Source organism: Periophthalmus magnuspinnatus, chromosome 17 (assembly GCF_009829125.3).
Source record: "Periophthalmus magnuspinnatus isolate fPerMag1 chromosome 17, fPerMag1.2.pri, whole genome shotgun sequence".
NCBI lineage: Eukaryota > Metazoa > Chordata > Actinopteri > Gobiiformes > Gobiidae > Periophthalmus > Periophthalmus magnuspinnatus.
Genome location: NC_047142.1, coordinates 7,682,838 through 7,822,128, shown reverse-complemented (window position 1 = coordinate 7,822,128; position 139,291 = coordinate 7,682,838). Strand labels below are relative to the sequence as shown.

At 39.2% G+C, this 139,291-nt stretch overlaps 16 protein-coding genes and 4 non-coding genes across 25 annotated transcripts in view; 9 read left to right on the top strand and 11 right to left on the bottom strand.

Annotated features, from left to right (window-relative positions):
- Window positions 1-3,515, top strand: part of ephb3a (eph receptor B3a) — a 33,925-nt gene extending 30,410 nt beyond the window's left edge. Inside the window, exon 15 of one of the 2 annotated variants that reach the window (XM_033982565.2) lies at window positions 2,038-3,515. In XM_033982565.2, coding sequence (XP_033838456.1) covers window positions 2,038-2,149 — 112 coding nt within the window. In that variant the 3' untranslated portion in view covers window positions 2,150-3,515. The remainder of the gene's footprint in view (window positions 1-2,037) is intronic. The other variant, XM_055228683.1, reaches the window with a different exon arrangement.
- A 28,266-nt stretch (window positions 3,516-31,781) lies between these two features.
- On the bottom strand, window positions 31,782-42,596 carry mfsd8l2 (major facilitator superfamily domain containing 8-like 2). The gene is made up of 11 exons (XM_033982958.2): window positions 42,495-42,596; window positions 42,234-42,419; window positions 41,551-41,613; window positions 41,349-41,468; window positions 41,163-41,242; window positions 39,692-39,974; window positions 37,142-37,215; window positions 35,892-36,105; window positions 34,217-34,339; window positions 33,401-33,531; window positions 31,782-32,132 (listed from the first exon to the last, which is right to left on the bottom strand). Exons 1-11 carry the CDS (start codon window positions 42,568-42,570, stop codon window positions 32,052-32,054), a joined length of 1,431 nt encoding a protein of 476 aa, XP_033838849.1. The 5' UTR covers window positions 42,571-42,596; the 3' UTR covers window positions 31,782-32,051.
- A 1,596-nt stretch (window positions 42,597-44,192) lies between these two features.
- On the top strand, window positions 44,193-54,269 carry kcnmb3 (potassium calcium-activated channel subfamily M regulatory beta subunit 3). Its single transcript, XM_055228610.1, has 4 exons — window positions 44,193-44,278; window positions 45,613-45,816; window positions 46,181-46,361; window positions 53,931-54,269. The coding sequence occupies exons 1-4, from the start codon at window positions 44,193-44,195 to the stop codon at window positions 54,267-54,269; spliced, it is 810 nt and encodes a 269-aa protein (XP_055084585.1).
- Window positions 54,270-54,940: 671 nt separating this feature from the next.
- LOC117385025 (phosphatidylinositol 4,5-bisphosphate 3-kinase catalytic subunit alpha isoform) lies at window positions 54,941-64,639 on the bottom strand. The gene is made up of 21 exons (XM_033982252.2): window positions 64,273-64,639; window positions 63,374-63,786; window positions 63,094-63,303; window positions 62,772-63,022; window positions 62,219-62,464; window positions 61,670-61,755; window positions 61,476-61,581; window positions 61,155-61,307; window positions 60,685-60,819; window positions 60,494-60,618; window positions 60,336-60,417; window positions 60,082-60,246; window positions 59,796-59,899; window positions 59,543-59,714; window positions 58,935-59,041; window positions 58,727-58,848; window positions 58,340-58,418; window positions 57,921-58,091; window positions 57,475-57,592; window positions 57,243-57,394; window positions 54,941-56,679 (listed from the first exon to the last, which is right to left on the bottom strand). The coding sequence occupies exons 2-21, from the start codon at window positions 63,723-63,725 to the stop codon at window positions 56,409-56,411; spliced, it is 3,207 nt and encodes a 1,068-aa protein (XP_033838143.1). The 5' UTR covers window positions 63,726-63,786; window positions 64,273-64,639; the 3' UTR covers window positions 54,941-56,408.
- Window positions 64,640-65,017: 378 nt separating this feature from the next.
- On the bottom strand, window positions 65,018-70,462 carry kcnmb2 (potassium large conductance calcium-activated channel, subfamily M, beta member 2). Of its 3 annotated transcripts, none has more exons than XM_033983047.2 (6): window positions 70,193-70,462; window positions 67,061-67,130; window positions 66,666-66,788; window positions 66,414-66,584; window positions 66,134-66,329; window positions 65,018-65,592 (listed from the first exon to the last, which is right to left on the bottom strand). In XM_033983047.2, the coding sequence occupies exons 3-6, from the start codon at window positions 66,731-66,733 to the stop codon at window positions 65,308-65,310; spliced, it is 720 nt and encodes a 239-aa protein (XP_033838938.1). In that variant the 5' UTR covers window positions 66,734-66,788; window positions 67,061-67,130; window positions 70,193-70,462; the 3' UTR covers window positions 65,018-65,307. The 3 variants fall into 3 exon arrangements, with proteins under 3 accessions (XP_033838938.1, XP_055084373.1, XP_055084372.1); XM_055228398.1 differs by lacking the exon at window positions 70,193-70,462 and adding an exon at window positions 69,405-69,457; XM_055228397.1 differs by lacking the exon at window positions 70,193-70,462 and adding an exon at window positions 67,875-68,097.
- An 880-nt stretch (window positions 70,463-71,342) lies between these two features.
- Window positions 71,343-80,655, top strand: tbl1xr1b (TBL1X/Y related 1b). Of its 3 annotated transcripts, none has more exons than XM_033982264.2 (16): window positions 71,343-71,571; window positions 72,835-72,894; window positions 73,330-73,433; window positions 73,521-73,666; window positions 74,033-74,240; window positions 74,395-74,527; window positions 74,987-75,128; window positions 75,413-75,476; window positions 75,561-75,658; window positions 75,973-76,033; window positions 76,300-76,421; window positions 76,573-76,647; window positions 76,715-76,842; window positions 76,906-77,071; window positions 78,494-78,595; window positions 78,762-80,655. In XM_033982264.2, exons 3-16 carry the CDS (start codon window positions 73,376-73,378, stop codon window positions 78,786-78,788), a joined length of 1,530 nt encoding a protein of 509 aa, XP_033838155.1. In that variant the 5' UTR covers window positions 71,343-71,571; window positions 72,835-72,894; window positions 73,330-73,375; the 3' UTR covers window positions 78,789-80,655. The 3 variants fall into 3 exon arrangements, with proteins under 3 accessions (XP_033838155.1, XP_033838154.1, XP_033838153.1); XM_033982263.2 differs by lacking the exon at window positions 71,343-71,571 and adding an exon at window positions 71,745-71,934; XM_033982262.2 differs by lacking the exon at window positions 71,343-71,571 and adding an exon at window positions 71,745-71,938.
- Window positions 80,656-81,719: 1,064 nt separating this feature from the next.
- Window positions 81,720-83,930, top strand: b3gnt5b (UDP-GlcNAc:betaGal beta-1,3-N-acetylglucosaminyltransferase 5b). Its single transcript, XM_033982266.2, has 2 exons — window positions 81,720-81,814; window positions 82,378-83,930. Exon 2 carries the CDS (start codon window positions 82,580-82,582, stop codon window positions 83,732-83,734), a length of 1,155 nt encoding a protein of 384 aa, XP_033838157.1. The 5' UTR covers window positions 81,720-81,814; window positions 82,378-82,579; the 3' UTR covers window positions 83,735-83,930.
- Window positions 83,931-87,915: 3,985 nt separating this feature from the next.
- Window positions 87,916-92,543, bottom strand: eif4a2 (eukaryotic translation initiation factor 4A, isoform 2). The gene is made up of 11 exons (XM_033982020.2): window positions 92,286-92,543; window positions 91,328-91,385; window positions 91,111-91,243; window positions 90,774-90,913; window positions 90,362-90,530; window positions 90,189-90,298; window positions 89,790-89,933; window positions 89,385-89,522; window positions 89,057-89,146; window positions 88,760-88,839; window positions 87,916-88,686 (listed from the first exon to the last, which is right to left on the bottom strand). Exons 1-11 carry the CDS (start codon window positions 92,312-92,314, stop codon window positions 88,542-88,544), a joined length of 1,236 nt encoding a protein of 411 aa, XP_033837911.1. The 5' UTR covers window positions 92,315-92,543; the 3' UTR covers window positions 87,916-88,541.
- LOC117385871 (small nucleolar RNA SNORA81) lies at window positions 89,578-89,761 on the bottom strand. Its single transcript, XR_004542609.1, has one exon. It is a non-coding gene; the product is annotated as a small nucleolar RNA SNORA81 (small nucleolar RNA).
- LOC117385873 (small nucleolar RNA SNORA81) lies at window positions 89,989-90,165 on the bottom strand. Its single transcript, XR_004542610.1, has one exon. It is a non-coding gene; the product is annotated as a small nucleolar RNA SNORA81 (small nucleolar RNA).
- LOC117385874 (small nucleolar RNA SNORD2) lies at window positions 90,604-90,675 on the bottom strand. The gene has a single exon (XR_004542611.1). It is a non-coding gene; the product is annotated as a small nucleolar RNA SNORD2 (small nucleolar RNA).
- Window positions 91,002-91,073, bottom strand: LOC117385875 (small nucleolar RNA SNORD2). Its single transcript, XR_004542612.1, has one exon. It is a non-coding gene; the product is annotated as a small nucleolar RNA SNORD2 (small nucleolar RNA).
- Window positions 92,544-93,478: 935 nt separating the features above from the next.
- setd9 (SET domain containing 9) lies at window positions 93,479-94,369 on the bottom strand. Its single transcript, XM_033982022.2, has one exon. It carries the CDS (start codon window positions 94,323-94,325, stop codon window positions 93,489-93,491), a length of 837 nt encoding a protein of 278 aa, XP_033837913.1. The 5' UTR covers window positions 94,326-94,369; the 3' UTR covers window positions 93,479-93,488.
- A 799-nt stretch (window positions 94,370-95,168) lies between these two features.
- Window positions 95,169-101,351, top strand: ccdc39 (coiled-coil domain containing 39). Its single transcript, XM_033982840.2, has 20 exons — window positions 95,169-95,290; window positions 95,521-95,640; window positions 95,715-95,861; window positions 95,928-96,086; window positions 96,167-96,259; window positions 96,345-96,473; window positions 97,007-97,198; window positions 97,267-97,370; window positions 97,693-97,825; window positions 97,914-98,112; window positions 98,181-98,341; window positions 98,415-98,552; window positions 98,976-99,184; window positions 99,262-99,385; window positions 99,496-99,655; window positions 99,726-99,832; window positions 100,170-100,310; window positions 100,474-100,653; window positions 100,724-100,827; window positions 100,913-101,351. The coding sequence occupies exons 1-20, from the start codon at window positions 95,192-95,194 to the stop codon at window positions 101,067-101,069; spliced, it is 2,856 nt and encodes a 951-aa protein (XP_033838731.1). The 5' UTR covers window positions 95,169-95,191; the 3' UTR covers window positions 101,070-101,351.
- A 3,155-nt stretch (window positions 101,352-104,506) lies between these two features.
- wu:fc46h12 (uncharacterized protein LOC568958 homolog) lies at window positions 104,507-107,324 on the top strand. The gene is made up of 5 exons (XM_033982454.2): window positions 104,507-104,896; window positions 106,019-106,127; window positions 106,196-106,306; window positions 106,972-107,050; window positions 107,130-107,324. The coding sequence occupies exons 1-5, from the start codon at window positions 104,802-104,804 to the stop codon at window positions 107,231-107,233; spliced, it is 498 nt and encodes a 165-aa protein (XP_033838345.1). The 5' UTR covers window positions 104,507-104,801; the 3' UTR covers window positions 107,234-107,324.
- A 369-nt stretch (window positions 107,325-107,693) lies between these two features.
- On the bottom strand, window positions 107,694-113,078 carry LOC117385184 (Y+L amino acid transporter 2). Its single transcript, XM_033982453.2, has 10 exons — window positions 112,928-113,078; window positions 112,171-112,691; window positions 111,227-111,352; window positions 110,999-111,143; window positions 110,583-110,706; window positions 110,127-110,230; window positions 109,924-110,020; window positions 109,653-109,802; window positions 108,861-109,044; window positions 107,694-108,225 (listed from the first exon to the last, which is right to left on the bottom strand). The coding sequence occupies exons 2-10, from the start codon at window positions 112,679-112,681 to the stop codon at window positions 108,143-108,145; spliced, it is 1,524 nt and encodes a 507-aa protein (XP_033838344.1). The 5' UTR covers window positions 112,682-112,691; window positions 112,928-113,078; the 3' UTR covers window positions 107,694-108,142.
- Window positions 113,079-113,252: 174 nt separating this feature from the next.
- LOC117385182 (receptor-interacting serine/threonine-protein kinase 2-like) lies at window positions 113,253-117,915 on the bottom strand. Its single transcript, XM_033982452.2, has 11 exons — window positions 117,365-117,915; window positions 117,034-117,187; window positions 116,612-116,767; window positions 116,367-116,533; window positions 115,973-116,022; window positions 115,692-115,853; window positions 115,511-115,596; window positions 115,343-115,432; window positions 115,171-115,261; window positions 114,886-115,065; window positions 113,253-114,794 (listed from the first exon to the last, which is right to left on the bottom strand). Exons 1-11 carry the CDS (start codon window positions 117,607-117,609, stop codon window positions 114,415-114,417), a joined length of 1,761 nt encoding a protein of 586 aa, XP_033838343.1. The 5' UTR covers window positions 117,610-117,915; the 3' UTR covers window positions 113,253-114,414.
- Window positions 117,916-118,907: 992 nt separating this feature from the next.
- Window positions 118,908-119,904, top strand: LOC117385549 (sorting nexin-16-like). The gene is made up of 5 exons (XM_055228452.1): window positions 118,908-119,140; window positions 119,232-119,315; window positions 119,398-119,546; window positions 119,604-119,673; window positions 119,755-119,904. Exons 1-5 carry the CDS (start codon window positions 118,922-118,924, stop codon window positions 119,893-119,895), a joined length of 663 nt encoding a protein of 220 aa, XP_055084427.1. The 5' UTR covers window positions 118,908-118,921; the 3' UTR covers window positions 119,896-119,904.
- A 1,444-nt stretch (window positions 119,905-121,348) lies between these two features.
- Window positions 121,349-125,065, top strand: asip2b (agouti signaling protein, nonagouti homolog (mouse) 2b). The gene is made up of 3 exons (XM_055228425.1): window positions 121,349-121,678; window positions 123,802-123,875; window positions 124,188-125,065. The coding sequence occupies exons 1-3, from the start codon at window positions 121,564-121,566 to the stop codon at window positions 124,356-124,358; spliced, it is 360 nt and encodes a 119-aa protein (XP_055084400.1). The 5' UTR covers window positions 121,349-121,563; the 3' UTR covers window positions 124,359-125,065.
- Window positions 125,066-125,665: 600 nt separating this feature from the next.
- On the top strand, window positions 125,666-129,690 carry LOC117385547 (V-type proton ATPase subunit d 1-like). The gene is made up of 8 exons (XM_033982837.2): window positions 125,666-125,795; window positions 126,318-126,489; window positions 126,883-127,061; window positions 127,533-127,612; window positions 127,893-127,970; window positions 128,448-128,624; window positions 128,712-128,789; window positions 129,524-129,690. Exons 1-8 carry the CDS (start codon window positions 125,666-125,668, stop codon window positions 129,686-129,688), a joined length of 1,059 nt encoding a protein of 352 aa, XP_033838728.1. The 3' UTR covers window positions 129,689-129,690.
- Window positions 129,691-139,291: the final 9,601 nt, after the last annotated feature.

Here is a 139,291-nt window from a genome sequence, read left to right as displayed (position 1 = left end):
AGTATTATGCATGTACATATAAGTCCAAATGCTTTTATTGTTTAGTTGTAGCAGTAGTGCAAACAGAAACGACCTGGTGTGAAATTGCTCTATGTTATAGTGATGTCTGTGGAGCATGAGGGATGGAGATGAGTGGGGCTCAGCCTCTGGGCACTTGGAATAACATGTCATGGTAAAAAATTATGTTGCCTAAAAAGAGCCGACTGCTTGAGTTTGGTTTGTTCTGTGTGGATGCAGAAGCATCGCTCATTGAGCTGAGCGCTTTGGCCAGCAGACAAGCCCTCTCATTCACTCACTCTGCTCTGGAAATGTAGAACAGTCTCATTCACAGAAAACTTGTGTCTCACCTGTGGTGTGCACCTCTCTATTTCTGTGTTAAACAGATGCAGGCTACATTTACATTTGTGTTGTGAAGCTAGTGCTTGATCACAAAGGTTTTAAAAGATAGTCCCCTGAACAATGTTTGTTTTTGTTTTGTTTTTTTAAATTTACACCTTTCAGCTATCATCCCGATGTCATTGTCAGCATGAAAGTATTTGGCTGAGGAGCTTAAATTCATACTGCCCTAAGGGGGGCTAGATTATTACTGGCCTAAGAGAGGAGTTATACCTGAAACCAGCTTTGTTTACTCATGACTGTTTTTGGGCCATTCTGTTGTCTAAAGGTCTTTTCTACCATGGGCGTCTTCTGGATGAATGAGGGAATACATCAGGTTCTGTTCCAGATTTGAACTATGACTGAGGAACATGCTCCACCCACTAAACCCCCTATGTCACTCTTGTTGCGCCTTGGTAGAGAAACACTTATCTGTCATTTTCCTGGGGAGTTGTATCCACATGGTTCTCATCCAAAAATGTATCTACATGGAGAAAATAAAACATTTCATTCTTATTTAATAAAATGCTTTGGCAGAGTTGGCAGAGTTGTTATCATTCTGTTTGTTTTTTTTTTTTTTTTTTTTAACAAATATCTTTGTAACACACTGCATGCAGAAGAAATAAAGGTCAAGCATTATTATTACATTACAAAGCAGGGGGTAGTACCTTTCACTGAATATCACTGAATATGAATTTTATCCCTGCTAGTATCAGTTTCTGTGTTAACACGTTACTGTGGTATATTGGTGGTTGGGAGATCTTTATTTGGACAGAGATAGAAGCTCTCCTGCTCATGGGCGTGTGCTGCTGTGGCTCACAGTTCTTTTGGAGCCCCGGGGGCAGTGCCAGTGCCAGGCTGTGGGCTCACTGAAGCTAATTGTGTGGAAATGTGATGGCTGACCCCAGTTTAATTCGTGCAGTGTGCCGAATGGTGGATGTAGGTGATAGGACAGACAGCAGTCAGTGCTGCTGATGTGGAAAAGCAGGAGTTGATGGAGTGAGAGTAATAAGGGAGACTGAGGAGCAGCTAAAAGAGAGGAATGTGTTTAATTAGGTTTGCTAATGAGCTTTATAATGCATGGAGGGCGGGCTCTGTGCACACACACACATGCACAAGTGTGTGTGTTAGGATGTTGGTGTGCATGTTCTGCTGCATGTCGGTGTGGCCACATGACATGCCAATGATTAATTTATGGTCTCATCTGTATGCATCAGCTGCAGATGCACAGAGCTGAGAGGGAGGACCATCTCCTTGTCAGAGCATGATTTAGGGAGCGTTCGTGTTTGCGGAAGATTCTGAGGCGAGAAGGCAGCGCCCGCTCTACACCTGCTATTGGCTGCTCGCTGATGTTTGGACAGATAACAGGGGAGAGAGAGGATATGAGATGCACACTATCTGTAGAGTATCTTCAGCTATAAGGGCCTTAAAAACGAGGACGGAGCCTCTGAACAAAGGGCACTGAGAGTGTTCTCCAAGATGGATGACAACCACAGTCCAGCTTTAATAAAGCCTGATGAGCAGATATGACCAAGCATCTTTGGGGGACCCTTCACTTTTAGTTGAGGGATGTAGTTATGACATTTTCCCAATTAAATATAGATATTAGTAGTGTGTTTGAGTTGTTATCTCTGTGCTTATTTGAGTATCTTATGTTGACAGGGACCTGTTGCGACTTGGAGGGACGCTGCCAGGACACAACAGGAAGAGTCCGGACAGCAGCCAGGAAATAGTTCGGCAACAGATGAGCCAAACTCTGCCCATCAGAGTGTGAGCTGCAAAATAAACAACACTAGAGGATTCCCCGGAGAAGAGAAACTACCTAGAAACTCTAACACGAGAAGCCTGATGTAAAATATGAGAAGAAAACGAAGAGGAGACTTAAGCTACAAAGAGACAGGACTGATGGACGAGTCTTTCTGTGATAAAAGGAACTATCCATTGAAATGTGTGTGTTCATTACTTGACACTTGTGGATTTGTGACGATCAACATAAAAGCCAAACTTCCTTTCGCCCCTCTCAGGTTGTGTTTGCATGTCTGCATGAGTTTCTGCTGGTTGGGCGTCGGTCTTCCTTTTCGACTGACCACGGACGAACTTGCACACAGTACGATTCAGTATTTACAACCGTGCCAAGACAAAGCATTTGTTTACTCAATATAAAGGACTTTAGACTTTTAATCCAATCAATTTTTTACCCAACCAATGTTTTTTTCTTCAGTGATTTCTTTATCTTCGACCCGCTTCCTCTAAAATGCTGTCTTCCACCTGTGCCGGGAGATAGATGTAATAAATGTACAAAGCATCCAAGTCTTCACACTGTCTCTGTCTGAGAGATGCTACTGACACTGTGCAGGACACATCGTGTGCATGCCAAAGTGGACAAGTCTTCATGAAAAACAAGCAAATATATTAATACTTCAGCGATTGCTTTCAATCTCCAATTTTTTAATCTTATTTCACTCATATATACGCATTGTTTTGTATGCTAAGTTATTATCAATGTTTGCAAGGAGGTGTTTTGTGTTTTTTACTGGAAGTACTGGATTTTTTTTTTTATTATAAGATGCTTTTTCCCACCAATATTCAGACGGACAGTGACTTTTCCACTTGGTCAGAATAAAAAAAAAATGGGATTAATAGGGGCTCATGCAAGTGCCATGTTGTATATATTTAAAGTTGGCAAATGTGTTGCAGATTAGGGGGTATTAAAAAGGTCACTATATGAAAGCTTAGCGACCTTAATAATGACCTGACCTACAAAACATCAGTGTATTACAACAAATCATGCTACAGTTTATTTCTCCTAACATGATGTATTCCTTTGGCACGATTGCTGTCCAGCGCAGTTCTTAAAATACTTAAAATACTGCCTGTATATAAGTCTATTAGAACCAATCTGCTCAGCATATTCGACTATCTGACCTGACCGTGGCCTCATGACCTGTTTCTCTGCCTGTTGATTGTATAGGACAGTTACACTCTATGGACATTATATCGAAAACTACAGTAAGTGTCAAAACTGAGAGAAGAAATGTACGTCTGTTAGCGAAGCAGACTTTTCCTGTGCAATGAAAAGTGTAATAGATTGTACAAAAATTAAAAAAACACAACAAAAATAAGGATTTCTGTTTGAGTATTTTTACGATAATCATATGCAAATAAATTATTAAAGCGATCTCTGGTATTCTCTTTGAGTTCTTGGTGGGTTCAGTCAGGCTGCCGCTCCAGGTCTGGTCTCTTCCGGCCGCCGGGATAAAAAGAAAGAGGAGAGGGTGCGCTTTACCTCCTCAGTCGGAATATCACAGCAGCCGCTTTGGACAGACTCATTATGTTTTAAGATTTATCAAAGCTCGGGCCCGTACAGTGTGCCAATTAGCAGGACCACACGACTATTCAGGGGGATTTCTGGGGCCGCAGTTGGAGAGGCTTCAAGGAGGCGACGTTAATCTGGCCTCACACCAAATGTCAGTGTTGTGCCTTTAATCCGTCAGCTTGGACAACCCTCTCCAATCCAGCACACATGAGTGAGACTGCCTCTGTGCACCAGGAGCCCTCACACTTAACTGTTTCTGACTGGTTGCTCCGACAGCCGCGCCATCATGCACCGACGGGACGACTGGTGCTGTCAGATCCTCTGCATGTTTCCTAATCTCCTCCACTGCTCCCCGTCCAAAGATACACTCCAATACACCGAGTGGAGAGACATGTTTGAATGTGCACTGCATGTGGGCACATTGTGTGGTTTCACAACATAACCCTCAAATGTATGTGTCACAACAGAAATGGTTAACAGCAGCACGACTGTCACCTCTTGGGTAGAAATGTATAGACAATAATATGTTCTCGCTCAAATTCTAAAGACCAAGAGCTTCAAAATACAAAAGAAGAAAGTGGATTATATATATATATATATATATATATATTTATATATATATATATATATATATATATATATATATATATATATATATATTTATTTTTTTATTTATTTATTTTTTTATTTTTTTATTTTTTTATGTTACGCCAACATTCAAATACCCTGGCCTTGCTGCACCAAAGTCAGGGTCGTACCCCGTGGGGTAGTTACACTGTCCAGACCTTCTGGTGTGTTAGTGATGAACAGAACAGCTCAGATCTTTGTGGTGTATTGGAAGAGCCAAATCTTATTAAATAAGATCTGTCATAAAATTAATATGGCACGTTCTGGTGTTTCCTCCTTAAATAATGACAATATGTATACCGATTTTAACAACACAAAATATAATTTCTTTTTTTTTCTGTGAAAAAAGACTAGAATGATAATTACAGAGCTGTTTGAAAGCCATTAAAGTCACTGGGAACCGATCCTATGAACTAAAAAGCTTTGTTTTTGGAACACTTCTGTGTTTGCCTGATCTAAATCTATCTTTGGCTCGCTCTCCCACGAGCAGAAGAAGCAACAAAACTATGGGAGTTATTGTGTTTACAGTTAAGCTCCAGGTAACAGTTGTTTCATTGAAACAGGAGAGAGTGGAGCTGTTCATTTGGATGATGACCACAGCTCCTCTAATTCACTTGTTTTGTGCAATTCAGCTGGGGCTCCTTTTATGGCATAAGCGAATGAGTTGGTGCCTTGTTTTAGCAGCTATTTTTGCCTACATTTGTCCAGTGAAGAGTAAACATTCTTGACTTGTATGAGAGGATGGCTAGCTGACTTCATGAAATGTTTGGATATATTTTTTGATTTAAAGCAAATCTGTTATTTTTCACTGAAATCTGATGCAATGTCAAAAGTCATATCTTACGCTCGTGTATCATTAAACATTTGGAGAGTTTACATCAAAGCTGCCCCACTGGCTCTCCACGTCAGCTGTAATGTTTTTAGTGAGCATAATGCAAAATGACAGCTAATCTAAAGGAAGAGATCTCATTATCATACTACAGATCATTAAAGATGCAATATGTAACTTTTCTGGTGAAGGGTCCTCCACTTTCTAATTTCCATTGGTCTGTCATTTACCATTTCCAGAGAGGAATAAATGCTTTAAAGTGTTATTACAAGCAAGAAATGACTGGCTAGCAAAAGAGGAGGTGGCTAGAGTGAGGCTGGAGGTGAGCAGAGGCAGGTCCTGATAATCTGAAGGCACAGAAAAATACATAGAACATAAATGCAAAAAAAATCAGACGCAGATTATCTTGAATTTGGCTTTACCACAGTGTGAAACAACGTTGTGGCAGAGCTGCTCCTTTAATGCTGATGCCACATCATAATAAAAACACTATAATTCAATAAATGCAAGATAGATATGTTTAAGGTCTTATACTGTTGAGCATTCTAGGAAAAGGACTTTCCATGGAGACAAGCAGTTGATGGACCCTCCACCAGAAAAGTTACATAGTGCACCTTCAATGGCGAGAAATTAGCTGCAGCATTTGTTATAGATTATTATTATTAGTGATTATAGTTTTTTACAAACATGTGGTGAAGGGAGACAGAGGATGATGTGACACTGGACCACCCCTGACCGGTCGAGCGCAGATGCCAGCAGAGTTCTCAACGGCTACTCTGAGATTACAGGGCCTGCCCAATACAGAGCAGTACATAATCATATGAACTGCAGCCAAAGCTGGCCGAAAAATTGTTTTATATTATAGCCATTTTCACACAACACACACCAGGCAATTTCATTCACACAAGCCGGACTAGCAGCCTGTTGGGCATATTCACCACAGCAAATAAGTTCTACAGGACAGAACCGCTTTAAAGCCTCCAGAGAATCAGTGCATTGTTGATTTGTTGGTCATATGAACATTGAACAATCCACACACATGAACCTACTTTATATCAAATTTTAGTGGCAAAACATTTCCAGAATTCTCCATTGACATGAATTGGACACGCCCGTTGACCTGATTAGCACACCTGAGGCACATCCCGGTTAAACATATGTATATTGTCCGGAGAGGACAAACTTGGTGCATACATTCATACAAGGATGAAGTCTGGAGAAGAGCCGTGTGGCATTGTGTGTGTGAAAATGGCTTATTATACCACACGCTGAGAGCCTTAAGATCTGCTGGATATGTGGTGATTTGTCTGATTTAGCAGCTTGTACTTGTGTAGCTGCTCTGAAGCCATGAGTCAGTTTTTCTCCAAACTCAAAGTGCTCATTTGCTGTCCTGTCCAAAGCAAGTATAATGCTTCCAATTACAGCCGTGTGCAGGGCTGTGCAGGGGTGTGTGGCGGCAGATTTGGAGCAGGAGGCTTTGCAGAAAACTTTGTTACGCATCAGGGCCCTTTAACAGAGTAGTGATTTGCTGCTGGTGCTGCTCGCGCTGCCTGCAACGCCTCATCAATGAAAACTAGCCTCTTTATGTTGCAGCGCATGCAGCGCTAAGCCAAAACTGTGAGTATACACTCACAAAAATATCAGGCTGCTAACAGTCAGGGTGGAGGAATTTCTGCATCTCTGGTTTGCAAGCACAAGCACAAATCAAAGTCTTTTCAGTGGTAATTTTGTGTTAAACGAATTTTACTTAATTGAATATTCTGGCATACTGTAGCAGAGTGTGAACGGAGTTACCAGTACATACGAGATAGTGACAGTGTGAGAGCTAAAACCAGTATGTGAGGTAAGCTACTAAATATTTATGACTCAAAAACTGACTTTTGGCTTTTGCAGTCATTATTTTAATACTACCTCATTACATATATTCACTTAAGAAGCTTATGACTTTTTATTAACTCCAAAATGTTCTTTGCTTCAGCTAGTGCTAAGTTGCTAGCTTAGGTTCTCGATTTGGAACCACTTTGAGAGGAGAAGCTATCGGGTCATTAACTTTTCTTTTGAAACTTTATTCTCTTTTGGCTTTTTATCAATCTCTGGAGCATAAGTTTCTGTTCTGATGTCATGTGGTGCAACCGCTACATACGGTACTTCAGAGGGTTAAAGCTCGGATCTCTTTGGGGGGCCCATGCAGCATGAAACATTTATTACTGCAGTACGTATATTACTTATTATTAAAACAGTCAAGTGAGTCCCAGTGGAGCTACTTCCACTGCTCCTAATCAAAGTCATCTACTATGAACTTTTAGAAGCGCACTTCTGTCCTTCACTAGTATTGTTTTTTATTATCTTTAATGGCATATTTCTTTTCAAATGTGAATCACTGTAATAAGCTATATGTATTTTTGTAACCACATAATTGCAGGCTCATTAAGGAATCCATTATTCAGATGCCATTAACGCTGCCCATTCAACATCTCAACCACAAAAAGCACAGTTTTTGCATCATTAGAAACCAATTAATTTAGATTTAAATACTCTGTATGTAAAGTACCCTGGCGCTCTCTGGAGAACAGTGGTCTGTATGGGTGGACCAGGCCTTGTGTCTGTGCTGCTCTGTGTTGGGCTCCTGATTAGCATGACACTGCACTTTGGGCCCTCAGACTTCCTCTTCTCACACACACAGAGGCTGAATCAGTCCACTACACAATCCATCAAATGGCCTCTCAATCCCACGGCCATTGATTAGCGGGTGTCAGTCGTCTGTTGGGTCTGCAGCGCAGGTTCTTGTGAATGAGAAAGTAGCTGTTTGCACCTCAGCTCCTGCCAAAATGCTCCCTGGGCTACAACCACTGCCCTCAACCAGACAGAAGAGAGGAGCATGTAAGGTCAGTGGATGAACTGTGTGGAACAGAAAACGACCAACAGGCTAGGTTCTAATATGTGCTGTCTGCCTCTAATTATAAAGCTTTTTATTGTACAATAATCAGGAAGTGCACATTAGCATGCAAGTTATTGTTTGCTTTTCAACTAAAAGTTGTGAATAGCGATTATAAACTCATCATGATGAATGATTAGAATGCTCATAATGCACAAGGTAAGTGAGAAATAACTGTTTTTCTGTGTTTCATGTTTTTAAGACAGTAAAATCCAGGTACAGTGACTGTAAAATCTACAGTGTGGAACAGCAATAACATTTCCACGGAGACAAGCCGGTTCACAGACTCTCCATCAGAAAAGTTACACCGTGTCCCTTTAAATAAATATAATGTTAAATTAAAATTAAATATTCATGTGTAACAAGATGATGTCATAAATTAATTTCAAGGCAACTCGTTTCTGTGTTTGATGATTGCTAGATGCTAATCTTAATTCTAAAAGGAGGATAAAGGCATGTGTGTGCAGCTTTGCTATATGTTGAGACAAATAAGGCAACACTGTGACACTGTTTATTCTTCACTGTAAAATGGATCTGTCTTAAGGCCCACATGCCCTTGCCTATCTCTGTCTGGGTAAGTTTCAAAGCTGATCTGAAAAGAGGGGCCAGCTCAGATCATTAGCATGCATATGAATGGGGCCCGCTCGAAAAGGACAGATTATGCATTTGTATGTTTGCAGATGAGATAGAGGGTTTTAGGTCCCTCAGCCCAGTCTGAATCGCAAATCCCCACCAGGAGCAGGAAGAGACTTTAGGCTTTTGAGCAAACCTAGTGGGGGTATGGGTGAAAGCACCTCCTCAAAGCAGATGTCCCAAATTGGCGAAGAGAAAGAAAAGAGGAGTGACCAAAAGGGACTGTAGGATCCAAGCTTATCTCTTTTTAAATCGCCAGAGGTTCTGTGGAGCATGAGGCGAATCGTACACAGCCACACTGACAGCCCAACTTTTTGAGAGCTTGTTTTGTTCTGTTCTTTTTTTGTGGCCTATTGGGGCGTGTTCGCTACAACCCGAAGAGTAAGAGAAGCCTGACCTGCCAGCTGGCTCCTGGGACGCCCCTCAACATACTGTAAAACTCAACAATGCAAGGATCTAAAGGAGGTTATTTTAGGTTGTTCAACCATGCAAAAAAACACATCAAGCCAAAATGACCAAACATAAACATACTATAGAATTGATTTAGGATTGAGGATTTATACTTTTTCTAAATTCTAAAAGTCACATTTACTTGAAATGGTAGTTTGAGAAACAGTGACTTGGGAAGAGCAACAGCCCTATAACCAGGAGGTTGTTTCCTGATCGCAGGTTACACTTTATCTCAGTATAAATTAAATAAATGTTAATTATGTAGTCTCGTTTAGTCTTTATTTGAATGCAAGGAGACATTGAGCTAATAAAAACAGAGATGTTACACACCAGGTTGGAGCTAAAATGCTAGCTTCCACCTGCAGTGATACTTTGAACGTTGACCTGCTCTTAGTTGTTATTATTGGTTTGAGGTGCACTGTTAGATTTACTAACAGAACAGGTCCTTGTAAACATCTTTACAGTTTGTTGCTGTTGATGAAGAGTGACAAGGCTAAAGTGCTTCCATGCATTGGGATGGAACAAGTGTCAAGCTCTGTCTGGTCCTGTTAAAGAGGTCAACAGTGGTGATGTTGACGGCGATATGTGCTGCGCTGCATTATAATTATTAAATGGCCCTGAAACCTTTGTCTCACACAGAGAGATGCTTATCGCCAATATTAAACTACCTGTATATTCAAAATAAATGGCCTGCCAAGCTTATGATGCCTTGGCTAGAAATCCCAAATGCTTACACTGCCTTGGCTGCTTTCAAGTAATCATCCCCATGGTAACACCTGACACCAGCTATTCATCAGGCGCCCATATAAACCCACCATATTCACGACAACAAGTCAACTTTCTCATTTTTTTTTTTTTTTTTTTTTTTTGAAGGCGCTACTGACAAATAGCCATTGAAAACATGGCCGTGCATGACGCCGCATTTGAAATCCGAGGGCCTTATTAACGCAGCAACATGTCGTGGAGCATCATGGCTTCTCTTCCACATTAATTGTCAGTCGTTAGCAGTAATGTGGCGGCAGCTAGCGAGACTGCGGAGTTGGAGGCAGAGCTGGTGTGTAGTGTAGCAAAGAGAAAAATGTCCAAGAATCAAAAAGTAATTTAGCTTGGACAGAAATGGAAATGGAAATAGCTTTAAATTAAACTAAATGAGGCCACACTAACTATACATTTTGTTACTATACACCGTGTGGTGCTGTGTTGGTATTTTTTAACTCTCTTTTTAGCACTTCAACCATCTGTCAGCGATATTGATGTCTCTCACAAAAGGCTCCAGGGTGCGGGATGAAGGAAAGGAACCAGCAGGAAGGAAATATTTGTGGATGTTGTCAAAAAGCAGATATTTTACATCAGACGTTCAAATCTGGGAGCTTGGACTTATTCCTAACAATGAAATACAAGCGATAAGTTACTGGTCCATATATTCTGTTTCCTATAGAACTTTGTGCTTCACTGTAGCCTACTTCTGTTAATCTTATTCGATTAGGCTACATATTCAAAAATTCACTATAGCCCCCACCATGTATTTTATTTAGTGATTTCATGAACCAGTCGGATTTTTTTAATGGATCTTTAATGTTAATGGTTAACTAAATATCTTTTTTTTTTGATAACCAAATCCTTTCCTTTCTAATTTTTATACATTTTTATACTGATTAATGCTGAACCAGCACAAGAATCAGCTCAGAAGCCGAGTACACAGCACAAGTGAAAGGTTTGTGCACAAAAAAACATATTTCACATCATAATAACAGTTATTTTTTAAAATTGTTATTATTATAGTGCAACGTTTTATTTAGATGTTGTCTAATTTCAGAGGCTAAACACACCCCCACTCTCAGCTTGAACCATTTTAAACAAATCTTAGCCTCGGTCATTTCTCTACGTGATTAGTTTGTAGATAGAGTTCTCACACTGGCTTCTGTCATATAAATAAATAGTAAGTCTTTTGAATGCCAGTCTTTTGAACGGCTCTTTGAAATGAACAGATCCAAAAGATTCAGATCTCAAGGAGCCGAAAGTTCCATTACCATAAAAACAGTATGCATAGATGTGAAGCTTAAGTATGTAACTTGAGAATTATTTGTAATCCCAGGCAGGAGTTTGTTAAATATTTATTGAATGCAAGGTTTGGGCACGATAGTTGTGAAAAAAAAAATCAGCCATTGAACTCAGACATGCCACATGATGTACCACAAGGCTCGATTCTTGGGCCAGAACTATTTATTTATTTTTATATGATGAGATAAAAGTATCTTAACTCTGGAATATTCTGTTGGTTGAGGATAAATATATATGAACATTAATGGAATTCACAGAAATTTCGGGATTGACATGTACAACTTAAAGTACTTGCAGTAAAAGGCTTTGAGAAATGTTACTTAATAATAATAGTTACTTGTAAAACGTTACCTGTGAACATGCAAATATTTTTTAAGTCAAGTCAATCAATCTCAAAGGTACAGAGTTTTGTTTTGTTTTTTTCTCTGCTGTGTTGTCTTTTTATGACTTAGGCCTAAATAAATCTCTTCTGTTGACTGACTTGACACTAACAAACAATGCAAGTACAAGCACATAAGTTATTAGTCTCCTTACACTTATCTAGCCCTGCCAAACAGTCATCCCACTTGGACTTATACCCATGTTTGAAGTAGTCTGCAGTTCTATCAGACATCCTCACAGAATTATTTGCATGTGTGAACTCAGGTCTGGGGAGAGTTGGGATGCAGTGTGTAAAGGGCATTGTGAAATGGTCCTTTTGTGGCTATAGAAGAGATAAAGTTATCTTCAGAGTAAATGTTGAAACAAAAGTCAGTGAACATGTACTTCGCAGTAAGTTACACAATAATTTTGCTTTCTGAAAGTCTTAAAGTCACAGTTTGGCTGCAAAGAAAAGTGCTCTCTCCATTGTTTTGGCATTGCTTCAAAGGCCGTATCAGAAGAAAGCGGCTGTCCTCCCATTCGCTTCTGTTACTGTGCAGTGCAGATAATGAGGTGCTCTCTGGTATCTCTGGACCGGAGCACAACCACCGGACGCCAGCGTGAAGTGTCCGTCCCATCCTGTCCAAAATGAGGCTGTTTTCTGTGGGACGTCCTCTATCCCTCCTTTTATTGGGTCTCAATGTCTCCATCAAAAGCAGATCAAACGGAAGGGATTAGCTCTACATAACAGAGGTAAGTGTGGAGAGGAGTCTTCACTAAAAACTCCTTTTGATAATGCTGCCAAAAAACTGTAACCATGGCAACAGTGGGGATAGGCAAAAAGTGTGCGCCATTGATAAGAGCGAGACGGCGGGATGAAGGGGTTGACACATCATTTTGGAGAAGGCTGACCCCTTTGCACCAAGCACTGTGGCCGGTCCTGTCTGTGAAATTAATACAAATACGCAGATGGTGTGCAGAGATTGACAAGTCGCGGCCTCGATCTTTCTCCGTGGGAGCAATTTAACACATATCGGACTACAAAGTGCGAACTTCAGACACTACTGAGGGTTTTCACACTGTAAATGTCTGTGACTGTGGGTCCTCTTCTTTTGAGTCCTTTGGTATTTATCTGCAGCTCTATACTCAGTGCTCACATTGTCAGGGAAATAAGCGCAAAACTCCACGGATATGCTTTTGACACACTTTAGCACGGCTCTAAGGCGGGGAAGAGTGGACAGCCTTAAGCGTAGTCAATAGAGGTGTCTAAAGTTACCCTGGGGGGGACTAGGTTAATGTTTTTTTCAGGTACAGAGGCCTATATAGTGGTAAACTATCTACTGAGTTCATATTTTGTTCATTGTAAACTGCAATATTGATGCAAAACAGCTTAATAATTGAAGTGGACTATTGACCTACTGTACAAAACTGCAGAAGTGAGAGGTCCTGAATTTCACTGTAGCAAGCAAATGTTTTTGGTGTTAAAAAATAACTATGTGACATTTTATCCAGTCTGAGGTTTTTGAATAATTATATGTAAGTGTGTTTGAGGAGGTAGGTGCTTGTTTTTCCGAGCACTCAAATAGACAGAGACATAATCTTGACCTCTCTAAAATAAAAAAGAATGTTGAATGGCCCTAATGCAGAGAGTAAGACGTAACATTGTGGAGAAAACAACTCGCAGAGCGGACTTCCTGTTTCTGAAGCACAACAACAGCATACATAAGCCCTGCAGCCCGCCTCAGGGGCAGCAGGCCGAGCGCGCTGCATGATTCGACAAACAACTTCAGTTTTTGCACCACTGGTTCAGGCGCGGTGTACTTAATTAGTAAAAATGGACACTAATTGAGCCCCAGCTGTATGCAGGCAAGGAAAAAACAGTGAATCTCTGAGCACACAGCAGCCCAAGAGCGGCTAGTCTCTCTGATCCTCTTCCCCCTCGAGCCCGTCTGCTCACTACAGCAGCAGCAGGAGCGGCTTGTTAGCACGCCGGAGATTTGTATGGATAATGAAAAGTCAGGCGATGATCGGAGACTCTGAATGAAGCGCAGGAAAATGGGGGATTTGTTCTTTGCTCTGCATTTAGTCCAGATAAAATGTACATTGGTTTAGTGGAGTTTTGTCTATACCCAAAATGTCAAATAAAAGCGTGTGGTGAGGGATGGCACAAGGTCAGGTGAAATAATGGGCTACATCTAAAGCAGTGGTTCTTAACCTTGTTGGAGGTACTGAACCCCACCGGTTCCATATGCACATTCACCGAACCCTTCTTTATTGAAAAATAAAAATATAATTTTTTTCAAATTCAAGACATATGTATGTTTTACTGGTGCACAAAATAAACCGTGTATTAACATCACTGTGTTCAAAGAATAAAACCAATACAATGCATAAACTCACAACAAATTACATACATACCTTTTAACAAAGACATGACCTTTTTTAATACTACCACACTGAAATGATTTTAATTTTGTATTGTATTATGTATTCCAATAATGAACTTACTGTATTTATGCTTTTTATTATTTTTTAACATTTTAACACACACCCATCATCTAATTTCCATTAGGCTACAATAATGAATATTTACTGCAAATCAGTGTGACTTCTGCTGTTGCCTTTGAGAGACCAGGTCAGAAATGCATGGCTTCACCTTGGCCACTCTCATGTCATTTTCACAGCAAAGTCTGTTCCTTTTCTTCGTTTTTATGTCGTTGTATATTTTTATGCCGTTCGAAGTGACAGTATTCAATGACCAATACACAGAGAGGAATCTGTATCTGCTCACCCAGCTGCTCTATTACTGCAGATTGGCATTTGCTAATGCTAATGATTACACATAATACACATTTGACCCACAATTAAGTCAATAGCAGAATAAACCACACTTACCGATCAGGAACAGCATCCAGTCCATCAAAACATAATGTCCTCTGCTCCTCAGTCCATCATGAGATCTTCACTCGGTTCCACGAACCGCTCCAGGTCCGAGATGCCTCTAGTTTAACTTGTACAAACATCCACAGTGTCCTCGGTCGCGTACTTCCTTTGTTTTGTCCGTTTCGTCATGTTTAAAACGCAAAACTGCTGCAAAACGCAATTACGCGCGTGTAATTTTACGCGCGGATCTTTGCCCGAGGGCGGGCCGTCGGAACATTAAGGGGTTAAACACTTAGAATCTTCAGCGAGTCTTCACTCCACATCGGCCACATCGGCTAAAACTCTGGGAGCGGGACATGAGGACGCCTGTCAATGACGTGGATAAGCTGCGCAGATACGTATGTGAATCACATAATTGGCTGGAGCAGCTCGTCCCCGGTCACACTCACTGGCTGTGTCTCAATTCGCCAAATGCACCCTTCAAGGGTCCTTACGAAGTACTCTTCAAAAGTGTAGTTTGAAGGTTCCGGTCGAGAATCTACCCTCAGTGTAGCCGCCATCTTGCTGAAGTGGGACAGGCCCACACCACGGACCGCACTTCCACCGCTGTCTTTGAGCGTACGATAGTACATTATGTACGTTATTTTTAATGATTTATTATTTAATAGAAAAAAAGTCAAGATGTCGTCTTCGCAGCCGTTTCATTTTTTTTAGATTGAATATCAATAGGCAAATATAACGTTCGAGGTGATTTTTTTACTCAATTGTAGCTACTTCATAACTTAAACAAAATATACCTTGTGAAAACGTAATAACAGAGACAGAGGTAACAATATAATTTCTACATTCATAGTCTATAAACCAGAGAACACTGATTAGTTGTACATATAGTGGGATATTGCAGTTTAATGGTTCGGTATTTTGGCCAGTGGCTACACCACTTTAATAACAGTAGAGGGCACTGTTTCCCTTCTATGCCGTGCCAGTTCTTTTCATCTGATTATTATAAGGTATTTTCTAGCAGTGCAGCGCTACATCAAGCTAGTATCTTGATTTACTAACACAAAGGTAAATGACATGTGCCCACGAGGGGCGCAGACCTATGGAATGTACCGGAACACATGAAGATTTTGTGCACGTCTCAGGACTCTGTTCTGTCCTTTCCTCAGAGTCCGTTGCTTCATTGTTCACATTACCTGTGTAGAACTCATTAAACCCTTCTGACTTTACGTTTCAGTCTCTTGGTCTTTGACGCTTACAATAGAAACGAACATTCTTACATTATTCTTATTGCAGTAATAATTTTTAATGATAAAAATGTCTCTTATTGTCTAGCAATAACTGCACATTCCTTTATTCCATGTAACTCCTTTTTAATCATCAAACACACTGTACAGATCTTTATTCAGATTTAACAGTTTCATGTCGCTCTGTTGTAGATGAGGTAAACCAGTACGAACATTTGAACGTATATTGCGCAGTGGACTCCATTTTCTTCCCTTTTTTGCGTAGGCGCGGTGCATGACGGGATATAGAAGTGCGTGAAGTGTGCACGGATGCAGGCTTCGGTTACGTCTGATCTCCATAGAAACGGTGCAAAGGGAAGGGCAGGTTTGTCGGCCGCATTCAGTAGGGTGGGTTGAAATGGGACAGCCCTTGTCGCGCCGGAAATTACGTCACTGCCCTTCGAACCGCCCTTCCAATGGTGATTCTAAGGCCAGGTGGGCGAATTGAGACACAGCCATAGACTCACACTGAAAAATAGCGCAGAATGAATTGTTGTGTGTTTGTTTTATTTTCAACTCCGGTTCGATTTTTTTGTGCGCAGCACAGATGTTCTGTGCGCGGAGACCGTGTCAGCAGTGCGCAATTGCGCACGCGCGCAGCTTAGAGGGAGCAGTGTTCGATAGGCACAGCAAAGGGTGCGTTTGTCGAATTAGGACACGGCCAGCGTCTGGTCTGGTGCGTGTCTTGACCTCCGCCGAACCCCTGGGACTGACTCACCGAATCCCTAGGGTTCGATCGAACCCAGGTTAAGAACCACTGATCTAAAGTAAAGCATTGCAAATCTCCCCACAGGGACAATAATGTACTCTTACCTCATAAATACTTTTATGATTATTGTTAGGCCTTACTAATGTACCTTTTGTACTGTTATTATTACTACTACTACACTGATACGGTTCCAGCTGCCTTTACTGTCATTACTAATACTACTGCTAGCCATTTCTTAGGCCTACCTGCAGTTCTATTCACTTCTTCTTCTTAAACTTTTAATTCGACAATCCTAAAATGTACTTGAGTCCAAATTTTTATGAACTCTACAAAACTAAAATATAGTTTTCACCTTTACCAGCGCATTTTTCAAACACATTCTCTTTCAGCTATAGCAAAACATAATAGATCTTAAAAATGAACTGTTGAATAAAAAGGAAGCCAGCTTTTTTCACATGCAAATTAAAGTGTACAGTTTGAAAAGCCCCAAGAAGAGACAGTTTAAGATTTCGCATTAGCACACAGAGTCCCAGTGAGAATTTTAAATCACTGAATGACTTTGTCGCTTGTATTATCAGGGAAGCACTGCACCTTCAGCCAGTGTATGTCTTTTTTTTCAAGTGATAATTGCTCGGTGCCTCACACTGGCGTCTACTGACAGATGTTTTCATGTTGCGTTCACACTCAGATGCTCTCACGTGCCACTGTCATAATCACCAGAGCACACTGTAAGAACTGCACCCATTCCCTCACACTTACACCCATTTACGTGCCTATAGAGGATTGGAGCAAATATATAACTGGAAGTATTCAGAGCAGAAAGACACATCTCACAGCGGAAAAGAAACTGCGTAGGAATGTCCCCAAACTCTCTTAAATACTGGGACTGGATGCATGTGTTGTTTGCTTTATTCATTGCCATTTGAAACTCTTATCTCTTTATTTATAGTTAAGATAGAAACTTCATTGCTGCAAAAAAATAGCCCACTGTATTTCACCCATCCTTCTATGCTGCCACCTGGAAACCATAGTGCAGGTTTATTCATTGTTCTTATTTATTTATTTATTTATTTATTTATCTATATGTGTCCCCTCTACTAAGATGATGAAGACTGTAGCTTTTAAAGTAGACTTTTTTTTTTTTTTATAATCTTACTTACTGGGACCTTTTAAACTGTTCCGCAACCTTAATCTTGATTAGGAATACCTTTGAATGAATAAACTGTATTTAAGTCATATTATTAAAAGCATTGTCAAACATATTTCTAGTTACTGACAAACAAAACAACTGATGGCACTGGCTTTCATCACTGTCCCAAATACAAGTCTAATAAACACATTAATAATGCATGTGTCTTTTCTTCATTTTCCGCACACGCTCATCACCACTGCTGACATCGGAGCAGGGTCAAATGGCTAATCCAATCAGCGTTCTCAAGCTGCATAATGTGCCCCCAAAACACACTAATGGACGAGATATTATTACGATTCCAATTAATTAGGAATGCATTAAAAGTCTGAAGTTTTCTCAATAATGTGAAGACAGAGGAGCAATTAGTGTCATTTATGTATGAAATGCTTTTTTTTTTTCATTAATGCTACTTAATTTTGTGTTTCTGTTTTATCTCTTGTTTGGATTTGTTTTTAATGTACCCTTATCCAAGATCCTTGCCTAAGATCTGGAGGTTGTCCCAGTGACATATACAGATAGGTCAAGTGGCTGGTAGAGAATGGATTTCTTTAGGAGGAGAATATAAGTAGCTAAAAGCGCAGCACAAATTGCTTGGGTTTTGTTCAATCGCTCTTCACTTTCCTTTATTTCATTTCAGCCAGAAATGTAGACTTAAGTAAGAGAGTTAATTTCAAAAACAAGCATTCTTATCTGTAAGTGCTCTAGCCTCTCCAAAGACCTCACTTGTAAATTAGTCAGGTGCTGGGAACATGACCTGCTTATCTCTAGGCAAACCTCACTGCTTTACCTGGAATGACATACAGCATAACACCTACGAGACTCTATAAGTTCCAATGTGTCGATCATCTTTAACTTTCTATCCCCATGCACTGCAGGTGGTGTGCACAAGCGTTAACAATATTGCTACTACTTTTTTTACTACATGAATATTAATGATTCCAGTGACAAGCTGCTTACACCATCAATGTATAGTTTATGATTTTGAATACAAAAAGAAATCTACAATTTTAATAAATGCCTATTTGCAGTGACAGGCCTGCATTCGGAACAGAATTAATGAACAGCTCTCAGCCTTCTCCAAATGCTTATGCGTGTGTTTGAAGTCTGCGTCTCCGGCACTTCTGCCAGCTCAGGGTCTGAAAAGCACCGGCCCTCTGTCTCAAACTAAAACACACCTTTTTCTTGATCCGTTTTCATCTCCATCTCATGAATACAGCAAGTCACAAAGGGTTAATCTAAGTCTGGGGGGAAAATCTGGATTTCTTCATTGCTTCAAAATGTCCTGTGCAGGTTAGAGACAGTCTCTGCGTGATCAAAACGAGATATGTGAGTTTAGTGAAGGGCGCACTTGATTTAATTAGACGGCAGATTTTTGCCTCTCTCACAAGTCCTGTTTTCTTCTTTCTATTTTCTAACATACAGTAATGAAAGACTGATTGCGACTGCACTGGAGAATCATTCCTACATATTAACATAGTTTGTCATAGCAAGATGAGCCTTGATGAACTGATTAGTGAAAAGTGAATCAAGTTTGAAGTTGAAAGCATTCCTCCTCTTACAGGTTAAAGGGCCTATATTACGCTATTTTCTGATTTATATATAATGTTATAATGTTATTTCCTCATCACAAACAGACCTGGAGTTGTGTTTTGTTTCATTCACACATGTTTAATACAGAAGCCCTGCATATTTAGGCTCAGTTCTTCTCTCAAACAAAAAACACTCTCTTCCGCCTTGTGATGTGGTAATAAAGGAAACTCCATATATATTCACTAGAATCATTTCAATAATTTCAGAACCTGGAATTGCTCATCTCTACTGAACTAAACTTAAAAGGTAACTGTTAGGATGAAACTATCACTACATAACATCACAAGGTGGAACAGAGCATTTTGAGCACTTGAAATGTAGACAGACTAATAATAAAGTGTTACTCAAACATATGTGAATGAAACAAAACACAACTCCAGGTATGTTTTTGAGGAGGTAACATTATAGCATGGTTTAACGCTCACCAGAGTTCATTTTGTGTAATAAAGTACAGCATTTCTAAGTTACAAGCAGTCCATCCATTTTGAGGATCACAAACTTTATTTATTCAGTTTTTAGTAACAGTAAATAGTCAGTTTTTCTGTTGTGACATTTTCCTTCGCCTTGCTTCGCCTTGCATCAGGCAGATGATATATGACAGGCACCCAGGCAGTTTCCTGAATAGACAACCCTTTAACCACAACAGCCCCTCTGTGCAAGCAAAACACCAAATCTCTAAACACCACAACCTTTGACCTCCCCGTGGAGTAGATGATAGTCGAGAGAGAATATACAAAATCATTTTACATATATACCCATGGGTGTGCTTTGGTGCCGATAAAGCACACCACAAGCATAAATCAACTGGGGTTTCAAATATTAGCTTGTTTTTCTCAGTTGAAATATGCATGAGGATGGGACTGGATGCACGTGTTTGGATAAATAATTTAGCTCAAGTAGAGGGGTATATCATATGATTGTTGTGCGCTGCTTGATGTATGCTTTTGATGCTGGAGAGGCTTTTAAAAGCATGAAAGACTAACCCACATGGCTAAAACACACTCACGAAACTGTGCCATTGTATTAAAGCTACAAAGACGTAGTAAAACAATATTGTGCTGTATTCTTTTCACTGTGGGCTTTACAGGCAGACGAGCGTGTTGTAAATGGCAGCACTTAATTGTTGTTGTCACTTATGGCACAAAGGCTGGTGGATGGTTAATGCACTTACACAGACTTTATAGGATTCAAATAATGTTGGTCTTATAGTAAGTCATTTAAAAGGAAGCAGGGTTTTCCCGTACAGTTTTATGTGAGAGCAAATATAAGACACTTTTTCTACCAAAGCTGACTGTTGCTAATGCCACAGTCAGATTCATTATGAAAAACAAATAAAGGCATCAAATTTTCTTCTCTTTGCTTTTATTTTTAAATTGAAACTGAATGAATGAACATGGATGTGTCAACAAACCTCAGCTCTATTTGCTTGAAATAAAATGTCTCGGTATTAAATACTTTATTAAGTATCAAGTACTTTGAAAATATACTGCATTCTGGTTCCCCTTTTAGTTAGGAGGACACAAAGCAGTTGTTGTAGTTAGCTGCTATCTGTGCTAATAAGCCAGTCTTAGCCCACTGAAACTGAAGAGGTGAATTTAGCAAAAAAAAATAAATTTCATGGTTATATTGTGTAGACAGTCAAGATCTCTTGCATAGCATAATGTAAGTCTATTTATATAGGCTAGAATCATTATTAGCTTTGGACCACATGACAGCTCAGTCCAATATTGAAACTTGTGCACTGTGAAATAAGTCTAATTACTAGCCAATTGTTAATACATTTACTGTGAAATGCTCATTAGGATGAAGCTAGAATGGCAGCCTATTGGAGCCTGTTCAAACCAACACATTATATCCAGTGCAGCCTTTATCACTCTGAATCCGCATTGTTCTTGTTCCTTCAATACATTTTATGTTTTTGCATAATTTTTAGCTAGGGACAAAAACACTCTTGGGCCACAAAACATGAAACAACAAGGTCAGTATTTGGTGATATAAAGCTCATCTCAGCTCTCGTGTCTCCAATTACGATGGACCAGCGTGTTTGCCATGCAGCCTTAGCAGCTTCCTCCGTATCTGACACTTTTCATTTGCCGTAATGAGACTCTTCAAGATGTGAATAAAGGTATGCATATGATTCAGAACAAGGGGCCAGAATGAGATGTGCCTCGGGGCTCACTTCAAACAAGAGCAAATTTGCAGCCTAAGACAAATCTGGTGGCATCAGACCCGACATCTGTTCTCGCTGGAGAGGAGGGGCCCCTGGTCTAAAACGCTGCCAACTTATTTAGACACCACAGCTTCAATCGCCAGTGAAGCAGACAGCCCTAATGGTGTGGTCATCTGTCGCTACATCTCAGAGTCCTCTCTAAAAACACTGTGACACCGGGCAAATGAGAGAGGTTGGGTATGGATGACATTTTGTAAATCTTGTGACAAACATAGATCTTGATTTGCCAACACAGATAACATGGCCAACCTCTATGACCTTACCGATAAAAAGAGGTTATTCTGTGTCTGTGTAGTATTGTTTAAAGGCTAGTCCTCTGCTAATAAAGTTTTAGGACTTCTCAAATATCATAACATGGACATAATTCAATAAACGGAAAAGTCAGAACATTTATGACAACAGAAGAATATCTGTTTTGACATTATATTGTGACGTCTAATGAAAGGTAAAAAATGAACTAAACAATATGCCTGTCTACAAATCATAATATAACCATTTTTATGACCAATTTTTGAGTTGGAAAATAAGTCAGATTGTTCAAACATTTCTAGAATGAGAAAGTGGAATTGTTAATGCCTTGATGGAGGTCTGTGGATGTTTACAAGTCTTATCCTAAAGATCTGAGAAGAGGTGCAGCAGAAGGGTGACACCATCTCTGAGTGGTCTGAAGAGAGGGTCTGCTACTCTCTGAGGAAGACTCCAAAAGCCTCTTAAACTACCTCAACTTCCTGTGTTTTTATGGAGCCAGGGAACAATTTAACATGTTCCTGTGCTGCACTAAAGATGCAAGCAGTGATAAGGGCCTATCTGAGCCTATAGGGTCGCTGTCTGGAGAGGAGAGGTGTATCAGCCTGGAACATCTCTGAGACTGCAGAACTCAAGCTGCTGCTCTGTTTATGGAGGCCTGTCTATATACAGTTTATCACTCAGACTCTTTCCAAATGCTATTACCTTGAAGCTCAAGAGGCTTGTCTCCATGGATATGTTATAGCATTGCTTATGTTGCACAGTATGGCATTGAATAGATCTATCTAGCATTTATCAATTAAGATAATGTTTCCATAGCTAGAAATAAATCTTAGACAATGAACTCATTCTTTGGGGGCGAGCTCCTCCACAGAATTAATTTTAGTGGTGGAACCTGCTTGTTTCCATAGAGATAGATATGTTAAATGCTATGCTGTGGAACATTTAGTGGCGGAAGAAGTACTCAAAAAATCTACTTAAGTAAAAGTATGAAAGTATCTGTACTAAAAGAGAATTTCACACTGATTTTGAGATCTAATAAAACTTCAAATGTAGTGATTTTGATAAAGATTTGTGCTGGATTTTGTTCAACAGAAACAAATAAATTGATAGTTTTTCTTTTTTTTCTGTTTCTGTTGTTTTCATTTGTATCTTTTGTTTGCTCAGACTATGAAGTTGATAAAAATAAACCCCTGAGCCTTTTCACCAGGTCTCAAACAATAATAAAAATAGTTTTACTTTTCAGTTCTGTTCAGAAATGTAGTGGAGTAGAAAGTACAAGTACCTGCTCTCAAATGTAGTGAAGTAAAAGTAAAAAGTATCAACTTAAAAATGTACTCATGTAAAGTACAGATACCTAAAACGTGTACTTAAGTACTTTACTACTTTTACTTTGTTACATTCTACCACTGGGAACATTATAGGAAAAGCTAAACATCTCCATGGAGAAAAGCAGGCCACTGATCCTCCGTTTGAAAAGTGACATTGTACAATTTAAATGTACACTTGCCCACAAACATGGATAAGGTTTGCAGAAAAGGCACCAAGCTCCATATTTGGTTAGTTAAGTTCATTTGCTAATGACTTAATGCAAGGAGGCAGTTACATTTCTGTGGAAATAGCAAAAGCGGAAAAATAAGAAGAGTCCTACTTGTTTGAAGTCCAGATCTTGACTGCATTGTTAGATAATGCCAGAGCTTAGAGGAAGTCTACTATATGCGACAAAAGAGATATCTTTGACACAACCTGGTTTCAACCATGCCTCTCTGTGGTTGATAAAGGGGTTACTTTTTGAAGACAAAGACTTGGATAGAGAAAGAGAAGTCAGATAAAAGAGCTGTCATAGCGCCACGGCATGACTTTATCTTTTAATTAACATCTCAAACACCGAGACAAACACACTATCAATAATGCAACAGAGACGCTCCCATTTTAATGCCATCTCAACTGAGGTAATCAGAGGAGAAACTATTTTGATCATGTGGAATAGTTACTCATCCAAAGAAAGAATCTGTACTAAACAGACCCATGAGAAGACAGAGCAGCTGTGACCGAAGCCAATGGGAGGGTGACCAAGGACCAACATTTTGTCTGTCAAGATGAACAAATGGTGACAAACGATTGCAAATTGTAGTGAAGGCCCCCTGCAGTGCTGTGGTCTGCTCACCGGGGTCCCCAAATGGAGCAGAGGTGCAAACTAAGGGCACACGCATCTATAAAGATATCGAAATGCAATTTAGTTCAAAGCTCGGCGTGCATACACAAACACACGCAGACGCACAATGGAATCACAAAGAATAGAGACGCAACGCAAACAATGACCATATAATCCAAAGTCTCCCATGAAAGACTCCAGATCTGAAACAGCATTAGGTTTAATCCAATGAATTTTTATGATGGGACAGATGGAAAGTAAGAGCTCTAATGTGTGCATGCTAGGAAAAAAAACTCAACTTTGACCCTGGAATTCCCACTGTTGGCTTAAAACCTCTTGGGTAAACTTGCAGTGGTGGTAGGACTAAAATAGATTCCAGAGGAGGCCACGCAGCTTCAGCCATGTACAGAAAGTCTCTTCCCTCTAATTGGTTGGATGAGACAGAGATATTTAATTTCCCCAGAGAAGCGTGTTGCCAACTTTTGTTTTTACACTGGCGAGGCGCAGAGCAGGAGTGCACTCAGAGTAGTGCCAAGAATGTACAATGGTCTCTATCCACGGGCAACGCTGTGTAGTTGTCCACAGAGAGCTCCAAACATTCAGGGCTATTGGATTAATTATGCAGATGTTTAAATATCAGCTCCACTACAGCAGCCTGTCTGTGAACCCCAGAGCCTCCCAGCACTGTCTCAATGCAATGCTTGGACCTTAAAATAATGTTCTGAGCATGACTTTATTATAGATCGACTCATAACAAAATGAACTGCCCCTTAAGCAGTTTTCCTTATCAGCTTCAATCACCGTGTGTCACTCAGGGGAGCAGAGAGCGAGCTACAGTAACAGCAAGAAACTTAAATATAGCTAATATTACAACTACTTTGCTATTTAATGTTTTTCTGGGTTTTCCTGGCACAAAGGATGCTCTGGCTGACAAATAATAACATAAATATTCAAAATGATACAATATTTGCTCACAGTGTTCAGTATCTTTGAGCCAATGCTTCATCAATGCTCTTTTTGAAAATTTATTTGACATATTTTAATGGTACTTTTTTAACTCTTCTGATGGAGGGTCCACCACCTGATTGTAAGACACTTTAGATATTTGAATACCATACAGTGGAACATTTTAGTCAAAACAATAACATGGATGAGATGAGCAGGTACCTTTAAGATTTTTTTTTGCCACACTTTAACACATACCTTTTCTTTTGATATAGACAGAAACATTTGTGAGTTTTAATAGCCAGAGCAGGGGACAGGAAGACGAATTGTTTAGCTTGAGACCAACTGTAGCATGAGTTCTGGCAGTGTGGACATACAGATCACATACAGTGCTCTCCCCTCTGCCTCTCAAACACACAGGCCATTGTGTGGGGGGCACAGATGAGATTTGCATGGGTGTTAGGCTGGATTACACAGGCAGGCTCTGGGAACCCGGACCCCCGTGGACTCCCTTCTCTGTCAGGCCTGCAACCAGCAAACTCCTTTTCAATCGACAACTTCAAACAAATCCACAGCTTAATTGGCTCAAGGATACAAAATCCAAAGGTTAAATTCCTAGATTTCAGGAATGTGAGAAAAGACTTGAGGATATACGTCCACATTCACTTTCAAGTTGGTATATACTTATACTTTATATAGCTCAGCATCTGAAGCATGACATTGAAAAAGGAAAGACCTTAAAGCCATAAGATTATTGAGTTTTTCACCATTTGAAGTGCTCGGTAAAAATATAGAAGTAATCTAAAGTCTGTCAAACTACAGTGAACAAAAACTATTAAGATAATAAAAAATATTACTCTTGATAATGCCTGCGCCGTTTTGAAGTTGGAAAAATGCAGACTGATATATAATTGGACATTTACCATCATCAACTGGTTTTGCAAAGTTTTTTTTTAATTTTCTTATGACAAGTAAAACCAAGATGTATCTCGCTTTTAAACCATGTCTGCCAGTTTTTGTCTTAAGCCAATTCTGCTCAAATTTAATTTCCTCTTCATCAGTGGTCAGATTCATAAATGGAGAGATAAGGAGGTGTGAGGGGGTTAATCCACTAAAGTGATATGTTTAATGAGACTCTTAATCCCTGATCTGAGGACGCGATTACAGATAAACTGTGTAAAAACAACCAAGGATAGCGACATCTGCCAGCGCTCATGTCTGATGAATTGATTTTAAATTCATATTGCGTCTTTGCCAATACATTCTGGGTTTTTTTTTTGGTTTTTTTGTTTTGTTTTTCTAGTGCTGCTGTTTGGACAAGATTTTCAATCACTCATCAGTTATTTATAGTGCAGCTGTTGACATATGAACGTGGATAAACAGACAATAAAAATTCTACCTCAAAGCGCTTTTGTGTCATTACATTTACTCACATAAACATTCAAGTAAATTGTCAAAAGCTGTCTTCTTTAAGCAGCTAAAGCCCGCCGAGCCCTCTTCGCTCAGCAGGATTATAAATGAGATAGGATTTAATATTGATCCTGGGTTGACCTCCTATGAAGTTCTCATCATTTTATAATATTCTGAGTACGCACACACTGTTAATGAGATCAATGTGCTCCCAGTGCTCCAGCCGCAGATAAACCTTGACCTTAATGCTGTCAGACAACAAGCATGACCAAGCCTTTTAGCCGCAGAGACGTGGTGGCTTTGTGAAAGTCTTCAATAAAAGTATCCATTTGTCCTTTCTGTTCTAATATAAATAAAGTAATAACGCTAGGAAACAGTGCTGTAAATATGTTTCAGGAAATGTAATGTATAAATTCATTTGGTGGTTGAAATTAGGAAATTAAATCAACTTGGCTTTGACAGTCTGCAGAGGCTATTCATTTGAAGACATATCACAGACAGCTGAAAACATTTAACCTGTCTGATAAATATGTATAGGTTTGTGCACATAATTCTAGGTTAGGACTTGGTGATAAACAATAGTGATGCGACACATACGTGCAGAAGAAATAAAGTTAACATAAACATGGAAACAAGTCACGCAAAACAGGTGCCATTTTGTAAAGTAAAATAGCAGTACATTTAAAAGTCTAACAAAAATTCAGAGGTTAAACTTTTTTTAATTAAAGGTCTGCCACTTGCTTGTCTCCATTGGCTGGAATGCTCCACAGTATTGCATTAAATATTTTAAATTACATAGAGACGATGAAGATGAAGATGTGATGCCACCATGTCTAGTTACAGGTAAAATCTGTGGAGAGGTGCCTCACAATAAGAACACATGTTTTCAAGGCAATCAAGACACTTGAAATTTAATGAAAGCAACGTCAGTTTAATGCTATACTGCGGAAAAATCCAGGCAAACATATGACATTTCCATGAATCCAGGCAAACATACACCCTCATAGTCAATGTTCTTGTGTCCTAAAGAGTTCATCTGCAGCGTTATATCATGGAGATATTAGTGATGGGTAGTTGTTATATTTGTTTTTGTATTGGTAGAATACTGGCTCAACTTTCAAATTGAAGTGGGAATTCTATGGGTCCAGCAGCTGCAAGTCAAAGACCAATAATGCGAGTTGCAATTTTCAACATAACTTTCGCCTATACTTCAGTTTCTTCCTCCTAGAGCCTTGTCTTTGACTTTTACTTTCATCTTCACGCGACAGAACGGTCCACAAACCTGCAGATACCGGTAAAATATAGTGCAAAGTCATCTTCAGAGCACTGTGCTGAGTAATGCTGCCTTCAAAGAGTCAGACTGTGAAATATTAGATAATTTTTCTGCACACTGGAACAAAACCGGTTGATGAACAAATTTACGGCTGGCTGTGAGAGTGCGGCGCCTCTGCAGCAGCTCCAAAAGAAAGGAAGGGGAAATAAAAACTTGATAAAGCATCACAATATTCACAAGACATCCACATCCCTAAATGACAATGATCTGAATATCTTTCCATTGCTAATACAAAAGAACTCAATCAATGGGTGACTCTAGCTCCAGTGCGTCCCAAAGGCATGTGAAGTACGGCGGGGGTGGGAGGCTGATGTGGGTGGAGGCAATTGATTCAAGCTATCAGAGGAGACGCAGAACCTAGCAGAAAACACTGGGCATAAATGAGAAAGCAGAGAATGACTGTAGCCTCGGTATCTACTGCATTGTCTTGTGTAATTAATGATATTTGCTGCCAGTGAGTTTCATTTGAAGTTGCTTATGTGACACACAGGGACGTGAGCTTCGTCGATACAGGGCTGCAGCAGCACACACTGTACACTGCTTCCCCTTCTCCTCTGTCAGCTCATTAGGGACCAACGCTGTACGGAGGGTATTTCAGCGATCGCCCAATTATGCCCACTCACATGTAAGTCAAATAAAAGGGTCCGTTTTCATACAATGCTGCTCAAATATGCTCTTTTAAGTAGGATGAGCCATGATAACATTGGTGTTTTTACATTGCTTCTCAATTACTTGGTCAAGATCAAAAAGTTTCAGAGAGGTCACATAATGTTTTATTCTTGAATGATGAATAGCAGTGGTTCAGTGGTTAGAGCGTTTCCCCGCTAACCTGAAGGTCAGCAGATTGATTCCCTCTCTGATAAACTACATGCTGTCGTGCCATTTTGCAAGACACTTCACCCTCTTTGGTGGATTGGACTCGTCAGTCTACCCCAGGGCAGGTGTGGCTACAGAAATAACCCCCTACGCCCCAAACGTGCAGTGAATGAATAAAGACTGCAGTATTAGCTTTGAAAGGTCTGTCAGGCTTGTGGATTGCAAAAGGCTATGACAGCATCATCATTATTATTATTAACAGTCGGAAGTTAAAATTCATTCTGTTTTCTGCGACTTTGCACATTAAAAATAGGTTTAATGTCAGGTGCCCTAACACCACCATCTCTGTTTATGCAAACTTGGGGCTGGCACAAAGAATTAGAGGTAAATGACTTTTGGAATTAAAAATGCAAGAGTGTGCAAAAATTCAAATGACCAAAATGAATAGTAATGTTGCGTGTCTGGCCTGATTTCTTCGCCCTTCATATTTTTCCAGTAGGTGATGGCTCATCTATCATCTGCGAGCCATTAACAAGCATGCTCGGTCCAACTAATGCCATCAGGAAGAGCCCAGCCCCTCTCCGCTCCTAACATAATTATTATACATGGGCTCCAGTCAAATACTGTTTTCCTCTTTGCAACCAATTACCTTTATCTTTGTTAGGTGACAGCGTCAATTTGGCTTCAGAGCTGCTCAATGCAGAAAGTGGCACCAGCCCTGGGTGAAATTGCCCTTGATGAAAATAGGATATATTTCATTACGTTTTATAAAAGATGTACAAGTTTAAGCCTGAAGGAAACGTCTAACTACAATTAAGTGTAAAATTTGGGTTAGGCCACAGTTCTTCTGATGTTCACAGTCCCTGGTGCAGTAAAAATAGCACTAACTTTAAAGCTCGCACGAAGGTTTTCTGCTATGTGGTGAAATCAATATTATTTGCATTTGCAATGTATATGTGTAGAGGTTAGTGTAAAGGTCAGATGTGTCAAAACCTTTAACCATGTAGCATTATGGGGGAGGTTTAAATGCTAATGTTTATTATTATTTTTATTATAGCAATAAAATACTAAAGAACACAGTGTACAACTAGAATAGATTAGAAAGGTCTACTTTCATATGAAAAACATACAAATACTTTTGTAGTCCTTTACTTTATATAAACTCATTATGATAATCATATGACTCATATTATTATCATAGGTACATTTCTTCAAATATCTTGAGCTGTTTTGCTAAAGGAGCCTGACAAACCAATACACCATGACAGAAACTTTTGGACAACATTACATATCAGTTCAAGAATTGGAAGTCTGAGGGAAGAATTATATTTATTTTATTTTTTAACCAAACTTAGCTCACCTTTAGGAGTATCCGGGTGCTTCAGTATCTGCTGCTGTATAATAGATACACTTGACTAGACGAGAGCTATTTGAGTCGCAGAGTCATCCTACCTGACCATTGTACTCCACAGCTCTTCACCTGCGTCAGCACCACGAGAATAATCCAGGGTCCTACTCTTAAATTACATAATACTGTTTTTTATCCTTGGCTGTTGCTTCTACCCTCAAATACCTCCATCTCCATAGCGACCAGCCTTCGTCCACCGTCCAGAGAACTGATTGTTGGCCCATGCATCAAATGGTTGTTCTGTGTATGTTTAAAATTTCATAAGTTGAGCTTGTGTTGCCTTTAGTATATTTAACATAGAAGCCGTGGCCTGGGACTTGTCTATTTGTGTCCTGAGGGGCTGTACGGCCTCTGCGGGCTCTTAGTGAATAACACTGTTGAGACCAGACTTTATAGAGACAGAGATTCACTGATCTGTCTAAGTATCAGGTCCACATCCGTGTCAAGGCATATGAAACAATATAGAGGCTACATACAATAAATAGATCATTCAAAGTAGGTATGGCAGGGATAGCAAGTGAAAGTGAAATTTTGTTATTAAAAATAGTTAATAATAATAATACAAATAATATAAATACAAAATACAGTAGTGTCTGATAGTGGCTCAGGTTTAAGATTTGTTGTCTTAAGGTTGCTTGTTAGATTCCAGCTCTGGTAAGTGCAGATAGTTGTTGTGTCTTTGAGCATGACCTTGTCATTGTAAGAACATGTCTGAATTAGTGATTGGTGACGGCTGCAGGGGCCACTGGAGCCGATTAGCAACCACATCTCCAAAGCATCTGTGGTAGTTTACTAATGATTCAAATGTGCCTGTGATATCCAAAAAGCCCTTTACAAATGATTACATTAGGCCTATACCTTATTCTTCTTCTAACCTAAAGGTCAGGACCCCCTTGAAAAAGAGTGGGGCTAAAAGTGAAATATAAATCATATAAGCCATTATACAGGTACAGCTAAGGGTTGGTTTTACTCAAGAATATAGCAGCGCTCTTATGTGCTATTGTTTTCAATGAAAACATCACTCAATTGACTCTGTAAGCATAATTAATACACATAAAACGCTGTCACACCGTAAAATTGCCTTGTCCTTTATGTGTTACAGTGGTCTATAGACATAAGCATTTATATTCCTGCACACAATAGACCAGTGTCTCAAGTGTGACAAACGGAAATGACAGATTAGTCTGGGTTGGCATGGAAACAATTAGGCCACTTTCCCAAAACTACAGTGTTGTGAGGTACCATATTTCAAGGCCTTTTTGAAGATAATTCTTGAAAAACAGAAATCTGCTTGTTCAAACAGAGCCAAATGAGCAATGGCCTAATTCTGCGCGCCCTGTTATCTCTGTTAAAATGTCAAGCACCTTCATGCGCTGATCAGGCTTTGGGAGTGCTTAGACCTAGCTTATATATTATGTCCTTGAGTCCACGAGATTACAATTTCCATTTTAGGGGGAAAAAAATACCCCAAATGCCTCATGCTGAGTGTAGAAAACTGGAAAGGTTACTAAGCCTTATCTGCAATTATGCAAAAACAGTGAGATTGGTCTGGCGCGCATTGCTTGGTACAAAGGGATTCTCCAAGCCTTGATGTTGCGCTCCGACATATAGCACACAGCGCCCCCTAGAGGCAAAGTAAGAACAGCTGACTGCACTCAAGTCACACCTCGACTCTTCTTTGAATAATGAACGACGAGCAATTAATGTTTAAATCCTCCCCATAGAGAAAAGATAGACTCGCAGTAATTAACAAGTTTAGTTTTTAATTCAGGCGTTTCTTCTCACACGCAATTAAGATCCACTCAAGACAAGAACGTTTGAAACTCCTGAAAATACAGCACTTTCTGGACTGTTCTCATCTAATTTTTTTTTTCCAACTCACTGACAAAACTTGCTCAGATGTTGACAACTCTAATTCTGTTCTCAATGTGTCAACTGGTTCAATTTCACAGAAGTTTGTTGTTTTTATTTATTTATTTTTGTTCGCAGCTTGAAAGTGGAGACATAAAAGTTAGGTCACATGGAAAAACCGTCTCCTTTTATCTTTCTGTCGACACCTGGGGGTATAAATAGCTCTGTTTTAAAAATAATAGGCGTTTCATCTTCAATTATCATGACTTAAACGTGAGAACAACAGTGCCCCCTGGTGTAAAATGTAATTAACGATCCGGGGGGGTTGACTGTCACATTGTGGGAGTCAGCAGGCTTCTCCAGTGCAGTAATCTAGTCCCTTTTTTGTGTATTCTTGCGTTTTTTGCAGTTTTACCCTCCACTGTCAGAGCTGTGGGCGCACTCCACTCGTCTGGGTTCAGTCAAGCGCTCATAGGACAATGCTGTCATAACCTGCAAAATAAACAGCATCACAGCAACAAAGGAAAGTTAATGTTTTTAAAAACTATTGCACAGTAAGTACTTCATGTCAAAAAAGCCACATTTTTAAGAGTAGAATGAAAAAGTGATTTCTTCCAGGTAGGTAGGATGCGTGGTCCTTTAGCATCCAACTACCTCTACCAGTAATAAATTAAAGGTGTACTATGTCTCTTTTCTGGTGGAGGTTCTGCCACCTGCTTGTCTCAATGGAGATGCTATTGCTTTGCCTGTAATGTTCCCTAGTATTGCTTTAAACGTCTATCTTCACGGAGACAAGCCGGGCCAAGTTACAGTTAGATTTGTGGAGATGTGACCTCACGCGCGTTAAGACTCTGCGTTTTCCAAGGTAACCGTAATTGAATCAGTGCAAATTATAAGTTTAATGCCGTACCATGCAACATTTTAGAGACAAGCAGGTGATAGACCCTCTCCCCAAAAAGTTACATTGTTCACCTTTACGTTTCATGAAATTGTGACTGTCAAAATGCAGTTATTTGCATATTTGTTATAGGTTTGTTACTCTGACAGATGTGTTCTTTACACTTATCCAGACTTGAAAGTGTCGCTAAATGTTCATGGCCATGTGACTCCATTTAGTTGTATTCTTCAGCTGTCAATCAAATCTTATCAATATAGTTTTGGGGCCCTATTTCATGTTTATTAGGTTTGCGTCAAATTATGTCTTATAGGTGAGTCTAACTGACTACAAGGGTTTTACAAGGCTGAAAACATTAAAAACATTACTGGTACAGCTCCTATGTCTGGAAGAAGGAGGTGAGTAGGGCATCCAAAAAAATAAAAAATAAAAATATAATATATATATATATATATATATATATATATATATATATATATATATATATATATATATATATATATATATATATATATATATATATATATATATATATATATATATATATATATATATATATATATATATATATATATATATATATTATTATTTTTTTTTTTTTTTTTTTTTGGATGCCCTACTCTAGACTAAACTGCATGTGTATCCATGTTAAGGAAAATGTCCAGAGGAAAGAAAATTGAATTTGCTGAACTTAAAATCCATACCAGACCAACTCTTATTCTATTTTGTAGAAAAAGAGGAGGATTGGCCAAGCTTCCTGGTCTTGACTTGGTGCCTAAACGTCTGCATCACGGTACAGTGTCTGTTATTGTTGCCATAGCGACAGTATCGGTTCCTTTGATCAATACATCAATAGACTCCTTACCGAGATCATTACGAGCAGAGCCAGCATCATCCCCAGCATTATATATAAGTTATTGGTCAATCCACCAGCCCACAGCGGACCCAGGATGGTGGCGACGCCCCCTACTGAGCGTCTGACGCCTTGGCTGAAGCCTATGGACAACACATCCCACAAGATATGGCTCAGAAACATATGCTAAACAGAAGTGTTAAAATGCAACTTCAATTACAACAGTAATTTGTAAGTAGAAAATAGCATGGAGTAAACATGATATTGAAAAAAATGAATGAATGTAAAGTGAAATTGCATTAAAATTAGTGTTGTAAAAGTTTGATTATAGAATAGGCAGTGGTTTTCTGTTCACACCAAGAAGCACCCAGGAAATTTACCATCAGATCTAAATTATGGCAAAATCAGGTCAAAAATAGAACTACACTATTAACTAACTGAAAAGAGGACAAAAAATGAACAAAATTTACGATAAATTAACAAAATAATGGAACTGGAGAGGGATTTGCACATACCTTGCCTTTCACCAATGTACACATAGCCCAATTTGAGAAACACTGGTCTATTTTATAATGGTTAATGAATCCTACACATTTTTAAAACAGCACCAGTACAAGATGTGGCTGAATCCAAATGGAAAAAATACCTAGTTTGTCCAAAGAATATTGTATTTTTGCAGCTACAGTGTTGATCATTTTTGCTCTGAAATAATAACTCCTGGAAGACTTCTTGTGCAGTTCTTTTCCAATATTTTTAACACACACAGCTTAAGTTCGTGAGCCTAAATTCAGCCAGTGTATAAAATAGGTACTGTAAATACAAACAAACCCTGTGTTTTCTCGGCTGTGACTTTAGAGAAGAGAGACACTTGAGACACAGCCACAAAGGGAAGGCCCAGAAGTTGCAGAAAGACTCCAATAATAAACGCCGACAGCTCCCATTCGTAACCACCTGCCAATAGAGGGATGACAACAGTACGGCGTCATTAGCCAAGTCTGCTTATTGAAATATCAGTGCTTCTACAGTCTGAGCAGCACTATCTATCACAAGCCAAACTATCCATCGTTTTGACAAATCCCTAATGCTTTTGTTGCTTTTCATTTCTCTGCTATAATGCTTTACCAGCGGACCGTGATTTCATTGTTCTGTCATATTTCTCTCCAATGGTGGGGCATGAAGGCGGGTTAATTCCTTCCACAAATGGGTTGGCAGAATATCTCTATCTCGATGCGTAGGACTTGCCAAGGCGAGGCAAGGCAAGCTTATTTGTATAGCACAATTTGTACAAAAGGAAATTCAAAGTGCTTTGCAAAATAAGAAAGACATTAAAATCAAACAAAAATACAAACAAATCAGAGCATAAATAACATAAATAATCATCATAAAATTAACATTAAAAGAGCCTTTCACCTTTTCACCTTTCAACCTTTCAATCGTTTGCCGGTAAACAGAACTGTTTTGAGCCTGGATTTAAACATTGTCAAAGTAGAGGCCTGTCTCACATCTTCAGGAAGACTCAAACACTGATTCCCCATGTTTAGTCCTGACTCTGGGCATCAGCAGGAGGCCAGTCCCTGAGGTCCTCAGAGTGTGAGATGGTTCATACGGCATTAACATGTCTGAGATGTACTTTGGTGATAGGGGATGGAGAGACTTCTACACAAGCAGAGCTGCTTTAACGTCTATTCTCTATTCTCTAAGACACAGGAAGTAAGCTGGAGACTTGTAAATTTTTCTGTTCTGCCTTGCATCATGTCTTTGTGTGGTGGAAGCGTGCCCGCTCACAGCTTTCGATGTTCCCTTCGGAGATGACTATAATCTTGTAATGAAAATGCTATTTCAACATTGTTTTTTTAGGTATCTGTCCTTTGGATTCTTTGTTTGTCAGTATTCTTCAGTTCAAAACAAAAGACAGGATATGCTTTGGCAAATAACGTTTTTGCGTAATTAGATTACAGTAATCCTTTTATATGTGTTCTCATACAGCAGCACCTGCCACTTGGAATCACAGGGATAATCGTGACAAGTTACAACACTGCTGTCCTGCTGTATCATTTACAGTGGATATTCTCTGTGCAATCCAATAGGCTTTCATCTCAAAGCTGTCACAGAGAGGTGACAAAGGACTTGGATACTAAAGCATTTTATTTATTTATTTAACTAATGGGCTTTTCACTTTTTCTTGTTGAATTTATGTTATATTTAAATTTGAAGTTAATAAATGTTTACATTTTTTCTGCTTGGAATATTATTCAGTATTCCAGGCAATTCAATAACATCTCCATAGAGACGTAGACAGATTAGTGGACCCTCCTATCACAAAACTTACATAGTGCACCTTTAACTTCTGGTTAGATGAGGAATTTTACATACATCTTTCTGGTGTGTGTTCTTTTCTTACATAAGTCTTTCCCTCTCTCACTTGTAGGCGAATCCTAATTTTCTATTATGTATTATGTATTATGTTAAGTAGTGACGTATGCATTACAGAAACACACTTTACCTCTTGGTTCACACAGGAAGGCGAGGCACCATATACAGGCAGCACTGCAGATGACCAGCCCTATGGCCAACATGGCACGGTCCGACACAGTCCTGCTCAGCCAGCGCACAAAGAAGAAGCCCAGGATGACCTCCACCCCACACAGGCTGTACATGAGACTGTTCCCCAGCTCCCCAAAGCTAAAGTAGCGCTGCGTCATGGGTGTCACCATCGTCTGGGGAAGAGGGTGAGACATAGGACAGGTCAGAGGGTTTGGTACCGTCAGGAGCAGAAGCTGAGATTATAATTAAAGCTGAGACATGCACCTTTTAAGTCCCTTAGAGTCAGCGCTTCAGTCCACATCAAAAGAATAGAGATGTTTTGATATTGAAATTGAATTACATAACCCGGGGCCAGGACATAGCAGCATAGACCCGGCTTCAGTACTTTCACAGAGCTATCACAGAGATACAGCTTAGTGCTTTTAGTGCTATTAATCAAGTACGTTATCTATTGTCTGTTTTTCGTGTAAAACATTTTAATAGTATTTTGAAATATACTTTTGACTATTGGCTCCTGTAGGTTTTGCCCACCCCCTTTTCTCGTTCTTTTAAGGACTGTAGATGGAAGTGAGCTTCTTAAATATTCATCATTTTAAAGGTGCATTATATAACTTTTCTTTACCTTTCTTCTTTACCTGGAATGTTCCACAGTATGGCATTAAACACATTCATCTTGGATCTATTCACTTACAGGTGTTTTGTTGCTGGAAACATGCGTTCGTACTGTGAAGGGGGGGTCACCTTTTCACAGATCTGACCTGGTGTCAACTTCTTGTCTCCATATAGATTTAATGACATGTGGTAAATGTTTTTTTTATAAAGTGCTTTTCCACCTTCAAGGGACTCAAAGAACTTTACCTCAAGGAACCTACTCACCACAGACACTACCATACTACATACAGTGAAGCCAGTACAATACAGAAAGCCATACTGTGGATTGGAACTTTTGAGTCAGCAGGTGATGGCTACTCCACTAGAAAAGTTACTAGAGTGTCCCTTTAAATAATATAAAGTCACTCATTTGAATTGTTCATATTTATATACCACACTGCTCTGTAACACTGTAGTATTTCTCATGAGGCAGATGTGCGTTTTTCCAGGAGAAGCTGAGAGGAGAGGAGTGAGTAGCACTGGGGTGAAGGCGCCCTGACACTGTGTGAAAAGTCTGAAACCTGAGCAGATGGATCCGAACAGCGGCGCGTCTCTCACCTCAAGCGCAGTCTGATTGAAGAGCGTTATGAACTGAGCCGTCAGCAGAACCACCACCTCCTCTCTCAGAAACTCTAGATACAAGCACACAAGGAAAATATCTGAAAACCGCACCACATTTTAAACCAATTTAACACGATGAAACAGCTAAGGGAACTATGACTGACTGCATGTGATCTCGGCTTTGGAAGACGTGAGAAAAATCCTGGCTGTACCGCTGTGTTGTTCCCTCACATTCTGATGGAGGATTTCCTGCAAAACAAAGACCCTTATGGGGACTTGGACTTCAGGCAATGTGAGATCGGCTTGCTACTAAATTTGGACATTTATTGCCAGATGGCTCCAGAAAGTAGTTTGATTTAATTTTGTTTTGTACTTTATCCCCATAGATTGTGGATATTGGAGATAGTGGAAGAAGGAAAAGTATTGACTTTAAGCAGCATTTTAAACGATGCAGATTGTGTCTAGCCCAATGCAATAGATATAGTGTTCAATTACAATTTCCCTGACTGCAAACTCCATGTCGATATGTAATGACTAACAGTGTCCTGGGGAATTTCAGTTAATATGAATATTGGCCTGAGAGCATGTTTTATTACACAGACCTAATTTGGATTGTGCACTTACTGTTAGACTGCAAATTCACTCTGTTATAATTGGATATAAGGATTTTTATTGGAGAATGCATTAACCATTTATAAGAGATTGGAACATCATACAAATTCTTTCTATGTGCGTGCAAGTTGGGTGAACTGGTGACTCTAAATACATCGTAGGGACTGAAATATGTACACTATACACACTTAATCATTGGGACCTGTCTCTCTAAAAACATAAAAACATGATGGAAATCCTTCATTATTAGATCAACAACAGATAAGATAGTGGTTAAAATAGGTTAAGGTTGGGTTAGTAGTGACCATAGTTAAGATCAGAATCAGTCTTCAAAAAATGAAGAACAACACGATATAAAACTACTTGATAGACTGCTTGAATATCTCACTTTCTTGTTGAACTTTGATACAGGAACTTTTAATACAAGATCTCATGATTGTCTATGTCTAAAAATTGGCCACAGTAAAACTTAAATGGGAAAAAAAGCGTTTGGATATTTTGCTTCCCATAAATGGAATAGATTTCAAGGACATGTAAAACTGGATACATTGGTGCCACAAATGCACTTTAATAATGCACTTTTATACTCATACCTGCACCTGATTTTAATGTTTTAAATGGACCTAAGCAGTTATTTGATTTGTTTGTTTTTGTTTGTATTGTTATGTATTTTTAGCAGATCGCTCATGAAAATTTGAGTCTGAGAGTGCCTTGTATAAATAAAGATAAATGAATGTAAGTGAATGTAATGTCCCCAAGAAGGATGGAAATACAACGTGTGTGTGTGTTATAGTTTGTATGACTTTAATGCCTAAGACCTACCGAAAACAAAATGTATTATACAATTTAGCAAAAGTAGAATAATAATAATATGTAATTTTGGATTCACAATGATTTGGCCAAAGTGGACAAAAACCTTGAAGAATTTGGAGAAAACAACATGAAACATAAATTGGTCCTCCTGTATCAATGCTGCTAGTGGTGGTATTATGTGTGGTGGATATTTTTGGCCTACAGAGAATATTTCAAATGTCATTGCTCATACTGAAGATAACCATGACCCTCCCTGAAGGATTTTCACAGCCTAAATTATTTAAAAATGTGGTGACAATGTCTCTGGCCAGTAGACACTGAATATATTCAAGAAGCCTACATGTGCAATGATAATTTTAGTGAGATGTAGGTTAGTGAAACTTAAAATTAAATTAAAAACAAAATTCATAAGAAAAAGGATGTCAGATGGCGCAATATTGAAGATAACAGCTTATATCTGTTGCAACATGGTTTTAAGATTCTTTGCCATTAAGAGTTTTAAAATATGACCATTCCTTCTCACCCAAGTTTTTAAAAAGCACCAAGAAGATGGTTTACACAAAAAGTGAGGAGGGAATCAATAATTCACAAAAGCGAATACCAGAGACACTGTAACCACTATTACACTCCCTGCTCTAAGCCAGGGATGCCAGATACCCTTGGCTTTTTCTCTGCTTGCTTCCCGCACTGTAGATTCACTTCAAAACACAAAAAGGAATCAATACAGAGGATGTTGACCATATTACTAATTCTGTCTCTATTTCATCCACAAGTCAAGCACAGCGGGGCAGTCAATAAAACGGGAAGTCAGACATCCATTTCTCTGCCATATCTTTAGAGAGTGAAGGGATCAATACGCAGGTTTGACAAGAAAGAGGAAGAGCGGGGGAGCTTCATCAATGCCATTGCACAATCACTGCTGGCATTTCATGTACTTTAATGCTAATGCGGTTGGATACATACACACTGATCTATACAAGGACACGGTGTGCACTTCCTCCAAGGGAAAATGTGTGTCCATGTGGGAAATCAATGCACCAGATATGAAACATTGAGGGTGACATGTACTGCTCCCTACACCACAAAAGACAGGGCAGGTAGTCATTGGTCAGGACAGCTCACCTCGACTGGCGCTGAAGTTTTTGAAGGGGTTGGATGTACGGCGGACTGGGTGCATTTCGGATGAGCTCTCGAGCAGGTCGGTGTTCACGGTGCTGTAGGTGTGTGTTGTTAGGTCTTGGTCCGGGCCCATGAGAGGCGCCTCCTCCTCCTCCATCATCACACCCTCGTCCTCTTTAATCTCCACCATGGCAGTGCCCCCCTCCACGGAGCTGAGGGGTGGGACGTCCCAGTACAGAGCCAAGACTACAAACTGGAGCAGCACCCACAAGAGGCACATGAAGATCTGAGGGAGCAAGGACAAAGGAGAAAAAGAAAAAGAGTTTTATATTTGTTCCAACTGTGGTCCCTAGTTCTGTAAATATAAAGTGTAAATTACAAAATATAATATAGGCTCTTGACTCCTTGTCCAGACTGCCCCTTACATAGGCTACCTTGTTTTTTTGTCATTAAATAATTGCCACAGGTGAACAAACAAAAGTCCCAAGGTGTGGAAGACAATTGTGAACCGTTAGTAAGATTGTTACAGCATTTAGCAGAACCAGCAGATGTTATGCCGCCTGTCTCCAGATATTCACCTTTGACTTTGCTCTTACTATTAACTTAAGGAATAAAGTTAATAAATTTGAAATAAATGTTCTGCAGGTGTTTAAAGGTGCACAGACAGTTCTGGTTGAGAGTCACCTGTTTGTCTCCATTGAGATATTTCTTTGCTTGGAATGTTCCACAGTGTGGCATTAAATATTGATGCCACCAAGCCAATTTACAGGTCAGATCTATGGAAAGGCTACCCTACACTTTCAGTAAGAATGCAGTTACTCAAAGTAGTTTTGGCAAAAAAAAACAAAAAAAAAAACACCTGCGATTTAATAAGTTTAATGTGGAACAATCCAAACAAAACAGTCACATTTTCATGGAGACAGTCAGGTGGCAGAACTCCCTCAAAAAAGCTACATACTGCAGCTTTAACTAAACCAAAACAATCCTGACCCATGTCCTGGGATGCATCTATAGAAAGACATAAAGGAGTACAGTTTGACATCTGTGGGACACATATTAGATTCGCCTTTAAACCCTTTAGCTAGCGACTGTCAGTGCGCTCCTCCAACGGCTCCTCAGTCCAGCTGAGCATAAAAACTGCCTCATTAACATGAATGAACACAGATCTGAACATTTAGCAATTATAAAATGATGAAAATGTGGTCCCAAATTGTGTGTTGAACAAAAGTGAAATGCAGTGTCTCTTTGATAGAATGAGGTCCCATCTGGTCCACAGGTGGTTCATTTCAGATAACTCATGAGATGTAAACAAATCAATATGGCCTGTTATGTGGGTAAATGCATCTGTGCATTGTATTTTTCTACCTGAGATGAGAAACAGAACTTATACTATGAATAAGAGTATACGAAGAATATTTAGGGACATTAGATTTGTTTCAGCATGGCAGATGTGTGATTATGAAAGAGTGGTTACCCCAGGAGACGTATACTTGTTCACTACAAAGGGCCCCACTCTGAAATCACCCAGACGCAAGAACAAGTTGAACGCCGGCCCTAGAGAGAACAGAAAAGAAGCTTTTAAAGAACACACACACCTTTTATTCAATAGCTGCTACAAATCACAAACACAATAGAAAAGCTACAGAGGAGAGATACTGACCGACAAGAAGGCCAGCTTGTCGACACGCCATAATAGCAGCAAATATCCCGGCTCGCTCCTCAGGCTGAGTGCTGCGAGTCAAAAACCCAAAAATGGAAGATCCCGCTCCAGCGCCGATACCTGAAGGGGACATGGAGACAACATAATATGCAAATCCAAACACAATGTTTTATAGGCACATGCTGAGAGGAAGAGGACTCACCTGCCACAAGACGACTGCTTAACAACAGCCACTTTGAGTATCCAATGAAATACATGAAGTTGCCTGTGGGTGAGGAGAAGTCACATACCAACAAAGGCTTAAGACACACGACCTTTATCCCACTGGACTACAGCTTTTACTACAGTTTCGTATTGGCAAGATAACTCAAATGATGCACAACTTGATGTCAAATTGTGAGATAGGACCAATATATCCAAAGAAGCAAGTAGTTAAGAGGAACTTATTAGTGTTAATTGATTCTTTTATTATTAAATGTGCACTATGTAACATTTGGTGAGGGGTCTGTCATCTAATTGTCACTGCTTAAAATGTTCCACAGAATGACATTAAAGTTATCTATCTTGCTTCTAGTAAATTACACCTCTCCATAGATCAGACCTGTAACTTGGCCTAGTGATGCAGACACAGCTGATTTCCATGGAGATATATAAGTTTAATGCTATGAAAAATTCCAGTTAAAGAAGATGGAGAAAAGTAGATGCCAAACCCCTTACCAGAAAAGTTACATAATGCGCCTTTAACTTTAAGGTCAATGTCAACAGCCAGAAAAGAGACTAAAAGATGCATCCATAACTCACTCACTACTGATAGTAATAGATGTAAAAAAGGAATTTCTATAGCACATCTATTAGAAATGAAGGTGTGGATTAAATTCCTCTCACCGACAATCTCAAAGACATTGGAGAACAGAATGATTCCCTTTGTGGTTTTGCTGTGGTCCGACCAGTACCCAAAGAGAGGTCCAGTCAACAGTCCACTCAGACTGAAGGCAGACAGCCCCAAGCCCAGGAAGTACGGAGGAGCGTCCAAAATCTGTAGATACCGCCATATAGTGGGCAGAATGACAGCTGGAGAGAAGGAGTACACAAGGGAAATTTGAAGAACAGGCCTGAATGAGACTAAACTGGTCATTTTGAACTTACCATACTCTATCCCACTGAGCATGAAAATCAGTCCAATGGTGAAAAAAGTTAGATTCCTCTTTTTGAGATTGTCCATTGTGTCGAGGGAATGCTGCCTTTTATATGTCGTCAAGAGTCGGCGTCTGTCCTAAAATCATGTCCTCAGAGCTCATCAGATAACAAGGGACAGTCTGCTTCCAATTAAACCAAGAGGAGTCTGTCTCACTGTTGCACATAGCCAATGGAGATCACATGATTACCAGTTAGACATATTTAGTCCACATTGGAGCTATTGATAAAGTTTGAATTCACACTCTAACCCTCGCTGTCAGGCAGTGTCTCAGGTTTCCAGGTGAGGTAAAGTACACTCGGCTTTATACATATTTAATCATGTTTTCTACTGTTGCATCAGCAGCACTTGAGTCTCGCACGGTACCCCAAAGAAAATAAAGTTTGTTTGAAAACTTTTTACAACTTTTACATAAGCCCTCAGTTATTCTAATATGATTATGTTTTCTCAGCTGTTATAGGTCTTAACATAATGGGTGTCTATAGGCTGGGATATGATGCCCACTTTGGTTGCATAAGGTCACTCTCAAGTTTAAATCATCACTCAATCCCCTATTTTGATACAAACCAAAAATAAAGTGTCTTTTATTTGAAGGAAGGAATATAGGACCCTCCATGTATCTTAATAAAGAAATTGCCCACTCTCTATTTTATTTTATTTCTAGCACAATTGACAGTACCACGGTATTTTTCACTAGAGTGCTGCATAAATGAGTTTTGCAGTGAGTGTCGGGCTCATGCTGCTGTAGTGTTTATAGCCGTGGGCCTGTATGTTAAACACAACTGCCACCAACGTAATGGCCCCATATGCTTTTCCACTGAACTGTATGAATAATACAAATGTTTGCAATAAAAACACAGAGAGCACAGTGCAGCCACATCAACCAAGAAAAAGACAAAGCTGAAAAACAGTGCTATACGATGAACTGAATCGAAATCTGGAAACAAGGCTTCATTTATTTACTATGGAGACTCCACTATGACACGACAATCCCAGATGAGGACACTTACAGAATGTCAAGCTATGAAACACCTGTGATCGAATTAAGATTTATACATTTAGAGCCGTATCACTGCAGTCCTGATCTCTCCTCCTGAAATACTGAAAATGTTTTGGTTTTTTTTAAGTTTAAAATGTGCACTTTACACCGAATGGAATTACAACTTTAAAGCATTCAAAACTGTCTTTTTATTTTATTTTATTTATTCATTTGTTTACAAAATTGTTCCGGCCTGTTTAGAGTCAAATGACAAAGAAAGAGTAATCACTACTCACCTAAATGTATAGGTCCATATCTTTTTGTCCATTCTCCTTTATGTTGTCCGAGTGTAGTTTAAGTTTTTACCATTACATTTGAATAATCCTCTGCTTCTTCCTTCCAAAACAAATCACTGCTGGGATGCCCTGATCCACAGAGAGATCATTAGCATCTTACCTGCCGTACCTGCGCTCATCTCCATGGCAACAGTCATGAGGGCGGAAGGTGCTTGGCTCTCACCTTTGAGCTTTGTCAACAGCTCCAGAGTAAATGAAGGCTGCAGTGTTTTTCAGGCCCCTCACAGGAGACAGGGGATCTGCTTTCTGAGCACCTGGACTGTCACTGAAGTTTGTCACAAGTCAGTTTGAGATTTGGAGGGATAAACTCGGGGATGTTTTTGAACACAGCATCTCCCCGGAGGTCATTCAACATCCCCATTAACATCAATCTGCAGGGCGCGCGCAGACGTCAGACACGGTAAGAGGAGAGAGTGGAAACAACCGGCAGCTCGCAAAAAATAGGAATGCTATTTGGGCAATAGTTTAAGTACTAGTATATAACATTTGAATAGTGAACATATTAGTAGGCTAAATATGAATGTTGTGAAAAGAAGGTGCACTTTTAATAAATAAAATCATTGTTTACCACAGAAATCACTGAAGTATTTGGGTCAGATTCAAGTCTGGGCACAGAATTGCTAACTAATTGTTTTTCTATTCTTCTACCCCATTGTTCTTCATATTCATTGGAGGGGAACTATAATGTTTAGGAGTTATGCAGTTATGAGATTTACTTATATGTTGAGTAACCCTTTAATAAAATTAGACTTCTCAGAGTAGTTTTCAGACTAGTAAAGCTTGATGTTACTTGCACTGATTTAGCTTTATCTTTTTAAATTTCCACAAATGTTTATATATTATCAATGTTTTCCCGACCCAATGACTTAAATTTCAAATTATAATGCCGATGTTGCATCCAGAAAGTTACTCTTACAAAGAAAGGCTGTTTCTCTTGAGTAGTACTTACCGCAAATACTTCTTATTTGGATAATTTCTTGGACCACTTTGTACTACTACTTTCATCTGAGAACAATTGTTAAGTACTATACCCACCTCTGTTGGCTAAAAGAGTTTTCAAAAAGATCTATGTATTATGTGTACTTTGGTCCTTAATGTTCCAAAAGTTTCTGAAACAAAAACAAATGCCAAATCAATATAAAATAAACCAAACTGAGCTAATTATAGAGAATCCATTTATGACTTCATTTAGAGCATGATCATAAAAGCTGTAGAAAAACAAATGACTGTTTAGCATTTTGTCTTCTATCAAATCTTTGGCCCTCACTGGAAACAATTTGGCCAATGTGCATGACATCTTCTGAGACTGAGACCAAAAACACACTTAAATCTCGGCTGGATTTCATCGATCTCATCCATAACCATTTTGTAAATGAGTTTGTAACATTTTTTATTATAATTATAGGTACAGAAGTACAGAAGAAGATAATTATGGAAGTTAGAGAGAGATTCAATATGAATTTATACTTTTTTAAAAATCATTTCAATGTGTTCCCAGCATTAACTCTTATTGCTGATGGTCATAATGTTATGGCAGAAAGGTGCCTATATGCAGGTACACAGTATATTCAATTATCCATAATATTGTGGTTGTAAGTTGTTTTTAAGATATGCAACATTTCAATATTGTATTGAAAGACTAAAAATTCTAAATAAAAACTGAAAAATAAAGTATCTCGAGATATACATGATAATTCCTGTTGTCAATGTCACCCACATATATGACAGACACAGAGAGCTCCTGAATGCAGCGGCCACTCCGGAGCAGGAGTGGAGTAGAGGAGGGGATTCACACAGGACCCACCGCAGTAGGACCCCCATGTCTGTGTCCAGTATTGGGGAGGACAGAGCCATCCTGCTGGGCTTTGCTATGATGGCCTTCGCTGTGCTTATGTTTTGTGTGGTCGGATTCACCATTGTCAAGCCATACATTAACAGGTACACTAGTCTAAATTACAAGTGCAAGTCTCCACAGGCTCATTTTGTTTTGTGCTTTACTGTGTGTGTGTGTGTGTGTGTGTGTTTTGACCCTCTATTCCTAGCTATTTAAGGCTTTATATTATCAAAACAAGATGTTATTTATTTTAGACTAGAATCAGATTCAAAATAATTGTGCAAAGAAGAAATCCCACATTGCACTGCAAACATTCAAATGTATGTGCATTTTTGCTGCATCACTAAATAGTAAGTAATCCTAACACACAAGTAAAACAGAAAACAACACAATCCTGTGAGGGCAGAAGTAAATAGCATTTGTATAAAATGAATATCTCCTGTAAGATGTGGGTTGCTGTTGTTTCAGTGATTGGGAGATGCGAGCCAACTGCACCCTGGTCCACACACAAGTGCTGGAGGAGTGGGTGAGCTGCCGAGGAGTGAGCATTGTCCCGTGTCTCCAAGCCACGGTGAACCTTAGCGGGACAGGACCCATGGGACAGGGGCTGCTGCATTATGACGAGGAGGCTGTGCTGCTCACTCCAGAGGTACCACAGCCATACAACATGTGGAACATTACTAACAACTATTTCACATATGTTCATGTTCATACTTCACATATAAATGTTCTCTTATCTTATGTTGCATTTCTATCACTTAAACAGAAACTTTTGATCATCAAATATAAAATTCTACCAGTTAAAATAACTTGATGTAACCTGCACTCTTACTGTACTCGATTACAATCACAAATGAACCTGGGTTGTCAGAGCCTTAACCTACAGCCCCCTTTAGAGGATGTAGTGAGAGTCTGAGTCTCTCTAATAGACTGAATGGTTGTCACAGGTTCTCTAATAGCTAGAAACCATCTGAGTGCATTAATAAAATTGGATGTGTCAAAAACCTCAATTACTTTGATATGAAATGCCCTTATAGTTAAACATGTAAAAATAACAGCACACCTTTTGTTTTGAATAGCATGTGCCATGTTTTTTTTTTTTTTTTGAAGGCACAACCCCTAGGCTGAACACATCTATACCCACATTATTGAATGGGGGTCTATAGAGAGACAGTCTGGTGGGAGGTCAGACATTTTCTGTCTGCTGAGAGGGGCACAATGTGTTTTGCAAGTTATGCAGTTAAAGATGATTGCACTAACCTTTACTTTGCGTCCAACAATCCACCAGCCTGCAGGACAAATGGCTCTTTCAGTAAACAGGCAACCCTGGTTATTAATTTGTTGGCGATAGTGCCTTCTGAGATGTACTGTGACGTGATGTGGCCAGGAATGATGAGAAAATACTTTTCGTTTTGGTTTAGATTTGAGCTTGCTATGCGACGAGTAGCAGGAGTCCATTTTCATCCAAGGTTTTAAGGTTCTTCAAAGGACTGCCTCAAAGAAGTTTTTCTTGTTTTTGCATGCACTTTATTTCATCCGCATGTGGATCCTGCTGCACTACTTGAATCACGACATGTGGAAAGGCAGGTTTATTTGTGTAGCACAATCCGTACACAAAGTAATTCAAAACATAAATAATCAGAAATAATCATCATAAAATTAACATTAAAGGAGAAAAGTGCAGAATAAAAACCTTTCAGTCATATGCACAGCTAAACAGAACCGTTTTGACCCTGGATTTAAACATTGTCAAAGTAGAGGCCTGTCTCACATCTTCAGGAAAATTGTTCCAGGTTTTAGCTGCATGGAACTGAAATGCTGATTCCCCATGTTTAGTCCTGACTCTGGGCACCAGCAGGAGGCCTGTCCCTGAAGTTCTCAGAGTGTGAGATAGTTCATATGGCACTAACCTGTCAGATACGTACTTTGGTGCTAGGCCATGGAGAGACGTAAGCAGGGCTGCTTTAAAGTCTAAAGTCTCTCTGAGCCACAGGAAGCCAGTGCAGAGATGTGAGCACAGGACTTATGTGCTCGTACTTCCTGGTTCTAGCCAGGACCTGATCAGCAGTGTTCTGGATGTACTGCAGCTGTCTTAACGCTCGTTTTGAGAGGCCAGTGAGCAGGCCATTACAGTAGTCTAATCTATTGGAAACAAATGCATGGATAAGTCTCTCTAAAGGTGCACTCACACCGGGCGTCAAAAATATATTAGCATAATTGTGGCTGATGTCTTTCAACTTTTTCCAGATTATGACATCGCTAAATCACTGTAGCGTAGTGTCGTAACGGGTGAGTGTAGCGGACCAAGGGATGCAGACTCGGGGCAGATTTACGGTGTTTATTGACAAAAAGGTGCAGAAATGGGACAAAGTACGAACAGGGGGTGATCCGGAGGTGAGCAGGAACACTGGAACCGACAGGCACGACGGGAACGCAGGCATGACAGGAACACAGAAAACAGGAGACACGACAAACGCAGCACAGACAGGGTGAGTACAAACAGACGATCTCGCACCGAGTGTCTTCTCCCATCTCCTCTTATCCCTGGCAGGTGTGGCGATTAGCTAGATAGACAGCAGGTGCGCGCGGGAGGAGCCGAGAGCTCCGCCCAGCTCCAGGCACAGGCAGGTGAGGGAGGGGGAAGAGCACACAGGGAGAACAGGAAAGGCAGGATCATGACACGTAGTCTCTGATTGGTTGACGCGTCAAACACCAAAAGTTTAGCTTTTTCAACTTTGGCATCGGATGCTTTGGACACACAAACGGAGCATCTGACCGCTGAATGCTCAAGACGCACCACGTCAACGCCAGATTCGCACCACTCTGACGCCGCAAAAACACAGGGCATCCAAGACGCGCGTCCACCATTGACTTTGCATGTAAACTCAACGCTCTTGACGCCCCGGTGTGAACACACCATTAGTCTAGTTTTAACAGTATACCTTTGATTTTTGCAATGTTTTTTCGATGGTGAAATGCTGCACATGTCATTGATCTGATGTGGCTATTAAAGTTCAAGTCTGACTTGAAGACTATGACTTCAGTCTTGCCTGAGTTTAGCTGGAGAAAATTGTTTTGCATCCACACACTGATCTGTCGGATGCAGTGGCAGAGTGAATCCACTGGTCCATATTCACCTGCTGCCAGTGAGACATAGATCTGAGTGTCATATGTATAGTTGTGGTAGAACATATTATTGCTATGTATTAACTGGCCTAACGGCAGCATGTAGAGATTGAGCAACAGGGATCCCAGGATTGACCCCTGGGGCACCCCACACGGCAGGCTAATTCAACAAAGAACTCCCTGTTTCCTAGATAGGGCTTGAACCAGTTTAGTTCAGTTCTCTGTAAGAGTGTCAAAGGCAGCACTATCTAACATCACCTTGATAAGAACAGTCTCAGTGCTGTGGTGGGGTCTAAAACCTGACTGGAAAACATCAAGGGAGTTGTTAATTTGGAGAAAGTTGATAAGCTGTTGGTAAACTACTTTTTCGAGGACTTTGCCTAAAAACTGAAGATTTGAGATTGGTCAGTATTTGTTCCATAATGTGGCATCAAGACTGCTCTTCTTTAGAAGAGGCTTTTGATAACCGCCGTCAAAGCTCTTGGGAATGTTCCAGAATGAAATGACAAGTTAACTATGCAAGCAAGTAGTGATAGCAAACTGTTGAGCACAGAATTTAGAAATTTAACTAAAGGTAACACATCGAGGCGGCATGTAGATAAACTCGATTGTGCTTGTTTAATCTGTTATTGGTAGTGCTGTTTCACGGTAGTGCCAACCATTGCACTGTTTGGATTTGCATAAGCATGAACAAAAGTTGTGAATGATGTGCAATAAGCGAGCAAGTGCACGGGTGAGTGATTTCCAAGAAGAAAATGTGTGAATCTCTGAGAGCCAAGCTGTTTGAGTTGTAGTTTTGAGTCTTGATACCTGTGTTCTGACTTCTGCATCAGTGTTGTGCTTGACAAGGTCAAATGTGCAAGTGGAACAGTTCTGATTCCGAAACAGAATGTCTGGGCTGGTGAGTCATTTAGTAGGCAGGGACAGAACGAGTGGCGTGATCTGGCTGCTAGCAATGTAATGCCACTGACTGGGCTGAGATGACCTGCGCTTTCTGTACACACACTTGCTAACATAGACATAAAATCTACATGTCTTGTTACAGATATAACCTACGAACATTACTGTCTGTGTAGAACACAGTGTTGTCAAGTTCAATGTCTAGATCATGTGAAATTAGATCTCCAAGCTCTACTGCTAATACAGCGGCACTAAGCTCTAATCTTGGGATGGTCTGATCAGGGCATGGAGTTAACTTTGCTGCACCCTTCATAAAGTCAACTTGGCAGTTTCCTACTGTGTCTGTAACCCTAAGATAGGCTACTGCTGCTATTGCCTTACTGGACGCATCAGAGAAATTGCAGTTCTTTCTTTACAGCAGTGGAAGGTGAAATGTCTGTGTACACGCTAGTGATCGACAGTTTTGACAGTTCTTTGAGCAAGTCTTTCCAGAGTGTCCATGTTGCTTCCATTTCTAGGGGTATTAGAGCATCCAAGTCTCCAATTTCGACAGTGAGTTTGCGTAGGATGGATTTTCCTTGTATAGCGGCGCTATGAAGCCAAGTGGATCACAAAGGCTGCTTATTGTTGACAGAATGCTTCGTCTAGTAAAGGGCTTAGTCTCATCTCATGTTTTAAAGATCTTTTTTAATATCCCAAGACTACACTGCATTGGGACAGAATAAGTTCAAAGTCTTTCAGGTCTTTTGGATGGTCTTGGGACAGGAAAACTTCCAAGACTTCCTTCCTGTTTGCTGCAATTTAGATTTGATTTTAAAAGTGTGTCATGAATTCTTTGCAAAAGGGATCCAGCTTTTTCAACAGTGGCCAGGAATTTGAGCACATCATCTAAAAAGAAGTCACGCGAGACAAGCTGCTCAACATTTGGTTCACACTCACAGTGCACGATCGACTGATGCAAACCGTATATGCTGAAGAGGGGCTGTTCCTGAATACTTTATTCATAAAGTTCATGAAATGCTTTCATTTCATCCTTTCTTTCAAAGTTGCAAACACGTGACATTAAGCAGTTCAGTGCTTGTGGCCTGTTTGTTTATTTTTGACGCTGTGATTTTAACGGCAAAGGATTTGGCCAGTTACCTTCTTTGTCCTTTGTTAATCTGTACTCCATTATTTTCAGAAATGCTTTGTCTTGAATGGAGGGTGAGATGTAAATTGTCGAGTGTGAACACATTACATCCTAAGTGGTCAGGTTCACATGTGGTACTGTCACCGAATGATGACATTGTAAGGAACTTTTTATTGTACACACTTGGACATGGCTTGAACATTGTGTATTGAGGTTGTGAGGGGCACTTATCTGCTTGCAGACTTTGTGAACTCTTACTCGTTCAAGTAGCATGAGTATTTGAACATTAGAGTTCAGGTCAGGGATATGAGATGTGCGCTAGACTCACAGGTGACTGTGATGCATGACTGCACTAGGAATGGGAATGCCATCTCTGTCATGTGGAATATTTTTGCATTCAATTAGACTAAGCAGTGGGATTTGGACTGTGCCATCTAGAGCTTCCACTACATAACCAGTGGCTCTCCTACCCATAGTCTCTTCAACACCTGCACATGTTCATAGTGAATAGTGAGAACTATTAAACAACTCAACTCAGCCTGTAGGGTAAACTTTCACAAGACAAATTTTAGAGCATGATCTACCTGCCTCACTCTCACCACAAACCTGAGTGCAATTGGAGATTATGTCATCAAGCTGCACGTTGCTTGGCTCCCACTGTGCTCTGCTGGGTGGTCGGCTGTAAGTTCTGGTTCTGTCTGCTGGGAGCTAGGCCAGCAAAACATTTTTCATTGCCACACTCGGAGTACTGGATGTGCTTGGATGAGGCACAGTATTTTCCTTTAGAAAAATGTTCTGTCGTTGAGTGGTTTCATGCAAAAGGTTTTGCATTTTGTTAGAAGATGAGCCTTTTTGTGCAGTGGACAGAATTTCTCTCTATCTGTTCTTTTGTTTTCATGAGTTTGTACATCTGGGTTAGAGCCATGAGCTATGTCTTCTTAGTTTCTCACTCTAACCAGTATGTTTGCTCTCCAAGAAGGTTTGTTTGGTTTGGGAGGAAATATCAGCATGTGAGGTGAACTGAAAGCTTGGGTCATTTCTAACATTTGCTTCTTGTGTGACAAAGTTCACAAAAACAGTAAATGGTGAATAAGTGTCACGGCTTTGACGTTTGCAGTTTCCTCTGAATGTTATCCACTTTTCTTGCAAGATAAATGGGAGATCTTGCATGGCAGGATTTACACCTCTAGAAGTGTCTATAAAGGAGAGGCCAGGGAGATCTCCTTCAGCTTTAGCACACTGCATTTTCATCAGTAACTCGCTGAACTTTCTAAGCTTGGCATAATCCTTGGATGTGATTTTAAAAAATGATTCTTCTCTTTTGAAGAATGCATCCTTGATCAACCCAGCTGAGCTGTAACATTGTTCAAGTCTGTCCCAAATAATCTCAAGACCTGAGAAAGGATTGTTAATGTGTATGGTTCTGATTTGCTCAACATGCTCAGCAGATACTTTGCCAAGACATTTTAACATCAAGTCCATTCCCTCACTGGCTGACATGACACTCTAACTGCATTACTGGAAGAGCGCTTCCATGCTCTGAAGTTTTGAGGTTTAAAGATTGTAATCTGTGGATGCTGACACCTCGTGGGACCATCTGATATTGTCAGGTTTAACAGGGCAGGAGAAGTCACTAGCTTCTAACTCACTGTTTTGTAATGGGTGACTTTCTTCATTGCTCACAAATGTAGCTTGGGCCATGACATACTGTTTTGAGTGCTCGATTGTTTTGGGAAGGAGTTGGATCGTTTTGCACATCTAACTGAAAGTCAGCAGCTGCTTCTTATGCCTCTGGTTCTGCTATGGCTGAAACTAAATCTGTTCCTGTTGAATAGCTCAATAGATGCTTCAAGTTTAGCTTTTCCTAATTTCAAACCAATTTAGACAGGCCTTTGCTGCCTCAGCGTTTGATGTTCCCTTAGATGAAGCAGAACCTGTGGACCCAGTTTCAGACCGGGTCTTGCAGGATGCTGACTTGCTGCATGGACCTTTGACAGGTGAGCTGATGGGTTGAATGGGGCTGTCCAATAATGAAGCCTTGGATGAAGCCTTGGAGATGGAGCTTTGTCGGCCATAGGTGCATTGACTAGGTGCTGGGACATGCTGCTTGATATAGGAGTGGTCAGCAAGGATTCATTCTAACAGTTGCAGGGAGATGACCGCAGAATCTCCAACATGGATGCCGTCATGGTTGTCTTTAAGCAGGTTTAATGATGCTTGGAAAAATAAAATTGGAGAACATGCAAATGTAAAATTACAATATGTCTACTACAGTGCAAAATATATAGAATACAATATTGCAAGTACAAGTTTGTAAGCCCACACATTAATGTCTGTCTGACGCCATTTTGAGAGCTGCGCAGTCTGTGTACAATTAGCATATTACCTTGTTTGTGCGACTGATATCACAATGCTGGACACTGTCTTAGAAATCACATTATGAGTAAAGTTCTTGAAGACAAGTACAAAATACATACCGGTATTATAACCCTAACCTCAAAATCAAAGACATTTACGGAATTAAAGTAGCAATCAAACTGGTGCTGGGATGTTTACTTGTTGGTTTACTGCTGTTACTTCCGTTCAATAAAGTTCTGTTCAAAACGCGTCTGCCTGCATCTCCAACAGTGTCCACTAGATGACGCCACAAACAAGCGTAACTTAATTAAATTAAAGACAGGATAAAATATACATTAAAATTGTTTTAACTACTTTTTGAATTCAAAACAAAACACTTACATGTATTCAATTACAGATGTTTTCACTGTAGAAAAAAAGAAAAAAAAAAAAGATAAGATATATACTGTTAGCAAGCTCGCTTCTCCACAGATCTGACTTGGACTGTAGGTTTCGCCTGCTGGTGGTAGATCCTAAATCAGAAAGGTTGCGTAGTGCACCTTTAAGGGTATTACATTTTGGATACACGTGTTTTTGGAACCGTTAGCTACATAAAATACTACTAATACTACTACGCAATTACCTCAATTAATTGCTTCAATAAAAATGTTTATGATGTTATCACTGTATAGTAGCTTGAATGGCACACATCTTAATTTCCTGCAGTGTTTCTATGTACCCAAGTGTCAACTGGAAGCTGCGGCACTTGTCTCTGAAGTGGAGGAGGTGAAGAGGAGGTTGGACACATACCTGGGGAGGACATTTACCTGTCTCACCGACCAATCACTGCAGCCCAAAGACGGAATCCTGGAGCGAAAGTATTGTCTCCGGACGGTCTTACTGGCTCTGCTTTGGCCCTGTATGATGCTGGGGGGCGGGGTCCTGCTGGTGGGCCTGGTCAAACTCACCCAGTACCTGTCCCATCTGAGCAGCGAGGGAGGACTCAACAGACAAACTAAACTGTATTCACTACTCAGGCAGACTAGTCTCCTGTCCCCTGCATAGGGCAAACCAATGTGCCTTTATGTACGATTCATATTTATTTCAAATGGTGATTTTTATTTATGATGAAATGATTGTTCAATACTGACTTGAAATATTTTTACACAGGCTATAGCTTCATGAATGGTCTAAAGTGCCTTGTATATTGTATGTTGTCATAGTGGTATAGTAATTTGATAGGAAAATGCTTTATTCAATGGTACAATAAATGCATACATTTGTTCTTAACAGACATGGTCAAATGAGGATGACAAAACCAAGTATTTAAGGAGCTTTATGAAGAATATACAAATGTGTGGATATAACATTGAAACATGCTGCTTCCATTTTGTGCTTTTCATTTTCCTCTCCTTCATTTCACCACAGCCTGATCGGTTTTCATCTTTACAAAGCCTGAAGCGGCATTGAACTATGATGATATGCATGATTCCTCCTGTTTGTTTTTTTTGGTAAGCGGTAACGACTTTACATTTTAAAAAATACAAAAATATATTACCTCTGTAGTTATTCAAGGAAAACATTTGCACATAGTATCTGTTACCTTCATTGTGACTTTGTTCTACTTCACATGAGTAACAAATATTCAGACACAAAATTCAAGTAAACATTTTCAAACAAAATGGAGATAGTTGAGGATTCATGCATAATGCAAAAACTGAAGCACACAGGGTGAACATTTTATCAAGGGCCTAGATTTTCTTTTATTTTTGATTGGGTCCGGCCCACTGCTCTGTATCCTGTACAGAGTCGATATAGTTGCAGCAGAAAGCATTGCACTTGCAAATGTTTGTAGATGGCCAAGGCTACGCGCCATTTTGGTTACAAGAATAAAAGATCTCAACTCTATGCAATGAACACAAGATCACAGATGACAACTTTGAAATACAGAGGCACAACAGAATATTGTGCAAAAGTAGTAGCCAGTAGTTAAAGTCCAAGTTCTAGAAAAAATCCTAAAAAGATTCAGGAAACTTTCAAAATAGATGCGTTGAATCTTGAATTATAGCAGAAATACTTTAATTTGGGGATTCTTCTATCAACCATAATCATCTCACTCATTATCATATCAATCTTCATATTCTGAAAATAATTTTAAATTTACTCTTTAAACTTCCACCATATAGCTTTTCTGGTGGAAGGGGTGACACCAGCTCGTTTTCAAGATGTTATGGCTATGCCTTGAATGCATTAATTAAATTTTTCTTACTCAAAAATACCTTGAAAAACACAAACTTTGAATTTAGTACCTCTCCAAACCATAACTTTGGTGAACAATGTTAAGTATTTACTCAAGTATGTGAGTAGTGCACCTTTAACTACTGAATTACTTTTTCCACAATATTTGATCTGTAGCAACAACATTCAAAGGAAACAGAACGTTTAGACAGTTTGAAAATATTTCAGTTACAAATGTCCACCTTCAACTGCCTGTTTGAGGCTAAACAAAATACAAAGGACAACTTAAAACATATTACAAATTACCACTTTGAAGACGCGAAAGCCGGATGGACAGGCAAATGTCACAGCACGCTGGGAATGCACATACGATCTGCAATCTGCATCACTACTTACATTGTAGCACAACTTGCATAGTGTAACAGCACCACACACTAAAGGAGACCACGTGTCCTTGTGCCTTTGCTGCAAAAACCTTTAACCAGCTCATAAGGGCAGGTGGATAAAAAGATCTCTATTCAACAACAGACATGAGACCCAAAACAATAATACTGAAAACAACACTCCACATACTGCAGGGATCAGTGCTTTGCGTACACACAGACTGGAATAGTATCTGTACTGTAAGACTGCAGAGTAGTGGGGTACACTCGTAGTACTTTGGCTCAGAGTAAACAAAAGGAATATGTGCATCGTACGCTCCAATACACTTCTGTACAAAGTCAGTTTTTAAAATCTTGAACCTCGGATATCATCTGTACACTACAGATTAAGTGGTAACTTTTAGTTATGTGACAGTTTTGTAGAATTGCATTATAGATTAGTTTGCTCAAATTGCGCTTGCACCATCTTCATTTAATAGGTAGTGTAGATGAGGAGAAAACACCTCAAAGCTTCCTGTATGTGTTCCTTTCCTAATGCTGATGCTTGGAGGAATACGACAGAAGAATAGAGTTTCAGAGGATCTCAGTTCATGGCGTGCTGCCGAATAGTGTGGAAGATCCAATCCATTTTTGTAGTCCAGCCGCCATGATGAGCGTCGTTCATCTGTTTCATAAAGTAGTCCAAGGCCTCCTGTTCCGACTTGTCCAGCGCCAAAGTTTTCCGGATGTAGGCGATGTCATCAAAGGACTGCAGTTCCGGCATCCCGGAGCCCAGCATCATGGAGAACAGGTTAATGAAGAGGTTGGCATGCTGCCGGATCGCCAAATACGCTTTGTAGCACATTTCTTGAAACCTGTGAGAAAAATGCAGAAAGACAAATGTCTGAGGTAACTTTGAAAAGCATACATTCCTTATTTAGGACTAACTAATTGTAATTTTACATCCAATTATGAGAATTCTTCAGATACAACATAGTGGAGGCAGCACTTTACAACAGAAACATGGTTGACAGCAGCATAGTAACTAAATGTTTCATTAAGATAATTACATAGTAACAAGACGCGCAATGAGATGTAAGACTGATTGAGCATTTTGTTCAATAAAATAATCACTTTACCTTTTTATATTATTGTAATTTTGTGACACAGTGACAACCTGTCCAGGGGAGACAGGTGGAAACTAGAATTTTTGCCAAAACCTGGCACATGATATATATGATTTTGTTATTTATTACGTTACTGTGTTTGTCCATTGTCCCTGATCAAATAAAAAAGATCAATACTATTTCGAGGAGCACTCTAATTTATGAATTGTAATATAGCAGTAGAAGATACCAGTCACTGGATTTAAAAAATATGCACCCAGATCCTTACTAAAAGTCATAAACATGCAGCCAACGTTACATGTGGTCCTCACCTTTCAAACTCTCGTGTTTTGGTGCATTCCTGAGTTCCTTTACTGATGACAATGAGGAAGTCCTGTGTGAGCACAAAAGGAACACGCTCCCTCTTGTATCCAAACTTTTTCTTTTTGTGGTCAAGGAAATGCCCGAAGTCAATGTGAAACAGCTTTACACAAATACATATATTAAAAAGAGTTAAAAGATTCCCCGCATTAAAACATTACAATAGATAAAGATGATACCAACCTGTCCATCGTCTTTGACCATGATGTTACTATTGTGTCTGTCCCCAATACCTAAAATAAATGTGGCAACACAGTATCCCGCACATGACCGCGTGAAAAGATCAATGGCCTGGTCATACCTAAAAACACAAATTTAAACACCTTCATTAAATACTCAATTTGTACAAATCATACTTGCTTTAGCTTTCATTCAAGTAATAAAGCGCATCTGTGCTGAATATGTGGGCAGGGTAAAAGACACTTAATATTTTTGTAGAGTCAGTCTTGACATTTGCAAAGAGTATGATTTATAACATCACTGATACATTACACTTTGCACCACAAGAGTCTGCAGACAAAAACAAAGCACCACGTTTATTAGTTTTGCAGTGAAACCCAGGTATAGGTTTCTGCACTAAATCACCAATTTTCAGGCCAAAACGTTCCTGGAGAAATCTGCTTACTCACATTTCTCCCTTGTTTTTATCCTTGAGCCACTGGTGCAGTGTGTGACTGTTGAACTGCAGCGCCCCCTTCAGGCCACCCTTGCACTGGATCTGCATGATGGTGTGGGAGTTACGCACCACCTCAATCAAACCCACACAGTCCCCAATAGACAGACAGCCATATGGCAGCATCCTAAAAGATAAACAGTGTGTTAATATGGTAAGGCTTGAAGAATTAGTTATAGTTTAGTCTCAAACATAATAGCATGTTCATTGAGCATGTTTAACTTTAACAGTTTAATCCCAGCTCTATAGTGGATCTGAGGTAATGCTGGAGATGCAGCTCATCTATATTCAAGTGCAAAGTGGAGAACATGAAAGCAGTTGAGTGCCATTAGTGCGTACCTGCATCCTGGCTGTCTGAGTGAGAGAGGATCCTACCTGAGATCAAGGCCCTGGTTCTGCCAGATGTTCTCCATTATCCTGATGATCTGCAGTGTCAGCATGTCCTGCCGCAGATCTGCACAGAAACAGGTGAAGCAGACAGTGGGTCTGAGCTGCTCTTTGATCAACCCTCTGCAGCACTATGAAGCAGAGCTGTTGGTGCAGGAAGATGCACAACCATCAAGTGTGGTTAAACTAACATCTTCCTGAATATGGTACAAAGAACAGAAATAAGATGGATCTTGTGGACTGTATTATGCCTTTCAGGCTCACAGTGAGTCACACTGCATTCACACCACACTCCATAGTCCCTCTGTTTGCCTGCACTGATATAAACTAAATGTGATGCCCTGAGACAGTGCTCCAGATGCAGAGTAAACGTACCATCGCCGTTTTTGAAAATGATCTCGTTGTTCTGAAAAAGGAGCTCAGACATCATGTCTGGGTTCTCCCAGTTTAGCCAAAGAGGCCGTTTGGCTGATGACATCATTCTGCATTCCTCCAGCCTGAAAAGTAAATATGTTGTTGCTGTTTTTGTATTAATGTAAAGAAATGTATTTAATGTACACCATTATTTATAGCAAAAACATACCGAAGGTTTCCCAGCTGATGTGCAGGATTCAGAGGAGAGGTGAAATTTTGCAGTGCATCCATGTAGTCAGGTCTTCTCATCTGCTCTACCAGAAATTTCATTTGGACCTTTAGGAAACAGTAAAAACATCTTTTTAGTTTTCTTTATATACTTTAGAGTGAACGATTTTGGTTTCTTGTGAAATTTTAACACTACAAGCTGCCCATTTATTGCATATTGATATTTGTTTTAAATTTCATTAATATGTATAGCCCATCAGCTCTCATCCCAAAGCAACATGACCTGACGCACAGTGTTCTGTGCATCAGGTCATGTAGTTTGTGATGAATACATTGTTTTGCAATTAGATACTTCTACAATACATTTCATGGGAGATAATACTTTTACTATATTTAAATATTAAAACATTTGTGTGATGTGTGTTGTGATTCAATAAACCAGACCTTTGATTCAAGACAACTTCTCTGTTGATTTTTATATCTTTAAGACTTCTTGACCATTAGAAATTCCACAACACAGACAATCCTGATATTACACTTTTAAATAAATAAAAGTGAAAAACAAAGGTATACTCCTCTAACTAAAGTCTCTATGCATGAATACTATACCTTTTGTGCCTCATCTTTCTTTTCCTGCTTGAGGAGGTCTGTCAGGTTGATAAGCTTCTCCATAGCCTCCACTTGTCGACTGAGATGCTTCAGGTACATGCCACAGGCGCGGCAGTAGGACTCCAGCAGGAGACCAAACCGCTGACTCACCGTTTTATTGTGCATCTCTGATCTGAGCAGATCAGATCAACAAAATCTCGTTTATTTCTTCAAAAGATTGAAAAGATTTCTGACCATTAATTTAAAGACTTACTTTAGATGCCAAAAGAAGAAATGTCCTATCCTTTGATTGGTAAGTGCCTTCTTCAGTAAAAAACGTGCAAGTGGGTTATCAAGGTACTGCTCATACTTTAGAACCTGTAAAGATGAGGGATTTGTTGTAAAAGGTCATTTATGAGCATTGGCATGATGATTTTGAGCTTAGACAGAACTATACAGAACATGCTGTGTGAAACCATTTTAAAAAGTGTAAATAAACATCCTTTTGATGTAAACAATATATGCAAACTAAAGATCAGACAAACTTATCGACAGCTCACCTGAACAAGCTGAATGAGGTACTGCGAGAGCTTGTCATCAGTTAGATATTTGTCTAGGCACTTGACGGCAAAATCTCTGATCATTGGATCTGGAAAGTTACAATCCAGCAACTCCATGGCTTGTTCTGGCTTGATAGCAGGCCAGTCCTTCAGAAGGCAATACATCTAAAAATGTATGAAAATATAAAGAAGAGCTGTGTGACTTAAGAAAATGCTTTAAAGCCTATGTTTCAGCCATAGAAACCTGAGATCACCTGTGCAACCTCATCTCTGGAGTTCCATTTCACTGCCAATAGGATTTTGGGAAGGATCTCTGGTATGTTGACACAATAATGTCTGAGAAACAAAGTGTTTAAAAGATAATGTGGACTCCATCATGTTGAATGCTGAACATAGTGTACAGATGTGTTACCTGTGCCTCCACAGAAAGTCCTTCTCTTGCTCAGTGATTTCAGATAGAGGGTCTCTGTTGCACAGATGTCGTAGCTGCTCATTGTCGACAGTTGTGAGAGGGTTGTCCCGTGCTATTCTATTACTCTAAACAAAACAATGTAAAAATAAACAACAAAATGGTGCCCTGAGATCTTAATATAGCCCACTTACAAGGCCAGTGTGGCAATAATTGAAGCCAAGCTCTTTGGATATGTTCCAGTTTGCATGTTCCTCTATAATGGTCATGTCAGGGAATTTGACTGGACAGCTGAAATGGTCAAACTCCAACTCCAAACAAGGCGTTTCCTACATGAGAGAGTGGAGGACAAGGGAAGGTCACTAGAGGTGTTAGATGTAATCAATAGTGTGTGGTGTGTAATTAGGTGGGATAAGAAGCTTTCTCATTTAACTCGAGAAGGCTTACACCCTGATCTGAATGTCTGCAGGCCATTAGCAGCGCTATTGAAATTTGGGTCAAGGGCTTGAAGGACATTTGCAGATGCTCCAACATAATGGACTGTTTTCATGTTATATCTTCAATAATATTCAAATATACATTCAATTAACTCTCTATCCACTCATAACCTTCATTACTTACTCCTGTATGAAACCGGTAGATAAGAATAACACAATTTACTCACCTTATTTGGGTTTGATCCCGTCACGCCAATAGGGTTAAGCAGGTCTTCAAGGCCGTGGGGAACAGGCCACAAATTGAGGGCCATTTTTCCTGCTACAAGAGTGTGTGTGTAGTCAAACAGGTTAATGTTGCCCCAAGCCAAAGGACAATGTTCCTGGAAACAAAGTATAAAACAGTTAAATGAGAAACAACTGGAGGCTAGATGTAAGGGTTTAAAACTGATTCTGTCCATGATAGATGATATTCTACCGAAATGCAATCGTTCATTTCAATAAACAAATTCTAACTACAGTATTACATTCCTATTAAAATGGGTGTTAACCTCTTTTGCGCCTTTCCTTCCTTTGACAGAGCAGATTGAAAGACAGAGCCGCGCAGCTCGAGGGATGTCTGGAATGTACATGTCGTAGGTGAGCCACTCGTTCCACCTGTAGAGTGCGTCTTCATTATCACCATGTTTGTGTAAAGATGAATTAAATCACACCCATGAAACACAATGCAGTGACTCTGTTGTACCTGGGGTTTGAACAGGGCACACGCAGAGTGTTGACATTGTCACACATCTGCTCTCCTCCATGGTAAATCCCAGTCCGAACATAGATCTGAAAACACAAAGCATACATGAGTTCAGAGATGGTATTAACCGTAAAAGTGGACGAAGAAGTATTAATAGAAGAGGGTACGTAGCAATTGGTGCTTCCAATTTAATATTAGAATTTTGAAGATTTTTTAAATTACATTACATTACAATAACAGGTATTTAAATTGCATACAAATATCTTGAAAAACAATATGACTGGGCCCACTGGGCCCACCTCTCAAAAGATTTAACCTGTAACTTGGTGGTGGCGTCACCTGCTTATCTCCATGGAGATACAAAAAGTTTAATGCTATACTATAAAAAATTCCAGGCAAAGCAATAACATCTCCATGGAGACAAGCAGGTAGCAAAAGCTTCACGCACCTTTAAGTGTGTTTTGTAGATAGATTTGGAGTATTTTTGTACATCTACCAGACCCTGTTGTAATGCAACAGCCAGGTATCATTCAGTAGCCACATGTTTACCTTATCAATATCTCTGATGTTGACATTGACATAAGTAGCACACAGTATCCTGATCCGCAGTGTTCCATTGATTGTCCATAGAGACTTTGTGGCCGTTTCCCCGTTCATGTATGGCGTAGCTGTGGATATCCGCCTTGCATACGAGGGCATGGTGAAGTTGTCCATAGGCAACTGGGAATAAAGGCTGTCTTTTGCCATTAACATCAAGTTGGGCATTCGTCCGAGCATGATGCAGCTGCGCACATACTGTTAACAGACAATGGGACATTTTGAGGCGTTTAATTATAATAAACATTTTTATAAATCCATTATCATGTCAGAAATCTATACTGTTCATGGCAACATTATATAATTTCAAGTCAGCAATAAGACATCACTTCTCTTTACATTAATGTGTTTTTTCTTTATCAGCAGATTTTGCAGGCAATAAATGTATTATGTACATCTAAAATGTCACATAACCTGATTAATGTCAGGCACATTGGGAATAGCTAAAATGTAATGTGAATACAATAGCATAAAGTGCAGACAGACAGGGATTAAATTAGATTACCTTGTACTGACTCAGAGGGTATTTCTCCAGTAAGTACTCGTCACAGCCACACACTTTGAGGATGTACTTTCCCTGATACTCCTGCACACACATCTTCAGTTGCTCCGGGGAGAGCAACATGCTGCGGGTTTTCTTCCTTATGGCTTCGGCTATGACCTGCTCTGGTACATAGTCATGATTGATTTTTAGAGTGTATTTCTGCTTGTCATTACTGGGCGAAACGATAACCCATATAACCACAATTATTTGACCTAAAAATAAGGTGAAAATTAGTCACTGAAATATGTTCCTGCCTCTGACCATGTGTGACAATGTGTTAAACCTTTATCAAGCTTGTTATAGATGTGCCGAGGAAGTTCAGGTGAGGATTCAACATTGGGAGGATATACATAGAGAGCACGACTGTGAGGTCCATTACTGTCCCTGAGGTCAACTGCTTCTTTACACACATTTAAGATGTTTCTTCTGAAATCCTGTACCTCTGGGTCTTTCACTATATCAAACTCACAAATAGGCATGCCAATTGCAAAACCTGCAAGTAAAACAAAAGTTAACCATTGCGAAAAGATATACAACCGATAAATTATTGTACAGGAACGCACCAATCTCTCTGCTTAAGATTTTCTCCTCTCTGTTGCCAACAGGCTCAATGACTTTGAGAAAGGCCTGAAAGAGCCTGAGATCACACAGTCTCCGTGTTTCATCATAAAATTCTTCCCTCTCTGCCTCCTGAGTGACACTGACAAAGATGTAGGAGCTCTCCTCCTGCAGTAGATGGTACAGTGGATGCTTCCTGGCCTCCTTAAAAAGCTCATGCTTGACTGTGATCAATGTGGCTTCCCGCAGGCACTCCAATGTGAGGATCATGCCGTTCGGTAAAAGACAGTCCACAAGGATGCTGGGGGGCATCAAATGCATGCCCCATAGTTCTCCTGATGAGGGTCTGGGAGGCATGGTTGTGCCCGAAGTCCACTCTTTTCAGAGGGTGTTGATTAGAAATCAAACTTTCAACCAGCTGAAAAAGAGGATAATAGACTGTTAAACACAGTGGTCACAGGCTCTTACTATGTTACCTGAATAAAAGTGCAACACACACACACACACACACACAACTGTAATAAATTTGAAACTTCCAAAATACTCCTCTTCAAACAAGATTAACTTTACAACTGAGAATGTAAATTAATGTTAAGCGAAATAAATGAAAGTGAAATAAACTGTTATGCATCCAACATTATTACAAGAATTAATAAAGTCGACAACTTATTGTTTACAAGACACTCCCATAGTATGACAGTTAGCTGTTTTTTTTAGCTTTCACTAGCAAACTTTACAACGCTCATCAATGTCATCTGTGGTTATATTACGTGATTTTAATCAATGCATGGTATTAATGTTAAGAGGTGTTTGTGGAAACTTGGTAATAGAAACTCTGGGCAACAGCTGGGCATGAATGAATCATCACAATAAAATGCACAACAGGAAAAACAAATGTAACTACCTTGGTCAGATAGCTAACGCCACCGGTTAGCTCGGGGCTAGTCAGCCAGCACCACCTCCATGTTACAGTCCTTAGCCGTGGCTAATGGTAGCTCTAGTTAGCACTGAGTCCATTCGTGCTCTGCACAGCTCCAGCGGGGCGGACAGGTCCCGACCTTAATCCATCCCCGAGGCTGGGGTCCGGGCAGCACCAGCTCACCGTCCAAATACACCACTAGCTCCTAATAGTAATGTCGGAAGTCCACGGGAGGACGCCTCTGTAATACTTCATGGTGATATGTACTTTGGTAGCCTCGCCTGCTAGCTCCGCTCGCCTGCTTTGCTGCGATGGCTGCTAGCTGCTCCTCATCTCGGCCCGCCCCCCTTCTGCCCCTGTCCCGAGCCCGAGCGGAGAGAGAGCCAGAGCGGGACAGTGCAGTGTGCTCTGTGCTGGGGCTGGGGAGTTCACAGGAAGTGTTATCATATTCTTCTAAAACATGCGCTGCAACTGAACAACGCACGAGATAAACAAGTTCTCCTGAAGCTGAGTGGCAGCATATTTATGTATCTGATCAAAACTCGATTTAGGCAAAGCCTAATGAGGCGCTGCTGGTGTAAAATAGAGTTGAAAATCAAACAGCTTTGCTCTGAGTGTGCTTAATCTTATATGATAATCGTATATGAATAATGAAAATATTAAACAGTAATATGATAGTATTTCAAGAAACACACCATTTCAGAAAAAGTTGCATTTTATTTTGGTCATTTCTTCAGTGCAGAACAGACATTCAAGTTGTTATTGATACAACAGCCCAGGGCCACATGTTGATGATATTCTTGTAAACAAAGGCACACAGGATAGCCTTCTGCGGTGTCTTGAATGTAAGTACATTTTCAACTTAGAACATTCAGTCCATTGTGTAAACATCCTCACTGTGCTGTGAGAGTCAGCTGTTCCACATGTCTCATTTGAAGTGGAAAGTTTACAAGAGGTCATGGCAAGGCCACCTATTTCAAAAGAATGTGTCACCAAAGTGTTTATAATCCTTTATGTAGTTCACCTCTTGATCTTCCCAATCTCTTCACAGAGTCTGGAAAGGTACTGTGTGAGTTTGACCATCATGATGATCAGAGCTCCTCCAGTAAGCATGCACGAGGGCCACAGAAGTGTGTGGAGGACCGCGGTGTGGTCGTACAGGCGTGTTAGCAGCACGGCCTCCTGCTGCTCCTGCGGGTCGTAGTAACAAGGGACCTGCTGGTTGACCTTGAGACGCTCCGAAATGTTCATAATCATGGAGTGCATGGCCAAACTGTCCCTCTGGCACCGCGGTACATAGAAGCACTGCAGATAGAGGGACACAACATATGTGTTATTGTTTTATTACACAATAAGACTACACTTTGTACAGTGATCAATCATATTATATCCATCCACACAGGGAAGGGCATTTGGCATTTACATCAAATTAATGACAAGGCCAGTGCAAGCCAAATGATAACATTTGAATGTGCAGCTAATACAAATCATGATACTTTTGGAAAACATTTACTTTACATTTCAAACCATACATCTTGAGAAATTAACATTGCAATGTCCCTATGTGTCTTATGCAACAAATATGTGCTGAAACACAAGTAACCTACAGATGACATCACAACTATCATCAAAACTGTCTCCCGATCATCACCAATCTAATCATGTGGTAGAATCTCATCATTGAATCAAGAAACAAGCAATTGCTTTTTTTCTATGTGAGAGTGAGATAGTTCAAAAGATTCCAGATTAGCTTTGGAATTGCTGCCAGAAGAAATAAAGCACAGTCCATAAATAGGTTTCAGTAAGTGTTATGGTTAAGAGCAAATGTAACAAAACTCGTGTTAACCTCAGAGCTGGCATCCTCGGCTTCCTCGTTGTGGGATAGGCGGCTGATGCGCCCTGTGCTGTTGATGCTGACGTACACCTGCAGACAGGGATACTTGGACACTCTCCAGCAGTCAGATCCGCAGCTGTAGGAGCAGTTCATGTCTGCCGTCACTGTAGAGTTAAGCACCAGGCACATACCCTCTTCAGTCCACACACTATGACACACATAAAAATCTATTTTAAACCAAGATGCATCAAAGTTTTGATCACATTTCGATCATTTAAACTGGTGAACGGACCTGTCGGCATAAGAGCGTAACATAGTGATCCCCAAAACAAAATACATCATGACTGAAGACAAGATCATTCCTAAACCCAGGAGAATTGCCCGGTCCTCTCCAGGCTTCAGAGCTGTCACTGTGTTCTTCTTGTCCAATAAATCCACCTCCCGAAACTTTTGATAAATTGACCTGATGAGAACAACAGTGAAATGCTGGCCCGTGTATAGTAAAAAAAACAACAAACGTTTGTCTTGTTGTTGGGATATTTACCTTCTTTCATTCCCTCCTCCTCCGCCTCCCCCTCTTCCTGAGTTTTTTGCCCCTGCCACAAAGAACATCTTTTGAGATGATCCACGTCTTGCTGATCCAGAACGTAAAGATTGTTGGAAAGACCTGCAAAAATATAGAAAATGAGAACAAACTCAAAAATAAGAAGTCACACTAACACGCCATACCTTTGATGCATGATTGCCACCTATTACAGTACAATTCCAGCAATGCAAATTATAGAGTGGGTCATTGGTTGCAGTATGACGTTGTGAAGCAAAAGGACTGTTCACCAACACCAAGCAAACATGGCATGCTGCCCACAATGACATGCTACAAAGAGTAAACAACAAGATTGATAGACACAAATAAAAGGTGTTAATGCTGTTGAGGTATACCTGGTGTAGAGTAGAAACAAGGCCTCTGTCAACACAAAGTGATTGTCCTGTCACCGTACTGCTTCAGCTCCTGTTTGACACAAAAACAAGTTATTTTCAACACACGACAAGCTGCTATTGCCATTTAATTAGTACGATATCCGCAAAACAGAATATAAAGTCAAACATCAGCCTTTTGATTGCATTTTTAGGCATAGATTATCAGATGTCCCTCCTGACTTAACCCCTCTTATGGCTTGGCCCTGGTACCCTATACCCTATATTTTTGTAACATAATAGCCGCATATTAGGGGCATATCAAATGTTGATTCACTTAAATGCTTCCAAATGGGATTCAAGAACCTATTTTCCCTACATTGTATTTTCATAAATATTCAAATCTACAAATGTATAAAATGATCATTTCACTCCATTGCCCCTAACATGCTTATTACAATAAAAATCAACACATCAAAAACTACTAACAAAACAGTTTTGCCTGGTACTCATCTCCATTAAATTTTACAGGCATGTAGAATGTGGTGATTTCAACTGAAATCCAACAACACTTGATGTGTGTGTAGGTATTCAGCCCAAAACAGGACAGATTAGAATATTTTGTGGGGGATAGCTGTGGCCTCACCCATATCCCAGGACCACATTATTATATTTTACATTTGCCAAAAAGTTCTCTGGAAGTGAGTAATTTCCTACAGCTGTGTGACGCCCATGTGACACAAAAACACAGCACATCTAGGGACACTGTGAAGCTCAGAAAATACATTAACATTCTGCACATTTTTGCATGCATACCAAAACAGCAAATCGCACTTACATAAAATTTAAGCTGCCTGTCTCTAACTCCACAACTTTTCACCAGCGTCACTGGTCTCCATTGACCAGTGCGTCCCGAGTGTCCCGAGTTCCATGCATAACTGTATTGATTTCAGCTAAAGATGGACACTCAGATTTGGAGAATGGACGGTTAACTTCACACTTTAGCAGTAGCCTTGGAGTTGGTCTTGTGTAGTGAGGTCAGGTTTACACAGCTAAGTGACTTCCTACCCAATAACTTTTAAGGCATGACTACTGACAACTAATGATATATGGAGCACCAGCTTGTCTGACCTTGTGAGTTCACATAACAGACGCTAACACACAAACAACTTTAAATTGACAGTATAAGAATGCAGTAATTGAATGTACATTTACTTTGCTGATGGACATTATAAGCCGTTTATCTACGTATGTATGGTTATTTACACAAAACCATTATTATTGTTGTGATGTTAAATTCAGAAGGAATGTTTTGCTGTTCATGGGTTTCAGCTTTCTATGTTATACTCAGTGGTGGAAGAAGTACTCAATATTGTTACTCAAGTAAAAGTACAGATACCAGAGAATGAAAACACTCATGGAAAAGTAAAAGTATAAAAATACCCATTTCAATACCCATTGTACTTAAAGAGTAAAAAGTAAAAGTATTTTGCTCAGATTTTGAGATCTAATAAAGCTTCAGATGTAGTGATTTTATAAAGATTTGTGCTGATTTTTGATCAACAGAAGCAGTTGAATTGATAGAATCTTTTTTCTAGCTGTTTTCATTCATGTATATTTTTGTTTACTCAAATTATGAATGTATTAAAAAATAAACCCCTGAGCTTTTTCAGCAGGTCTGAGACAATAATAAAAAATACTTTCACTTTTCCGTCCTATTCAAAAATTGTAGAGTAAAAAGTGCAGATACCTGCTCTCAAATGTAGTAAAGTAAAAGTAAAAACGTATCAACTTTAAAAAGTACTCAAGTAAAGTACAGATACCTAAAATTTATACTTAAGTACAGTACTTTACTACTTTTACTTTGTTACGTTCCATCACTGGTTATATGGTGCCATTTTGAGGACGGTTGACCATTCTGTTTTAAATTGTTAATTGCTATGGCAGCAGTCCTAATTTTTTTTTAAATCTGACATTTTGAGTAGATATATTTATAATACGCAAAATAAAAAACTCGACAAAACATTTATGGTATGTGTATTTTAGTAGTTGGGTTCTCATTTGACTATTTTGATACAGTTGGACTTAAAGTAATTTTACAGAACTTGGTCCATATAATTTATTTAAAAAAAACATCCCATATTTGGTTTCTAGTGCACTGAACTGAACTTTTTGATGTGGAACTGTAGTACATCTGACCAAACTTCGCTGTTAAAGATGTCCTTACATTTCCAACTTCTACTTTTTCATCCAAGGCCCAAAAGCCAAAATGACTATATACAGGTCTCAAATGACTGGTATGAAACCACATGATTATGGAAGAGGATGTTTGTTTTTATTGCAGTGAAATGAAACTATGAAAGTATACCTGACGTCATGTGGCTGCCTCTGGGGAATGGTTTTGATCCTATACATTTGCTTTAGTGTTTACTCTTGGCACCATGTTCTGCAGCCCAGTGGCATTCAGAGCCTAGCCTGCTATCAGCGCTCTCTTTGATGAAAAATGTCTCGAGATGTATTTTTGCCTCGTCCTTCCAGTGATTATTGCTTTCATGTCAGGTGCTTGGAGTTCTCTCTGCCTGAAAATGCACTCTTTGACACACCATACATCACACAGGCTACTACCATCAACTTGCAATGCATCTCAACTTTAGTGTAAGATTTAGAATGTATTTGCTAAAAGAAATGTGAAAATTGCCATATTAAACCAAAATGTACATCACGTTTATAATTTTTTGTATTGATCTTTGAATATTGTTTTTAATATATCAAAAACATAGATATCAAAATCAAAAGTTAAAAAATAAATCACACTGAATTGTAGCCCATGATGAAATGCTGCACAACAATCCAAATGGCCTACAATGTTCTGCTTAAAGAAGCAGTAAATTGTCCTAAATCTTAAACATGTTTATTACTTGGATTGAGTTGCTTAGAGTTATCATTTATAGCAGATGTTGCCAGTAAGATACTCCTATCAGCAGAAACTGATTCTATGGATTTCATTAGAACAACAGAGCATCTCTGTAGACTCTGCCTATAGTTTTCCCTCCACAGCTACACTTGTTGATTGCACATCACAGATAATCTTTTTTAGAGTCTAATACGTGCTGTGTTGAAATAACAGTACAGACATATCCACTCAGTCAGGCCTACCTCTTGTCCAGTAGGCTGTCATAATCCACTGTGTGGGATTCAGACAGTTGTCAGCAGTGGCTCTTCGGACATGCTCCATGTGCTCGCCCAACACTCAGCTGACTACCTCTTATTTAAACTCCAAGTGCCATTCCAGCCATACGTGTACCTACAAGTTATGAGTCCCCTACACAATGAAGTCACGCTTAAAAACGAGACACAACGAATCCCAACTGTAGCTGCCAAATATAGCAGCGGGTTGGGGTTGACACCGGGGTGGCCATGTATCTATAGCCATGTTTGTCAGGACCAGACAGGGGACCACATAAATTTGAACATGAGATGGTTACTGACTGTACACGTCTGAATGGGGAGTCTGAATGGGCCACGTGGTAAAAGAGCGTTTGGCCACAGGGCGGCGCTGTGGTCTCAGAAAATTATTTCCAGCCCATATTTTAATTTCAATTAGGCTATGATTCACTATAGAATAGCATGGTCATTTCTGGTCATTTGTGCAGCCATTATTGGTAATTTTAGCAAACCAAATGTATCTAAGGTTTAGCCCAGTTCATGCAATAGCAAATTGTGCTTTCAGAATGGAAATCACATTCACTATCTCTACCAACGTTTGCTATGGAAATAAACCAGAAACAAAAAGCCTAGGTTTGAGTTATAGTTCACAAGTGTAAGTCAAGTTCCAAAGTCAAGTCACAAGTCATAACTCTGAAATCATTTGGCTAATGTCAAGGCCGAGAATCCGGTTTCATAGAGTCAATTGAATTGTATCAGCTGACACATAAGATTCATCTAAAAAGTTAAATTAATAGATATTTATAGTTGCACAATATATATTAATGATTTAAAAACTGTACATGTTGTAACAACTACACAACTACAACTGTGAACAGATGAACAGCAACGTAAAATACAGGTGGTCATCTCTGCTCTATTTATTATTTTGTCATAGAATCATGGCTCTGCACAGTTAACATTGAGAAATGTAAAAAGATCTATGTAACCATGTTGTGCAGATTTAATAAAATGTTCAAATGAGATTGAAATGATGATGTAAGGCTCTTGTTGATTTTCCCAGTCTGAATGACTGGGCAGAGCGGAGGGGGAGGTGTTGTTAATCCACAGCGAGTAAAGACCTAACACGCCAAAATGAGCGGAGAGGGGGATGGGAGAAGGACGCAGTTTGTTATGACTGCTGTTGAGGGGGTGGCGCTCTCCGCAACCATAGACCTTTACATACAGTCTATGTCCGCAACCAACTTTCAACGCCATCTCTCACTCTAAAAGGAGTTTATCGTGCTTCAAAATAGTAAATCGTCCAGAAACCCATTTTTAGGAACAGCGGAGAACACTACTTTCCCATCGTCGTCCTTTGGAGCGTAAAGGTTGGTATGATCATCCTTTATATAGTCTAACACAACATAATAACATTGTGCTCATAACGCATGAATTACATTTACGCTATAATGCCATATCGTGACCTTACCTGAAACCTTACATGCATAGGATACTAAAAGAATCGTTGAAATAACAGTAGTTTCAGGGAGCTCATTTTCTCATGACAGGTCATTGTGCTGTGGCGAGTGTCTCTGTAGCCGCTGCTGGCCCTTACCGCCTGCTTTAGCATTCATTTTATACCTTATATTACTGCATGTATTTGCAAAGGGCGACACAACTTAACCTTAAACTAGTATGGTTTTATTGTAGCTTCCAGAGTAACGGACAAGCCTATAAAACCATTGACTAAAGTAGGTATGTAGCAAACATAGCAGCTCTGTCATTAGCTTAGCATGCTAGGGTTAGCTGCTAATGTTAGCAGGTTTAATTTGGTACTAATCGATTGTTTCATACTAGGCGCTTGCTCCTAGATAGGTATAAATACGTGTTATTTTGATAGAACTGCATTACCAAAAGTTGAATGTTTCTGCGTTTGAAGCATGAACTTTCATCTATAAAATCTAAATTGTTACAGGACCATGCCAAACCAGCGTGTGCGGTGAAGGGTACGGCTACAACAGAGCAGCCAATGGACTAACGCCTATCAGCTAGCGCTCTGTAATACCTACTAGTGGTTTTAAAATTCATTTAAGTTTAATTCACTGCTTTATAATGTTTTTGCGCTTTTGATAATCTAAAGATCTGGTGTCCTCTGACCAGATTAAATCTCATCCTATTTTAATTTGCTTGTGTCCTTTGGTGACAGGTGTCATGTGAATCTATCAGCAACATAGACCTCACTCAAGGATGTATGCATTTATCGAGTTCTTGATTTACAATTACTTTGAGCGTAGCAAATTTCCCAACTATAAATCAGTTTGTTATATAATTCTATTGAAGGTGCCTGGTAATCTAAAAGAGGCAATACAAACTTTATTATTTATTTGTTAAACTGCAGATGACTACAATCTTTTTCATTTGTCATTTTAATTTATCCCAGAAGAATACTACACTAAATTAGACCCAAATGTCAACTTAATGGACTGTAAGTGGACACACCCTTATTGTATTGTCTAGCTTTTTGAGATATTGAAATGTCCTATATCATATTTTGATTAAACATTTCTTTTCTTTTTTTTTTTTTATTTCAACTTTTAATCAGTTGTATAGCCCATGCGTTTACCCATTTTGTTTTTTTGTTTCTCTTCAAGGCCCAACAATTCTCGCTGAAGACACCCTTGCTATGGCAGGGATTTGAAAACCTCTCATGGGTAATATATTGTCTCTTAAATTCTAGCTAGTTACAAAAACAAATTTATAATAGATAATGGTAACTATAGTAATGTGCATTTAAAAATAGTATAATAATAATATATTATATATATAGTATAATATACACATTAATATATCATATTATTTATTAATGTGGTTTATTGTGTTATTCACATAAATGTGCTGTTTTTAATTGTTTATGTATTAAATATACTGTCATATTAAGGGCAGTCTTCTACTTCTCTGGTTTCTGTGTGTGTGTGGCACTTGGTGTGTGCTGTGACTCGTGGTGTAACCTCATACTGTGAGCATACACCTGGCTCCATGCCCTCCATGTTGTGACACTTTTACTATCTATTTGTGTTACTACAGAATGTTAATGCAACAGGGAGAGAGGTTTAGTGGCACAGTACTCACTCTTTGTTTCCATACAGGCCCCTCTCCTGTGCTGAGCCAATGGTTTGATCACCAGGATCCAAAATGAGCATAAGCAGTGATGAGGTTAACTTCCTGGTTTACAGATATCTGCAGGAGTCCGGTGCGTCATCAGCCTAATATTACCACCTTCAAACCACATTGTAGGATTTGTGTGTTAACATTGTTTATTACTTTGTGATTTTTCAAGGCTTCTCCCACTCTGCATTTACATTTGGCATAGAGAGCCACATCAGCCAATCCAACATCAATGGAGCCCTCGTGCCCCCTGCTGCCCTTATATCTATCATCCAGAAGGGTCTGCAGTATGTGGAGGCTGAAGTCAGCATCAATGAGGTGATGCTCTAACCCCAAATACTTAATATTGATACTTCTCATTGTAAGGAGGCATAACCACCACAGTGTGGCAGTCATGACTCTGTGACACATTTCAGTTAAAACTTTCCTTGGTGCTGAGTATAGACTCGGATCGGTATCTAATAAATCAGAAAATGAGTGACATAGGTGGTCTGAATAAATAATTATTCTCTGATCTGATCATGTTCACTATTTCTTAATGCTTCTTAAAAATAATGGCCAATAAATGATCAGAGCTGTGCATAATCTCCCCGGCCGCAACAGTGGCTTGTATATGTCCTGCTACTAACCCTCAGGCCTTATTGTAGCATTTTTTATTTTTTATAGCTCTTTAACCTTTTTCAGGATGGAACGTTGTTTGATGGGAGGCCCATTGAGTCCCTGTCTCTGATCGATGCAGTGATGCCAGATGTGGTCCAAACCAGACAGCAGGCATACAGGGACAAGATGGCGGCGCAGCAGCAGGCAGCAGCCGGCAGTGGGACCCAGGGAAGCACCAAAAACGGAGAGGGTACTGCAAACGGTGAAGAAAATGGATCGCACACTTTAGCCAGTAAGCTAGCCCGTGCCCCTCGTCCCCTACACAGGCCATCTTCAGATGCCTTAGATCATCCATATACCCAACTACAACTGTGGCTGGCTAGCTGAAAAGGCCTTTAACTTTATTTTTGATGAAACGGAGAATAATGTGTTATTTCTATCCACAGATAACCATTCAGAGGTGATGGAGGTGGACAGAGATGTGGAGATTCCCCAGAGTAAAGCCATGGTCCTGAGAGGCCACGAATCTGAAGTTTTCATCTGTGCCTGGAACCCAGTCAATGACCTGCTTGCATCAGGGTCAGTTAACTTGGATTTCATAGCCGTAAACTACCATAAAGAAACAGCTCTTGTTAACGCTTTCTTTCAATAGTAGTTCAATGCTTGTAAACAAAACAGCCTCAGTCATTATTTTCATAAACCTATCCCTGATTTCTACCCCTGGTCAGTTTTTTAGCTGTCCTACATGATGACTGACTAGGGTAAAAGTAAATGTGCCGATATGTTTAAAATGGCTGACTTCAAGTCATCGATCCAATAAGGCACTAGTGCACTAGATGGGAAATTAAACAGCCCGAAAGTTATTCTTCATGGTATGTGCTTTAGGCCGAGTCAGGTGACAGGTCCAGTTCTAAACCATCACATTTGGATAAAGTACTTCGAATTTTGAAATACTGCTTTTTTTAAGTGACTAATCATGATTCTGTACATATTTCTGGCCCGATCCCCAGTATACATTGTAAATGATCTTGTTAACAGGTCTGGGGACTCGACGGCTCGAATCTGGAACCTGAGTGAGAACAGCTCAGGCGGGTCCACTCAGCTGGTTCTGAGGCACTGCATTCGGGAAGGAGGCCAGGACGTACCCAGCAACAAAGACGTCACCTCACTCGACTGGAATGTGAGTGCACATGTCTTTGGATCTGTTCCACTGCCAAGGTTTCTGTAGTAGAGGCAGCTCCATTGAAATGTACTCAAATGTTTTGAGACAGTATGTTTTGTCATTCAGCCATGCACATATTATGTGGTGTTAGAGGGTGTATCCAGATTGTTGAGTGACTGTCCATTTACTTAACCAACTTTATTCCATTCGTCAAACTGCTAAAATTACTTTTGTATCTACCTTCTATGACAGTCTTCATCAATGACAGTCACGGTAAGGTATTTCTTTCATCACCTTTTCAGAGTGAAGGCACGCTACTTGCCACAGGTTCATATGATGGTTTTGCAAGAATATGGACAAAAGACGGTATTTTCAAGTTCATTGTTAGAAGTTAATTTCTGTATTTGCATTATATTGGAACTGATTTTTATGTCATTTCTTCCTTCATAGGTAACCTTGCAAGTACTTTAGGGCAGCACAAAGGACCTATATTTGCACTTAAGTGGAATAAGAAAGGAAACTTTATTCTCAGTGCTGGTGTAGACAAGGTAAGAAGCGGATTGTTTTTGTAGAATAATACCGTAACAATATGTTACATTTTAAATAGCCTATGGATTTATAAACATAAAGCACTGATAAGGAAATGTTGAAAAAAAATGTACCATTTAAACAATTCTCTGATGCCATCTAGTGCACAAACACCAAAGTACAAGAAAATTACATTTCTTGTGATCTATCCATATATTAAACTTTTAGTTGAGTTGGCAAAATTATTTCAAAGAAATAACTACAGATTGTACTACTGTATTAATAGTATTAATACAGTATTTTAATAGTTCCTTTCCTATTCCTTTTGTAACAGACAACAATTATCTGGGATGCTTACACAGGGGAGGCGAAGCAGCAATTTCCTTTCCACTCAGGTGAGTAGCAATTCACAGGTGAAGTTGTGTAGCTGCTTTAGTGCGTCCTGTGTCCACCCGATTTATTAATGGTCTCATATTATCCATTATTCAGGCATTGTTTTTCAACTTGTTTAACATACATTTTTATATACAACCTTTATTTTCCACATGTGCTTCTTAAATTAAAACACATAATTTAAGCAGCACATTGTTTGTGATCATGAAATCCTAAACTGCCCACTAAGTTGTAACATTTTATTTATCTTTTCCCTCTTTTCCCTCAGCTCCTGCCCTGGACGTAGACTGGCAAAGCAACAACACATTTGCATCGTGCAGCACAGACATGTGCATACATGTGTGTAAACTGGGCCAGGACAGGCCCGTCAAGACCTTCCAGGGACATACTGTAAGAACCTACTGTTGAGTGAAGATCTGCCCATCTAACAGATGTGCTGACAGCCCACATTCATATTTATATCACCATTTCTGGACTAAAATACATCGCAATGCATGTGCTTTAACTATCAATGTATTGACCGTTAATTGCATCTTTCTAGAATGAGGTGAATGCCATAAAATGGGATCCTACTGGCAGTTTGCTGGCATCTTGTTCTGATGACATGACTCTGAAGGTGAGACCAGTATTATGCCTCGTATAAAAATCTGTTATATTATTTCTTAATAACGCTTGTGTATCAGATCTGGAGTATGAAACAGGACACGTGTGTTCATGACCTTCAAGCCCACAGTAAAGAAATCTATACAATCAAGTGGAGCCCCACAGGCCCTGGGACTAATAACCCTAGTGCCAACCTCATGCTGGCCAGGTGAGTGGTATTTGTAAAGCAGTGCTGAGTGGTAAGTTTATCTAACCCTTTGTGCCTGGCCAGTGCGTCCTTTGACTCTACTGTTCGCTTGTGGGACGTGGAGAGGGGCGTGTGCATCCACACTCTGACACGGCACCAGGAGCCTGTCTACAGCGTTGCCTTCAGCCCTGATGGACGCCACCTAGCCAGCGGCTCCTTCGACAAGTGTGTCCACATCTGGAACACGCAGGTCGGAAATGTTCCAGTCATTTGTGGAACTGCCTCATGTGTGGGAATTTAATGACAGGGGTCAAGCAAAAAGTCCAATCTGTATCATGTTTTCAAGGTTGCAAGAATTTTTTTCCTAACTCAAATATAATAAGTTAACGATATTTGCATTACAGTAGATATGAATCAAGTGGATATATGAGCTATGTTTAGATGTTTTAAAATAAAGAATATATGTACAGTGAGTACGAAAAGTATTCTGACCCCCTTAAAATTTTCACTCTGTTATATTGCAGCCATTTGCTAAAATTAAGTTCATTTTTTTCCTCATTAATGTACACACATAACCCCATATTGACGGAGAAAGACAAAATTGTTAAAGTTTTTGCAGAATTATTAAAGAAAAACTGAAATATCACACAGCCATAAATGTTCAGCGATGGTTGACTTTCTAGAACAGAGGTGCCCAAACTTTTTTTTAATCGAGGGCCACATCTCAAAACATATTCGAAGCACAGGGCCACAGACCAGTGATCAGTGCGGTACTTTAAAAAACGCTTTGACAGAGCCTCTGTGTATTAATAAGGCTTGAAGCACATTCATTTTAGGTCTGTATCACACTGCAATGTGATGTTTGAGGTTATAGTGGTAGAAATAGTTTAATTTGCTGTTAAAAGTACTGCTTATGATCAATTGGGTCGGTTCAGCAGGAGACTTGAGGGCCAATAAAAACTGGTCTGAGGGCTGCATTTGGCCCCCAGGCCTTAGTTTGGACATCCCTGTTCTAGAACTTTCTCCCATCTCCCAACTGTATCTGTGAAGCTCAGCCAGTGACCTTTGCGTTCTTCTTTACCTCTCTCAAAAAGCTTTTCTCCCCCGATTGCTCAGTTTGACTGGACAGCCAGCTCTAGGAAGGGTTCTGGTCGTCCCTAACGTCTTCCATTTAAGGATTATGGAGGCCACTGTGCTCTTAGGAACCTTAAGAGCAGCAGAAATGTTTTTTGTGCCTTAACACAATTCTGTCTCTGAGCTCTTTAAGTAGGTCCTTTAACCTTATGATTCTCATTTGCTCTAACATGCACTAAGGTCTTATATAGACAGGTGTGTGGCCTTCCTAATCAAGTCCAATTAGTATAATCAAACACAGCTGAACTCCAGTGAAGGTGTAGAACCATCTCAAGGATGATCAGAAGCAATGGACAGCATCTGCATTAAATATGAGGGTCACAGCAGAGGGTCTGAATACTGTGATATTTCAGTTGTTTTTTTTTAAATAAATTTGCAAAAACGTCAACAATTTTATGTTTCTCTGTCAATATGGGTTTCTGTGTGTACATTAATGAGGAAGTACATTTTAACATAACAAACAAAAAATGGAAAGACTTAAACTGTTGTATTGTGCCACAATTTAAAACATTTTCATGTGCTTGTTGATTTGTTGTAGACGGGAGCATTAGTCCACAGCTACCGTGGGACTGGGGGCATCTTTGAGGTCTGCTGGAACGCCACAGGAGACAAAGTAGGGGCCAGCGCGTCAGATGGATCTGTAAGTTAGACCTAAGTAAAGAAGTCTGGCAGTTAAACTGTCTGCTAATGTGATGTTAAGTGTGGAAAAAGTGTACATTTGACAGAACTTTGAACATCATAAACTCAATGATAGCCCAATCAGACCATAGAAAATCAAGGTAATAACCTGCTTTTTGTCTTTGCAGGTTTGTGTATTAGACCTGAGAAAATGACACTGGTCTGGGAGAACCATGGACCGACTACGAATGTGTACATAGCCAAACCAACTGACTGCGCTGCCTGTACTTCACACTGCTGTAGTCCTATCTGAGTCCATGGTCTGGTTTTAAAGCCCTTCCCCCCCATGTACACTAAGGACTGGACTGCACCTGTTCACATACATCAGACAAACAAGAGGTGTGTATGGACTTTTAAGAATTAAGACTGTTCAGAAGGAGGCATTTCAACGTGCTCATTGAAACAAACTCCAAAAAAAACCAAATCACACTTGGATCTTTCATGAAACTTGAATGACTTTTTTCAGTTAGTGTTTGCATATTACATACATCAACACTGTCCTGTAAACTTTGTTCTGTAGAATCTGGATTTTACGCATCTTCTGTCTGATGTTGGCGAGAAGTACTAAAGCTCAAAGAAATGTATAGTAGAGCTCTCAGAATGAAGTTTGTCAGATGTAATATTCAGGTGGTCCCTCTGTAGTAGACAATATGGAGTTTATGGTAAAGTGTCCTATGCGCAACATGTATCCTCAAGCGTCAGAAATGGTGTTGGACATCAGGTTCTGTGAGAAACTCAGTGGTGGGGCCTCAGGGTAGAGGCTCTGTGGTCACAAACGCTGACCTGAACTGATGCAAAGTGAATAGGTCCTGGATATCAGGGCTGTCACAGCATCTGAGTGACCTCTTGTTGTCATAGATGTGCTTATTTCCTCAATAGCTGAATGATAATCAGACTGAGCTGCTCCATTGTGTCCTGTTCTCAGGCTTGGTCATTAAACATTAGACAGGTTGCGTTCTTACATGTTGCAGCGTGGATGGCGTAGGCTCATTTTGTTTTTCTTTTTGTTTTAAATGTTAAGTCCACAGCTTTCACGCACGGCGTGGCACTGCTTCTCCCGCTTTGGTTGGCTGTGCTAGTCAGGTGGTTGCAGTCCCTCATGCTCTCTGCAAAAGGCTTGGGTCAGGCCTATGCACAGACAGCACTGCTTTTGTGTATAGTTTTTGGACTTGGTATTTTTAAGGCACGTCAGTGCTGTTTGTCTGACGGGGTGTAACTGACCTGCAGTGTGTGACTTGATGTAACATGGTTATTTGCATACAAATGATAGATCTGTGCTAGCACAGCAAACTCTTCTGTACTCTACTCGTGCGGTTTAAGGACGGTTGAAAAAACAAAAGGCTTGTTCTTTTGCACCACCTGAAGTTGCAATGAGTGAGTGGCTTTTAGTTATAAAATACCATTGTACAGTCATAGCCAAAATGAGGCTTCTTTTTGCACTTTAGACCAAAATGGGGAACAGGGAGGATTGTTAATAAGCCATCACACAGTTAATCCTCTTTGCGCTTCAGTCTCCTACAGCAGCTTCATGTCCCTGAAACCCTCTCAATATGAGATTTTTCTCTGAATGTCACTCCTGTTAAACATTTTATTTACAATACTTAGGGTTTTGCTCTTATACAGCAATTGGACTGTAATACAAAGACACTATTTCAATTGATGTCTATGACAGTCGAATGGTATTTTATAATACATTGTTTTTAGATTAAAAAAAAAAGCTTTTTACACTTTATTCAAGTGTTTTTGCTGTCTTTATGTTCCAACTGAAAGTACTAATGTTAAATCTATCTTTGCTACGCCAGAGACCCCGTCAAGGTTTTGTATTTCTCCAAACTTTTGTAATTCCAGTTTATTTGTAGCTATCAATTCAAATCAAAAATAAATTGTAATGTATGATAACATGTAAATACCAATTTGGAACTTTTTGTGTTGTCTTCGCCCTCATCTTTGTTGTATTATCACATAGCTGCAGTGTGCAGCCTCCTGATCTCAAGATCTAGAATAAAAATTATTTTGATAAGATCAATGGATTGCATCATAAGTTACTGTCTGCTGCTCTATATTCAAAGGACATGTAAATGTGTAAATGTAAATGTGTATTTATAATTGCATAGATGTATAGACCACAGTTGAACAGAGGGCAGGCTTCCTGCTTTGACAGACTCTTGCATAGACTTCAGCTCTATTGATAGGCCACCCCCACTCACCCTGAGGGAGGGGACAGAGGCATCAAGGCGACCGGCACATTTACTACCAACTTTAAGAGCCGCTCTGTCACTGCGACGCACAAGTGATCACTGAGCAGAAGAGCTGGGCCTGCTGAGGGAAAAGTCTGGCGAAAGTCTGGCAGGATTTGCTTTTTAATGGTAAGTTTTTTACGGTGTGTCCATTACCACTGCCCTTGTTTGTGTTACAAATCTATTTATACAAGCTGTTACTTTTGAAGTATGCATAAGGAAAGGGGTCAGAGGACAAGTCAAGGTTCAAGTAATAGTTTAGTGCCGAGGATAGACTTGTGATGATCATTACAACAGAATTGACTGTAGCAAATAGTAAAAACCATTGTTAATAGTTGGTGGAAGACAGTGACACCTGTAGAGTGTGTCTCCTCTACACCTTCATTATTTACTTTGTATTATCCAAATGACTGTCCACTAATTTGCGTTTAACCTGAACAGATGCATCAAAAATGCACCTTGGTTTTGTCCAATTTCCCATCACCATCATGTGTTCCCACATGACAGCTCCAACACTATACACTTAAATCATGTGTTGCAGCGTGAGGCTGGAATCAATTTGTGTGCATCTACTCAGAGACAGGACCAGGCTGAACAGCGGGAGGGTTGGTTGGGGACTGCATGATAAAAATATCTGATACTTTCATTCTTCTCATAGTTTGTTTCATGGTCTGCTGGCAGAAAATGTTTCATTTGAAATCGAGACATCTCTACAATCCGAAATGAGGGATTACATAAAGTGTCATGGTCCACTCCGTATGGTAGTCCATAAATGTGCTTCAACTGATCACATAATTTCAAGTTTTACACATGACATCTGTGGCAGGGTGAAGGAGAAAATAAGCAAGTCATTGACCTCATTAGGCACCGGCCACCCTCTCCTGTATAAAAACCAGGCTGCAGTGGGACGTCCCAAGCTCTGGGCCCATCCAGATCCCCTCATGGTGAGTCCAGGCCTGGGCGGAAGTGTTCTATTCTCATGCTGCATTCTTTTACCTCGCTGATCTGACGTTGGCCATTGTGCTCCCAGGCTTTCTATGCCTCTCAGCGGTTTTTAGGGGTCTGTCACTTAAACCCCTCCATTATGGGCCATGCAGGCTGTATTTGCTGTGCTGGCTTTTGCATTCAGTCCTGTTAACAAGCCCTGTGTCTCCAAACCTTTCTGCTTCCTCCATGCCACAAAACAAACCAAAACAAATCATTTTGTTTTCCTATATGTCAGGACAAACGGCACATATGTCTTATTTGGGTATGTGCAGATTCAAGCAACTCTGTGGCCAAATGTCTGTTCTTGAGGCAAACCTAATTTCTGGTTTAGTGCACCATACAATATTTCACACTCTGATGTATAGAGTTAAAATAAATGGTGAATAATGATGGTCACACATTAATAAAAAATGCAATATATAACATTTGTCAGTGGTTTAACAGCACTCAGTGTATGATTGTTACTTGTTAGCAAAAAACAGAACAAAGAAAATAAACTTTTTTTTTTCTGGTTTATTAGTCCCCAGATGGTTTTGGACGATGGCACGTGTACTTGTTGGATGTGATTGTGAAGGGGGCCCTCTTCCAGTAGCGACCTCTCCTCTGTGCAGATGGACCCACCCAGCCTCGCACACAGACCCTGCAGCCTCTCCAGTGTCCCGTGCCTGCTTTGACACTTCTGCTTGAATGCCCTCACAGTCACAGAGTCACCCACTGTCAGCATGTTTGTCACTTTCCGTCGGCTGAGGAGATGCCAGTATGTGCAGCTCATGACCACTTGCTTGGTATTGTCCCTGGTCATGGTGTGCTGGGAGCAGCTTGATAACACTGTCGTCAGCCATGTCAAGTCAGTGTCTTTTCGCTACTTCATCAATCGCTTCAGTATGGTTAACAAAAGTCTTACCATTCCAAGAGAGCAAGCTCTGGTTTTCAGTAACTTTCCATACCTTTTGGACCATCCAGAAAAGTGCAAGGACCAAGATGTCCTGCTGCTCCTCTTTGTCAAAACATCTCCAGAGAACATTCAGAGGAGACAAGCCATCAGATCCACATGGGGCAATCAAACCTACATCCGGCAGTCACTTGGTGTCACAGTAAAAGTGCTGTTTGTGTTAGGAGCTCTAGAGGCCTCAGATGAGAGACCAGACAGAAGCACCTACGGCCCTCAGGAACAGTTGGAGTTTGAAGACAAACTTTATAGTGATCTCATCCAGCAGGGCTTCACTGACTCCTTCCACAATCTGACCCTGAAGCTGCTCATGCAGTTCCACTGGATGCACCAGCACTGCGCTCACGCTCGCTTCCTTATGACTGCAGACGATGATATCTTTGTGCACATACCCAACCTGGTGCAGTACCTCCAGGACATGAGCAGGAGAGGGCTCACTGACCTCTGGGTGGGCAAAGTGCACAGAGGATCACCACCAGTTCGAAGTCGAAGCAGTAAATACTATGTACCCTATAATATGTACCCATGGCTGTCGTACCCTGACTACACGGCTGGCGCGGGCTATGTAGTTTCAAGCGATGTGGCAGACAAAATTTATCACGCCACCCTGACTTTGAATGCATCCCTTTATATTGATGATGTGTTCATGGGCATCTGTGCCAATGCTATAGGTGTGTCTCCTCGAGAGCATGCGTTTTTCTCAGGTGAGGCTAAGGCCCCCTACCACTCCTGTATCTACAGCCAAATGATGACCTCACATGGGCATGTGGAGGATATCTATGACCTTTGGAAGGCCGCTACACACCCTCAGGTAAAGAAGGAAGGCCCAGGGTTGATAGGAAGACTTTACTGCACTATTGTCAAAGTGGCTCTGCTCTGTAGACCTTACTATGTAAATAGCTACCCATGCAAAGCAGCCTTTTCATAGTTTTACCACCTGTGTATCCAACACTATGTAAACATGGATGTACTGACATTGCTGCTGGCACTCACACACTAAAGTGTGCCCACCTCACGCAGACGCTGTCAATAAACATGCACCTACTGCGAATAATGAAGCAAATTGCCTTTTTTGCCTTTAGTAATATCAGTGATAACATTGCAGATGTGCAAGTATTCTTTTGTTTGTTTGGATGTTTCGTCACTCTCCCATTGTGACAGCAAGTGTTACCCAAGTCACTTTGAACAAAGATGATAATGTGCTGTGCATTTGTAAATCTATTTGTAGAAACTAGGATTTTTCAAATGTAACTTATTTCAAATTGCAGTATTCGATAATGTTCATAAAATTGACTTGTGGTTCATAGATATAGAAAAAAGTTCAAATGATGTATGTCTGTGTTATTTGAGTCATATAGCTTTGTCTGACCTAAAACCATAAGCAGCAAATATCACAATGTACAGTTGTTACAATAATATTTTTTCCAGTGTAATAATTTAATCATGTGTTTGATGTGTGACTGTTGTTCTTAGCTCTATTGCATTTGTAAATATATATATATTTTTACTTAATAAATGTGCTTCACTGAGCTCAACGTTATGTGTGGGGTGTGTGTGGGTGTGGGGGTGTGTGTGTGTGTAACACCAGACTTCATCTCAACTGAAGTGTTACATTTTTGTCAATCAGCAGCTGTTACCTCGTACTAGTAGCAGTTTGTGTTTCATCATTGGGTTCATAGTAAGTTTTAGATCATAGATTGTATGAAGAAGTTAATATATGCTGTCTATGCTATAAACTGACTGACAAGGACCATGGACCAGGTTTAAATCCAGGGAAATTTATCTTGGACATGAGAGCATATAAAATCATCAGACAAAAGGAAGACAGACTGTAGAACAATGCAACATTAAAATAAAGTCAGTTTGTCAGACCACACTACAGACTATTATATTCTATATTATAATTCAGACCACAGAGGATGTATCTGCTAAGTCCCGTTCAAAGTGTATTTGTCGACCGAAAAGGAGATGCTAGTCATCGTTTCCTTACAGTCTTAATGTAAGTCCAATTATGAAGACCTTACAGAGCACAATGATTCCTTTTCATAAAATTAGACCTTACACCAAAACTTGTTTTTATCACAGCCATAAAGCAACAGATATTATAAAACTGGTAATTATAAATAATATTTTCGAAGGTTTGGGTAAACTGCAAAAGGTGCACTGCAAAAGTTCAACTACATTCTGTTTGAGTTTAAAGGCACAAATATCAATTACACTAAGTACACAATGTGCATAGTCCTTCCATTGCAATGCATACAAAGTTTTCTAATTACATGAAGACTGCATGTAGTGGTCTGATTTTTTATTTTATTTTTTTTTTACTTCCACAATCCCCTTCCTCGGAGACAAACAGAACTGACTCATCCATGGGAAAAAGTTGATTACCTTGGCTTCAGATTGATTACTACAATTGATATAGTTTAAGGTTGTGAGTTTGCTTTTCATGTGGGTAGAGTAACATAAAAATAATCATGAAAACGTGATGAGTAGATCAGAGGATTTAAAAGGCAGAAAAACATTTCATTAAGATTTCATTCACATTTGGAAAGCAACAATATAATCTGTATTTAGTGATCATCGTACCATCAATAACAGGAGAGAATACAGGACAGTAATTTGATTATTGTGTTAGCTAAAACTTTAAGCTTATTACGTGCACTGAAATGGAATATTTAAGATACAATATTTTTGAGAAAACCTGAGTGTTTGAAGCTGAGAAAACCTGATTGAACCTGTTAAAAAGTGTTACAACCAACCCCACTCCGCCTTTATAGTCTCACCTATGTGATAACCAACTCAGTAGCAATGATGTAATAACAGCCAATAATGTAATAATGTTGGCCAAGTTTAAATGTAATAAGCCCACAATGTAATGACTATGGTGAATCAGTAACGCAATAATATCTTACCAATATACCAATACCAAGTACCAACAAATAATAGTTGGCTTTTCGAGTGCCACCAGATCTAAACCAGGTCTATAACAGGACTATTCTAGGTCTAATCTACTAAACCCAGTCTAAAAGTGGACTAAAATGAACTCTAAATTAGGCAAACCCACAAACTGAAGAACTCTCCAAGTACCACCAGAGGAACGAGCACCGCTGTTTGAGAAACACTGTAAAAAGCTCTGTTAAATTAAACTTTAATCTGAGCTTTGTTTTAACTCAGTCTGACCATAAAGAACTACAAAAGGTTGGCACTACAAAAGGTGATCTGATTTGAGCTGTTAATCAACTCCCTCTGAAACATTAGTCACAAGCTAGCTAGCATTAGCCAACAGTTTTTCAGTCTCACCTTTTCGTTGAAAATCAAACACCCAAACTCTCAACTCTTATACTGATCAGAGGTTCCTGAAAATGTGCTGTTTAAATAAATTTTTCATTTTGATATAGTTTTTTATGGAAGCCCGTTTCCGCCATGAAAAAAAAAATAAAAGCCCCACAGAAAGTCGAAATTACGAGTTTTAAACTCGAAATTACGAGTTTTAAACTCGAAATTACGAGTTTTAAACTCGTAATTACGAGTTTAAAACTCGTAATTATGAGTTTAAAACTCGTAATTATGAGTTTAAAACTCGTAATTACGAGTTTAAAACTCGTAATTTCGACTTTTAAAACTACTAATTATGAGTTTAAAACTCGTAATTAGAACTTTTAAAGTCTTAATTGAGCTTGTAGCACACTGCAACTGAGTGTACAGAGCAGAGGAGACAGGAGGAGGACTGTTATGTTTATCACCTACATACTTTTAAAAAATGAATAAATTAAGCTCCAGTAAAGTTTCTGGCGTCTTGAACAAATCAGTGGGCCCTGAGTGCTGTTCTGACCACTCATGAGCTGTGCTCTGTGTCTGTGAGCGCTCGTTTTCCTGGTCTGAGCAGAGTGCCAGCTGGTCACAACCCCGCTGGTTTATTGAGGAAATTATTAAAATACCAAATTCATTTAATCAAAATTGATAAGGTTCACTTTTTGTAAATGTTACATTCCCAAAATTACGAGTTATAAACTCATAATTCATACTTTTAAAAGTCCTAATTACGAGTTTTAAACTCATAATTAGTAGTTTTAAAAGTCCTAATTACGAGTTTTAAACTCGTAATTACGAGTTTTAAACTCATAATTACGAGTTTTAAACTCATAATTACGAGTTTTAAACTCATAATTACGAGTTTAAAACTCGTAATTTCGACTTTCTGTGGGGCTTTTATTTTTTTTTTTTCATGGCGGAAACGGGCTTCCATATTATATATATATATATATAAACCTAAAAAAAACAAAAAAACAAAACTAAATTATTACACTAACGAAGTCCTTTACTGCACTCTGAGGTTAAAACCGCCCTTTAGTCAAATTATATAGCCTATAAAAGTATGCAACCTGCGGTACTTTCATGGTTATCCTATTCTTTACTAGGCTATTTGTTTGTCATTAATAGGCTCATATAAACTATGTGCTGACCACTATTCATGTGATTTAATTGCAGACCAGCCAGGTTATTTTTGTCAGCTCATCACACATTCATTGAAGTGGATTAGCTGTCCTCCCAAACAGCTGTCCCGTCTCCATGGTGATGGGTTAAGCGATACGGGGAATAGCTGCCCACATCTGCCCCTGACTGTCCAGTTCAGGATAGGACAATATAGAGGATTGTGGGGAGACCTTATATGCAAATTATTTCAAGTCAGGTATGGCCTAACTTCCCTTGACCAGCAACCACAGCATTTCTTTATGTAAAATAAGGGTAAAAGGCCGTTCATTTCCTGACTATTTAGTGTTCAACCATAAAACTGCATTGTCCTGCGAGGTTAGTTTCTCGATTGAAAAGTATCTCAAACGTCTTTTCTGTTCTCAGTAAAACCTATAGCCGTCATAGGAACCAGTGTATGTGGGCTGTAGAATAAAAAGAGCGCTTGAGACATTTTGCAACCGTGAAACTAACCTCGCAGAACGTTTACCGAAATACTGAGTCTGCCCAATTTAACTTTACACTGTTGTTGACCACTAGAGGGAAATAGAGTTTTGCTAATGCCTCATCTGTTTTCAGAAAAAGGTGCAAGTTTTTGTATTAAACCGGCTATAAAATTTAAGCATTTTCACATCAGGATTTACAGCCATTTAATTTATTAAGACATTCATACAATTCTGGAGGAGGAAATCTTGAAAAGAAGGAGGGAAGGAGATATTCTCTTGGAAGGGTAAAACCACATCAGCAAAACATGTTCAACCAGTGAGAAGTCTGGTAAAGCAGGTGGGATAAAAATATGGAACATTAAATTAAAACATTCACAAAATATAACAAAAGCAAGTGAATCTACATTATAACATGACAAGTGCCTAAGTTTAAGCAGGCCCACGATATATAATCGCACATATGTTAGCATAACATAATTTGCAGACTTTATACAGCACTTATACCTTTTAGTCCACAAGTAAGTTACTAAATGGTGGAGAACATCGAATACACGCATTTTAATTGAACATGGAAAATAATACCTGATAAGGACCTTTAAGTTTACAGACCCCATGGCTTTGTAGCTCCAACCAGCGAAGTGTTGAGGTTAGAATCTACAACTGTCCAGGAGGGACCACCATAGAGGTCACCTCGCTTTAACACATACCAAAATTCTGATCCGAAGTTTAGCATTGAGAAGTTTTCCCCCTCGAATATTATAAGCACAATGCAAGTGGACAACCGCTATCACTGCGTTTAATAAAAAAGAATCTTTGAGCTCAAATCAGATCTGCCACATTCATAGGCATCTCCTCCACTGTCGTATTGTAAAACGTCTCGATGTCCCGAAGAATCCTCTTGTCCTCCTCAGTGACAAAGTTGATGGCAACTCCTTTTCTGCCAAAACGGCCACCGCGGCCAATTCTTTTGAGAGCAAAGAAACAATAAGACACCAAGCCTGATAAGGTAGAGAATCTCATTTTGTGTAGAACATTACCTATGAATGTAGTTTTCTCTGTTTGTTGGAAGGTCATAGTTTATGACCAGGGAAACCTGCTGAACATCAATGCCACGAGCCTAGAAAAAAAAAAAGGAAATAAAAAGATGCATGTTAACCCAGGAAAAATTGCCCATTACCAGAATGTTGCCCATGTTTAAGTAACAGAATCCTACAGTTAAGGAAGCCATTGTGGAGAATGGGCATTAATCTCCCAAAAGTTGTAACTGCTTGGTCATTTCAAGACTGCCACAATGCTCGAACATTTTGGGGGTGAAAGACTCATTTAGCCCTTACCAGAAGATCAGTCGTGATCAACACTCTGCTTGATCCAGACCTGAACTCCCTCATAATGACATCACGCTCCTTCTGGTCCATATCTCCATGCTACAGACATCCACAAAAATGAAAAATCAATGATCACTTTTTTGATTATTAATTGTAATATTATTGAAATCCATCAGAACGTGCCAATATATGTGAAGCATGATGCCTTTAATCATCTTCATTTGCAGCATTTATATCTAGACATAGATCGACAGGTTTTTTTTTCCCCATAGTGATGAGTAAAATAATTTTAAAAAAAAATAAATTTCCAATCACAACAAAAATTACAAAGACATACCAGAGCGGATACAGTGAAGTCACGCGCATGCATTTTCTCTGTCAACCAGTCAACTTTTCTTCTGGTGTTGAGGAAGATGACAGCCTGGGTAATGGTCAACGTCTCGTACAGATCACACAGAGTGTCCAACTTCCACTCCTTCAAAAGAGGAAAATGTTGTAAATTCAAACTAATACTTTAATGATGCATATCAAGTTGTAACACAGAATCTGGAGACATAGGACACAAGACATTAAGAAAGAGGTCCCTCCTAGCCTCATTTAGGATGCTGTGCGTTTGGCTTTCTCCTTCCCTGGTGTACCCATGCTTACATGGCCACATGAACCATGCCTTAGCCCTGGCTCCTGCAGTTTTAGCAGGGTGCTTGAAGAGAAGGGCAACTCAACTTAAATGTTGTGTTCTTACCTCTCGCTCTACATTGATGTAGAACTGCTTTATACCCTCCAGGGTAAGTTCCTCCTTCTTGACCAAAATACGAATAGGATCTCGCATAAATTTCTTTGTCACCTCCAACACATCAGCAGGCATTGTTGCAGAGAGCAGAACCACCTGTGTACAACAGAAGATTGGTCCAAGAAGGCTCAAATCAGCTCATAGGTATACGTAATGTGGCACTGAGCCTTGAGCCAGGGGCCACTGAACATTAAGAAAGAGGTTCGGCCAAAGCTCATTTTCAGTTCAGTGCCTTTTAGTCTCCTTCTGCACATGGCTCTGCTAGCATTACTGTGTCACACAGACTTATCTGAGGGAAACAGTTATAGCAGATCTCTTAAAAGCAGAAGTGGTGCTCAACTTTTCACTCACCTGAATGTTGGTGCTCAGCTTTTGGAAGATTTCATAGATTTGATCCTTGAATCCACGACTCAACATCTCATCAGCTTCATCCAGGACAAACATCTTGATATACTTGGGGACTATAAAATAAAACTTAGTGATGTATCAATTTAAGTTTTTCCACTCCAGTCATTGTCACTTACTCAGATGTCTCCTGTTTAGCATGTCATACACACGTCCAGGAGTGCCCACGACAATATGAGGGGCCTCAGCCTGGAACTTCTGAATCTCACTTCGGAGGTTGGTTCCACCAATGCAGGCATGGCAGGTAGCACCCATATAGTCACCTAAAGCTAGGATCACCTTCTGGATCTAAAGAGAATTGAAAAGACTAAGTTCAAATGGCTTCATATTTTGCATCAAAGACATGTACATATTGTAGTCAAAGTGATCAGTATATTGAAGGAACTCTTCATTTATAGTCAGTCCCGAAAGATGGTGTGCCATCATTTCACTGTTTTTTTAAACTGTTATTTTAAACAACTGCATGTCAAGACCCATTTGTGACTGTGACAAACTGAACAGCTGAGTACAACAACCTGAAAAACTGCATACCTGCTGAGCCAGCTCTCTGGTGGGAGCAAGCACCAGAGCCTGTGTGTCCTTCTGCTCAATGTCCAGCTGCTGCAGGATAGAGATGGCAAACGTGGCGGTTTTGCCAGTACCTGACTGGGCTTGAGCAATGACATCGTAGCCTGATGAAAAATGAGAAGATCAAGTCAAATTTTAGATGACAAAATAGTCAAACTAAACAGACACATGTTAACCCTTCTACTGGTTCACAAATGATCAGTGAATAATAAAAATCACCATTATTGGGTAAGTCCCGAAAGATGGTTACACATCATGTCACAAATTCTTGGTCAACTCATTTCCTTCTAATATTACCAACCTTTAATGCAAGGGATGATTGCCCTCTGTTGAATTGCAGATGGCTTCTCAAAACCATAAGCATATATTCCCCTGAGAAGAGTCTCCTTCAGGACCATATCGTCAAAGTTGTCTGTAATGTCATTCCAATTGCTCTGGAATTATTAACAACAAATGAGTCCGTGAACGCTTTTGTTTTGTGAGCCACAAACATAGAAAATTGTAAGACGTCCTTTTACCTCGATGACACCATCAGGCTCCATTCCATCGGGCCCTCCATGGTCTCGGTCTCTTGAGCTAAAACACAGAAAACATGCACTGCTCAAACTAATGGAATTAGACTGAATACATCTGACGAAACGCTTCACTCGCACACTTCCACCACGTGTGGCATCGGGAAGGAAATGCTACTGATCAAGTAACAACACCCCAACCAGTGAAGAACTCCTCTTCCGGTAGAAATGGGCCACCAAGACCACTACTGCCACACAATGGTAGTAGAGCGCGGGAACGCCACCAGACCTGCACTCTGGCTCCAGCCATGGTAGTCATATTGTAGATTCATGATGGCCTCGGCACGGTACGGGCACCGGGTGGTTTGTAGGCCCAGGTTACGCCCAAGAAGATCTCGTTACAGCCCGGGCTTTGCTGAGCGCACGTGTCAAATTCCAACTAACGGGACCCCCGAAAAAGACCGTTATGTAACCCTAGTGTAAACCCACCGCTACAGCTCAATTCACTTTGCCCATTTTTTATTCCACTACAATACTGCAAAAGCCACATTGCCTGATATCCTCGGTCTCAGCGTTAATATGGAGCCTCGCACAGCCGTAGTCAATATGTCGGACTATTAGGCCTTGGATGCCAATGATGGCAGAGAAGCCCGAGTAGTAGGCCGGGCTAGCAGCGTTTACCTCTAACAATATAATACATGTACCGTAGCTAAATAAAAATTACCGAACAGACCGGCTTATTGTTCAAGTAACAGTTGTTGCTTATGTAACGGCAATAATTTCAGTTAATTTGAGTAGCCATGGAAATAGAACATGTTTCTGGCCAGTCGCCCTGGTACAGGCCCAACTTAGCTTGAAAGAAACTCTGTAAGGTTCAACAATTTCTTCCCAGCATAACCCTAAAGATTCATTATATCATATAAATCAGTTCGTCGATTCAGACCGCAAACCATAACTGATTTACCTGTTGTAATCAGCAGAATCGCTAGACATGATCCGAACGCAACTTCAGCATGCGACTGGAAAGATCGCTGATGGCGAAGGCTACTGCCTTTATGCAGCCGGACTATTTTCACCCCCGAACTGACCACTCAGTGTCATTCGACGAACCTACAAATCTTATCAAACCTACGACTAGATTATTCTTTTATCACTACGTGTACTGAGTGCACAAAATTGATGTGTTCTGTACAGAAAAAATGCGTTTTTTGTGGACTAGTTGTTACGGCGGAAGAATATTGCAGTCATGGTTTGTGATTCGGCTGATATAGCGTCTCAGAGTAGACAAATTTCATAAAGGCGATGTTGCGCAACGCCAGACCAACCTTTATCCAAATGTAATATTTTACGTCTACAAATGTATCAAAAAGATTTCCAATTAGTTTATGGCAATTACTAGAAAACAAATTACACAGACAGTAAATACAACGTTACAACTATAAATTTCAGGGAACTGTGATCATTTCATATTTTATTATGTTATATATAATAAACCATTCATTTTTATTTATTCAAGGCAATAAAACACGAATATTTTACAAATCTGCTGAGAATAAACATGAGAAGGCAAACGGGAAAGACACACGTTTTACAAATTTTTATATATATATATATATATATATATATATATATATATATATATATATCCACATTCACAGTTGAATTGACATAGGCCTATTGGCAGACCCAACATTTTTTCTCAACAGAAAATAATAGCATACTTAAAAGATACAGTACGCAACTTTCTGGGGGTGGAACGTCACCTGTTTGATTTCATTGATATGTTTTATGCTATACTGTGGAAGATAGCCAAAGAAACAGGAGGAGGCTCTCTCCAGTTGAAATAAAGTGTAGGGTTTGTGAAAATGCAAGCCCACTCTGAGAAAGGAGGCATCTTTGGTGCAATATATGGAAAGACTTGGGTGGGGCTCATTTTGTTTTTTGATGGTTAATTATCTTGAGAACTAAATTATAAATAAATGGGACACCTTATTCAAAGTTTTGTAACAGAGAATAAATCAGCATCACAGTTGTAAAAACTATATGATTTGAAAATATTAACCTTGTATCTTGGAACACAGATAGATCAAGTTTTTGAACTTTTAAATCAAAATCTTTAAGATTAAGGTATACCAAATTAAGTGGATTCAGCTCATAGCCACCCAAATTAATGTATAATAGTATAATAGTTAGACAAGAGTTCCTCTCCAGCTGCTATTTCTCTGAGTGATACTAAAACCACGCAGCGTAAAGGCCTCTGATGGGTGTCCTGACTGTAGTTGACATTAGGCAAATACTGTCTGAGCTCCAGGGGGAAACTATTGGGCACATCATATTCCTGATAGCACACATTGGCAGACTTATCATTGGAACAGTTGTTAACATATTGTCCCACGGCTAGAGGGTTTGACGGGTTTGCTGTTAACCAACTTGTGTCACTGATCAAAAAAGGCCCCAGTCTGTCCCTGCCACTGCAAGACCTGAACACCATTTTGGAGATGCCCTTGTCATTCCCATCCACTAGAACTCCATCAATGCACCTGAAAACAAACGGGTTTCGGATGGACTGTAGAAGAATGGGTTCATAAGCCTGATATACTGTCCCGGGATACATGGCTACTGTGGCTCCTTTAGGAACAACCCCTCTTGTGACAAATACTCCAGTTCCTGCAAAAGGCAAAGTACTTTGCTTCCTTTTAATGCAAAATCCCAGAGATTGTAGCATGGCGTCGTGTGCACACATTGTCTCCGTCTTAAACTCTTCATGATCACTAAATACTAAGGCAGAGGCAGCTTGAGCGTTGTTTCCTCTGTGAAGGACCCAAAAAAGCCGCAGGAGGCTTTTGGACACGTCCTCGTCTGGAACCAGTTTATCTTGGCTGCGCCCCTTCACCTTTCGCAGAGTCTTCTCATTTTTCGACAAGTTCAGTGCGATCCAAGGGACAAACCTGTGTCGATAGGATTTCCATTTACTCTGAAAACGATTCAACGCGGCTCTGAACATCCAGGGCGAACTGGCACAACTTCAACCTGTATGAAAAAAAACTAAACAAATCAAAAGACGCACTAGTGCTTCGCCTCTTTTTCTTCTTTAGTTTAATGGCAGCTCACATCTATTAAGTTGTATTACCGCCATCTAGTGGCACTAACAAAAACTATCTATGATCCTCACATACAGTCCAGTTTAAAAAAAAAAAAAAAGAATTAAGGATTTTTCCTCCAGATCTGCTGCAACCCTAATCCAGAACAGTTTTAAAGTCAATCAATCAATCAATCAATCCTTGTTGTTGATGATGAACATGTTGAAACAGCCTTTCTCTCTCATTTGAGTGTCCGTTAAAACATGTTCTAGTGTCTCCATTACGTGACAACTATAACAATGTCCAGTGACGTGTTTACCCATTTTATATAGAGTGCTGCTCAAGTAAGTGAGTCTTATTCTCATTTTATACAAAATGATCTGCTCCCTCCTTCCTGTTCTTCATCGCTTCACTGGAGCTTTCACTTCTTTCCCACATTACTGCCTCCTACTGGGACACTACGGCCACTACTCCACTGGCCTCAGCTTTGGATCCTATTCAAACGTAACATAACATAACCCAGAATAAAAACCTTTTTCAGTTTCAATTGTAAGTGTAGTGTCGAATCGATATTATAAGTGCAGTTGTGTCTATATTATTTTTGCTCCAGATTAAAGTAATAAAACGGAAGTTTCCTCTTGGCGGTAGAGTGCGGTTACCAAGGTGACCAGAGACAAACAGGCGCCAGAGGAGAAGCAGAGCACTGTACTGCACTGCACACAGCAGCCTCCACAAGTCATAAGAAGACCTATAACTTTCCGTTTATTTAACTTTTTATTTAATACTTGATATGTCGAACTTTGTTAATTCGATTATGGCGAAGATGGACTGGGATGTGCGCTTTGCAATCCCCGACTGTAACGCACAAAACAGAGCGCTGATAGAAGAGGTAAGAACAAAATGAGACTGGAGCTGATGTTACACAGCGTTACGTTTGCTTAAGCATACTTTTACTCTATTATTTACTCTATGTAGACAATGTTCAAGTTATTTAGGAGCTAATGAAATCAGGTTCAAGTTAGGCTATGTAGTTACATCGTATATCTACAAAATGTTAACCACTTTATTTCAGCTTTTCATTGAAATAGGTCAATTTCAACATCTGTATGTGTTTTACAGCTAATTAACAAAGAAAAGCAGCTATTGCAACTTGAGCAAAAACTTCAGAATAACAAAGAAAAGAAGCAGACTCAGACTGGAGACCTCAAAATCCTAAAACAAACTTTAGAAAATAATGAGGTAAGAATGTCAGTAAATCTCCATATCAGCTTTGACAGTGAAACAAAATGTACTTAGATGTCTGCTATTCACAGGCTTTATACAGAGCAATGGTGAGAGAAGAGGAGACAGAAAAACACCTGACAGCACTGGCTGAGCGAGAGGCTGGTCGACTGGCCCTGGAGTCCTCTAAGATGAACAGTGACCTCCGATTGTTGACAGAGAGGAGCAACATGATGGAGGTCAGAAATAACCACAACAAACTATTTTGATCACAGGCCTATGTTAATACAGCCCAAAATATACAGAATCAGATATTCAAGATCAAACAGAAGCTGCAAGACTTTCAGAATCAAATGAACTGGGATCAGCAGACTATGGATGCTTTTCTAGAGGAGTCAATGCGCAAAGATGAGGACACCATGGCTATTATTAAGTATGCTCAACAGGATGAGCAGAGGATCAAGGTCTGTGCTTCATGTCTCCCTGAGCTTTTTAAAATACCAATATCCCTCTCTCAATATGTCACTGTTGTTTCTGTATGTAGTCACTTACTCTGGCCATTGAGAAGAAGACTGTGGAAGCAAATGAAAAACACAAAGCTCTGGACAAAGAGTTAACAGAGACACTATCTACACAGGTTTTAAAAAATGCACCCCAAAATTAAACAAAATGAGTGCAATTTTCATAACTATGTCGCTTTAAGATTCCTTCACTTTTCATAGATTGCCCTTGACAAAACCACTGAGAATTTGCGCCAGGTTCATCAGGAAACACAACAGCTCATTCAGCAGTGGGAATTCACCCTGAAGCAGATAAAGCAGAGGAACAATGAGATGCAGCACTGTGCACTGGTAAGGCTGAGAAAACAATGGAAAGCTTTTGCCAATGGTCTCTTCATTACATTTTTAATATCATTAAGTCTTTTGCACTCCTGGAATATTGATTGGGTGAGATCTATAGTTTGTCATTTCATCAATGAAATGAAAAACAGGTATGGTTTTATAGGTGGTGACTAGTGACTCTTCCCCTCCTCATCTTCACCAAAGAACATGGGACACAGATTATAGAATATTGTTTTCAGTTACAAAGCAATTCAGGTGAATGACATACCAGCCTGTTTTTTTATTTTTGGGAAGTTGTTCCATATTGTCATATCTCATATAAATGTTGGCATCATTTTCTTTGAGATTTAGTGCATTTTCATAGAGGGTTTGTTTGATTCGTTTAAGTATTTTTCTCAGTTATTCAAATTAGGCCATTGTTCCAATTTGTTGCTTATCACTTAGTCTTTTGTGGATATTTTGTATATAATTTCTGAATTGTTTTCAATTAACACTTCACTTCTTCAATATGCCTTCAAGTTTTTCTTGATTTGTATATGCAGAAATTGGCAGAGATGAACCATCAAGTCAGAGAAAAGAATGATACTATTTCAGAAAAGAAGCACTTGCTCGAATCACAGCAGAACAACAACAAAGAGACTGAGAGGAAGGTGATGATCGCCAGCCAGCTTGGAGTCAAACTGCAGCAGGAGCTGAAGGAGCATGAGAGTAATTACAATCGCCTCAAGGACGAGGTCAGTGTCACTGCCAAATGTTGTGTAAATATAAACATCCAACACTGAACACATCCTGAATTTTGCAGTTAAGTACATACAAGAACACTCTGGAGAGAACAACATCAGACGTGGATGCTGCTACGTCCCACATATCAAGACTGAAAAAAGAGATCTGTGACAAGGATAAGAAGTGAGTGAAAGCAAGTTGTAGTAGTTACCGTAATTAGAGTGTTATAGTGAGCCCAGTTTTTATTTAAAACTTGCAGGCATCGTGTTTGGAAACTTAAGGATTACTAGCAAAATATATTCAAGATTTTTGTTATAGAGAATATGTTGCTCATTGGGTTGTTGAAAAACATGCACAATAATAGTATGCATAGTAATGTGTCAAATCTGTGGGTCAAATCAAATCCCATCGAAGATTATAGACAATGATCTCAAAATAAACTCCTTTATCATGAGCCACTTCATGAAATTGTAATAGTAATCATAATGGATGCAATGTTTTCTAGACTGACAACAGTCCGAGCTTACAACGCTGCCCTGGAGGAGAGACTCAGAGCAGTGACTGCGACAGCTCTCAGTGAAGAGGAGAGGGCTTCTCAGATGGAACGCTTTCTTCAGGAGGAGGAGCAGACAATGAAGGTGGGGACCCCCAGTATCCAATGGCAACAATGGACTGATTAAATAGCAGGCAAATTAATAATTCTGAAACCCTATGACTGTTCCTCAGGAGTTGGAGGTGCATCTCCGTGATCACAGGGAAGGGCTGTTTCGTCGTAAACAGCAGCTGCAGACTCTGAGGAGCAAAGAAAAAAATGCTCTTGCTCAAATCTCTCGGAGCAAGTGCACTCTGCTCACTCTGGAAGATGAGCAGAGGAAAGCTGAGAAGAATTTGCTGTCACAGCAGATAACCTTGAACCAACAGGCAAGTTTGTCTAAAAACTTGATTCCATACCGTTTCTGAAAATGTTATTAACCGTTGTATGTTTTCAGGAAGTTGAGATTAACTCCCTCACTATGAAACTGGAGCGGCTGCAAGGGAGCGTGAACACTGAGGAGAAGAAAATTCTTGATATGAAGATTGCAGAGCTGACGACGGCTCTGGAGGAGAAGAAGCAAGAAGCAGCTTTGCAGTGCTCGATGCTTAAGAAAGTTGAGGTCAGGCTACCTCATAAAACATTACTTTTTAAAATGATAAAACTGGATACAACCACACAGCCATGTGTTTCAGGAGGACATCTGTAGCTTCAAAAAGAAGCTGGATAAATTTGAAACTCAGAAGAGGACTTTGGGAGAGAAGGTGGATGAGTTTGAGCTGCAGTGTAAGACCAATGAGAAGGAGCTCCAGTTACTGCGACTGCAGAAGCAGGTAGATCACAGTAATGCCAGCATCTACAGCAGTCAGAAACTATTCACCTGAGCATGTGACATTATATTTAATAATAATACAACACTGCATAACAATTTATAAGCTTGCAAAGCCCCTCAAAGGGATATGTGTGTCTAATATCATTTTCCCCGCTGTATACAATATAACTAGTGGTCATAATGATCAAATTGTATTCTTACACTGAACTCTTCATTGAGACCGTTTTGATAGTGAACATTGCAATCTAAGACCACTCCACCGGAGCTATAACTGTCAGATTGTTTAGACACATTGTTCGCAAAATGTCTAACTTTCAACCATTTTCTTCCTTTTAACATTATAGCTTTTAGGATCAGTCAGTGGACATCCTTAAACTTTAAATGGAAAACAAATTCACTTGACTTGGTGGTGTTTTCCTCTCAGGACGACATGGTGGAGCACAACACCCTGAAAACAGAGGTGAAGCGTAAGCGTGATCTGCTGTACAGTAACACAGACTGCATGATGTCTCTGGAGAAAAGGCGCCTAGAGTTTCAGAGGGTGATGAAGGAGCGAAAGGAGGAGATCCGTGTTTACAAAGAGCTGCAAAGTCAAGAGCTCAAAGTCATTGAGCAGGAGAGGCTGAGGCTGAGGTAAGACTAGTGTGCATGCCTTATACTGTTTGTTATATAGTCATGAATAAAACAACAATATTATTGTATTGCCTCAGTGTGGAGCTGAATGAGAAGTTGTCAAAGGTTGACTTGATGAAGAAACGCTATGATGTTTTGACCATTTCAATGGCGGGTCCTGAAGGTGAAGAGCAGAAGTCTCAAGCTTACTACATCACAAAGGTGAGCCATCCTCAGATACTTAGACAGAGTATAACAATACAAATAATGTGTAAAAGGGATCCCTACAAACAATTTTTAAATAAGATATTTACTTTTGTTTCGGTTTTAAGGCTGCCCAAGAAAAAGAAGAGCTAAAGCGTAAAGGCAACAGCCTGGATGCTAAAATTCATAAAGCTGAACTTGAAAACCATGCACTGGAAAATACTATTCATATGCTCAACAATTCCAACTCCTTATTTCGTGAATCCTTGAACAGAGTCAAAGAATCCAGTATGTATTACAATAAACACTATGTTCAGACTGTTGCAGTATGATTTGATGGTGTTTTGTTTTGCTTCAGGCCCTGAGTTCCAAGACAAGTTAAAGCTGGAGGAGCAGCTGAAAGCAGCTGAGGCCACACTGAGGTACAAGCAGATTCAAGTTCAAGAGCTGCAACAGGATTTACAGGTACTGCCGTACCCAAGTTTGTAAAATCAATTTTTATGGGCTTTTAACCATGTTATAATATGGTCTTTAATCAATAATGTACTTAGAGTTGTATTTTGATTGATTCATAAAGTTTGAGTAATACTGTATTGTCCTGCATTCAAAGCTCAGAAAACCAAAACAAAGAGATAGGGGCTTTCAGTTCTACAGTTTTGAACAGAAAATCAACTAACCCCTTTCTTCTAATACTACTACTACTAACCTGAAAAAACATAATATATCATTCATTTAGTTCTTGGGAGGTTTGATTATATATTGCCTATTGATAGTGGCATCTGTTATCATATTTTAATTTCAGGATATGAATAGTACCTCTGAGAATCTGCAGCAAGAAGAGGGCCTTGAGAAAGAAAAGATTGAAGACAAACTGGCACTCATCGCTAAGATCAACAAAGAAGTTTTGTCTCAGCAAGAAAAGATCGACAGAGCTACAAAACAGGTCTAACACTCAAGCAGCACGAGAACAATGGGCCGCTCTGGTTCAGTGTCACGTTAATACAGTGTTTCGTGTCACAACACCAGACTCTCTGTCCCTGTACCACTATGCCTCTCTTGTATAAGTCACTGAACAAAGGTTTAAAATGTGTCTGTATGTGCTGCAGTGCTCAAAGTTAATAAGAGAGATCCGCTCAGCTAAACAAAGCAAGGGTGAGACTTTTGAGGAGAAAGATATCAGGCTCAAAGAACTGAAAGAGTTCAACCAAAACATCGACAAGATGCTGATTGAAGCCATGGAGAGCCGGCCTAACCTGAGAGCAGTGCTGGCAATGTACTTTGAACAGGTGTGTTATTGATGACCCAACATTTTAGTGTATACTGGGTAAACACATGTATCTTATGATTTCTCATCAGGCAAACCTGTCCCTACCTTCTCCAGCCTCCACTCCCACGGGCAGCAGCAGCAGTAGGAGCTCCAAGTCTGGGTCCAGCTCAGGCCGTAGCTCTGCGTCTATAAGGTCAGACTGATCATAACCTTACACACTGCTTTAACTTGTAGCATCTATCTTAAAATGTCATCTCTTCTCTCTTTTTCTGGTCCAGGAGTGGATCCTCCTCAGGCAGCAGCCCCAGGACCTCTGCTCTCCCTTCACTCCCTCTAAGCACAGTCAAGCTGGGGATGGATCTGCCCCTCACGTCCCCACCACCCACTGCCAACCGCAGCCTGAGTTCGTCCAGTAGCGGCCGAAAGAAACCATAAATTCAAGACTGTATTGTCTTATTTTAAAAATTATTTCTAAAGCAAGAGGGATTTTTACATTGCTTCATGCTACTAAATAAATATGTGCTGCATTTCTAACATGACAAGGCAAGACATTTATACAGCACATTTTGTACAAAGTACCATGGTCATTAAGCATAAAAGCAATAGATAATTGATATTAACAGTATAACATTGTGAGGTCAAGATGCTTTTGTTATTGTGTTGGTTATTTGATGTGTAAACATGAACTCACTAACTCAAATACAAATCTAAACCCTCCCCCTGTAGTCATCTTCATTTGGCCTTAATTATTAACCACCATGAATAAAATAGTGAGCAGTACCATATTGCACTAGTATACAGAAGTGATTATATGGTACCAGACATAATCTTTGATCCATAAAAACATCTTAATGACTTAGTGACTTTTGGACATTGATATTTGAACTCATAGGGGAAGGCACTGTCATTGTCTTTCCTTGTTCCTCATATTTCGCACAACAGGTCAGGTTTTGTTATGGTTGTCCCAGGAAACAGCAGAGGCCTATTGTTGTCTACGGGCCACACCTCTGCACTTTAGCTGAACAAAAGTGGCTCTAGGTTTGGAGTTTCACTGTCACCTCCAACATGCTGCTGCTACTACTCCTCAGCACCTGCTTCACATCATGCCTCGCTCAGACCAGTAAGAAACTCATACTATCTTTCACTACACAATAGACAAATCAAACAGACAAATCTTTATCTATTGTAATTATTATTGTGATATAAACATGGCTGAATTGATGTTATTCAGTGCTAAATGATTTTAGGATTTTTTAAGAGAGAAATGTGCTACATAATTATGGCAGTATAAAATATAAAATCCACTTGAAGAAAAAATGTAAAGAGAAAAACATTCAACTCAGATATATATGGACTCAGTTATTTGAAAATATAAAAAGGCTCAGTATTACCCTATTGTATTATTTATTTTCTTATGTCTACATTCAAATAAAGGACTGTGCTATTTAACCTTTTTTCCTGAGGTTGTCCTGTGTAGTCTGCTTCTTCTTTCTGCTCACTATGAGCCAAACAGAGTCCTGGCGTAGTCTTGCTTTAGTCCTGATTCAGGTCTGGTAAAGGGCAGTTCTCCTATGTAGCCTTTGTTTAGTCCTGGTTCATTTCTGGTGCTGGTGGTTCTCAGTCCTATTTCAAACTAGCTAGTTATTAAACGTGTGGGATTTTAATATCTCCTTATAGTCAACCTAAACATGATTGACCCGAGCTGCTGTCTTCTCCGTGTGCATACTGAATCATATATTTAGCCTCACTCTTGGTTTGCAGACTTAAGCAGAGCATTTCTCTTTTTGGAGAGTTTAAAAAGTTAGACGGAGCTTTACTCTGTCGTGACTCTCTTCTTCAGACATTATTAAAATAAATAAATAAATACAAAAATGTATGTGTAAAATGTACAAGTCCTTGTGTTGTGTTTTCAGTGTTGTGACTTCTTTTACACTTTTACAGCAGGCCCAACAATCCTGCCAACTACAGAGCCTACATTTTCAACGATTCAGCCAACTACTGTAGACCTCACAGGAGAACTCAACAGTAAGATGACCTTTCACCCACAAAAAACAAGTTTACAGTGCAAAATAAAACTATTATCCAGGACATTAAGTTTTAAAAAATCATCTGTTATCTGCCTTCTTGGTGCACTTGGTGTCTTCTTAAATCTATAATACATATAATATTATACTATTTTAGAAACAAAATTATCTGTACTGTATTTACATTCAAAAGCACCTTGATGTTTTCATGTGATTTTGCATCTTACAGGTTTGGCCTTTCTTCACATTCAACTTGAGTCCACAGACATGCTGAACATGACCTCTTTAAATGAAGTTCTTATGAAGGTGACAATTTTTTTTCTGGAATGCACACTGACACATATGACCCTCACTGACTTAAAGAGTATTTATTTTTTTAGATTTCATCTTTAATTCCAGAAGCACAACCAGATTCGTTCAATTGGACTGTAAAGTCCCTTACTGAAGTCTGATGAAATGGGCAACTGCTCACCAACACTAAAATACTGAACTGCCCTGTTCAACCTTTTTCATATGGGTGAATCAAAGCTAATTTTATTTATCAAAAAACATTGAAGGTTAAGATAATTAGATGTCTCATTTAATTTCAGTAGTATTTGTTTTTCAGGAAACCTGCTTAACCTTAATCAATGTATTTAACTTCTTAAGCTTTAGCTTGTGTAGTACAATTTATATTTAAATAAATTTAAAAAAAATAAAATTCTATTTCACCTTTTACTTATTTGATGTCTCACACTTTTAACATTAAGTTTACTGATCAAATTCATGGCGTAAAGTTGCTCAGTCTGTCCCATAGCTTCTCAAGTGTGAAGTGAATGAAGAATGCACAAAATTGCAAAGTGATTTTAAATGTCTAGAAAAGTGCTTTGTAAAAATGTTTTATTATTATTAGTGACAACAAAGTTTAGGTAGAAAACTAATGGAGGACTGACCCTTAAAATACAATTTCTTTTTAAGGCTGCGATTGTAAACATGCTGTTATGGGGCAAACTGTCCACTTTGTTCTGTCCTTTTAATTGATTAACCATCTTTGTTCTGTCCTTTACACTGATTCACCATCCTTATTTATTAAGGTCTTTGATCTTATATTTTCTCCATTTCCATGTTAGTGGAGTTAAGAGTATTATATAAAGTCTAAAGTTTACTGTTTACAACTGGGATAATGATCTATGACCAAAGACTCAGAAATACAGATTATGTTTTAAACATTATACTTATAAATATGAACTTGAACATATGCTATGTGCAAGTTCTTATCTACAGGTTGTTTCCACATTCCTCAACTTAAGTATAAAAAGATGAACTAGTTTTTCCTTCATGGTCAATGTGCCAGGCATAAAGCGCCTCTGTCTGAACCCTGTGTCACATGTCTATGCACAAGGTGAGACTGACACTGACCATAGCATCAGCATATAAAGTGTGGAAAGTGGACTTTATTTTTTACATTGTGAGATAGGGCCTTTCAAGACAGCACTTTACTGATCAGCTCATTCCACAGACGCACATTGCAAGCAAATTTTTACTTGCCATGCATGGACAAAAAAAAAAAAAAAAAAAAAAAAAAGGTTTTCCGAAAAATACCGTACAGTCTAATCACTAGATTTTTGCATTGCTTCTTTCTAACCCTAACTTACCTAAGTAAATAAAATTAAGTCAGAAGAAACTAAACTACTTTTATTATACAGGCCTAAGTGAAATAAAACTAGTTTATTTGTATTGCTACAGAGAAATACTGTGATAAACGATAATATTACTACTTAAACTACTTTATGCCACTAATTAAGATTTAAATCATGCAAGGTAATCCCAATAAACCACTTTTAAATATACGCTTTCATTAAAGGGACTTATTCACCCTTTGCAGCTCAAATTGTATCACATTACAATAAATATCCAAAATCTCCCCACTTTTACACAGAAAATATTGAAGCCCAAAATATAATGTTCCAGCTTACATTGAACAATAAGATGATACTGTAATTATCATGAGGTTTAATTTCACTTCTACCAGCTCCTATCCTCTGTGTTGTCATGTGTGATAATCAATGTTGTCCTGGCACATGACCACTGGCCTTTTAAGCGCTGCACACGATGTTGGCCTCAGTAGGTACAAGTCCTGCACATAGAAAGCCCTCCTCCCACTATGGATCTCAGGCTGCTCCTCATGTCTGCTGTTTTATTGGGGGCTACTCTTACCCTGTCTGTCACGGACCGGCCAGCGCAGTGCAAAATCAAATGGTAAGTTTGTTATTTGACACTTTTACTGAACAAATCAAAGTATGCTAAGTTTCCAGTGGTTTCTGAAGTACTTGTTATTATAATGTAAAGGGGACTTATGTTGTAAACTGCTGTTTGACTTGTACCTGTCACGGTGCCAATGGTCAGAGCTGCATTAGACATGGTTTTGGCCATACTCCTATGTCAATTATGTCAATTATGAACCAGAAGAATCACAAGTTTCCCATTAGTCATATTGAGAAGATGGGATTTTTAGGGATTCAAATGCAAAAGGTCCACTGCAAAAAAAAACAACAAAAAACCAAAAAAAAAAAAAAAAAAAAAGTACATAATCAAATGTCTCCTGAAAAAACAGAGAAAAAGCAAAATTAGATTGTGTTTATCATGGGACTTGGAAAGGTAAAATAGTTAAATTAAACCTATTTATTAGCCCACAACAATGAACATACTACAGAGTGACAGTATGCATTTCAGCTCTGTCCACTTTTCAAGTCATAGGAGCGACACCAGGTTCGAATCCCGCTCTCGACATAAACATCATTGGTAGAGCGGTCCGATCCACTGACCCACAGGTTGGCGATGCGATTCCAGCTCCCACAGATGAATGCTGCTGTTGTGTCCTTGGGCAAGACACCTATCCCCCTGTATGAGTGTGTGTGTGTGTGTGAATGGGTGAGTGGTTCCTTGACGTAAAGTGTTTTGAGTGCCCTGGAGGTGGAAAAGTGCTATATAAAAATTGTTTATACAAATCTGACAGTTACCGATACATTAATATTGAGTACTAGCATCGTGTTTATTAGAATAAGGATTTTGTGTGGCCCGAACAAAGGCTACTTAATTAATTCCCCTAATTTCATAACTCAGGACTCCATCAAACAAATTAATAATTGTCTCTGCATTTAATAAAACAGTTAATCTGATTTATTCCGATTGATATTTAATTCATTATTTGGTCATATTTTAGGGACGTTTTTGTATTTCCCTATTTTAAGTTGCTTTAGAGTTTATGTGACAGCTTTTGTGATAGCTTTTTGGCTCATTGGCTACGTTTAGAATTCAGTTTGAAAACAAGCCATTTTAAAAACAAAATTAAACATTTAAACACTTTCTTTTTTTCTGCAGGACGTTTGGGATTTTGTGTGAGGAGGTGTACAACAGGCTGGTGAGACAGATCAAACTGTGGCAGATCAGTACGAGCTGTCTGTACAGTGGAGAGAAGTGCTCCTATGAGGTCAGGCATGCTTCTTTAACTTAAACTGTCAAATGTTATTTATATTAACTTGTTTTTGTGTGTGTCAGCTTGTGTCTACCTCACCCTATCTCATCAAAGCCGCGCACACGTCTCCCAAAACAAAGAGAGTCAACGAAATGCAGTTTCTGTTTGAACAGTCTACGCTCTGCAAAGTGACAGTGAGTGGAAAAGTTGACAAGTTAAACTATTAGTATTATTGCATTTTAAAAACAGATAGTATAAATTAGGCCTGTAGCATTTTTATTTAACATTTATTTAATTAGGAAACAATTAGATTAGTTGTTTTAATGGAAGTTAAAGGTCCTATATTATGCAAAATTGAGTCTTGTGAGGTTAAAGTCATGTTAGATGGCATGTTATTATTTATCTGTCTACATCTCCAAAGCTCAGAATGTTCTGTTCCACCTTGTGTTGTCAAACCTTTAGTTCAGCAGAGATGGGACATTTCAGGGTTGAAATTATCCAGATGATTCTAGTGAAGGTGTATGGAGTTTAAAAACACAGTAGAGCACTTCCTGTATTACCTCATGACAACACAGTAATAATATCACATCTGAGAGAACAACTCAACCTAAATATGCAGGGTTTGTGTGTTAAACATGTGTGAATGAAGTGATGAGGAAACAACATTTTAACATAAATCAGAAAACAGCGTAATATGGGCAAAGTGTTAGGGTTAAGAGTGTTATAAATCGTGTTAGAATATTTCATGCTAGAAGCTCACTGCTAACTACTGAATCAAGCTAAGAACATAAAAAAATAACTATTGTCAGTGTTATTTTAATGTGATAATGCTACTGATGCTACGTCCTTAATTCTGCAGGGTGATTCAATGCTGGACACCCCAAAAGACCCAGAAGCCAACCGAACAAACTTCTGCAGCCTGCAAAACCTCATGGATGGTATAATCTACTTTAATGAACACTTAAATGATGTGGAAATAGTGTTTAATGCAGTGTATTTCTAACCTGGTGTCTGTAGGCAGTGACCTGATCAATGCAGAAGGATACACACAGTTCAGCAACAAGTGGATCTGTCCCGGCTTCGATATAACCAACTGCAGTGTATCTATAAGAATTGTTTGAATAAAATGTTTATTATTTAATTTTAATTGACAGACAAGACAATTCATGTACTCCAGACTGCTTTAATAGTTTAACTTTCTTAATTTTGTTGAATGGGAAAAAAAAGGAAATATACATCTGCTGTACATTCTAATTTACTAAAGAAATAACTATAACACCTGTGCAAACTTCCATTTTACTTCGAGTGTATATGGCATTGTGCAAAAAGTACAACCAAAACCTAACTGAGACATTTTAAAATGAACTTCTACCTTATTTTTTACTTTTCCTTTACTTACTTTTTTCTCTTTGATCCGTGTACACAATTGTGTTTACGTAATGTTAAATACAATATTCCCAAATTAATTAATGAAGTGCTTCAAATTAATTTTACTCAAATAAACCCAAAATAGTCAGCAAAATGTTGAACAAAATAGTGTAGAAAGTTTACCTCTATAAAAAAGTACTAAATAAGTAAGTTGTACTGCCATGCTACTACTGGTGCTACTATAATTTTCAGTATGTTTTCAGTGTTTACCTAAAAATTACTCAAAAGTTTTGGTTCATACAAAGTACAAAAGAAAATCCCTCAAGTAAAAGTTACTTCCCAGTTGTATAACTCTATGAAAAGTAACAAAATTACAGTATTGCATCAGTGTGACAACTACACACCAACCACACTCTTCGCAATTTTAAACTCTACCTTCTGACATACATTAGGTGGTCAAAATAATCACCCAGTTAAGTCATTTAAAAAAATATTCCTAGAAAAGTGCAAGTCATTTCCTGAAGAGTTACTTGAGATGACAGGTCCTTTTTTTAAAACCTGGTAGTTCCCTTAGAGGCGCTGTTAAGGGTGTCATTGTGACATTGGTCTCTGGTGGAAAACATCATAGACTCTGTTCCTTTTTAAAACGAAAACGTCACTTCTCAGTTTGTTTTAGCTTCTGCTTCACAGTCAAACTCAGTCAGGCAGCAGAACAGCAGCAACTGGGTGTATTTAGTGGCCCGGGCTGTGGGGGGAGGAAATGAAATAGAAAAGAACATATAAACATACATATAAAAACAATTTACGCAGAAGAAACACATCCTATACAAAAAGTACAACAACAAAACTTTGGTTGACTGAACCAGTTAGGTTAATTAGTTATAAATAAAGCCATAAATAAAGCCAGAGGAACGATGAACACTGCCATCTTGTGACTGTAGGAGGAGCAAACGTGTAATTCAAGATAATGTACAAAAAAAGACATAAAAAATTTTGTTTGGATATAACAATAATTCAAAGAAGTAGTTAGAGTCTGTCAGGACCTGTTTTTACTGAACATAAAAATGAATATTCACCTTAATAATATGACATGGGTCTATGTTAAATGCAGAATTACTGTATGTTTGTATGGACACACATTCATGAATAATTATTCTATTTACCTGGCATTGAAAAAATATAATGAAGATTTTAATAGCAAAATTGAAATTGTTCTCGTTAGTATGGTTGAATACAAAGACGTACTTGTAGAATTTTACAGTCATGACCGCTGTAACTGGAGAGCTGTTACTATAGGTTAAAATGGTAATGATTTTTCTAGCCCTATTTATACACATTTGACTGAACCATGGCTGCTAAAACAGGGGCTGAAGGACTTACCATTTAGTTTGCGAATAAACCTTGGCCTTCTTTCTTCAGGGAGGTAAATGGCCACATAATACACAGGAATTCCAGACAGAGCAATGCCAATCCCAATGAGGGAATTGACCGTGTCCCAATAGAGTGGGACAATGACTAGGAACAGGCTGCAGAGGCAGTAGACGTACGGGAAGAAGAGAGACAGCTGTAAACAGATTGTAATGTGCTGTTAGTTCCTATAGAGCTTGTACATGGATTTAAATAATTTTCCAGTGTTTTCAAAAGTCTTAATAGTATTTTATGAACTCTAACGCTCAAAAGTGATCCCAAAGTTATTTTATACAGCTCATACTCTTCTAGACTTGCTGAGCTGTCTGATTATTAAAAAATAAGACATATCATGCTTACTATTTCAGGAACTTCATATTAAATTATAAGTAGATCATCATTTTGCATTTTTGTAAACAACAATATTAAATTGACTTCCTCATAGTGGCTTTTTATTGTAGTGGGCAACAAATTTTCATTTACATGTTTTTATTTATTATTTTTACTTTTGAAAAATGTCAATGTGACATTTTAGAAACCTGCACATATCACTCACAGTTTTATTTTAAAAATAATCACAACGAAGGCCAGGGCTGTGGGTGGGGCTTGGGGGTATTTTCTGAGCACTCAAGCTTCACTTAAACATGCATGAATAAACCGAAATACAGCTTTGAGTAAGCTACCGCTGAGGGAACACTGTGGTTACAAGCTGATATAAGTTTATATTGGATAATATGTCTTCTATAAAATACATTTGCTTAGTACCTTGACGGGCCGGTGTCTGTCAGGCTGTGTGTAGCGAAGATAGATGAGACCTGCCACTGACAGGCCCACGTAGAGCCAGTAACTGAAGCTGAAATAGTTTATCAGCTGGAACACGTCCTCCACACAAAGAAAGATCAAGCCCATTACGCCCTATAGTGTGACACAAGATTAAAATATAGACAAGGAGTCATTTTTAACATAACTTAAGAGCTTAAAGCCGGAGGAACTTCCTGCTCTGATAGCAGAGTCACCAGTAAACACAACTACTCACATTGAAGAGCAGTGCAGGAATGGGAGTAAAGCGCTCTGCATGAATCAGGCTCAGACTGTCTGGCAGGTGGCCCTCTCTGGCTCCAACGAAAAACAACCTGCAACCAAAATGAACATGGAAAGAGACACACCACTTTACAACATTAGTCAGCACTAAAAATATTCAAAGAGATAAATTAAAATAGTTTAGTACTTCTTGTTTACCGTGATGCTGCAATAATAGATGCATTGAGTCCTCCGTAACAGGACATGGCCACAGAAATTGGAATGATCCACTTAAAGGGGCCCAGGACAGCATTCCCAAATGTCTGTGTGGTAAATGTCAAGAGTATTTACAACTTGTTTTCACCTCAAAGTCTACAGTTCATAGCACAACAACGTTATAATTAGTTATTTATAGTTATAGTTATTAGTTAGTTATAGTTAGTTATAATCAGGTGAATTGTGAAGATAAATTTGTGTAGAAATTCCCAATTTTTTTTTACTTTTTACTGAAGCAACTACTTTACAAGCTTTTCTAGATGCTTACTACAAAATATTAAGTTATTGAACCCAAACAGGTTTTGTATTATTTATTTGAGTAACCTTATTTTGACCTAAAACTTTTACTTCAAAATGCACAGTAAATATCTACCTCTAACTCCATGAGACTGATCTTACCACAGCCACAGCGTCACTGGCGAGCAGAGAGGGCATGTCCAACACCACGTAGTACGCCACATTGGTCAACAGGTAAATAACCGTCACTATCGGCATGGAAATGGCAATGGCCAGGGGAAGATTTCTACAATGAGATGACATGCAACAGCTGTAGTCTGTTTTTTACCTTATTGATGATGTTTTAAGTTAGGGCTGTGCAGTTAATCAAATTTTAATCAAGATTCAATCATTTCTAATCGTCAGTGATCAGCTTTTTAGTCCAGAGATCCACAGCCACTCCTCTGTCAGTAAAAGCATGTGAGTTTGAGTCAGACTTTCAGGAAATGTGACTTTTGTAACACTCCAAACTTTTTTCAGCCTCTCTCACCCAGCTGCAATCTAATTATTAACCTTGGTCAACAACAGTGAATTCATACCTCTCTGGGTTTTGTATCTCCTCAGTGACAAAGTTGAGCGTGTCCCATCCGGAGAAGGAGAATAGAGCTGAGTATAAGGCCAGCGCTAAAGCTCCCGGGTCTGTATTTGAGTCTTCAAAAGGACTGTCGAAGCTCTTTGTTTCACCTGTGGTCCAAAAATAGACTTTATTAACCAACTGTTAAGGCCCAGCCAGGTCAGAGATGATCACAGCTAATGTTAAAACGCACCTGTGAATATTGACAAGAGTCCAACCACAATGATGAGAAGTAGGGCCAGCAGTTTGGTGTAAGTGAAGACATCCTGAACAAGGGTACCCCACTTGACATAGGCACAGTTAATGAAAATAAGCATGCCTGCCAAAAAGAGAAACAATATCTTAAAATTATAAAGAACTTAAGTACAAACTAGTTATATTGTAATTTTACTTTGATTCAAAATAATTATTGCCATTTTTGACAAAAATGTATATCAACTATGAATTTGTTTGGACTATCCCTATTATGAGAAATATCCAACAGAAATTTTTAAAAACATGTCCTTAAATATATTAGTTGTGGACAAACTGTGAAATGACAGAACAATTACCCACAAAAATGCAGAAATATAACTTATATATAGTTATACTCTTACGTGAACGATAACAATATAGGCTCAATATCAGCTCTATTTGCAGCATTTTTTATTTGTTTTATTATAAGCAATATCCCTGATTTTTGGATATCTTCAAAACTACATTTATGACATTGTCAGTACATATTTGCCAACCTCTACTGCTTGCTATGCTCATATAGATGACTTATGCCAGAGGTGTGCTTGCTCTTTCACCTAAATACCGATCAACGTCTGCCAGATAAAGCAGACATGTAGGGAAATATAAACATAAATAGAGCCACTTTGTTCCACTTTTAGCACAATTTTATAGATAGAAACGTTGTATTACTTTTATAGGCACTGTTAGAGTTCATACTGAGGCTTTTATAAATGATGAGCTATTCAAGGTGAGTTCAAAACTAATAGTTGGTTTGTTGTCAATGATATATAGGTGTCAATGGTGCAAAACGAATGTCAGGCTTTTTGTGTCAGGAAGGTAAGTCAATGTGCTTGGATTACATTATATTTTGCTTCTCCTCTCAAATGTAGTTTGCAGATGTGTAGTGTCAGTGCTTCTCACAGAGGCAGGCAGCAGCGATTAGACGCACGCCATCGTACGGGGGCTGGCAGGTGGGGTAGAAGGCCTCCACCAGGTAGTTTGCAAAGGTGATGGAGATGATGGCTTGGCTGGCCGGCTCTACCAGGAGAATAGACGTCCAGAGGCGAATGAAGGCCAGAAACCCACCAAAAGATTCAAGAATATAGGCATACGAGGCTCCAGATTTAGTGATAGTAGTGCCGAGCTCTGCGTAACATAGTGCCCCAAACACAGAAAACACCCCCCCCAACGCCCATATGAGCAAAGACAGCCCATAGGAGCCGCTATATAGCAGGACTCCCTTTGGAGAGACAAAAATCCCAGAGCCAATCATGTTGCCAACAATAAGACAGATCCCATTGATGAGCGAGATCTCCCTCTTCAGCTGCATTTTCTCCTGTTTGGGGTTCTTTAGGTCCTCGTCTGATGGAGTCCGAGACCGAGGACAAATAGTTTTAGACACAACTCCCATCATATGCCTCAAATCAGCCATCTCCAAAGGGCTGCAGTGAAATAAACATGGGTTATTAAATAGATACTAAGTCTAAACTAGGTGTTCAATATGAGTTAAGTCTTTGTTCATGCTATATGAAGGCCAATAACGGTGTAATTATTATTAAGTGTTAATAATGACTGGGTATAGACCATCAAGACTATCTACACTGTAAATAACTAGCATAGCAAAGGCATAACAGTTGCAGCTGCAGATTAACATACATTCAATAAACAGTTCTCTTACCTATTTGAGAAGCAGATCCAAGAGAGCCTCCAGTGTTTCTTGTGGACCAGGTTTAGAGAGAGGTCACATCAGAGAAGCAGCAACAGGTCTGGAGATGTTGCAATGGGAACTGTATCCAAGTATGACCACGATCAGTGTTTTTCCCAGTCAGGACAACTGCACTCTCGTGTTCCACGCTGGGCTATTTTGAGAGAAATGCAGCCCTTGCCTCAGCCCCCAGACAACATTCAGAAATACAGTGGTACTTCCTGAGTCAACAGTTTCATTACAAGAGGATACAAAACAACAAAATGACAATGACATGGTGAAAAAAAAAGACAAAGCTAAGAAATAAAACGTAGCTTTTTATTGAGTAAGAAGATGTAAGAGGAAGGTTCTACTGTCCAAAAGCTACACATGGACATACTTTGAAAATTATATACCCAATCGACATCTTATTACTTAGACAATTTTACAAATAAACATGACATAAAATAATAATCATATGTATAAAAAGGAAAACTGTATCTATAGTACAAATATGTTACAGTTTGTGACAGGTTTCAAGGCTCAGTTGAGTTCTATTTAATGTTGAATGTTAAAATACTTGTTAAGACTGAGGCACAGTTACTGAGCAAAAGGCAGTTTTTATTATTAAGTGGAAGCATTCATTTTAAATTTGTTCAGGTACTGTGACAACTCAGAATTCACTGCATAAATATTAACAAAAATACTGTCAGTACCTCCTCCTAATGATTGAATGTTGTTTTGTTTCTCGAGGAGCGATAAAAACTGTGTAAACTAGAAGCGGTTGATTATACATAATTAGTATCATTTTGCTATACAAAATATAATGATGAAATCACTCTGCTGAATCTTGTTTCCTCAAACCAGTCAATCCAGCCCAACTCTCAAAACCAAAAGTGAAACAAATCTGCAATGAACTGGGTTCCTGGTTCAACTTAATGTTTGCTTTTGGATAACAAAATATTGGCCAGTTCTTTGAGACTGTCAAGTGTAATTCCACCTTTCAACAGTCTTTGTGCAAATTAATATGCATAAGGAATTATTTTCAGGACAGAATGTGCCAAAGTATACAAACCCTGATGAAGACAAGTGTGTGGTATTAGTAGTATCAAAGTGAAACCTAAACTTGCTTTGTGTTTCAGTTTCCAAAAAGTAAAAATTATGCTAAAACTACATTATCTAAACAGACTATTGTAGCTTTTAACTGTGGTATAATGGTATAAAACATGCCTGAAGTCAGATTTTGTTAAGAGTAACCTTGCCTAATAAAAGGTGTCCAAAAATAGATTAAAGCTGGAATAATAATAGTAATAATAATAACAATAATAATAAATAACATAAGAGCAATTACATTAAAAGCGGAAATACAGTAGATTATACAAATACCACTGATCTATTATTATAGTTGGGTTCAATCTTTAGGCAGAAACACGTAAGCAAAGTAACAGTCAGTGGTGTAAACTTTTCCGTGGTATTTGCTGCTACACGTTCCTGGACATGGAGGAAAAAACCATCTGAGATGCACTGGATCCAGTAGGCGAAAAAGTGGCAATTTCAGGTGGATAAGGTTTCAGACCCATTTGCTTATTGAGATACAGTTTGGATACAACAATGCGGCAGAAGTCTTCATTGTGTCTATGGCAGTTGTCCAGAAGCTTGCGAACCTTTGCAGTCCTTGTCAGTTGGTTCACAACCAGCTCGTAGTCCTCCTGCATAATTAAGCCCTGAGCTATGAGGGCGTCCAGCGTCTGGTACAGGCACGCATCAGTCATTTGCAACACAATCTCTTCCCGACGACTAGCAATCCACTCTTCAATTGGGCCTCTTAACGGTGGGGACTGCCGCGGCGGTGAGCAACAATCTATATAAATAGAACAGACAGATTTATAAATGCTGACAAAACATTACAAAAATACATTATTAAGATATGCCTTCAGATGCCTATTTGTTACCTGACTGCTGTTGTCCTGGCTTGAGTACATTGTTGTCTGGTTGAGTCGAACACTCAGAGAAAGGAATATTTAACCTGGTGTTCTCAGGGCTCTGGCTTCCATTCAGGTTGTTGGAGGGATCAGACTTCAATGACTTCAGAGACTCAGGCTGCTCAGGGGCAATGAAGGACGATGGTAAACCTTAAACAGAACAAAATAAAAGTATTTGTGGATTATGTCTCTGCAGTGTTGTGATCACGTCTGTAACCACGTCTGTAACAGGTCTGTCATTCATTATCGTGTTACCTTGAGGAGCATTGCTGCTGATGAGAAACCCTGGTAAAGAGATTTCAGTCTCTGGTGAGGAACAAGACCCTGAGCCAGACACAGACTGTTCCTGTGGAATAACAGATGAGCACACACGGATTATTTTAAGTATTGCTTAAACAATTGTAACTTCAAAGTGCACACCACTTACTGTGGGGTTGTGTCTATGTCCCAGCGTTTCCTCATCACTCCTCTTGGGAGAGGAAAGTGGAGAAGAAGAACAACAACACTCTGCCCTCCTCTAGATCAACAGAAAACAACTTTTTATATGCGTCTAGGGCCCATTTCTAAAGGCAAAATAAGATGTCCCTTTTCTGACCTTTGACCTTTTGAGCTCTAATACTGCTTCCAGGAAGTCAATGTCATCAAAGCTCCTAACCATTGGCTCCAGCTCAATCAAACACTCTGAGGGACAAAATCATGTCAATCACATCAAGTGAAACAATGTTATCTAATTAGTTGGTAAAAGTGAAACACTTTTATTTGTTTTATGGACTTACTGAGAAAAGACGGACGCTCGTCTGGGTTAGCAGTCCAGCCGCTGGTTATCAAACTGATTAGTATCTCTCTGTTGGGAATGTGGGCAGGAAGACTGTCTAAACTTGTGTCGGGACGAGTACCACGGATCACGCTGAACATTATCTGCATTGGGTTGTTCATCTCTAAATAACAAACACATCATTTACAATGGCTCACAGATGTTATATTATAATATAATATAATATATTTGTATATATATTTAATTTTATTTTTTTTAATTAACAAATGAATACACACTTACCATCATAGGGGATCTCCCTGGACAGTACCTCCCACATGATGATTGCATAGCTGTTAAGTCAAAAATAAAACCAGAAGTTAAAGTTTCTTTAATACCTGGGTTTCCCATAAAGAGGTAGAGGGACTTTTACAACTCGCTCCTTTAAAAACGGGAAAAACTGCTTTGAGGAACTGACTCACTCATATTGGCAATCCAACTGTATTGCATAATAAACTCTGTGGCATTACCAGAACAGAGAGTAAATTGGGCATCACACTTCCTTATTTTCAGATTAGCAGATTTTATACTGTAATCCCAAGATCAGTCTGGTTTCTGTTCATTTATTATATTAATTTTATACACATAAAATAATATAATAAATGATTTAAATAAAAATGTGTAGATAACATCTAACCTGTACATGTCGTGTTTCACATCAGCACGTCTGCTCCTGTTATTGGCTGAGGGCTCGTACTTCTCTGGAGGCATGTAGATCACTGTGCCTCCCATCTCTGTGGGTTTGGATCCAGAGCCTTTGCTCACTGACAAATGCCGCCATTTTGAAAGACCAAAGTCAGCAATCTGGAAAGAGGAAGTATAAAAATGTTACTCTGGGGTGAACATGTCTTTTGTTCATGTAACATCATAAACACTACTGACCTTGACATGGTATTCTCCATCCAGAAGAATATTTTGTGTTTTTAGGTCCTGATGCAAAAGGGGAGGGTTCATGTTGTGAAGGTAATTCACTCCGAGAGCAATCTCATACAAGATCCTCAGTCTTAACGGCCAAGCCAGTTCAGGGTACATGTCCTTCTGTGAGGAAAGAAATTATATAACAGAAAACATATAAACCAACAGCTGCAAGTCATTGCTTATTTCAGAGTTGCGATAAAATACAACTAAGGCTATATTGAAGCAAAATAAAGGATGCATTAAGGATGCAACAACAACAACACTGAACAAAGTGGGTTTCACTTCACTTACACAGCACACAGGATGAGCAATTTTTTGAAGAAATTTAGCTTTAATAAACATTTAATGGATATATTATTTGTGTAGCTTAATGTAAGTAAATATACCTCATGAAGGAGTAAGTCCAAGGAACCATTGCTCATGAATTCAGTGACAATGCAGAAAAACTCAGGCTCATTGCAGACACCAAAAATCTGTATAATGTAGTTAAACCTGGCCTTGTGGAGCACTTCAGCTTCCTTTAGCAAACTGTTCCTCTCTCTGAAATACAGCACATAGTTCCGTCGTTAAAGAAAATGCAAAATGACAATATGATAAATGTTACTTTATTAGCATGGCAGTCATTATCAAAGAATTCTTTACACGGACACAGCCTTGTTGTTTTGAAAGAAGATAAGTGCGCCTGTATCCGTGCACTTATCAGAAGAGGGCACGTACCTTTCTCCAAACGGGGAGTCCAGCTTGAGGCACTTGATGGCCACCGTGGTCCTCCAGTCCGAGTGCTGCGCCTTAAACACGGTTCCGAAGCCGCCTCTGCTCAGGTAGTAAAGGTCAGTCAGCTTCTGGTACGGGATCACCGGTAAAGTGCTCACTAGACTGCCCAGATTCAGACAGCCTGCGCCCGCCTGTGGCTCCATGGCGCTGTGTGTGCTTCTCACTGGTGCTGTCTGTGTATTTATCATTCACTGAAGCTGGCTCTGAAAGCAGAACTGCCCCTTTTGGCAAACAATGAGGAAGCGCTCCTCCATTCAGCAAATGCTACACGCCGCCGTCATGTTGTGCTGCTTGCTAACACAAAACAAGCTAACAGCGCGTGGGAAAGAGTGACCCCTGCGCGTAAAACTTATACGAATACATCAACCAAATATATTCTTGCGTACAAAAAACAATGATATAAAAGTATGCTCGTTGTGTATCTCCTGACATCGGATCGGTTCAGAGACAGGGACAGTGGCGGCGCGGCTGGAGCAGGTGGGTTTGTTGTGGCTGATGACGTAAGGAAAAACGAGTTCAAGACTATAGTATTTTAGACTGCTGATAATCTGTAATAGACAAGTGTTATTATTATGAACACCATTTCGCCCAGTTATTTGAACCTTTATAACTTAAACGATAATCTGCTACATTTTGACACTATAGTTTTATTTTATACTTGTGCCTAAACAGGTTTTGATTGTGCTTTCACTACTAATTACTCCTCACGTACCAAACGAACTTGAACGCTACACATTACAATGGTCACGCTTGTTGTAACAGGCTGAAATTTCCCCATGTGGAGTTTCCAACAGTCAAACGTGGGTCAGTCTTCGTGATGTTTTCCTTTAAATACAGGATAAGCGTTGCAGTCACGAGGTCACAGGATTGTATAAAGTGCAGTAGAAAGTAAAACATAGTAGGCTTACTTCATTATGCTTGTCCCATCTCTTTAATTCAATATATGGGACTACCATAGACTGTATAAAGAAGTTAGTAGTTTTATTTCCTCATTGGTATTCATTTTTCTAGATCTTAGGCCAATTTAATGTATAGTATGTATAAGTTGTACTGTATATACTGTTAACGTTTATTGTGGAACATTCCAAGCAAATAGATCTAACATTTGGAGGCAAGCAGGGGCCAGACCACCCCATGATAAAAGTTACATAGTACACCGCTAATTTATACATTTTTTTTTAAATCAATAAAATGTATTTATAATAAACTAGATTTTGAATGTAATTTTGTTTTATCATACAATTAAACTACTGTTATTTCTCTTCATGTAGATTGATAAGGTCTGTCAGTATTTGTATATATTTTTATTTTTATCTAGAGTAAGTGTAACTTTAAAAAAAGACTCAAATTGTACTGTGTAATTTGAAACTTACAAGAAGGCGTGGACAAATCACTAACTAGAGCTGCCTTGCATGAATACACAGTTGAGTGTTTTTGATGAGGTAGCAAAAGGAAGTCTATAAGAAACATTGCACTCACTACTGAATAAGTTACAAGATCATGGTGTCCCCCTGTGTCCCTGCCCCTTTCCCAGGCAGCTGGACCAGACACAGGTGGTCTGCATCACAAAATCTTTCATATGTTGAAGATGTGCCTTCATGTCAGGTAAAAGGAGGTGTGGAACGTGGGTCATCTTCAGTGCTGCAGGCAGGGTACTCTGAAGGATGGACATCAACTGTACTGGGCTACAAGATCCTAGAGAAGAGGAGCAAGTTTACGGTACTGAAACAATCCGCTGTCTCATAAAAATATTCATACAATAACAATAAGGTTTTATATTATCTCAGCATGTGTCTATTCTGTGCTATAGGTTTATAAGATCTTGGTAAAAGACAGTAAAGAAAGTTGGGTCATTTTCAGAAGATATACAGATTTCCATAAGCTCAACAACAAGGTAAACCACGTATGAATGCAGCATGTTAAACAATGCAAAAGAACACAACATATGTGTAACAAGTTTGTGTGTCTTGTTGCAGCTTAAAGATTTGTTTCCCAGGATTTCTTTGCCTTTTCCCCCAAGATGCAGGTTTAAAAATACCTTTGAGGACGACTTTCTCAAATCTAGACAAATTCAACTTCAGCTATTTCTGGAAAAGCTGGCCTTACACAAAGACATGTATTATTGGTAAGTGTTGCTGAAGTTGGACTTTGGTTTACTAGGTCTTACTTCTGTGTTTCTCAGTGACCCCGTGCGATACTTCCTGCATTTGGTAAACTCTCCAGATATATTTGAAAGTTTAGATGAAAGTCGGGTGAGCTCACTTCTCTGAGTATAAAAAACAAAACCAGAAATAAAAGGCTGCGGTCGGTAATGTGTAAATGTTTGGGAACAGGCCTTTTGTGAGTCACTACAGGAGATGAACCATCGCCTCCAGAGGGCACTGTCAGACAAACAGAGAGAGGTCGAGATTTTGAAGGAAACTTTGGAGAAGAGACAAACTCACCTGGAGCACCTGATGAAGAAAGTCAAGTGATATTAGCTATTTTGACACAGGGTAGCTGTTGTACAAATATTGTGAGGTAGAATATTTTGCATGCATTTGGGATTTTGGAGAAGTGTGTATTGTGAATCTCTGGTAAACAAAAGCAGAAATGTGCACCTGAACAAAGGAGGAAGTTTCTGTTTTGTTTTCGGGGTACCCTTTGGCTTTGGGCGAGATAAGATGTTTTCCTTCTCTCGTTCCTTCTTTGTAATTAATTTGAATTCATGAATTAATTTGTTGGTGACAGACACAATATAACTGATCAATGTCTAAATATGGATATTTCAACAAGTCACATATTTTTACTGGAAAATAGAAAACTGCATTGATTAAACTACTCCTGGTTATATTTTTATCTCAGTCCAGCTACAATGCACCTCATGTAAATTATTTGCATTAGGCTAATCAAGATTTACTTTAAGAAATTCGCCTTTTTTATAATGACTGAGTGAACCTATTGTCTGTTTTAGTGCACCTTTCATTCATGTTTACACACCATTGGGCAAGGGTCATTTAAAAATCTGAAAACATTTTAACATTTCACTGGAAGACATAAATGAAAGGTTGCATGTGTGAGACAATACAGATTTTTTTTTTATTCAGGCAACTGTGATGAAAAAAAGTTATGCTATAGGGATAATATATGATTCATTATAATAGACACTAAAATGCTTCCCAACACAATAGCTGATACTGGCAAATTGTAGTATTGATGACAAGGCAATAGAAGAAGTCAAATCTAAGATGTGTTGGAGATGTCCAGACATGCTTTAGCCCAAAGGCTTTAGTGAAACTCCAAAGAGGGACAGAAATGTGCAATAATTTAGATCGCCTCCAACACTCTGCCTCCACAATACTCTCTGTTTCATCCAAAGGCCTCTTGATAAGTTGCCACAAAAAGTGAGGTCATCTGCCAATTTATCAAGCGACACCTTGACTCCAGTAGGCCCGTGCTTTGGCAAACTACAGTAGCCTGAATCTCTTGTTGTTTATTTAGATTTTTGATTAGGCCCAACATAGGCTATAGGACCTACTATTTCATTGTCCATTTAAAAGTTACACTATTGGCTGAGAATTGCATTGCTTAACGGAATTATTGGAGTCAGGGAAGACAGCTCAAGCACTTCCCTGATAAATGCCAAATGTGTCAGGAGCCTGAGATTTATCATAGTAAAGAAAACTTTGAAATAAGTGTAGCAGCCATTAATCTTTGAAGATTCTCCACTTGGAAGAGAGGGTAAATTTACTGGAAATTTAAATTTACTGGAAGAGACACTGACAAACCTGTAGAAAAAAAATACATTTTTGGCAATTGTGCATATTTTATCTGGGCCACAGCTAGGCCTAAAAAAAACAGATCTTTGTCCAATTGTGGCTCAACCGTCATGTGGAGTATGTTTTGATTCACACTGACCCTGTGTCTTAATGAGAAGATGGTGTTGCCATGGCAGCAGAGGTACATCCTTTGATGTGGCCGCCGAGCGCGTGGGCGGCGCAAGAAGCTCGTGGACAACTGCGTAGTAGTTTATAAAAAGGTTACTGACTTCACATAACACAAAGAAAACGAATTAGGTGAGGTTAGTGTGGGCCTTACAAAGAAAATCCATCCATCCAGTTCCACCTCCCCTCGTGTCTGGAGCTGCAGAGTCCATCACCGCGATGATCAGGCGCGTAGCGGGGAAACACTTGTTGTGCCTCCTTCTGCTCGCCTTTCCTCTGGCCTGGGCAGTGTACACGAAGAAAGACGCCAGGACGACACAGAAAAACGACACAGGTCAGTCTTTTATGACTATTTAGGTTTCAAGAATTGATTTTCAGTTTAGATATTGAATAAGCCGTTTCAAGTGCATATTATAAGTGATATTAAACTCAAACATATATTTTCAATATATGGGCTCGTGATTAGCCAAGGTCTATCACACTGTTTGATGGAGTGACATTAGTTTGCTTCATGCACATAGCTGCCCACAGCTCTGCACACTACAGCACTGGATAATGTGGCCAGCCTCTTTCATATCACTTTATTTTTGTATGAACCTTTACCATTTCAAGGACATAGATTCCACTGACCACGGCACATACTCATAGTAACTAATTTTAACTCCTACTTGGTTATCATAGATTAGTGGCTCTCAAAGTTTTCACACAGAGTACTACCAAAGAAAAGATTTGGTTGTTGAGTACTACCAGGTCTAAATAGTTTAACAAGACTATTCCAGGTCTAAGCTAAAGCTAAACAATGTCTAAAAGTGGACTACAACATTTACACTGTAGTTCTAAACAAGAAATCATCCAAAGGAAGACAAAAAAGTGGATAAAGTGAACTCTAAATTAGGCAAATCCACAAACTGAAGAGCTGTTCAAGTCCCACCTGGGAGTTTGTGGTACATGTACCACAGCCTGAGAAACATGTTTTAATTAAAACCTATGCAGCCTAAATATGGGTAAAAATGCAAATGCCTATTTAAAAAAATATATAAATGAAGTTTTGTTCAGATCTCAGCTCAGAGAGTGGACTACATTAGGAAGGTGTCTGCCAAAATGATTGACAGCTCTTTAAAGTCACTGTAATGATGAAGTCTAAAGATCTTTATGACCTGGAGCTTTGGCTGGAGTTAGACACAAAGTAAATGAAAAGTTTGGACTGTGGCTACTGGCAAGTTGTTTTAGCTCTTGTTACTAATTTGAGTTTTAGGGACTTTTTAAAAGATGCCAAACTACTTAAGTGGGCTTAGTCCATGATACCCGTGAGATTTATTACAAGACTAATATTCATTTTCAATGAAGTAGGTTTGGAAGGGGGTGGATAAAACTTTATTTATTCTGCTTTTCTATACTAACACAAAGTTTAGTATCTGAACCAGTGGTGCCTACAAACACTGTACGTTTTATGTTTACCCTATAAAATTGAGGAGTGATCTCTTAGTATGTGTAATTTAAGTATTGATGGAGAAATACAAATTGTTGACTCATTGAAAGACTGCCAACTCCTCTAATAAAAGCAAAATGAACTTGGACCACACACAATTCACATCCACTTTGTCTTCAAGAGCATCTGGATCTTGTTTATTTGTCTTCTTTAAACTAGTTATTTGATTTGGCAGTGCTGTCAATGATGGACGTGTTTATGTTTTATAGTGATTGAGGCCCATTCATATTTGGAGTTTGACCACATGGTAAAATTTTCTGTCCGCAGCGGGACTGCCTTTTGGACTCATGAAACAGATGTATACACTCACATGCCAGTGATATAATATTAAATTAAGCACATTGCATGAGTTGTCTCTCTCTATTTAGATCTAAACGGGGAGGACCTAGTTTTTGAAATAGCACTGGATCTGTTTTAATCTATTTTACTGTTTTTCTGTAGAAGGATGAAGTAACATCTCATTGGAGCCCTATTAGTACCATGTGTAACCCAGCCTACTTCATAAATTGCCCTCAGGAAATGAGCAAAACTGCATTCAAAATGACCAGTATTGCAACCATCATTATTGATAACTACAGAAAACCTGGAACAAAATCACATCTTTAGTCTATCATTCATAATGTTTCATCTCAAAATACATACAGGAGCATCAGTGCAACATAGTTCTTCCATTTACCTGAAGATGTATTTTAATGATTTAAATCCCCTCAGCAGACTCCAGGTACTGTGGACATCTGAGAGCAGCTTGTATATCACACATGGTTTGCATATGGGCACAATAATCTGAAATACTCAACTATGCCCACAAAACCTGCGGTAGTAATGGACCGATGGCATTTGAAGAATAAATGAGCAGAGCAGTTCATCATTTTTATTCCAAGACAAACAGATAAATGTCAAGTCTAGTGTCTGATCAATTTGTTTCATATTTCATTGCATTTTATTAAATTTGTTTTTTGTTTCTTTAGGTTGGGGCCAGGCCAAAAACAGACGACTCTTTGCAAGACGAAAGATCATTCTAGAGAAGGACAAACATGCTCCTGTAAGTGTTAACATGGTAATTCATAGAATTTCAACTCCTCTGAGTTGGGTGGCCCCAAAGCTCCACTGCCAGACTCCATACCTCCCTACTACTTAATTAAATATTTAATTACTAAAATATTCAGACCGGGTATTGTAAGTAAAAATAGTTTTGTTTTTCTTCTCTCTCATTCACATTTGAGTACACAGGAATGTGTATTGGTCACATGCTGTTGGACAAAATAATACATTTTTATGTACAGATGTTTTAAACAGGACCAAACACCTTTGCGTGAGTTCAATCTATATTACTCCTGATGTGTGTGGTGTTTAGCAGAGGCTGCACACGGCTCTCCTGACCCTCCCACGTCGTTGCAGTCGGCTGATGGAGAGCTGCTCGAGTTGGACCCTGTGCTGTGACCCGTGTGCCTCCTGTCACTGCCGCCTCTTCAATACCATCTGCCACTGCTGGAGGACCAACCCCCTGTGCCTAAAGAGGACTTAGAGCCCACGACACCACTGTACACTTCATTAACATCATACTTATGAAGAGGGCTAATGCAAGCCAAAAAAATTTGGAAATCTACCAAACCTCTGTTTGAAGTTAAACTCTAACTGAAGGAGTACAAAGGAAAGTTCAACAGCATAATTTGTAACAATAATAAAAGTTATTTCCACAGGTATATGTAATACATATAATAATAATACATTTTCTAATGTCATTTCAGCATAAAGGTAGATACTAGATTAAACACTCCTTCATAAGGAAAAAAAAACAACAACAAAAAACATGTCAGTTTAATATTTAATATATTTGTTTTCACACACAGGCAATTGCATTTATCTTAAAAAGTAATATAATGTTATTTAGACATTATGGAAGAGGTTTAAGACAGTGGTAAATGGTCACATTTTATGTAGTGCTTAAACTTATTCTATCTTTATACTTTTTTCATTTATTCATAAATAGTTTCTGTAGGTATGGATAATTTACCAGTATTATTCTCATGTTACAGAGACATTTGTGTACAGCAAGTTCAGTAGGTTCACACTTGACTAAATGTTATTTTATTAGTAAGAAATCCTCTCAGTTGAACACAATAACATACATGTAGTCATTGTGATTATTTGAGATGTGAAACTGAATGTACTATAACACCAGCACTTAATTGTGACTTATGATAATCTTATTAAAGCTTAGATACTGATCATAATGTTGTGTTTAGTCTGGTTTCTTTATCTCTCAGAAAAAACATAATGTTTGTATAGATATGCCTGAGTTTGGGACTCTCCTCCAGTAGCAATTTCATGAATTTGTTTGATAATGATTGGCAAAAGCATCTGTCTGAAGCAGTCTTATTCAAAACAGTCTTACGGAAGTTTTTTCTCTTTAATGATTAATGGATGTGTAGATGGAAAGAATATGTTAAACATCCCGTTCTTAAAACACCCCATCTGTTTATTGATGGTAAATGTAGCTCTGATTCATCACCGATTTATTGAGCCAAAATGAGACATTTCAAAGATGGAAAGGCAGAAATATTCAAATATCTCTGAGGTCACTGAGATATTTTTTCTTCTTCCTCTATTACTGATTATTTTTCTCTTGTCCTCAATGTCCAGCCAATATAGAATTTATAAATGCACACAAGAAAGATGCCCAGTCCTAAAAGCAGTCTAAACTGTTTTAAGGATGGAAACATTTGAGCTTGAAGGAAGTCAAGACAATGTGTGACTATTAGTCGGGAGGAAAGCAGAAGTTAGCATTTTATTAAAATCTAGTTGCCCTTGTTGATCATTTCTTTTAGCACCATGGCGGCATGTCCAGAGCTCACCTTTAACACAGATCATGGGTATTTGGAGGGTCTAGTTCGTGGGATGAAAGCTGGGATCCTGACACAGACTGACTATCAAAACCTTGCACAATGTGATACACTTGAAGGTGAGGTCTTTATTTATTATGACCAGTAACCAGTTGAGAGCATATAGAGCTTATATACTGCTGCATACTCCCTGACATTTTATCATATTTGATCTCTTTTGCACAGGAGATAGTGTTTTAAATCCATCTTTTTGAGCTGTGTATAAAACTTAAGGTGACAGTTAAGACAAGCAATTTATTCATGAACTTGAACAGAATTTGAGCGTCAATAATTTCAACTTGTCAGTGGTGAGCTTCTGTCAGTAAAATATGTGGTTTAGAGCAAAGTTTAGACTTTGAAGGAACAGATTGGACTCATTTTTGTGATAATGTTATCATCATTATAGTAATTTCTTGCCATATAGCCTAGCCCTACTACCCAGAAACATGATTTAAGCTTTATAAATCTATTCTAAAAATGTAAAGATCACCTGGTTCTGTTTAAATAAATGCAGCTAAAAATCTTGAGACAAACCTGGTCAGTCAAGAACATTGTCATCTTTTCTAAGTTTTTTATTTATGTATTTTGCCCCCTTATTGCAGATCTGAAGCTCCAGCTGCAGAGCACAGACTATGGTAAACTCCTGTCCTCGGCTGATCAGGGCCTGTCTGTGTCTCTGATGGACTCCAAACTCAGGGAGAACCTCACCGCTGAGTTCAGGTGTCTGCGCTCCAATGCCCTGCCTCAGCTCTCCACCTTCATGGACTACATCACGTAGGATACATTCCTCAAGGTTTTGGGGGGTGATTCATTCAGGTTAAGTGATTCAAAATGAGAAAAATGGTGAGACAGTTTTGAACTGGTGGTTCAAATGTCGTCTCTCTCACTATCCTCTATGCCACTGCTATAAGGAAAAATACTAAAGAAATACAAGTCAAAATTAGGAAAATAATTAATTAGTAAGATATTTACTGTTACATGTAGCCCTATAACAGTACATACTAGACTTTCTTCATATCGGACCTGTCAGTGGCCTGTCAGGTTTGACAGAGCAAATGTTAAAATTAGACAGAGAATCCTATCTCGTCTTACATATGTACAAAAAAATTCTATAACTGTGACTGTATTAGCTTGTTTAGAAAATATCCATGTGTGTGTGTTGTGTAGCTACAGTTACATGATTGACAATGTGGTCCTTCTGATCACCGGAGCGCTGAGGCAGAGGGAGGTGTCTGAGCTGCTTCCACGGTGTCACCCACTGGGCGTCTTTGACCAAATGGCTGCAGTGGGCATCGCACGCACTCCTACTGAACTATACTCCACTATCCTGGTGGACTCCCCTTTAGGTAAGAGCAATCCTCTGAAAATAATTTCAGGATTAAAGATAGTTATTATACAGAACTCAACTGAATGTAATCTGTACTACATACTCCAGCAAAATTATATATATTTCTTCTAATTATTAGAATATAAATTTTGATTTAATAAAGCTAATCACATACAATTGTCAGATAAACTATGTGGGTGAAGTGTATTGCTCAAGTACACAACAACAGTATGTACTAGACACTCTGCTGCCTCTCCAACACCTATTGGTGTATTCACAATTGTCTCCCATCCAAGTAGGCTACTAACCTGGCCAACCCTGCTTCGTTTCTGAGATCAGAGAAGACTTTCAAAATGGTAAAGAAGTATGGTACAACTGCAGTGCTTGAGTGAGAGACTAATAAGGAATTATAGATCAAATCCTTAAGTGACTTGGAGCGTTCAAGAGGTTTGATGTAAATGTAATGTAATTTTAATTTGTTTCCTGTTAGGTCAGTTTTTCCAGGATGCTGTGTCTGAGAGCAGTCTGGATGACATGGAGACGGAGATCCTGAGAAACAAATTATATAAGGTAACTATGGTACTATAACTGGTCACCTGCCACAGTGGGCCTGTGTATGATGTAGTGTAGGGATGACACTCATAAAAAGTGCACTTAACTTTATTAGAGGTCACAGCCTTCACCTTTGTGAGAGTAAAAAACCTTTTAAATAGTTTTTGTTTTATCCTCATCTTTGTCCCATCTGCTGTGGAGCAAGTCAGGAATTGAAACTGCATAACGTTTTATAATGAACTGTAATAATAATTCATTCCAGCATCGATAAATAATGTATTCTTGTTTTGTCTTCAAGGCATTTTTAGAGTCCTTCTATGCATTTTGCAAGAGCATTGGTGGTGCCACTCAAGACGTTATGTGTCCTGTTCTGGAGGTACAACACTTGAGTTATATCCCAACTTATAAAGTTGTTATGGTCAAAACTATGGGAGTTATTATTCTGATATATATTGGTCAGGAAAACCTACAGACCAAATATAATTCTCTTTGAACATAAAAACTGTACTACAAGCTTTGAGAATCATCACATGTTTTAGTGGCTGTGGATAATAACCATTACATTTCATCGTAACTTTTTCAGGTGGAGGGTCTGCCACCTACTTGTCTCCATGGAGATGTTATTGCTTTGCCTGGACTGTTTAGCAATATGTAATTAGCAATAAAGTTATCACATGCACATTAGCCCTATTAGTTGACCTTGTAGTGTCACCTGCGTGTCTCCATGGAAATAGATCAAATTTAATGCCATACTGCAGAACTTTCCAGACAAAGCAAATAACCCAAGTGACCCTCTACTAGAAAATTTCCATCGTGCGCCTCTCTATGTTGCCAGTTTATTATGTTTTTGCAGTTTGAAGCTGATAGGAGAGCCTTCATCATCACAGTGAACTCCTTTGGGACAGATCTCAGCAGTGCAGACAGATGTGCACTCTATCCCACTTGTGGTAAGCTTCACCCTGAGGGGCTGCAGCTCCTGGCCAAGGCAGAGGACCCTGGACAGATCAAAGCTGTTGCAGAGTGCTATCCCGTGAGTGCACAAAACCTTATGGGTCATCTATCAATGTTATATTTGTTTGTACATGAGAGAACTTAGGGCCTTATACACTTCCCACAGGAGTATAAAGTGGTGTTTGATGACCCCGAGCCAGGATCTGATTACAAGAGCTTAGAAGACAGATTCTTCGAGCAGGAGGTAATGACACGTCTTAAATATTAACACCTTTGCTCTGGTTATGCAATGCTATTCTGACTGAAAACATGGTAACAGCAGGATTATGTGGGTACATATTCTGTAGGTACTGCAGTTTAACAAAAAAATAACTAAAAGGCAAATGTTGACTAATGTTAATGTAAAGTTAATTAGACAAATATGGCCAATGTTCTGATAAAATATTTTTATACCCCTGTAGTTTGTGTTACTTTGAACAGTGCTACACTACAGCTTACTGAAAGGCTGAGAAATACTGTGGATCAGTTGATACCTCTATTACCTTGTGGTCGTAGATACACAAAATCCATTGTTTTTGTTCAGCATGTTGAAGCAGATAAATGTTTATTGACATGGCAGCCATAACCACTATATATTAAAAGCTCTCTAACAAGCTCTCTAAAATCGGTGCCAGTTTAAACGTACACAGTGCATTCCTTGAGATATCATATGGACAGGTTAGGTCACTGTGTATGTAACATATCAAGCATTTATATTTTAACTCCACATATTTCTGCCCATGATTAGCATATAAATTCTTGGAGGGGAGCCAATAGCATATTCTGTAGCCATAAATAATGTGCTGCAATTTCCTGCTGTTGTTAGTGAGATTCACCATGGTAACCTTCCAAGCTAAAACTGCTCAATTCATGCAGTGTAAAACGTGAAGTCTATATCCAAAAGGGCACATACTAAACATGTTTATGTGTTTATTTTAGGTGAAGCTGAATGTATTGGCCTTCCTGCAACAATTCCACTTTGGAATATTTTATGCCTATATCAAACTAAAAGAGCAGGAGATTCGTAACATTGTATGGATCGCTGAATGCATCACACAGAGGCAAAAGTCAAAGATTAACAGCTATATCCCCATTTTCCAATGAAAATACATTTTTGATGTTACAACTACAACATGTTGCATTCACAGTTATTGGCAGAACATGAACAAGTAGCCCTTATAAATGAATAACTTACATAATATCTAATATAATAATATAAAACACACAGGCTTAGTTTATCTTTTATTAAGATCCCCATTAGCTTCTACAGTGTACTGTGTCAGCTACTCTTCCTGAGTAGTAACTACTTAGTTTAGAGTTAGGCGTTAGGGTAATAATTAAGTAGTTATTAGCATTGAATAATTCTTAATAAACTATTTCTTCATTATAAATTAAGTCTTTGTTCGTGCTTTATTGAGTCTATTAAAAGTGTAGTTACTATAAAGTGTTACAATATAAAAACACTGCCGATGATGTATCCATCATAGGCAGTGACTCCTGTCAGCTGAGACAGCTGACAGGAGTCATGTCTTTGCTTTTTGCCATCACCAACGTCTATTCCTGAAATAACAAGAAAGGCAGATGAATTACGACATCTCTAACAGGACATAGTTCTGCTGGCAAACATGAACAAAAGAAGAAGCACGGTGTGCCTCTCTCTTTTAAATTAAAGCTGTACACATATAACACAAATAATTACGCCATGTTGCATTGATGTTTCTGTACAAAGTTCTTTACTTACCACCCTGAAACTGGAATTGAGCGGAGAGTCCTGAGAGGACAGTTCAAAAACAGCTGACTTTCAACTGGAGTTTCACTGTAATCTGGCGTAATCTGCAGAAAATTTACAAAAATGTGCATGTAAAATGAAATCAGGTTAAACAATAGGTTAAGCAGAAAGGCAGGTAGTGACTGATTTATTCAAAAACTAGGAAGAGGTACTCAAAATATGTTGAAGACAAGATTCTGACACAGCTAGAAATGCTGAAAGAGGGCAACAAAGATGCTGTACATTAGTTTCCTCTTGAGGTGAAATAACTCAGTGACAGGTCTGATGGAGGCTGAGGATTTCAACAGTTTAAAGAGCCACTTGTCCAAGATGACCTGTACCAGTTCAGCCTCATTTGTCCTGGGCCAGTGGAGCACAGACAGTACTCCCTAAAAAACAACATATGTTATGTCTGTACATTGTGATGGATAGAAATAACGATACTAGGCAATACTATCTACTACAGTGGATTCTGTGATTGAAGCAGGTAAAATGGTTTTAATAAATATATGGTATTTTGTGTATTTAAGGTCTCAGACACGTCCGGTGCCTGGAGCTGAACTTGTAGACAGAGTAGAGTTGTGTTCTGACTCCAAACAGACCCAGGGCCAGTCTGCTCTCCACTCACTGGTACGACTGCTGACCCGCCTGCTACTACTTTACTACTACAATTACTACTTTAAAAAGGTGCTACAATCACAACTGAATCTGGAATCAGTGCTTTAATTTGCAGATAGAGGACACATACAGATTTTTCTCAGAATATGGAACGCGCTCTAGAATTAACACTTGCACTAGCAGAGTCGGACCAGACCGGAGCTGAGACCTGTCCATCCAAAACAATTAAGAAATTCATTTAATTTGAATCAGAAAACCTTTCAAGTTAATAGTATAGCACATATGCATTTTTTGGAGAAATTTGAATTTAATGAATGCTAAGAACACAACACGGGAGTGTGACTCACTGCAGAGCTCCTGTTGTCTGAGCAGAGAGTCGTGCAGCAGAGAACTGAGAGGCCTCAAAGTCCCTGGGAGCTTTTGTATCCCCTGGGAACACCCTCAAGAAGACCTTTAGAGGCATCTAGCAATCACATATAGCCTTCTTTGGTTTTATTTTTTGAGTAGTAGTAGTTCTGAGTAGTGAGTAATGCTGTCTAGTGCTAAGAAGGCACAAGGGAAAAGGGGACATAGTGACCTTGCTCAAATTATGTTTCCTGTTTCAGGCTGTAGACAAAATGTTCTCTCTCCCAGCCACAAACAGGTGCTGCCATGAGGACGTGTGCTCCTTACTACACTTGTCAATGGTTGGCCGCAATATGATTTCTCTTTCTGCACTGATACATGCACCCATCAGTATCAAATTTTATGTATATGTCGAAATTTTATGTACATGTTGAAAGAACATATTTTTATGCAATAAACCCTCAGGGTTAGGGTGTCCCCTATAAAAACTGACTTGCAGTAGTGGCCTCCAGAGATTAAAATGAATCAGATGTCAGACCTTCCACATTTTTCTATCAATAATATACTTTATGGTCCGCACATACACTTTATACTCCTTTAGGCTATTTGACAAACAGTATCATGACACTGTGCACCTCATCTGACAAGAGAAAGAAACATATCTCTTATGTTTGATGAAAGAAAAATGTTTCCGCTTAATACATTTACTATAGAAACAACATACAAACCTTTACTTTTGATAGTTAGCCGAAACAATTATAACAATATTCTGACTAGCGAAGATTATTTAAACAGTAGCAGTTCCTATTTAAAAGTTATATCCGTTGTCATAAGAGCAGTTCTTTGATCATTTAAATGTAGTAATATCAGTAGCTGTAATGCTCATAGAAGAAGTATTACTACTGGTTGCAGCAAAACATGCTACTTTCTACTAAACTAGGCATTATAAGTTTAACTTAATTTATTTTACTTAACTCCTTTACTTTTAAGTACATTCAACCTCTGTTATATTCTATGTTAGCTATGCAAATAATAGTTTTAAATTACAGGTAGAGGCAGCCAAATGCACCATGACGAGGTGTGACTCAGTTGGTCCATCAGACTGGTTTGTATTTTAGCCAGAAGAGAATGAGATGAAGACTATGCAATCCTCTCTGGCCTTTCTACAAACACCAGAGCAAAAGACAAAAAATGAGTCAATAATGATTTAAGAAGTCCCATGATGTTTAACTTGTAAAGATGAGGAGGTGCTGGACAGAACTGGAGTTTGTCTCAAGAGAGTCCATTGCAGATGCAGGAACAAACAGCTGGCCAGAGTTAAAGAGGAGAGTAGTATCAGATGCTTTTGTTGCTGGTAGATTAGTGGTGTTTAAACTGGAGATTACCTGATGCTTCATGTCTTACTGATGCTCCTGTTGTCTCATATTAACTGCATTTTAAGAATATTAATTACGCTCTTGATTGGCAGGTAAAGCCTAAAATCAAATCACATGTATAAAGGCACATATGACCATAAACACCAGGTAGAAGTGATTTGACAGACCTGTTGAGAGAACGGCACACGCCTGCCCCCTGCTGGAGTTGTACTGCCACTGTTTGTTAAGGTTGAACCATCCCACAATAATCGTGTCTGTAACATAGTCACTACAACTAATCTGTTAAATAAACTACAGTGTAACGCAGAAGTTAAAAAGATTCTTCGTCAAAGGGTTGTTTTTCTGCCAGTTTCCAACAAAATATTAATATTATTGTAACCTGTTGTCCCATTGAGCCCTGAGACACTGAGGACAGAGAGAGGCGACTAAGTTGGAAAACAAACAAACAAACAAACAAACAAAAAGCTCTGCTTCACCTCCTCTGAGCTGCTTCACAAACTCAGCATCCGGACCTGAAAGATGAGTGAGTTGAGATATATATATATATATATATATATATATATATATATATATATATATATATATATATATATATATATATATATATATATATATATATATATATATATATATATATAAAATAGTATATTACTCTGATGTTTCTGAGAGATACTGAGTCTATAGCTCCCTGTCGTCTATGGTCATATAAACCTGAGAAAACTAAGATGAGCAAAGACAATGATGCGGGAAAATCCATGAGATTCATGTATTATTTTGCATGCCATTTAATTTTGTATTTCAAGTTAAATTTAAATATTTTGTTTCTGTACCTCTATGAGGGTGCAGTTGTTGTGGTGGTGCAGCAGCTCCCCCTAGAGGCCGTGCTGTGCCTCTTCTTTGGCCCTCAGTATAGTCATCCACCTGGTTACTCTGCAGCGCTTTGGGACGTGTCTAAAAGCTGGAAGGTTATGACTGAGTTCACTCTCCAGATACAGCCCCGGTCAGGCCCTTGCATTCATCCTCAGGAGACCCTGTTTTCCATCCAGTCTGGTTTCTGCAAAGATTGCCCCAATCCCCTGAGGATCCTGCCACACTGACCCATTTATGTGTGCCTGGAGAGGGAGAACAGTGTAAGTAAACCCAAAAGCACATAATAAACACACTAATTTCTGTAAAAATATCATTATTGCAATAATGACTGTTCACTTGATGCCACTGGTCTTTAATTTAAAAAATAAGACTCTCAACTACACCCTATTTAACTCAGAATAAAGTTACTATAATAATATTCATATTTGCATTCCTCTACAACAGCCTTGATGGCTCATGCATTTTACCCACATTTGACAGTGGACAGTCTGACACAGTACAGATCCACTGTGTCTTCTCATTGTCCTGTTTGACCCTGTTGGCTTTAAAGTGCTATGGCCCTGCTTTAATGAGGAGGGCCCCTGAACGTTTGGGACCCAAAGGTGCAGTGGTTGTGCAGCGAGGTCCTGGGGCAGTCCTCTCCTCCTTAGCTTCACGAAGAAGTAAAAGGGAGATGCAAATATGTGTGGAGGGGGATAGGGTCAGGTCCTGGTCATCTGCCCTCAGAGAAACGACACTGCCAATGATCAGTGAAACAGGCAGTACATTTTCTGGACTGTACATTTTAGCCTAATAATCACATTTTAAGCCTATTTTAAATGGAGGGATTCCAGTAGTACACATACCTGCAATGCCACACAACAATTTTCCCTAAAACTCTCTGAAGTAACCATAAAAGTCTTCAGATATGTGAAAACTGTACCTTAAAATGTGCTCTCTTTTCACCAGAACTTTCACTTGGCGCTCTAGTAACTCGTAAAGTTCAATTTCTCTGCCTCCATTAAACTTAGGTTTAAGATGCTCATGTCCAGACTGTATTTCCGTCAGACCTGACAGTCTGCCATTGTCCTGTGTCTAGCCCACTTTGACACTGCTGCTATATGGTACCCCTAAAAAGAGGATAACACTTTTGACAATAATTAATCAAATAGACTAAATACAAAACATGTCACAAGGATAATGACTTTATTCTTTTTTCTCTGCATGTTTATGGATTACCTAAAACTCTGAACCTCTCAAATTTATGGAAGAGTTGGCTGTAAACTTTGCTACTCTTTTAGCTTAGTCTGTGGTTGATATTGACACACAGATTGTGTGCTCCAGACCAAACATACAGCCAATCATGGTCATTCTGTTTTTTGTCTCCCCTTTTGTTTAACTCTGCTTCCTTCGCACCACTGATTTGGTGTCTATGCTCCACTCTCACCCTCAGCTATCCTGCAAGAACATAATGGATAAAAAAACCCTGAAAAATAGGTTATCTTACGAAAACATCTATCAGTACCTTCCTGATAAAGCAAATAGTGAATCTTTTCCCCTTTGTGTTAAGTGTGGTATACACTGTTTTGACTGTGTCTTACTGAATATGTTAAGTCAGCCTTTTCCATTGCTGCATACAATCCACAGCTGAGGGCAGAAAATGCAGATTGTAGCGCAGGTCACCAGAGACTGCTGATTCCCAGATTAGTTTGTTTGAGAATATTTGATTTAAATAAGTTTAAAATGTATATGCCTTTCTGCAGACATGTTGGCACACATATCGACAAATAGGTCTTTTGTTTTTAGAAGTTGCCTCTGGAACACATTCATTCTGAGACCCAATGCTTTCTCTGCTCTTTGTGAGGAGTGGAACACCTGTGTCCATTATCATTTTGTCTTTCCTATCAGCCCTTAAATGAATTGAAATGCTGTCTCCTTCAGAGCCAGTAAAAATGTCTGCCATGGCACTGGCCTAGATATGATCAAAACCACAAAAAAGTGTTGAAGACATGTTTGGACAAACCCCAAACTGCTGTCTTTGAAATACAACCACAAAAATGATAGTAAACTGTAAAAGCAGACAGTCTCACCTCTAATACTTCTTAGAAGTATTTGAGATCCCTTTAGAGATCTTAAGGGAATTTTCAAAGATGAAAATATACTAATTCTGCTTGATGTACCATTATGTTTAAGATTAAAACATCACACTGCAACTAAATATTTAAATAAGAATGTGTGCTTTAAAAGAGACAAAGTGTTCCATACACTCACTTCCCTTTGGCCTGATAATCAAAACCTGTGTTGTTTTTAAGGGTGAAACAGAGGTCTTCTTCCATTATAGCAGTGGAGGAGAGTTGTAACATCTATCCATGTTTGGTTTCCTCCATTGTAAACTTTACAGTACACAGTTGGAGATGTTTTTATTGAAATGATTCCCGCAGCAAAATATATGTTGGAGAATGGAAAATAGCTCTTTACCTGTAGCTAGGGACTAAAATTAGCTTTAACTTGAATTCCTTTGAGTGGTGAGTCTGAATGCTTAAAATGGACTGAAAAAGAACGTTCAATAAATGTGCTTATGAGTTTCCATAGGTATAGTCAATTTTAAATTCAAATGGATAATTACCAGGTTTTAGATTTATGAAATGGTAAATGGTTAGTAAATAAGTTTAAACAAATTTGTGATTCAGACAGGAGAACAGAACAGTGCAAAACAAAGCTGTAGGAAATATGCAGTGATTATCTCCCATTTATATTTGATGGTCTTTTACTACACAATAGAACTCACAAAAAGGATTGGGGTGTTGGTGGCTGATGGTGAGGGTATGGAGTACTTCCTTGTTTTCACTGACAAGGTTACCATGGCAACTCTTGATTATAAAATGTAGAGGCCTTTGATGTGTCTACAGTAAATGTCTCTATTGAGGGTAAAGACCTACGGAAAGGGCTCAGGTTTGTGACAGTCTTAAAGGAAACACACAATAAAAAGTGAATGATATATTGGATGATTGCAATGTATAAAACGTGCATTTTCTGCTTAACTGTGAGTGAATGAGAGAGAGCCACAGAGCACATCTCAAGCTTTGCCATCTTTTTGCCCCTCTTCAGCTCCTCTACTTTTCCTTCCAACAGCAGCTCTGTGGGACGCCCGGGGAGCACACACCAGGACATCTAACAGGTTCATTTTTTTATTTTTTATTTTTTTTCCAATATTAAATCACAATATCACATTTTTTGTAGTTTTGTGCTTTGGCCACTGAGAGTCAGTAGGTCTGTAGCTTCTCAGCAGAGTTCAGGGCAGATGTCACACTGGCATTGTGTCTGTCGTGGCTTGAAGTTATCTACAGGGTGTGGCTGAACATAGAGGTCTCCAGAGAGAGCCCCCCACCCAAGGGAGAGGTCCACAAAAAGGAACTGGACGCCTTCACACTCTTCTTTCTCACCAGCGCCCATCCTCCAGGTCTGACAACAGAGCTACAACAGTCCAGAGGATAGTGCACATCCCATTAACCACAGCTAATATGTTTACCACTGACTTCAGTTTGCACTTCATTAGCCGTGGTATCGGTCCCCTCACTGAAAGGTCATTGATGCAAAGTGGTAAGGTTGAGATAAATGTACACTTCATGTATATGATATTTATTTTTATGTTTTACAATTCAGGACTGAGCATGGATGTGGAGAAATATTATTCAAACCAAATAAATTTATGCATTTAAAATTTGTTTTGAAAAAAAAAAAAAAAAAATTAATTAATCTCTAAAAAGGAGTAAGTTGTCAGCATTACCTGGAGGTATGTAGCAGCTGGGGAGTGCGTGTGCTCCTAAGCCTCAAACCCTTCAGCACCAGGTTTCGGATGATCAGCACCTTCCTGCAGGTGAGGACCAAGGTGAGCTGCAGGGTGCACGGCTCAGCTTGTGAGAGGTGTAGATGTACAGTCAGAAAGGGTCCTTATTAAATGAACTGAACTTAGTGCAATGGACTGAAGTCACGAAATAAGTGGAGAATAGATTTTTGATCCCACACAATAGCCCCCTATCTCATCTATGTTCATATGAGCTTTTTCCTAAAAAGTAGACTTACATTTCAACTGTCCTAAAACATGCATGTGTTAAGTGAGCATAAAACTGACTAAAATAAAAATTACACAAAAAAATCACTTGCCACTTCTTATGCAGGCCATTGTGTGGAGGCCCATTCCAGTGCAGCTCAGGCTTCAGCAGTGTGAAGTTGTTGTAGTAGATTTTGAGGTGAGTGCTGCTCTCCGACCCGAGGTGCTTCAGGTGAGAGCTGCTGAGTCCTGTACTTTAAATTCTTCTCTGGCGCCTGCAGACTCAACTAAAAGTCATATCAAAGAGGAGAGGTCTTATTATTTACCACCATACCATATCTATCCAGGAAACACTGTGATTACAGGGTTACCTCCACCGTAGCTGGTGTGTTTTTTAAACATCTGACTCAGGATCAGGATAGCGTTTGTTGTTTTCCGTGACTTAAATCCAGATGTAATTTGATGAGGCTCGGACTCTCTTCATGTCAGACCTGAACTTTGCAGACAAAAATAAATCTACTGACCACTGTCCTTCCAAATGCATCTTTAAACGTCTTGGATTTATATTTCCAGGTATTTGTTGCCTTTCTCTCACTTTTGTCTATATAAGTGATGCTAACATCAAATATGTTTTAAGTTTGAAAATCAAGATGTTGGTTGAAGTTTACCAGACAATACATTTTTCTTTTTTGTTATTTGAAATAAAGTACAGTATTACATTATCGGTTTAAATAGATCTTTGGCTTCTTTCTATTTCGTAAGAATTTACAAAGACAAATGTTTATAATTATCTGTCAAAGAAACTTACAACCAGTTGTAAAGAAGAGTTTAACTGTCAGTTTCTCTGGTGTTTGCACTTGCCCCGTGGTTAATAGCTGCCGTGTTGGAGCAGTAAAACTTGTGGCCTGTGCTCATCATGTAGGTGTGATTTGAGTCTCTCTCACTCTTCATTCTCTGAGATGTGAAGCACACCTGACGCAGATGCTGGGCTTCCCCTGAAGCCAAGTCAAAGGTCAAAGTTATTTCAAAGACACTACAGTGATTAGGGCACTGATTTAACCTGGAAGACTTGAGTCTTGGTGCAAATGTTGTGCTGTAGTAGTAGTGGTAGTATCTTTGAGCAGTTTATTTCCATTTTATGAAAGCTCTTGTATGTCCAGTACATTGAGCATTTTTCTAATTAAATATATAGAAATATTAGAAATATTTAAAATAAGACCAGACACAAGAGATCATTAGCCCCTTTAAACTTATATGTTTATGAATTATATGTGGAGAGAGTTTGGGAAAAAAATATAACAAAAATATTGTAATTGCATTGTACGTAATATGATTTACATATGGATCCAAAGTAAAACATAAGTAATGCCCATAATGTAATGGTATTTATTATTGTTTAAATGTATTACCGGTAAATAATTGGTTACAACTCTTAAACTAATAATATAATTTTCTTACAGTGCAACATGTCTGTAGGCACTACAGACCACCTCTGCTCCAGAGCCACTACACACAGAATGCAACACTGGTCTTCACTATATGTTAATAAAGCTTTCTTTATTAATATGGGATTGATACCTGACACCGAGGATGCTTCTTTGAAAACACTTTTCACAGATACAGAAAAGCTGGTCTTCGTGCCCAGACTGTGAGTGAGTGACATCAGCGGAGGGGATCACGGGAGCCAGTGGCAGAAATTT

Bases quoted from the DNA above. Each gene is read 5' to 3' on its own strand.
- b3gnt5b (XM_033982266.2), top strand. From the start codon at position 82,580: ATGTTTGTCACTTTCCGTCGGCTGAGGAGATGCCAGTATGTGCAGCTC.
- setd9 (XM_033982022.2), bottom strand. From the start codon at position 94,325: ATGTTCAGAGCCGCGTTGAATCGTTTTCAGAGTAAATGGAAATCCTAT.
- LOC117385549 (XM_055228452.1), top strand. From the start codon at position 118,922: ATGGTGTCCCCCTGTGTCCCTGCCCCTTTCCCAGGCAGCTGGACCAGA. The intron at 119,547-119,603 runs GTAAGTGTTGCT...TGTGTTTCTCAG, and splicing joins CACAAAGACATGTATTATTG to TGACCCCGTGCGATACTTCC. The intron at 119,674-119,754 runs GTGAGCTCACTT...GTTTGGGAACAG, and splicing joins AAAGTTTAGATGAAAGTCGG to GCCTTTTGTGAGTCACTACA.
- asip2b (XM_055228425.1), top strand. From the start codon at position 121,564: ATGATCAGGCGCGTAGCGGGGAAACACTTGTTGTGCCTCCTTCTGCTC. The intron at 121,679-123,801 runs GTCAGTCTTTTA...TTGTTTCTTTAG, and splicing joins GACACAGAAAAACGACACAG to GTTGGGGCCAGGCCAAAAAC. The intron at 123,876-124,187 runs GTAAGTGTTAAC...TGTGGTGTTTAG, and splicing joins AGAAGGACAAACATGCTCCT to CAGAGGCTGCACACGGCTCT.
- LOC117385184 (XM_033982453.2), bottom strand. From the start codon at position 112,681: ATGGCTGATTTGAGGCATATGATGGGAGTTGTGTCTAAAACTATTTGT. The intron at 110,231-110,582 runs GTAAGATCAGTC...TTTACCACACAG, and splicing joins CCAGTGACGCTGTGGCTGTG to ACATTTGGGAATGCTGTCCT. The intron at 110,021-110,126 runs GTAAACAAGAAG...TTTTGGTTGCAG, and splicing joins TCTATTATTGCAGCATCACG to GTTGTTTTTCGTTGGAGCCA.
- eif4a2 (XM_033982020.2), bottom strand. From the start codon at position 92,314: ATGTCTAGCGATTCTGCTGATTACAACAG. The intron at 89,523-89,789 runs GTAAGAACACAA...CCTCTTTTGAAG, and splicing joins ACATCAATGTAGAGCGAGAG to GAGTGGAAGTTGGACACTCT. The intron at 88,840-89,056 runs GTAAGGGCTAAA...TTTTTTTTCTAG, and splicing joins TGATCACGACTGATCTTCTG to GCTCGTGGCATTGATGTTCA.
- LOC117385025 (XM_033982252.2), bottom strand. From the start codon at position 63,725: ATGCCTCCCAGACCCTCATCAGGAGAACTATGGGGCATGCATTTGATG. The intron at 60,619-60,684 runs GTAAGTGGGCTA...TGTTTTGTTTAG, and splicing joins ATTATTGCCACACTGGCCTT to AGTAATAGAATAGCACGGGA. The intron at 59,042-59,542 runs GTATAGTATTCA...TGTTTCCTAAAG, and splicing joins AGAAAGATGAGGCACAAAAG to GTCCAAATGAAATTTCTGGT.
- LOC117385547 (XM_033982837.2), top strand. From the start codon at position 125,666: ATGGCGGCATGTCCAGAGCTCACCTTTAACACAGATCATGGGTATTTG. The intron at 126,490-126,882 runs GTAGGATACATT...TGTGTTGTGTAG, and splicing joins ACCTTCATGGACTACATCAC to CTACAGTTACATGATTGACA. The intron at 127,062-127,532 runs GTAAGAGCAATC...GTTTCCTGTTAG, and splicing joins CCTGGTGGACTCCCCTTTAG to GTCAGTTTTTCCAGGATGCT.
- tbl1xr1b (XM_033982264.2), top strand. From the start codon at position 73,376: ATGAGCATAAGCAGTGATGAGGTTAACTTCCTGGTTTACAGATATCTG. The intron at 75,659-75,972 runs GTAAGAAGCGGA...CTTTTGTAACAG, and splicing joins TCAGTGCTGGTGTAGACAAG to ACAACAATTATCTGGGATGC. The intron at 76,422-76,572 runs GTAAGAACCTAC...GCATCTTTCTAG, and splicing joins AGACCTTCCAGGGACATACT to AATGAGGTGAATGCCATAAA.
- kcnmb3 (XM_055228610.1), top strand. From the start codon at position 44,193: ATGTTTTTGAACACAGCATCTCCCCGGAGGTCATTCAACATCCCCATT. The intron at 44,279-45,612 runs GTAAGAGGAGAG...TGACAGACACAG, and splicing joins GCGCGCAGACGTCAGACACG to AGAGCTCCTGAATGCAGCGG. The intron at 45,817-46,180 runs GTACACTAGTCT...CTGTTGTTTCAG, and splicing joins GTCAAGCCATACATTAACAG to TGATTGGGAGATGCGAGCCA.
- LOC117385182 (XM_033982452.2), bottom strand. From the start codon at position 117,609: ATGATAAATACACAGACAGCACCAGTGAGAAGCACACACAGCGCCATG. The intron at 116,768-117,033 runs GTATATTTACTT...CTTTCCTCACAG, and splicing joins TGGACTTACTCCTTCATGAG to AAGGACATGTACCCTGAACT. The intron at 115,262-115,342 runs GTAAGTGGTGTG...GTTATTCCACAG, and splicing joins GACATAGACACAACCCCACA to GAACAGTCTGTGTCTGGCTC.
- wu:fc46h12 (XM_033982454.2), top strand. From the start codon at position 104,802: ATGGATCTCAGGCTGCTCCTCATGTCTGCTGTTTTATTGGGGGCTACT. The intron at 104,897-106,018 runs GTAAGTTTGTTA...TTTTTTCTGCAG, and splicing joins GCGCAGTGCAAAATCAAATG to GACGTTTGGGATTTTGTGTG. The intron at 107,051-107,129 runs GTATAATCTACT...TGGTGTCTGTAG, and splicing joins CCTGCAAAACCTCATGGATG to GCAGTGACCTGATCAATGCA.
- ccdc39 (XM_033982840.2), top strand. From the start codon at position 95,192: ATGTCGAACTTTGTTAATTCGATTATGGCGAAGATGGACTGGGATGTG. The intron at 96,260-96,344 runs GTTTTAAAAAAT...CACTTTTCATAG, and splicing joins CAGAGACACTATCTACACAG to ATTGCCCTTGACAAAACCAC. The intron at 100,311-100,473 runs GTCTAACACTCA...TATGTGCTGCAG, and splicing joins TCGACAGAGCTACAAAACAG to TGCTCAAAGTTAATAAGAGA.
- kcnmb2 (XM_033983047.2), bottom strand. From the start codon at position 66,733: ATGTTCTTTGTGGCAGGGGCAAAAAACTCAGGAAGAGGGGGAGGCGGA. The intron at 66,585-66,665 runs GTAAATATCCCA...TGTTCTCATCAG, and splicing joins GGAGGAGGGAATGAAAGAAG to GTCAATTTATCAAAAGTTTC. The intron at 65,593-66,133 runs GTTAACACGAGT...CTCTATCTGCAG, and splicing joins CCGAGGATGCCAGCTCTGAG to TGCTTCTATGTACCGCGGTG.
- mfsd8l2 (XM_033982958.2), bottom strand. From the start codon at position 42,570: ATGGACAATCTCAAAAAGAGGAATCTAACTTTTTTCACCATTGGACTG. The intron at 36,106-37,141 runs GTGAGAGACGCG...CCTCTTCCCCAG, and splicing joins TCAATCAGACTGCGCTTGAG to ACGATGGTGACACCCATGAC. The intron at 34,340-35,891 runs GTAAAGTGTGTT...CTCTATTGGCAG, and splicing joins CTTCCTGTGTGAACCAAGAG to GTGGTTACGAATGGGAGCTG.